Source organism: Podarcis muralis, chromosome 14 (assembly GCF_964188315.1).
Source record: "Podarcis muralis chromosome 14, rPodMur119.hap1.1, whole genome shotgun sequence".
NCBI lineage: Eukaryota > Metazoa > Chordata > Lepidosauria > Squamata > Lacertidae > Podarcis > Podarcis muralis.
Window position 1 is genome coordinate 53,596,655 of NC_135668.1, and position 105,149 is coordinate 53,701,803.

The 105,149-nt window shown below is 48.6% G+C and overlaps 2 protein-coding genes across 3 annotated transcripts; one reads left to right on the forward strand and one right to left on the reverse strand.

Moving 5' to 3' along the window:
* The first annotated feature begins 3,657 nt into the window (after nucleotides 1–3,657).
* AP5Z1 (adaptor related protein complex 5 subunit zeta 1) lies at nucleotides 3,658–26,522 on the forward strand. The gene is made up of 17 exons (XM_077918730.1): nucleotides 3,658–3,792; nucleotides 4,909–5,046; nucleotides 5,275–5,461; nucleotides 5,708–5,852; nucleotides 7,228–7,337; nucleotides 7,683–7,851; nucleotides 10,682–10,822; nucleotides 12,229–12,266; nucleotides 12,369–12,531; nucleotides 13,603–13,781; nucleotides 14,561–14,703; nucleotides 15,708–15,854; nucleotides 17,203–17,314; nucleotides 20,559–20,656; nucleotides 22,286–22,418; nucleotides 23,889–24,103; nucleotides 25,901–26,522. Exons 1-17 carry the CDS (start codon nucleotides 3,752–3,754, stop codon nucleotides 26,169–26,171), a joined length of 2,430 nt encoding a protein of 809 aa, XP_077774856.1. The 5' UTR covers nucleotides 3,658–3,751; the 3' UTR covers nucleotides 26,172–26,522.
* Nucleotides 26,523–28,193: 1,671 nt separating this feature from the next.
* Nucleotides 28,194–99,202, reverse strand: RADIL (Rap associating with DIL domain). Of its 2 annotated transcripts, XM_077918728.1 has the most exons (15): nucleotides 99,065–99,202; nucleotides 83,312–83,870; nucleotides 59,146–59,480; nucleotides 54,229–54,909; nucleotides 53,020–53,057; nucleotides 49,931–50,091; nucleotides 48,439–48,551; nucleotides 44,356–44,593; nucleotides 42,787–42,959; nucleotides 41,356–41,506; nucleotides 38,645–38,835; nucleotides 34,001–34,415; nucleotides 31,447–31,586; nucleotides 30,301–30,440; nucleotides 28,194–30,156 (listed from the first exon to the last, which is right to left on the reverse strand). In XM_077918728.1, the coding sequence occupies exons 2-15, from the start codon at nucleotides 83,859–83,861 to the stop codon at nucleotides 30,048–30,050; spliced, it is 3,435 nt and encodes a 1,144-aa protein (XP_077774854.1). In that variant the 5' UTR covers nucleotides 83,862–83,870; nucleotides 99,065–99,202; the 3' UTR covers nucleotides 28,194–30,047. The 2 variants fall into 2 exon arrangements, with proteins under 2 accessions (XP_077774854.1, XP_077774855.1); XM_077918729.1 differs by lacking the exons at nucleotides 83,312–83,870; nucleotides 99,065–99,202 and adding an exon at nucleotides 65,245–66,369.
* Between the last annotated feature and the right edge of the window lie 5,947 nt (nucleotides 99,203–105,149).

Here is a 105,149-nt window from a genome sequence, read left to right on the forward strand (position 1 = left end):
ATAGGGCGAGAGAAAGGCATAGGAAAGATGGGGCTTATTCCGCCCGCGTGAAGACAGGAAAGAGAGCCTTTTATTTACAAGGCAGGGGTACAGTGTGGTGCCTATGCAATGGTGCGGGGGCTGAGGGTTCGAGGCCGGCTGGGCACTGCAGGGGCCATCGCCTCGGACCCCTTCAGGGAGCGGTAGGGAAGGATGGGTACCCCCCCCCCCTGTTCCTTCCGTATCATTCTCAAGGAAGCCTTTCCACCCTTCATCTCCTTGTTTAAGCTCTGCAAAGCAACTTTTCATGGAGGTCATCGGAAGTAACGTGAAATTCTCTCTCCCCCCTAAAAAACATTACATCTGTCCCTATAAATGAACTACAGAGACGGAACTGTGCAATGGTGTTCTAATGTATTGATAATTAATAATGAGAATATTTAATGGACAGTGATTAATAATTAACTCCCCCCATCTGTTTTCCCATGGGGTCTGGCTAAAAGTCAAACAAATTAAATCAAGAGTGAAATACAAATCATAGCCTCAAGAAGAAATTCCGACGAAAGAAGAATGGCAGACGAAATTAATGGACTATGCAGAATTGGACAAAATGACAGGAAGGATTCGAAACCTGCGGGACCAGAGATTTACAGAAGATTGGAAGAAGTATATGAATTATTTGAAGAGCAACTGTAATCATTTGAAGAGCAACTAGTAGGACTACAAGAAGTTTTGTAAGGAGAAATATACGAAGTGTTACAAAGTAGAAAAAACAAAAAAAAAATTCCTTCCAGTAGCACCTTAAAGACCAACTAAGTTATTTCTTGGTATGAGCTTTCGTGTGCATGCACACTGAAGAAGTGTGCATGCACACGAAAGCTCATACCAAGAACTAACTTAGTTGGTCTTTAAGGTGCTACTGGAAGGAATTTTTTTTTGTTTTGACTATGGCAGACCAACACGGCTACCTATCTGTAAAAGTAGAAAAAGATAGAGATATTGGTTATGAGTTTGAAATGTAATAGGGAAGATAAGAAATGCATACTAAGAGATTAATTGGAAAATTTTCAGACAGGACTGATGGAAGTAAAAAATTTGAATAAGATGTAAAAGTATGTTTAATTACTGTTGAAAATATGTTAAACACACACACACACACACACACACACATATATATATATATATATATATATATATATATATATATATATATAAACAGTTTCAGGTTAAGAACGGACCTCCGGAACAAATTAAGTTCTTAACCCGAGGTACCACTGTAGCTCCTAGTACCATACGTTTCCAAATTGCCCAAACCTGCTGATGCAGGCAAATTCATTGGATTCTATTCCAAGCGAAGATAACCGGCATCTGGGGGCCTCTCCAGATGTTTTGGAGCACAACTGTTATCCGGCCCAGCCTAGCTTTGGTTCCCACCCCAAACATCTGCCTAGCCTCAGGTTGGTGAAGGTTGCAGCTGGAGGGGTTGTTTGAGTTTTAAGTGTGGCAGCAATCTGCACCTGAGGCACAAGGGAAGGGGTGGAGGAATAGAAATATGCCCTTTTAGTGCAGAGGTTTTCAACCTTTCTGAGTCCACGGCTCCCTTGGCCAGCCACATTCTTTCTGCGGCACCCGTGTGGGGCTCAGGGGCCCAGTTATGTCACCCTTTGCTTGCAGAGCAGGCAGCCTCTCACCCTTTTTCGAACACACTTCCGTGTAGGGTGTTCCTTGAGCCTCCTCTCCTCTCCCCTCTCCTTGGGAGTCCTCCGGGCAGCCGCCCCTGGTCTCTGAGCTGCCCCAAGGAGAGATGCCTCCTCACACTGCCCCACAGGGACTTGGGACTTGTCTGCCCATTCCCAACAGCAAGGGCTGGTGGGCTGGGCTCCCTCGCCTGCTGGCTTGCTTGCGAGCTTCTGGCAACCAGCAACTCCTGACCAGCCCCAGAGGCACCATTCGCCTGCGGAGCTTGGAGCCAGGGCTGCTGCAACAAACAGCAGTGTTTTGTACATACTTTATGGGCTAATAGCCGTAAATAAATAAATAAATAAACAGCTGTGCAAACCTTTGGGAGGCAGAGATGCAAAAGCGCATCAGAGGAGGGAGAGAAGGAAAGAGGGACAGAGGCCTGTTATCCGCAGCACCCCAACCATCATTGAAGGCACCCCAGGGTGCCACGGCACACTGGTTGAAAACCACTTATCCAAAGGTAAGTCTGTGTCTGACTGAACTTGAGTCTGGACTAAGGGTTCTGAGCTCATGTGTTTTGATTCGATACATTTCAGAAATTTCAGGATTTGGTCCCCTACCATTGGCCCTTGAATTCTGAGTCGTGATTCGCAGCCTGGAAGTTTAGACAGCCAATCCTGTTGGGATTGGGAGTGGCCCAGGCTTTCAGGTATATAAGCAGTTGCTTTGCCCCTGTTACCCAGCTATGTAGCTCAATAAAGGTTCTTGCTGTTATTGCTGTGTCTTGCTTTGTGGGAACCCACGTACACTTCACTGGTGATAAGGTGGGATGCTAGGCTAGTCTTACTGACCAGTGATTTAAATCAAGTCTTATTGACTAGTTATTTAAATTGGGATTTAAATCAATTTGATTTAAATCAAATCCACCCTGGTTCTGAGGAGGGGCACACCTTTTCCCTGTTTTTATAACGTAACTGCCCTGTGATCCTCGGATGTGGAAATTTAAAAAATAAAATATAAAAAGACATAAGACCACTGCTCATGTATGCCACCACAGCAGCAAGAATCCTCGTGGCAAGAAAATGGAAATATGAAAAAATGCTGACAATTACAGACTGGCAGATACTTATGCTAGAATACCTACAATAGCAAAATTGATGGGAAGAGTTAGAAGAGTAGTGAACCAGAAAATATTTAGAGAATGGAGAATATTTAAGGATTGTATAAGATCATATTGTACCAACGATACAATACTAGCAGAACTCGAGTGGTACCTGTAAACAAAATGCATGACAAACATCGTTTTTGGAGTAAATAGGAACAATACTAAAGATTAGGAAACTGCGACAAAAAGAAAGATAGTATAAACAGTGCAATGAGAACGATTGGGAGACTCGTTTTATCAGAAGTCTTTTAATTTAAGTGTTTATTAAGACGTTAATAGGAAGATTACATATGTAAATTTGTTTTTGCTCCTTCTGTTTCCCCCTTCTTTTCTGCAATTTTTTCTCTCTTTTCATTTCTTTGCTTTTCTCTTTTTTCCTTTCTCTTTATTTTTTCTTTCTGCAACATGAGAGTGTGAATTTTTTGTGTATATGTGTATAATTTACACGAGTAAAGATTACTTTTTTTAAAAAGGAAATTAAAAAAAAAAAACAATTTGCATTTTCAAGCTGCTAGTTCTCTGTGTCCTCTCCCATCATTTCCTGCTCCTTATGAGATCCTACCCCCGGCCAGCCCTTAAAGCTGTGCCCTCACGCGCACCTGACAATTAAAGACCTCTGCACCCCCCTCCTACCCCAATACAATAGGAGCTTCCCACCCACCCCCAGCCCACGTCCCGCGTGCAAAGAAAGCCGCCAAATCCCATATAGGAAGAAGAGGCGCCTCCTCCTCCTCCTCCGTCCCGGAACTCTGGCGCCGAGGAGGCCGGTTTCCACACGGACGGGTTTGAAGAGGGACCCACACGCATGCCCAGAAGTGTTCGGGTGGACAATAACCCGGAAGTAAAGGGGGCGCTGGCTGTGCTCCCCCAAAATAAGTCCGGACTCCTTTCCCCATTTCCCTTTTTTTCATTTTGGAAAATAGGATGTATTCCGCGGGGACGGAGAGCTTCTTGCGCCAGGCCAGGTAGGGAGAGGCAAAATGGGGGGGGGGGGGATGGGAAGGGGGAGCCACGGGGGGGGGGAGAGCAGAAGCCCTCCAGAGGCTTTGGGTTCCAGCTGCTTCTTTGGGGGGAGGCTGAGTTGGGGCTTGCCAGCTTCCTCTTCTTTATTAATATTACTACTATTATGTATTTATTTATTTGTGCCCCGCTTTTTGCCCTGGCAGATACTCTTTTGTGTGTGCTTTTTGAGTGCTTTATTGATTGAACACTTTATAACAGAAAACTGTACAATAGATATTATAGACAAAATGAGGAATACAAAATAAATGGTTCTTCATTCTTTAACTAATGCATGCTTTGGACATCCAAAGTACTGTTAGATAGATAGATAGATAGATAGATAGATAGATAATTTATTACGGTTGGAGACCAGCTTATAAAACACACTGGGGGGTACAACCCCAGAAGGAAAACAAACATTTAAAACAATGTACAACAATAAATTTAAAATTTATAAATGTGGTAAGCATATAGACACTTAAAACTTTAATCCAAAGTACTGTATTTTAATATTTTGTTGGAAGCCGCCCAGAGTGGCTGGGGAAACCCAGCCAGATGGGCGGGGTATAAATAATATATTATTATTATTATTATTATTATTATTATTATTATTATTATTATTATTATTATTATATTTTCTTATTGCAACAGCCCTGTGAGGGGAGGTTATGTTGAGAGGCAGTGACTGACCCAAGGACACCCAGGGAGCTTCACGGGATTCTGTGAAATGTGGAGACTTCCTCTCGGTTAAGATATAAGGACACAGAAAGAGCCTTGCTTATCAGGCCAGTGGCCCGTCTATCCTGTTCTCATGATGGTCAACCAGATGCCTCTGGATAACATGCAATGCTCTGGTTTGCTCCTTGCAAACCATTTTCATAATGGAAATAGAGTATGCAAGGGTCTGTCTTGTGCTTTGCCAGCCCATGAGCCATCCAGCCCATCCAGTTGTCTCTGAAATTGCCAGCAGAGTGTTTCCCAGCCCAGTGTATGGCAAAGCTACTGTCGTGGTTGGCAAAGGCCCGATGTGGAAGCTTGCAAAACGGAGATTTCTTAATTTCTATATGCTTTCCTATTAGGGAGATCCAGGATGAAGAACTGAGAAAATTCATTTCACGAATCACAGGCTTTCTCCAAAATCAAGACTTCGGAAATGAGACTGTTGATAGCTTGCAAAGACTGTTTTTGATCGTCTCAGCCACTAAATATGGACGGAAGTAAGTGAAGGCAAATGCTGGTTTTAATGAGTCCAAGCAAACATCTGTATCATATTTATAGCTCTGTTAATCAAAGCTACAAGTGTCTCTGTAGAACTACGATGTGAGTGGCTTTCCTTACCTTGGGCTGGTTCTCTTTCATACTGGTGTCAGTAGAATATAACAGAAATATTAAAACATCTTTTTAAATATTTTGAAATTTTAAATATTAAAACATGCTTTTTGCAGGATAGATGGCAAATTTCTGGAACTTCTGCAGACAGTATTGCATCTGCCAAAGACGCCTGAGCAAGTCCAGTTTCTTTGTGCTGCCATCCTGAGAGAGACGTCGCTTTGTAATGATTTATCTGTGTCTTGGGATAACATCCAGGACACCAAGCTCCTGAGCCTTGCCTTCTCCATCGTGCTAGCCCAGGTAAGTGAACTGTGGTTTTGGAAAGACCACAGTTTGGTTCTTTGCTTTGTTTCCCTGTGATTGTGGCCCGTTTCACACCCAGATTTTGGACATGGTGTAGTTTTATCTTGTCGTTTTTTAAAAATGCTCCCCCATCTGGCGAGATCTGGTATTTGCCAAATTCCAGGCATCCTAAACTTTTCTTAGTTGTTCACTCAGAGTCTTAAAATCTTTCGAACCCTTCAAAATCTTTGCTTTTATCCAAAGGGCAGTAAAAAGGCAGCAGTGGAAGCATTTGGGCAGCGTGTGGTGAAAGTCCTGGAAGGCAGGCTTCCTGAAGGTCAGAACGCACGGCACCTTCTCCCCCTCCTTTCAAAAATCATCAGCTTTCTACCGATGAGCCTTAATGAAGGTAAGTGCAAGAAGTGGGCAGGCTGGTCGTATCTACTTTGGGTTTTTTACTAGAACCTCAACCTCTGAGCTGAGGAACTGAACTAATCTGAGAGTCCTTTCACACAAAACTTCAATCCTTGTTAGCGTTCTTCATTTTTAAGAGCCTTGTGAGAAAAGTCATCTGGTTGTTGCTGTTCTGAGACACTAGGGAGTCTGAAATCCTTGCTGATCTCCTAGAGATCTGCCGGTAGACCCAGATCTGCCTTCCGTCCACCGCTCCTGTAGAAAACAACCAAGTTAGTTTGAGGCTGGGACTCTGAACATTTGTTTTAGTCCTTTGAAACTGTAAACCACTGTGGGTGCCTCAGCAGAAAGGCAGCATATCGTTCAGCTCTGAGGTCCAGCTCTGAGGGCCTTCTGGAGGTTCCCTCACTGAGAGAAGTGAGGTTACAAGGAACCAGGCAGAGGGCCTTCTCGGTGGTGGCCGCCCTGTGGAACGCCCTCCTGTCAGATGTCAATGAAATAAACAACTATCTTACTTTTAGAAGACATCTAAAGGCAGTCCTGTTTAGGGAAGTTTTTTTATGTCGATCATGTTTTTAGTATTCTGTTGGGAGAATGACTGGGGAAGCCCAGCCAGATGAGTGGGGTATAAATAATAAAATTATTATTGTTATTATTATTCAGACTACTCTTCCCCAGTGTAGTGCATGGCGTATGTTTTGGCCATGCCAAATTTGGTACTGTGGGTTTTGTCATCCAGAACTTCCGGAGGGGAGCAGTTTGAAGAAGGCTTTTAAAATGTTTTGAACCATGCTGAGGTCTGTGGATGAAGGGCAATATAAATAAATTAATAATAATAATAATAATAATAATAATAATAATAAAATAACCTAGACACTGCCAATGTCTAAAGCAGGTAGCTGTTCTGCCCAACTTAGGCAGTCACCCAATATATTTTCAGCCAGTATTACAGAGATGAGGTTTTAGAGGCTAAGGGGTTTGCTGTTTCACAGGAGCAATTAAGTGCAATAAACATAGGCTGCATCCAGCCCAATGAAATTAGGAAATGCTGGAGGTGTTTATAGAAGGGTAGTCTCTTCTGGTTCCTGATAACAACCCTAGTTCCAGCCTCTTTTCTCCAAAGATGAGGGCGTGGGTAGAATAAATTGTGGGTGTTAAAGATGCAAATCCACAGGAACAGCTCTTCTGTTGATCTGCAAAGTTTTCTTGCTCCTGGAACCAAGCACTAAGCTCTTCTCTGGACAGTGCAGGGGCAGATGAAGCTGTAGGTGGACCCGAGGCTGCCTGATGGTGAACCATTGGTATTGCCAAGGCTTCCCACAGTCCTCTGTTGTGTCTTCCTGACGGGCTGTGTTGTTTTTGATCCATAGATCAGATCAATCTGCTCAGCAAAAGGATGGTGGACTGGCTGAGGTATGCCAGCGTCCAGCAAGGAGTCCCCCAGTCCTCAGGAGGCTTCTTCAACCCTCGAGCAAGACAGGTGCGGAACTGCAGCTCCAGGGGGCATGAACCCAGGCTTGCTTTTTAAGAGAAGGCACATGGAAAAACCACCCAGCGAGTCAAGTGCACAGACGCAGATTCTGCACTGGGGTGACCCTGAATCCTGCCCTTCCTCCAAGGAGCTCGGAGTGACTTGCATAGTTCACCTTTGCCCTTGCAGCAGTGGGAGTTTCCCCCAGGCATCCAGTTGGCCACTGTGAGAACAGCAGGACGCAGGTGGACCACTGGTCTGATTCTCATGTCTGGCCTTTAAACACCTGGGCTCTCTGGTCCTGATTCTTCTTTCTAAGTAGCGGTTCACCCTGCTCTTTCTTCCGCCCCACAGCCTGGCCCCATCATGGAGGTGGACGGCACGGCCACCACAGACTTCTTCACTGTGCTCTCAGTCGGCCAGTATTACACAGAGGACCAGTGGTTCAACATGCAGGCCTTCTCCATGCTGCGGAAGTGGCTGCTGTGCTACGGGAGCAACGGAGCTAGTAGTCCAAATTCAGGTAAGGATCTAGAGAGGTGGAGGGGAGGGCACTGTGCATACAGCCAATGAGGAACATGATTGGCAGCCGCCATCAACACATCTGCTGTTATGGTAAGACACCAAGGGATCAGATGGCGAACAGCATTGTTTACAGCAGCATGCTCCATAACTGATAGATAATAAATACAATATTAGGTAAAGGTAAAGGGACCCCTGACCATTAGGTCCAGTCGTGGCCGACTCTGGGGTTGCAGCGCTCATCTCGCTTTGCTGGCTGAGGGAGCCGGCGTACAGCTTCCGGGTCATGTGGCCAGCATGACTAAGCCGCTTCTGTCGAACCAGAGCAGCGCACGGAAACGCCGTTTACCTTCCCGCCGGAGTGGTACCTATTTATCTACTTGCACCTTGAGGTGCTTTCAAACTGCTAGGTTGGCAGGAGCAGGGACCGAGCAACGGGAGCTCACCCTGTCACGGGGATTCGAACCGCCGACCTTTTGATTGGCAAGTCCTAGGCTCTGCGGTTTAACCCACAGCGCCACCCGCGTCCCACTAAATACAATGTTATTGGTTTGTTATAATGGGGGGGGGGCAACCTCAGATATGCAGATGACACAACCTTGATGGCAGAAAGTGAGGAGGAATTAAAGAACCTTTTAATGAGGGTGAAAGAGGAGAGCGCAAAATATGGTCTGAAGCTCAACATCAAAAAAACGAAGATCATGGCCACTGGTCCCATCACCTCCTGGCAAATAGAAGGGGAAGAAATGGAGGCAGTGAGAGATTTTATGTTCTTGGGCTCCATGATCACTGCAGATGGTGACAGCAGTCACGAAATTAAAAGACGCCTGCTCCTTGGGAGAAAGGCGATGGCAAATCTAGACAACATCTTAAAAAGTAGAGACATCACCTTACCAACTAAGGTCCGTATAGTTAAAGCCATGGTTTTCCCAGTAGTGATGTATGGAAGTGAGAGCTGGACCATAAAGAAGGGTGATCGCCGAAGAATTGATGCTTTTGAATTATGGTGCTGGAGGAGACTCTTGAGAGTCCCATGGACTGCAAGAAGATCAAACGCATCCATTCTTAAGGAAATCAGACCTGAGTGCTCACTGGAAGGACAGATCATGAAGTTGAGGCTCCAATACTTTGGCCACCTCATGAGAAGAGAAGACTCCCTGGAAAAGACCCTGATGTTGGGAAAGATGGAGGGCACAAGGAGAAGGGGACGACAGAGGATGAGATGGATGGATAGTGTTCTCGAAGCTACAAACATGAGCCTGACCAAACTGCGGGAGGCGGTGGAAGACAGGAGTGCCTGGCGTGCTCTGGTCCATGGGGTCACGAAGAGTCGGACACGACTAAACGACTAAACAACAACAACAACAACAACAATGGGGGGGGGCTCTTCTTTTGGGTTGACATGTTATTTGTATTTCTTAAAAAAACAAAACCTCTCTCTCTCTCTCTCTCTCTATATATATATATGCTTAGTGAAGAGAGTGTGACTTTCCAATCACGAATTAAACCACGAGCTCTCACTTGGTTGCCTGTTGCAACATTGCACAACCCACTGCTTATTCCAATGGGCTTCTGATGGGGGCAGCTAAGTTGTGCTGTGTCTCTGCATTGAGTGCGATTAGACCATTCAATTGCACCTCATGCAGAGACGCAGTAGAGTTAGCGGCCCTTAGAGGAGCTGTGCCCAGAACAAGGACTCAAGCAGAAACATTGGGGTGGGCAAAGAAGTTAGGCCCTTCTAAGTCTAGGCAGTGTTTACCATCTTGCGGTCTTAAAAGTAAACACTCTTGTATGAAAAGAATGAGCTGCACTTTCAATTTTAAGGGAGTTAGAATGTGTTAGAAATTTAGGGGACCTTTGAGGAAAATAGGAAATTGACAGAGATAGATATTTACTTAATAATGATTTGAAATTTGAACTTGAACCTGCTTAGTATGTTGGTAGGTTCTTAGCCTTACAGTCACACCTTGGTTTTCTAACAGCTTAGTCCTTGAACGTTTTGGCTCCCGAACGCCACAAACCGAGAAGTGACTGTTCTAGTTTGCAAACTATTTTTGGAAGCCAAACGTCCGATAGGGATTCCGCGGCTTTCTGCAGGAGCTTCCTGCAGCCAATCAGAAGCCACGCTTTGGTTTCCGAACGCTTTGGAAGTTGAACGGAACGGATTCCGTTCGACTTCCAAGGTACAACTGTATTTGTTAGGTTTTTTCCTTCCTGTCTTTAATTCTTTTCTTTCTCATTAATTTTCTTTTTCTTATCTTGTAAAAGACAAGCTGCATAAAATGTGAGACTGTATCAGGCTGAATTTATTGATTGTGTTTTGCTGATCTGGAATGTTTTGAACGCTCTATTTCGATTTTAAGTTAATAAAATTACTAGAAAAAGAAACCGAGGAAACCTTTCACTGACTCATCTTGCCCCATCTTTTTGTTTGTGTGTGTGATTTTTAATCGTATAGAGAACAAGCAGAACATATCAAGTTGATATATAACCTCCCCCCATAACAAAATAGGAGTTAGGACCATAAATAAGAAAACCATACATCAGTGAGGGGCAAAAATAGGTACAAATACAAGAATAGGAGCTGAACCTTAACAGAAGACAGGGAGATCATGCAAGCCAAATTGCCCTGGCGATTGCCAGCAGACATTTTTGTCTGTATGATTCAGAGGTATATAAAATAAAGTCCCACCATATTGCACTCAAAGACTGTGGCTGTTCTTTACCCTGCAGCAAATGTAGGTAGTGGGAAACCTTTCTTCAAGACTGCAGTGTTCCTACACCACGCTTGCATGGATGAATTGCTCACCTTGTCCCCACTTTCTTTGCAGATGATAAATCGGAGGTGGACGGCTCCGTCATGTCCATGGTCTCCGTCACCTCCACCTCCAGCCGCCTGCTCCCCCCCAAGGAGCGCTTGCGGGAAAAGGCCTTTGAGTACTGCCAGCGGCTTATAGAGCAAAGCAACCGCCGTGAGTCCCCTTTTCTGTGCTTGCCTTGTTTCCTGCTGGTGAGGGTGGCAGAGATTTAGGGATGCTGTTTGCTCTTTCACTTCTTCTCTTTTTTGTCCCCTATTTCACATTGTAACTTGCACAGAAATTAATTTTTTTCATGCACCCTTATTTCTGAATCCCCTTCTGGAGTCTTTCCTCCCAACTATTCCTCCAGTTGTCTGTGGGGAAAGAAAGGTCCAGCTTTTCCAGGAGAAGCAGCAGGTGGAGGTGACTGTTTTGGCTCACATGCCAATTCAATTGTCACAAGCTAGGTATGTTTAGCTTGGAGAAGAGGAGACTGAGAGGTGGCCGTGATAGCCACCTTAAATATCTGAAGGGCTGGCACGTGGAAGATGGAGCAAACTTGTTTCCTGCTGCTCCAGAGGGCAAGACCCAAACTAATGGATTCAAATCTCAAGAAAGAAGATTCTTACAAAGCATCAGGAAGAACTTTCTGATGATAAGAGCTGTTTGGGCATGGAAAGCTTGTTTAGGGAACTTTTAATGTTTGATGCATTACTGTATTTTAATATTTTGTTGGAAGCTGCCCAGAGTGGCTGGGGAAGCCAAGCCAGATGGGCGGGGTATAAATAATAAATTATTATTATTATTATAAAGAGTCCCTCCGGAGGTGGCAAACTCTCCTTCCTTGGAGGTTTTTAAGCAGAGGTTGAATGGCCACCTGTCAGGGGTTCTTTAGCTGCCATTCCTGCATCACAGGGGGTTGGACTAGATGATGATGATGATGATGATGATGATGATGATGATGATACTTTTTTTATACCCCACCCATCTGGCTGGGTTTCCCCAGCCACTCTGTGCAGCTCCCAACAGAATATTAAAAACACGATAAAACATCAAACATTAAAAACTTCCCTAAATAGCGCTGCCTTCAGATGTCTTCTAAGAGTCAGATAGTTGTTTATTTCCTTGACATCTGATGGGAGGGCGTTCCACAGGGCGGGTGCCACCACTGAGAAGGCCCTCTGCCTGGTTCCCTGTAACCTCCCTTCTCACAGGGAGGGAACCGCCAGAAGGCCCTCGGAGATGGACCTCAGTGTCCGGGCAGAATGATGGGGGTGGAGACACTTCTTCAGGGATACTGGGCCGAGGCCGTTTAGGGCTTTGAAGGTCAGCACCAACACTAATTGTGCTCGGAAACCAATGTAGCTCTTTCAGGTTATATGGTCTCAGTGGCCGCTCCCAGTCACCAGTCTAGCTGCTGCATTCTGGATTAGTTGCAGTTTCTGGGTCACCTTCAAAGGAAGCCCCACGTACAGCTCATGGCAGTAGTGCAAGCGGGAGATAACCCGTGGGGTCCCTTTCCAGTTCTACAGTTCTATGTTCCTGTGGTTCTATGCATTCAATTTTGTTTTGTCTGCCAGGGGCTCTGAAGAAAGCCGACGGGGAGCTTCAGAAAGCCGTAAGTAGCCTGAAGGAAGGTCTTGGGGCTTGAGCAGGGATCTTGGGCAGCCATTCCGGAATCCCTGACATTGACATCTCTCCCCCTCTTTCCCTCTCACAGTGCCTTATTGAAGCCATCACCATCATGGATATCATTTGCAGACAGGACTCTTCCTACGTCTACCGCTCACTCTCCTGCCTGAAAAACGTGCACAGCCGGATCAGCGGGGACCTGTCTTATGCCAGGGTGCTGCTGCCCATTGCCCAGTTCTTTCTGAACCACAGTGAGTAAGGCTGGCCGGCTGAAGCGAAGCTCTGCCTCCGAAACTGCCTTGGTAGGGAGGGCAGCTGCGATGCCCGACAGCTTCCTCCACAGCCTCCCTTTCCCTCTGACTCTGCCCGGGGGAGGGAGGCCAGAGATGGGAGCCAAATTCCTGCCAGGGAGAGGCAGCAACTGCCTTGGAGATTCCTGTCCTTGCAGGCAACAAGGGGCAGTTTAGTTGCCTTGCGTATCCCTCTCAGCAAAAGCAGGAAGCTGAACTCGAAGCAATGCAAGGCGGGTGGTGGGAAGAACTTGGGTTTGTCACTGGCTCGCCCCCAGACATCAGGTCTAAACTGAGAAAGGGGCTTTTTATTAGAAAATGGGGAAAAGGGAAAGCAGAGAGGAATAATAATAATAATGGTAATAATGAATTTTATTTATACCCCGCCCTCCCCAGCCAAGGGCGGCTAACACCAGGTAAAAACAATTGATTAAAATACAACTTCAGTACAAGATTAAAATACAACATTAAAATGCAGTCTCATTTCAGTAGAAACTCAAATAAAAAACTTTTTGGGGATGAAAACTTCAAATCTTCACCAAGGCCAACTATCCAGACTGGTCCTACATGGGCCAGAAAAAAGCCAGGGAAGTCCCCAAATAGGAATTCCATCACAGAAGAAGAAAGCTAAAAGGAAAGAGGGGGAGGGGATCAAGTTGATTCCAAGCCAAAGGCCTGGCGGAACAACTCTGTCTTACAGGCCCTGCGGAAAGAAATCAGATCCCGCAGGGCCCTGGTCTCATGAATCAGAGCATTCCACCAGGATGGGGCCAGTGTTGAAAATGCCCTGGCTCTGGTTGAAGCCAATCTGACTTCCTTAGGGCCCAGGACCTCAAAGTGTTGCTATTTATGGATCTTAAGGTCCTCTGTGGGGCATACCGGGAGAGGCGGTCCCATAGGTACGAGGGTCCTAGGCCATGAAGGGTTTTACGAAACACCCTCAGTTTCCTCCTCCCCAGGGCTGACTAAAGCAGGATGGAGAATGCTAAATTTATGCATGCGTACGTGTGTGTTTCTATCCTCGCTCTCCAGGTGAGACAGCGGCTGTGGACTCGGAAGCTGTTTACAGGCACCTGTTCACCAGAGTTCCCGCTCAGCTTTTCCACAGCCCGATGCTGGCCTTTGAGTTTATCCAGTTCTGCAGGCACAACATTCGGTTCTTCACTGAGAAACTCAGCATCTTCCGACAGAACTTCCCAAACCTATTCAAGGTACCTGGTAGAAAGACTCTCACGGGGCCTCATTGGCAGAAGTTAAAAGCTGTTGGAGAATGTGCAGGTGGCTTCTGCTTTTTCATCCAACTTCTCTTAGTTGGCTCTTTCTCAGGGCCATTATTATTATTATTATTATTATTATTATTATTATTATTATTATTATCATTATCACAATTATTTTATTTAACATATTTATATGCAGCCTTCCTCCCAAGTTGAGATTCAAGGCAGCTTCCACCATTTAAAAGCGACATTACGAAATACAAAGGAATAAAAACAAACTCGTTTAAAAACATCTAAACAACATTTAGAATTAGCAAAATTAAAATCCAGTTTGCGGGTGGCTCTGTGGTCTAAACCAGTGTTTCCCAACCTTGTGCCTCCAGCTGTTTTTGAACTACAACTCCCATCATCCCTGACTAGCAAGACCAGTGGCAAGGGATGATGGGAATTGTAGTCCAAAAACAGCTGGAGGCACAAGGTTGGGAAACACTGGTCTAAACCACTGAGCCTAGGGCTTGCTGATTGGAAGGTTGGTGGTTCGAATCCCCGTGATGGGGTGAGCTCCTGTTGCTCGGTCCCTATTCCTGCCAACCTAGCAGTTCAAAAGCACCTCAAAAAGTAGATAAATAGGTACCGCTCCGGCGGGAAGGTAAATGGCGTTTCCGTGCGCTGCTCTGGTTCACCATAAGTGGTTTAGTCAGAATCCACTTGGGGTGTGGAGGGAGAGCAGGCCCACTCATTGCAGTTTCATCTCGTTCCCCCGTCCCTTGCAGTTCCTGGCATGGAACAGCCCAGCCCTTGTCGCCGATTATATGGACCTTCTGCCAGCCCTGCTTGGGACCGACACGGCCCTGGAGGTCTTCCACCTGCTGCTCGACTTGCCTTGTGTGGCAGTGGCGCTGGATGTCCAGCTGAGGTAATAGCTCTCCTCCCCGCAGCCTAGCGCCAGGTAGCGCAGAGTAATGGTATTACAGTGGTACCTTGGTTTTCAAGCTTAATCCGTTCTGGAAGTCCGTTCCAAAACCAAAGTGTTCCAAAACCAAGGTACGCTTTCCCATAGAAAGTAATGCAAAACGGATTAATCCGTTCCAGACTTTTAAAAACAATCCCTAAAACAGCAGTTGAAGATGAATTTTACTAATGAGACCATTGATTCATAAAATGAAAGCAATAATGTTCAGTGTTCTGTACTATAAAATAAATACGACAGTATTGTAGATGATAAAAATTAAAATTATTTCTTTTTCTTACCTGCACTGATGATAGTCATTGTTTGGATGGGGGGCTTTTATCCATTTCTGCAGTCACACAATCAATCTGAAGAAGTACGCATGCACACGAAAGCTCATACCAATAACAAACTTAGTTGGTCTCTAAGGTGCTACTGGAAGGAATTTTTTTATTTTGTTTCGACAATCAATCAGTCGGTCAGTCAGTCAACCAGTAGATGAACTGGGTTCCACACAGTCACAAAAACAAATTAACCGAAAAAGCCTCAAAAACAAAGACGCAAAATAAATAGCAAAAACCAAAGTGCCAAACTTAATCCGTTCCGGAAGTTCAAAACCAAGGCGCAGCTTTTGATTCGTTCAGGTGCCCCAGAAACAATAGCCGACAGCCACATCGGATGTTCGGCTTCCGAAAAACGTTAGAAACCCGGAACACGTATTTCCAGGTTTTCGGCATTTGAGAACCAAGGTACCACTGTACTATTTTATATTTATTTATACCCAGACCAGGACTCAAGGCGGCTGATCAGTTAAAATGGAAAAAGCTCATCCTTAGATGCAAGGCTGAGCTAATATGCCTTTACAGGCTTGTGGGAAGGGATGGGGGGGCTACTTGTGGCCAGATTCCTCTGCATTTTTAACGGACGGTGCTTTTGAACAAGGTGCGTGTGGGCTTTTCGTCTGTCGCTAGGTCTGCCCTGACTCCTCTCCCTGAGAGGACTCCTGTGGACCCGGCTCTGAAGCCAGCCACCTGCCTGGAAGCTTACCGCCACCCGGACTACAGAGCCCTCTTCCAGTATCTCCTTCGGGTCGAGTCGGCTCCCGGAGACCCGGGCAGGTAAGAGGCCGTCCCGGAGACAAGCTGCTCTTCTTAATTTATTTGATGCTGTCTGTTTTGGGGGTACTCACACCTTGCCCGCTAAACAAAGTTCCCGAGGCATCTTACGATATAATCAAAGTACTGTTGTGGTTGCGGGGTTTTTTTTGGCAAATCTTTTTCTTAATGATTTTCATTTTTTTGTCCAAATTGGTCTCTTAATTAAAACAAATTAAATTGAATCAAATAGACGTTTCCCCAAATATCAACAAATTTAATGTTTTTCCAAAACTGACTTCCTGCACTCCCTCCTGGATGTGTTAATGGTTCTCCTTCGTGCTGCATCATAGAATCTTAAGAGCTGGAAGAGACCCTGAGGGTCATCTAGTCCAACCCCCTGCAATGCTGGAATCTCAGCTAAAGCATCCCTGACAGATGGCCATCCAACCTCTGCGGAAACTCCAGCGGGTGCAGAATGCCGCGGCTCCTTACGGGGTCATTGCCGCGGGATCACATTCATCCAGTGCTTTACCAGCTGCAGTGGCTCCCGGTGGAGTACAGGGTCAGGTTTAAGGTGCTGGTTTTGACCTTTAAAGCCCTATGTGGCCTAGGACCCACGTACCTACGGGACCGCCTCTCCTGGTATGCCCCACGGAGGACCTTAAGGTCCACAAATGACAACACTTTGCAGGTCCCAAGCCGCAAGGTGTTTAGGTTGGTCTCAACTAGGGCCAGGGCCTTTTCAGTACTGGCCCCGACTTGGTGGAACGCTCTGTCACAAGAGACTAGGGCCCTGCGGGACTTGACATCTTTCTGCAGGGCCTGCAAGACAGAGCTGTTCCGCCTGGCCTTTGGTTTGGACTCAGTCTGACCCTTATGTTTCCCTCCCCTTATGGTCTTGATTTATCGGCTACTTTAAAATGAGGCTGCATTTTAAATTGCATTTTAACCTGTATTTTAAATTGGCCCCCCCTCTTCTCTTTTCCCCCTATTATGTTTTTACTGTGATTTTATTGGTGTTAATAATTAATACCCCGCGGAGGGCGGGGTATAAATATTTTTTAAAAAAAATATTATTATTATTATTATTATTATTATTATTATTATTATTATTATTATTTATTAAAAACCTCGAAGGAAGGAGAGTCCACAACCCCTAAGGGAGTCTGTTACACTGTCAAACAATTCTTACTGTTCCTGATGTTAAGTCGGAATCTCCTTTCTTGCAACTTGAAGCCATGGGTTCAAGTCCTACCCTCCAGAGCAGGAGAAAACAAGCATACTCCCTCCTCCATGTGACGGCCCTTAAGATATTTGCCTCTTTAGTCTGATACGGGTTCTTCCATTGTGGTCCCGTCCCTCCCACCAGGTTGACTCCCATCCGCCAGCTTCTGGGATCCATGGCCAGTTCCCCTCGCGTGGTGCAGTGTGCAGAGAGCGTCCCTGTCTTACTGCAGCTCTACTTTGGAGTCGTAGCCGAGGTAAGGTTTGCTTCCTCTGTGCAAGGATCTGTTCCAGTTTCATTTCCTCCAATACGCCTGCTTCAGTGAAGGTTTTAAATTAGGGCTTTAAAGCACTGTGAAATTTGAGAAGTATTGTTAAAAGGGAATAGAAAAAGAAAGGTTTAAATAATGACAATACAAACTTAAGGAATGCGCAACTTAAATAATGACTATGGACGATTTACGGAAAAGCTGAAGGAAGTCCAGAAAAGAAATACTTTGTGAAAAATTGGATGTGGAATTATTGTGTGTTTTTGTTTTTGTTGTAAATTAATAAAAAATATTATATAAAAAAAAATAAACTAGGGCTTTAAAAATTGAAACATCAAAAGTGCATCCAATGCTTAGGTATCTGGGTTCCTCCCCTCCTCCCAAATCTTTATTCAGCTCCTGTTTTGATTCCAGAGTGTAGGAGGGTATTTACTGTGGCCAGCATCATGGCACTCAGTCTTCTACAAGGCTAGAGGGAGGTTGCTGATTTCTGCCTGCTCACCATGCAGACTGGCACTTGCTTCTGAGTAAGCATGCAGAGGATGGCATCTTTAGGCCACAGTCCTCAGCACACTTACTAGGTAGTAAAGGTAAAGGACCCCTGGACGGTTAAGTCCAGTCAAAGGCAACTATGAGGTTGTGGCGCTCATCTCACTTTCAGGCCGAGGGAGCTGGCGTTTGTCCACAGACAGCTTTCTGGGTCATGTGGCCAGCAGGACTAAACCGCTTTTGGCGCAACGGGACACCATGACAGAAACCAGAGCACACAGAAATGCAATTTACCTTTCCGTTGCAGCAGTACCTATTTATCTACTTGCGCCAGTGTGCTTTTGAACTGTTAGGTTGGCAGGAGCAGGGACCGAGCAACGGCAGCTCACTCCGTCATGGGGATTCGAACCGCCGACCTTCTGATCTGCAAGCCCAAGAGGCTCAGTGGTTTAGACCACAGCGCCACCCACGTCCCTTTACTAGGTAGTAAGCTTCAGGGAGCACAGTGGGATTCTCTGCATCAGATTGCTGTTACCCAGTGTGCTTTGGGCTGCATCAGGATTTGAACTTGGATCTCCCTGGTCTAAGTCTAGCACTCAAACCACTAGACATGCCAGCTCTCAACCTAAATGTGGATTTGTTGTTTATTTCTTTATTCTGAGAAGCCGCAGCAGCACCATGGGTGCCGATGATGTGCTCATCTCTATATAGTGAAGGATTTGCTGCTAACCAGGATGCAAAACCATGGTTTGAAGTGTGTTGGCAAGGCCTGGTTTGTGCTGCATCTGCGCCAATTGAAAGCACTTTTCCTGCTCCTCCAGCCTCTGCCTTTGCAAGATAACAAGTAGCTTCCCCTGGTGTCACCTTGGACAAAGTCCTCCAGATCAAGGTTGAAGCCAGCAAACTAAGCCAGCTTCAGTGCACCTTTGGGATCTTAAGCAGACCCAAGCCCACAAGCCAGTTATTTCCCAGAAGAGGCGTCTGGTTGGCCCCTGTGAGAACAGGATGCTGGACTAGATGGGCCCCCTTTGGCCTGATCCAGCAGCCTCGTCTCATATCCTTAGCGAGGGTCAGTGCTAACCCTGGTCCAGTGGTTTGGCTGCACCACCATGCCAGAATGCCCATGGGTGAACCGAAAAAGATCCCCTGTGTTGCAAAACAGAAAAATCTGAAAAACACACAGGCTAATAATATATTGACAATATCTATATGACACTATCAAACTTTCAACATTCATAGACAGAAGACGTGTAATATGTGCAGGGATTCACAAACTAATAAGAGTCAAGTAACTAGTCCATAAGCAGAATGATTAGAATGGTAAAGGTAAAGGGACCCCTGACCATTAGGTCCAGTCGTGGCCGACTCTGAGGTTTGCGGCGCTCATCTCGCTTTATTGGCCGAGGGAGCTGGCATACAGCTTCCAGGTCATGTGGCCAGCATGGCTAAGCCGCTTCTGGCAAACCAGAGCAGCGCACGGAAACGCCGTTTACCTTCCCGCTGGAGCGGTACCTATTTATCTACTTGCACTTTGACGTGCTTTCAAACTGCTAGGTTGGCAGGAGCAGGGGCCGAGTGATGGGAGCTCACCCCATCGGGGGATTTGAACCGCCGACCTGATCGGCAAGTCCTAGGCTCTGTGGTTTAACCCACAGCGCCACCCAAGTCCTGATTAGAATGGTATGTCACTATAAAGAATGACTGAAATTGAGGCTGAATGCCTTTCCACAGTAAATATCAGATCCAAAATGATGTCGAGAGTGAGCTGGAGCACGGTGCTGCTATAAGAACAGATTGAATACAGGCCTGTCATTTCAATCTCTGTATTGTATTTGAATGTAATGGATTTCATTTTATATTATTGCCAGCTGATGAAGAATTATCATTGAAAATGTTCATTATCCTGGAAGAACTGATCTGTCTGCTGCTGTGCTTGGAGACCCTTTTGTGATGTTTGGAGCACCTACCATCTCACTTCTGGGTTGCTGTTCTTATACATTTGGATCTGATATTTACTGTGGAAAGGCGTTCAGCCTCAATTTCAGTCATTCTTTATAGTGACATACCATTCTAATCATTCTGCTTATGGAATAGTTAGGTAAAGGGACCCCTGACCGTTAGGTCCAGTCGCGGACGACTCGGGTTGCAGCGCTCATCTCACTTTATTGGCTGAAGGAGCCGGCGTACAGCTTCCGGGTCATGTGGCCAGCATGAGTAAGGCGCTTCTGGCAAACCAGAGCAGCGCACGGAAATGCCCTTTACCTTCCTGCTGGAGCAGTACCTATTTATCTACTTGCACTTTGATGTGCTTTTGAACTGCTAGGTGGGCAGGAGCAGGGACCGAGCTACGGGAGCTCACCCTGTCGTGGGGATTCGAACCACCGACCTTCAGATCGGCAAGCCCTAGGCTCTATGGTTTAGACCACAGCGCCACCCGCATCCCTATGGAATAGTTACTTGACTCTTATTATTTTGTGACTCCCTTCACATATTACACGTCTTCTGTCTATGAATTTTGAAACAGTTTTATAGTGTGATATAAATATTGTCAATAAATTATTAGCCTGCGTGTTGCTTGATGTTTTTCAAAATACAGAGGGTGGCAGATCAGCTCAGCAGATCTTTGTTGTAGCGGGCAATGGGATGAGTGCAGCACACAAGGGCCTGGGATTCTCCAGGATTCCCGGATCTTCCTTCACTGAGTTAAGGCACTGAACGGTCTGTGTTCTTCCTTCTTCTCCAGTTTGCAGATGGGGCTCTTGCAAACAAGCTGGTCCTGGCAATTCTGGAGAGGAGCGACCAGCTTTTTGGCATCCCCGCTTTCAAGGCAGAGGTGTACAGGTGAGTGCAGACTCATCATCTCAGGTGGGGAAAGGGCAAAATCTACCATCTCCAGGCTGGAGTGGATAGCAACTGAAGCTCCTGGATGGAGTAGTTCTGTAATGTTTTACCTTGAGCCTTTCTCTCCAATGGAGCACTTTTCTGATTTGATACTACATTGTCCCTTACAGTCAAGGTTCCTCTTGGGATATTATCTTTCTGTTCATCGCCCTGACCTATTGGTTGCTTACGTCTCTATCCCAAGTCTGGTAGAAAGTGGTCTATTCATTTGTTTTATTTATAAAAATATTTATTTACTGCTAATTCTTTTTTTTTAAAAAAGAATTGGAGCGGATTACAGCAATGGCACACAAAACTCATTTGATAAAAACCATATTAAAAAGTTTAAATCAGAAATCAGCTAACTTATTGTGGAAAGGTGTATTTCCTGCTTAGGCATGGCGGACTGGGGGGGGGGGGAAGCAAGCATTTAAAAGTTGAGACAGAAGTTGTCTACTGATCCTCTAGTGGCAGAGAGTTCCACAGGACTGGGCAGATGACGCTAAAGGCTTGGCTTCCAAGTGATGTGTATATTATATTGCAACTGAAGTACTGACACTGTTCTGACCGAGTGTTCTTTAGCTGAAAAGGCTCCCCAAGTGGCTTACAAAAATTGGTAGTAAGGCAGTCTCTACTTCCAGGCTTGCAATCTCTTTAAGACACAACACACAAAGAAAAAAATGATGGGAGGGAGAGAGGAAAAAACAAGCTCCATTCATGTTCTTATGCCATTAACAAGCCGATAAACAGCTTTTTAAAAAATGCCTTGTGAGCCATGGAGACAGTACTGCCTTTGGATAAGAAAAGTCTGAGGATGATTGATTGGAAGAAGAGGTGGCCCTTGAGAAAATGCCAGGGCAGCAACTTGACTAAAGAAGTGTTAATTGATTAATCACAGGAGACTGAGTCTGGCATCTAATTTTGCATATTGGGGAGGGGGGAGGCATTTCTGATGCGAGACACCAGCTCTCTTTGCTTTAATATTGTGTGCATCTTCAGAGGCCTTCTTTCCTGTGCACACAAGAGAAAAGGAGAGAATGCCTCTCTTTTTTCAGTTCAGGTCTCTTAATTTAAAATTTTTCCTAGCTACTGTTTATGCAAAGGTTCCAGGGTAGCACGTACAAAAGTGAATAAACTCAATCCCCGCAGCATATAAATGCAGTTTAAAGTAAGCATTAAAAAAACAAGAGAAACCAGGCATACAAAACCACCCCAGAAATACAGTTCCCAAGAATTTCATCTACATGATGCACATTTGTATTACAAAAAAATAGCATTTAAAAAAACCTACCCTGCCAAATAAATTGAGAGCAGGTTTTTAGTTGATCTGAGGGTGTTTTGACGCGGCGAGTCCAACAGATGAATCCCTTTGGCGTTGCAGCCCTAACTGATGCCTGCTCTCCTGGAGTGATTAAATCCTTTTCGGCAAGGCTTCTGCTGCCGCGACAGCCTCTCCCAGACCCCACCCCAAACACCTCCTACCAAAAGCTTATTCAGAAGCAGAAAGTGGCCTAAACACTGTTTTGGAAGCCTTGCTCTGTGGGTTGCAGAGAACCCTGGTCACCCCGGCTGTCCTCTTTTCCCCACCAGAGTGATGAGCTCCCAGCTGTCAGTTCTGTGCAAGCTTCACCCTTCGCTGGTGGTGGAGCTGTCCCCACAGCTTTTGGAGTTTTCAGGAACGGTCACCAACATTCAGAGCAAAGAGGACCTCTTCACCGACGTGGTAAGCAGAAACCCACTTGCCCTGGCGGGTCGGACAGCCCCCACCCCTACATTCCCATCTGGGATACTGATCATATCCCTTATGCTGGGAGAGGGGAGCCTGCTGGCCTTCCAGATGTTGCTAGACTCCATCTCCCATCATCCCTAAGGAAGTCAGAATAGCCGCAGCCAGAGCCAGAGCCTTTTCAGCACTGGCTCCGGCCTGGTGGAACACTCTGTCTCATGAGACCAGGGCCCTGCGGGATCTGATTTCTTTCCGCAGGGCCTGTAAGACAGAGTTGTTCCGCCTGGCCTTTGGCTTGGAATCAACTTGATCCCCTCCCCCTCTATCCTTCCTCCTTCTGTGATGGAACTCCTATTTGGGGACTTCCCTGGCTTTTTTCTGGCCCACATAGGACCAGTCTGGATAGTTGGCCTTGGTGAAGATTTGACGTTTTCATCCCCAAAAAGTTTTTGATTTGAGTTTCTACTGAAATGAGGCTGCATTTTAATGCAGTATTTTAATCTTGTTTTTAAGTTGTATCTTAATCAATTGCTTTATATCTGGTGTTAGCTGCCCTGACCCGGTCTTGCCTGGGGAGGGCGGGGTATAAATAAAATTTATTGTTGTTGTTGTTATTATTATTATTATTATTATTATTATTATTATTATTATTATTATTATTACTACTATCCCTGAGTAATGGGCTCAGCAGGGCTGGCTGGGGCTGATGGGAATCCAGCGACCCCGATGGGTTTCCCCAGCCACTCTGGGCGACTTCCAACAGAATATTAAAATATAATAATCTATTTAACATTAAAAGCTTCCCTAAACAGGGCTGCCTTCAGATGTCTTCTAAAAGTCTGGTAGTTGTTCTTCTCTTTGACATCTGATGGGAGGGAGTTCCACTGGGCGAGCGCCACCACCGAGAAGGCCCTCTGCATGGTTCCCTGTGACTTGACTTCTCACAGTGAGGGAACCGCCAGAAGGCCCTCAGCACTGGACCTCAGTGTCCAGGCAGAATGGCCTGCAAAGTTATGCCTGAGGCCCAGGATTGTGGAGGCCCAGGATTGTAGAATTGTGGAGTTTGAAGGGACCACAAGAGTCATCTAGTCCAAGCCCCTACAGTGTAGGAATCACAACTAAAGCAACCCTGACAGATGGCCACTCGACATTTGTTTTAAAACCTCCAAGGAAGGAGAGCACCTCCACCTTCCTAGGAAGTTGCTTCTGCTGTGAAAACAGCTCTTACCCTCCGAAAACTCCTCCTGGTTTCCAGTGTCTCCTCCTTTTCTCCTAAGGAGAACTGCTGGCCTCTCCCTGGCCAGGGACAGAGGAGGAGGCACCAAGTGCAGGCGAGTCAATTCCTGGTTAGTTCGCCCACCCCTAGGGTCCGCAGGCTTTCTCTGCTGCTTCCTTCTCACATTTCTAGCCCTCTGTGAGGTAATGAGGTATGTATGCCCCCCTCTGAAGCAGTGTGCCTTCCCACAGGTGTGGACCATTGGCGAGTATGCGTCCGTATCGCACGACAAGCGGTGCACAGTGGAGCAGATCAACAGGTTCTTCGAAGCCCTTGAGGCCATGCTCTTCGAGATCACCCAGCTGCGGCCCTTGGCCAGCATCCCCAAATACTCTCCTCGCGCCATCGCCGTCCTCATGACCGCGCTCACCAAGCTGGCATCTCGCAGCCAGGACTTGATTCCAAGGTTTGAACCCGGGGGGCAGATGGGGGGGGGAGCAGGACTGAACGTCTGCTCTGGTTTGCGTATGGCAACATCTGGTTTTCAACATTGTGATATATCGCCAGCTAAATGTCTAGTTAAACTGATATATCACGATGTAAGGATGGAGCTATGTAGAGGCGTTGGCCGGCTTCGCGGTTTTTCCTGCATCGTGATTTCTGCCAGCACCTGCTCTTGCGATTTGCTGCTCCCTGTGGGAGGCGGGGGAGAGCTGAGCCAACAAAGTTTGCAGAAATCGAGTGACGCATTGGATGACTTCACGTTTTTCCCCATGTTGTGATTTTTGCAGAGCTATGCCCCCAGCCAGATGGACAGGGTAAAAATAAAATTCTTCTTCTTCTTCTTCTTCACAATATACTGCCAGGTCATACCACAGTATGGACTTCAAACTTCATTTGGACAATATATCAATATATCGTCCAAAACCAGTCCATGCTGTGATACTGCTTTCATAATTTTTGACCCGGAAATATATTGTGCCCTAGACACCAGCTTGATATAGTTGGGGTGCAGTTTGGCCGGTCGGTACCAGATCTGGCTTTAGTGGCGGATGGTTTGCAAGGATTTTTGCCTCCCAGTTGTCAAAGCAATAGCAACAGCTTCAAATTCCCTCCCAAAAAATTGCCAGAAGCTTGTGAGGGTTTGCTGCGATAAAGCTTGCGTCCATGACTCTGTCCACCAATTCCTGGGCTGAGCATATGCTCAGAGGCCCTCCATTCCTTGGCTTTTTCCTTTGCCTGGCTGAGCTGCTGCCGTTTTCCACGGTAAAATACAAAGTTCCCCCTGCAAAGCTTGAACCTGCCACCCTGAATGAGACCCTGTTGGACTGACAGGTGTGGCCAGTGAGTTGCTTCATAGGATTTTGGACCTGAATCCTCCCTCCCAACTCAATTCTGGTCCTTAGAACCTCAGAGGAGCCTGGCTGCTCCGTCTGGCCAAAGCCCATCTCGCCCAGCAGCCGGTCCCCACAGTGGATACCTATGGGAAACCTGCATGAACACAGAGGTGCTCTCTCCCTGCTCACATTTCCCAGTGACTGGTAGTCAGGGGCAAACCAGCACAGCCACCATGGTTAAAGGTAAAGGGACGCCTGACTATTAGGTCCAGTCGTGGCCGACTCTGGGGTTGTGGTGCTTATCTCGCTTTCTTGGCTGAGGGAGCCGGCGTACAGCTTCCGGGTCATGTGGCCAGCATGACTAAGCCGCTTCTGGTGAACCAGAGCAGCGCACGGAAACACCGTTTACCTTCCTGCCAGAGCGGTACCTATTTATCTACTTGCACTTTGTGCTTTTGAACTGCTAAGTTGGCAGGAGCAGGGACTGAGCAATGGGAGCTCACCCCGTCGTGGGGATTCGAACCGCCGACCTTCTGATCGGCAAGCCCTAGGCTCTGTGGTTTAACCATGGTTAGTACCCATTATTAGCCTTGCCTAGTTTGCCTAATCCCACATTAATGGCCATCACTGCCTCTTGTGGCAGTGAGTTCCATAGTTCAATTGTTAGCGAGTGTGAAGTACTTCCTTTGCCTTCCCCCCAAAACACTTTGCTTAACCCCAGAAGCCCTTACCTGGGTGAGGTGCGCAGGATATGTTGGAGATGGCAGGTGACCAGGTTTGGAGCCCACAGCCCCAGTGACCACCCCACTCCAGCGGGAAGCCTGTTTCTCCCTGCCCCAAAACCTCGGGAAGCGAGGGGTGCTCTCCTTCCCCCCCTCCCCTGCGAGGTGGCTCAGCCCCGCTCTTCTCCCCATGTCTCCCCACAGGGTGTCCCTCTTCTTGTCCAAGATGCGGAACTTCATCCAGAACCCGGCCGTCTCCTCCACCTACAGCCCCGAGGACGCGGAGGCCATCCTGACCCGGGCCACGGAGCTGATGAACTTGCTGAAGATGCCCAGCGTGGCTCAGTTCGTGCTGACCCCGTCCCCCGAGGTCTCGAGCCCCCGCTTCCACCGCGACACAAATGTTTCCCTGCCTCTCGCCATGAAGGCAGCCAGCCAGATTCTGGAGAGGGGAGCAAGCTCCGTTCCTGGCTGAGTCCTTCAGATGGAAACGTATTGTCAAGGACTCTTGGCTGTAGGGGCTGCCAGAGGCACAGGCAGAGTTTGGGAGGGTGTGGGACAGGACCCCCCCTCCCACCAACAGAGTGGAGGGAGTCTCTCTAGGGAAGGTTTGTGGGCGAACAATTTCCTTTTCGAAAACCGGCTTGATTTTTGCCTTCCCCATTTTTGGGGGCGATTCTGCCTCCCTTCTCTGACTTCTCAGGTGCTTCAATTTGCCTGTACTATCTTGTAACTGGGCAAACAGTTTGCAGACTTCTTTCCGCAACCCTGTAATCAGTATTGTTAGATCTGGGCTTCCCTATGAATAAAATGTTGATTTGGCATAGCCAGGCGCAGTGCAGGCTATTTCCTTGATCTGCTGCCTCAGAAAGCAGACTTCCAGGGGCAGAAGTCTCCCGGCTCCATCTTTGGGGTCTGAGTCTTTGGACTCCCTTGGAGCAGCAAAGGGTTTGGGGCGTTTCTGCACTCTCAGCTAGCCCCACGGGCAACCGAGCCAGTCCCCCATTCCTTTCCCCCAGCTCTCCTTAGCTTGAGCCAATTCAGAAAAGTCAGGTGTCTCAGCCTGGCTGAGGGTGTCAGGTGCAGTCCTTAGCATCTGCAGGCTCCCAGCCTGAAACCCAGGAGAGCCATTGCCAACCAGTGTTGACCTCAGGAGCACACCAGAAGGGCCTGCTGGATCAGGCCAGTTGGCCCTCTAGTCCAGCATCCTGTTCTCACCATGGCCGACCAGATGCCCTGATGGGGAGCCCGCAAGCAGGAGCTGCGCCCAAGACCCCTCTGCCCAGCTGTGATTCTCAGCAATGCAGAGCTATATAGATGGTCTGATATAGTAAAAGGTAAAGGACCCCTGGATGGTTAAGTCCAGTCAAAGGCGACTGTGGGGTTGTGGCGCTCATCTCGCTTTCAGGCCAAGGGAATTGGCGTTTATCCACAGACAGCTTTCCGGGTCATGTGGCCAGCAGGAATAAACCACTTCTGGCGCACCGGGACACCATGACGGAAACCAGAGCGCACGGAAATGCTGTTTACCTTCCCACCGCAGCAATACCTATTTATCTACTTCCACTGGTGTGCTTTCAAACTGCTAGGTTGGCAGGAGCTGGGACGGAGCAACGGGAGCTCACCCCGTCACGGGGATTCGAACCGCTGACCTTCTGATCGGCAAGCCCAAAAGGCTCAGTGGTTTAGACCACAGCTCCACCCGTGTCCAACCTTTTACCTGTGATATAAAGGTAAAGGGACCCCTGACCATTAGGTCCAGTTGTGCCCGACTCTGGGGTTGTGGCGCTCATCTCGCTTTATTGGCCAAGGGAGCCGGCGTACAGCTTCCAGGTCATGTGGCCAGCAGGACTAAGCCACTTCTGGCGAACCAGAGCAGCGCACGGAAAAGCCGTTTACCTTCCCGCCGGAGTGGTACCTATTTATCTACTTGCACTTTGACGTGCTTTCGAACTACTAGGTTGGCAGGAGCAGGGACCGAGCAACGGGAGCTCATCCCATCGCGGGGATTCGAACCGCCAACCTTCTGATTGGCAAGCCCTAGGCACTGGTTTAACCCACAGCGCCACCCACAACCCTCCACCTCTGATATAGTACAACCTAATAATAGCCTCTTGGATCAGGCCAGTGGCCCATCTGGCCCAGCATCTCTTTCCGCACTGAGTTTTCCTCTGGCGGGAGGCATTTTCAGGCCCCCTGCCTTGCTGACACCAGGCTCTGGGAAGGTCTCTGGAGCAGCCTTCCAGAGTCCTTGCGTGACATTTCCAGGGCGCTATATGGTAGGGATAGTCGCACAGGGTGTTTTCCGGACTGGGGGCAATTCTGCCTTTGTGCACGAACCGCTGTGAATGTAACCTCCCCGTGCGTTGCCCCAGCCTGCTCTGCAACTCTGCGCCTCTTGAGCCTGTGTGAATGGTGTTCCCCTTCCCGGCACTCCTTTGCCTTCCACTTTGCAAAAATGAACACAGAGCCCAAAATGAGACACGGCTGCCAAGCCTTGTTACGACGGTTGCTAGTTTTACTGTATCCAGTTATTTAACCCAGAGGAAAAGAGCTTGGACATACCGGCCCTTTGTCCCTGGCCTTGTTCTTTATCACATTGTCTGCAATACTGTAACTATATATACATTATTATTATTTTAAAAAAAGATGCACAGTATTAACAAACAAAGGTTGTCGCCCTTCCTCAATCCAAGGGAGAAACACAGCTGTCTTTCAGCCCAGTGAACCGAGGACGCTCATCCCAGCAGAAGGGATTGAAAATGTTTGTCTTTCGGCTTGAGATAAATGCTGCTTTAATACTGTTCGCCTAGAAAATGGAAGCTTCTCCTGTTCATTGGGGTATTGGAGGAGGTCCTGTGTAAATGAGATAAAGTCTCCCCGCCTGAATGGGGCCACTGATGAAACTTCGCTTGAATCACTGGCGTATTTTGGCTTCTTTTCCTGATCTGCCGTCCGGCACACACAGGACAGCGGGCAGCGTAGCTCTTGCGGCCGTAATAAGTGGAACTGCCCTGTGACGTGGCAAGAGCCTGTCCATTTGAAAAGGGCCAAGTTCATTTGAGGAAGATGGATTGGCTATTGGCTACAGCAGCCCTGTTGAACCTCCTTGCTCAGAGGCAGTTGAGCTGCTGAATGCCGGTTGCAGGGAGAGCGGCTGCCTTCACGGTCTTCCTTGTGAGCTCCCTGAAGAAGGCGTCTTGCCCAGCTGTGATTCAAAGAGAGGCTCCAGGGCTTGGAGACTTAGACTAGGTCTGTTGCAGCCGGGCATGGCTTTCTCATGCGCTTCTTAAGCAGGTGTTGAGACAGCCCAGCAAATTTGGAGGAATCCTGCCAGATTTAGGGCCGTCTGCTAAAGTCTCTGTGTCTATCCATCATTGGGTCTTAGGTTTGATAGAGTGTGCATTTGGGGTGGCCAATAGCCAGAAATGGGGGGGAGGGGCTGGCTGTGAGGCCCCTTTAATAGTAATAATTTTATTTATACCCTGCCCATCTGGAACATGTCCCCAGCCTCCCATCTCTCTCTGTTGCCTGACGTCCCTTTCCCCTCTCTGGGACTTTGTGGGTTTAGCTTTTCTCCCTTTCTCCAGGCCTCTGGCATCCTGCGGACTCCGACTCCCATCAGCCCGTCAGGATGATGGGAACTGTAGTTCAGCAACAGCAAGCGAGTGTCAGGCTCCAGGGGCAGTGCTTCCCACCTCTTGTCCTGCACATGTACTGTGTCATAGTTGTGGCACCCAGTGCAGAGAAACCGGTCATGCTGTGTGGGCTCCCCACCCTGCCTTACTTTGCACCCTCATCTTACCCTGGCCAGGGCAGCTTCTCCCCCCTGGGCTTGTGTATTAGCAGGTAATTAAGCAATAACAAGCTCATTTTCTCCCAGGTGTTTTTGCAGCAGAGGCAGGGAGGCAGCGGTCGAGGGCTTGGGATGTTGCTGCAAGGCTAAGGTCCCATCCATGCTGGGTGCACAAACAGCTGGTCTCGAAATTCTCCAGTTGCAATGAGAGCAGGCAGCCACAACGGGGCAGCGCCGCCTCTCTTTAAGTCGCTAGCTGTTGGCACCTGATGTCTGCAAGAGCGAAGCCCAGCCTTTGGCTCTGAGACCGCAGCAATTCAAACCATCTTGACAGTTCCAGAGCTGGGAGAGCAGAGTTTGCTTTTGAGGCCAGGCGTAGTCTGGTGTTGCCGCCTGCAGGCACTTCTGAGGGGCTGGTGGGAGCCTGCAGCCGGGATGCCCCATTGCAAGAAGTCTCCCTAGGCTGTGCCCACGGCCCCGATCCCTTGTGCCTGATGCAGCCTGCACTGTTGGAGAACCCAGGAGAGCTGTTTCGGAGGCACCTCTTCTTTTATTTTAAGGGGAAGGGGAGGAGCTGAAGCTGATTTTCTTGGCAGCCTCCAGGTCCGATTTGGCCACCAGGAACCGCAGCTTCTTGCCCCCCGATCGGATGAGGTCGACGGCACTGAAAGAAGAAGGGGAGCAGGGAGAGGGGAAAGCCCATCAGAAGGAGTGGGCGAGAGCGAGAAGGCAGGATGCGGCCTTCCGCTGAGCCACATAATCAGGGGTCCACCTTGCAGCCCCTCTCCTTCCCCACCCCAATCCCTACCTCTGGTAATCAGAGCCAATGAGGCTCGTGCCGTTGACAGCCAGGATCCGGTCCCCAATGGAGAGCCTGCCATCTGCTGCTGCAGGGCTGTCATGGATCAGAGTTCGGATGTAGATCCCGGGGGAGTTCAGGGGCGTGTGCTGAAGAGGATGGGGAGAGAGAAGGCAAAGCGGGAGTCAGCAGAGAGGTCAACACCAGCTCTCTTGCCGATGGGTGGAGGTGTTTGCAGGAGCCCACTGTTGGACGGTCTCACTGGGAAACTCCTGGACTGCCTTCTTGCCATCTCTTCTTGCAACTGATTGGCAGTTCGTTTCCAGGCTCGATTCAAGGGGCTCCTGTTGGTGTTTAACGCCCCGAACAACTCGGGATGCAAAGACCTGAAAGGTCCCCTCTGCCCTCCAGACTCCCTCGGGTGCTACGGTGTAGGAGCCCCTCCTGGCTCTTCCTCTGCCCTCAGAGGCTCAGAAGGGGGCGGCAACCTAGGAGAGGGCCTTCTCTGTGGCGGCCCCGCTATGGGACTGTCCCAGCTGTGGGACTCCCTCCCTAGAGCGGTGCACCAGGTGCCTTCACTGCACAGCTTCCTCTTTGCCCTGGCTTTTGATGCCACCGAAAGACCCACCTTATTTATTTTACTGCAAACATGACAACATCAACCCTGTCCCTTGCAGACAACTGCAGTGTCTGGTGAAAATCGGTTGGGTTGTGCACCCACAGCAGTGACCAAAAGAGGAATGGCTGCTGGAAGGAGCGCAGAGAGCATAAACGCCCTGGTGCATCTGCAGCAGCACAACCAGACGCCTTCCTAAGAGGTTGGCCAGGGACCATTTTAGCACATGGAAGAAGCTTGACGTAGCTCAGGGGCAGGGGGTGTACTTTGCATGCCAGAGGGTCAATCCCTGGTGTCTCCAAGCAGGGCTGAAACCCTGGAGACCTGATACTAGTCTCTGCATGGACCAGGGCTGGCTCACGTGGGGGTGCCCTTAAGATTTTGTTGGGCTCCAAATTCCCCTTGGTCCCAGCAGCCAGCATGGACAATGGCCAGGGGTGATGGCGGGAGCTGTGTACCTCTCCATCTGTGCAGCTTTCCCTACCAGCCCTTCTTTGGGAGACCGAAAGTGACTGAAGCTGGGAGAATGAGAAACTCACCAGGCCGTCGATCAGCCCCATTCCCAAGCCGATGGGCCCCTTTTCCAGCTCCACGACGAAGACGTAGCAAAAATCGTCCGCGGCCGAGCTGCGGCTCGAAGAGGCTGGCGTTGGAAAGTCGTAGGGCGTTGGCGAAGAGCCTGGGGTCAGAAGGAAGGCGGTTTGTGAGCCTGTCTGTTCCTCGCAAGCAACACCTTCTAAATACAAGAACTTAAGGAGAGGCTGCTGGATTAGGCCCAGGGCCCATCTAGTCCAGCGTCGCGTTCTCAAAGTGGCCAACCAAACGCCTGTGAGGAATCGGCAAGTGTTTCTCTCATATGTAAGTTTTATTGTTGGCCAGGTTTTCCTGACCCAGTGGTCAATGGTCTTTATTTTCCCATTTCTGTGAGCAATACACTTTTTCGCTGCTGTCAGCAGTATGGTAAATCGGCTGTAAATCACATTTAAACTGCAAGGACCTTCTGACCAAGTGCACATAACCAGCGCTGGGAGCTTGCGCAGGCTGCAGCGAGCCCTCAAAGTGCGGCTGTTTTTGTGAAATAAATGGGATCTCAGAGGCCAAGCGTCAGAAGCCATTGAGCCCAACCCAACCCAGCTTGAGCTGCCAATGGACTTGGCAAGGGCTGCTCCCAGCTGCTTCCACCCAGTGACTCAGAGGCGGGAGCACAAGGTGGTAACACACTGCATTTCGCTGCCGAAGGCTGGGAGAGGATTTGGCAACTGAAATGGACTCCCGTCTACCTCCAATTCCCTCCCAGGAGCTGCAATTCCAGCGTGGACAGGCTCTGCCCACCGATGGGCTTGCCTCGTGAGCCGCAGCTCTTGCAAAGCAAGCCTAAGCAAGAGACCTAGAAGGCAACGGGTAGGGCGGGAGGCAGGGAGCCCACCACCAGGGGGTGCTAGAGCCAACGACAAGCAATTCTAGTCCTGTCCAGTCCCCAATCTTCCTCCTCCTCCCTGGTGAATTAAACAAAGGGAATCGCCGAGACGGATCCTCAGGTGAAGGGAGGCCTATACATTCCATTAATAGTAATATTAATATTAATACTAATATTTACAGCTTGTTTTCACCAGATAAGAATCTGACCTATTGCTTCTCTCAGAGACTTGCATAGCCCACAAAGACTTTCAGAGACCTATAAGACTTATGTTTATTTGGTTCTATGTTTTCAAGAGAATCCATCAAGAGTGCATAATTTGTGACTTTCAGATTTCTGTTTATTTGGTTTTGCAGAGAGTGCATATTTCATATTGTTTAATGTTCTGTAGAGATTATATAAGGCGTTTATATTGACATCCCATCGTTGTACTTGGTCGTTGTGTTGCCTTTGGATATCACTGAAGTAATAGGGCAGGCAGGTTGGTGAGGCAGCACCCCATCTGCCCTAGTGCACCAGCGCCTCATGAGAGGTTGGCATCACTTCAGCCTGCAGGGTGGGAGGTCCCATTTTGGGGGGAGAGAATAAAACCTCCCCACATGTAGAAAACTACCCCTATGCTAATGCTGGAATCTCCCTCCCTCCTGTTTTACTTGCTGGAGAATTCTGGGGAGCGTTTGTGCTTAAGCCACGGGGACCAGCATCCCTTGCTACGTGGGGCGGGGAGACCAAAACCATGCACGCCGCAGTGTCCAGACCAGGTGAGGCCACACAGACGCCGGGGCATCACCATGTGGATTCAGGGGCAAAATGGGTGAAGAAAAACAAGCGGAGCTCGAATCCTAGCAAGACGGAGGCACTGTGTCACTCTTGTGCCCAAGAAAGTGGTCCGCCGGCTGCCCTGGGTGGGGTTGCCCTCCCCCCAAAGGAGCAAGTTTGCAATTGGGCTGCTTCTGCAGCCAGCTCTGTCCCTGCTCTGAGAGCTACAGCCATTCCTGGCCACAAGCAGTTCATGTTCTGGCTGCTTCAATACTAGATTACTGCAGTGCAATGAGTTATATTGTTATTTACAGATCTAATAAATCCAAGAAAGTGGTCCGCCGGCTGCCCTGGGTGGGGTTGCCCTCCCCCCAAAGGAGCAAGTTTGCAATTGGGGGGCTGCTTCTGCAGCCAGCTCTGTCCCTGCTCTGAGAGCTACAGCCATTCCTGGCCACAAGCAGTTCATGTTCTGGCTGCTTCAATACTAGATTACTGCAGTGCAATGAGTTATTTTGTTATTTACAGATCTAATAAATAAAACGAAGTTCAGTTGTTGAACGCTTCGGAAGCCGAACAATTTGGAACCTGAACGACGACAACCCGGAAGTGAATGCTTCCATTTTTGAACAATTTTTGGGAGCAAAACGGCTTCTGAGCAGTGTTATTCATTTTTCTCCCTTGACTTTGCAGCCAGCCTATTGATCCTCGGTTTTCAAACTTTTCGGAAGTTGAATGGCCTTCCGGAACGGATTAAGTTCGAAAGCTGAGGTTCCACTGTATTTGAAAATCCATTCAGATGTAACAGTTTGCAATAACTCTCAACAGAATAATTCAGCAGAAACACACTCCCAATTATTATAACAGCCTTCCTGGAAGGTTCAACTCACTTGCCCCAGAAAGTATTCTTCGTTTCCTACCTTCAAGGGTCGTGGTTTTGTTGCCGCTGAGGCCGTTCCTCCGAGGGTCCACCATGGCCTTTCCGGGGGTGGCCTCTGGGGTGAGTTCGAGGCCCGCTGGGTCAAAGGTCAGAGGCGTGTTGGGCGGGGTCAGCAGGCAGGAGGGGTCTGCCGGCGCTGTTGAGATGCTGCCCTTCCCCTGAGAGGCCTGCAGGTGGAGCTGGTGGAGACTCTCCTGGAGCCGCAGCTCACAAGCCTCGTTATCCCCGGCGGAACCGTTGGCGCCCGGCGGGACAGGAGAGGGACCCCCGGCTGCCCTGGGCTCCACGCAGCTCACAGGTCTGCGGCGCTGCCAGTTCGCCCGGGCATAGGAACGCCCCGTCGCCTCTGCCTCCGAGTCCGCCTGGGGGGTGGTTTGGCAGCCGATGGCATCTGTCTTTAACAGGGAGATACAAGGAAATGGGAGGCATCAGTCTCTCTTTTACTAATATGAAATGTCTGTATCCTGAAATTCATGGAGGGAGAGCTGTCACAGCTGTTTACTACAGCCATACAGGAGAACCATGAAAACCATATTAAAAAAAGAATATTAAAATCAGAAATCAGCTAACTATTGTGCAGAGGTTATTATTGCCATTTATTAAATGTATATACCAGCCTTCATCAAGAGGTCTCTAACAGGGAGGTTAATGGCATAAAACACAAAATACGTGCTATAATAGTAGGGGGGGGGAATACAACCCCCCAGAAAACACATTTAAAAGGCCGTAGGTTGCATAGTTAGCCCAAGACCTGGGAGAAGAGGAACATTTTTGTCTGACACCTAAAGGTGTATAATGAAGGCTGCAGTTGAGCCTCCTGGGTTGAGTACTCCACAAGTGGGGAGCCACTGCAGAAAAGGCCCCGTCGTCGTGTTGCCACCCTCTGGACCTCTTGTGAAGAAGGGCCACAGGACAATTTCAGGTTCTGGGTTGGTTGCTATGGGGAGAGGCGGTCCTTGAGGTGTTGTGGTTCTGAGCAACTTAAGGCTTTATAGGTCAAAAACAGCACTTTGATTTGGGCCCGGAAACTGGCAGTTAGTGCAGTTGGGCCAGGATTGGTGCAATATGCTCAAATCGCCTTGCCCTGGTGAGCAACCCAACTGCTGAATTCTGGTTGTTCTTAATTGCTCGCATAAACTTGGCAGAACAGAAACGTTTTCAGGAGGCATTGAAAATTTGGAACAGAAGGTGCCTGCTGAATCTCTAGTGGCAGAGAGTTCCACAGGACTGGGCTGGTGACACTAATTGCTGCATTTCATTTTGTAGTTGGACGAACCTGCCAGGGTGGGATAGAAGATTCAGGTGGTCTTTGAGGTATCCAGGCCCTAAGTTGTTCAGGGCTTGTGTCAATTAATACAAGGACCGTGAACCTGGCTCCGTAGCAGAGGGGCAGCTAGCACAGATGCTACAGAAGAGTGGAGCTTCAAAGCATCCTCCTCCTCCTTGATGGGAAGAAGAGGGAAAGGTCTGGACCCAAGACAGCAGGACATGCAAGGCACCATCTGACCTGCTCTAATCTCTCTACAACCCATGGAAAGGGAAATCCAGCTCTGGTGGGAGGGAGTTCCACAGTTCATCTCTGAGATGCGTGAAGAAGGACTTGCTGTCCTCCGTCCCGAATCTTCAGCTTCCTTCATTGGATGCCCACGAGTTTGAGGGCTAACTCTCCCCGTCTTAGCCCTGCTAAGGAGCTTTCCGCAGTCTTTCCATCCCCTCGCTTTCAGGTTAGGGAATTAGCACTAATCCCTCACATTGGCTTCTGTCTCTCTGAAGCGTCAGCCCAGGGAGGCATTCAATAAAGGCCAGGAGGGGCTGCAATTGGAGATCAGGCAAAGCGAGGAGGAGGAGTTGGTCTCGAGCGCCAGCAGGTGGCTCCCAGTAGGTGCCATCATGGGGTCATCGATAGGAAGAGATTTGCCAGACTCAGAGGGAGCCCCTTTTCCCTTGGTGCATGTCAGACACAGCTCTTTAAGGGCTGCTCAGAAAAGCAATCACAATTCCACCTGAGATAACTAAAACTCAGCAGGAAGAAAAGCAAATTTCGACCACCTGCATAAACGGAGTGCCGCGGCGCCCCTTGTCTCGCTTTGCAAAACTCCCGCAGCTTCCGCTACTCTGAACTGAGTTGCAGCAACAGAGAATCCTCTGAGAATCCTCTGGAAAAACAATCTCTCCAAGGACCTGTTGATGGCATTTTACCATTGTACTGTGGAGAGTGTGTATGGTCTGTGTGTGTGGTTTGGGAGCTGCACGGTCGAGGAAAAACAATACTGTCCAGGGTTGTAAAGACTGCGGAGAGAAGAATTGGGTGCACTCTTCCCACCTTGGATCAAATCTACGCTTCCAGGTGCCATAAGAAAGCTGCAGAGATAGTGCAGGATAGTGCGCACCCCGGAAATGATCTCTTTCAGCTTCTGCCTTCTGGAAGAAGGTACAGGGCTATAAAGACTAGGACTAGCCGCCTGAGAAACAGTTTCTATCCAAATGCGATTTTGATTTTAAATGCAGTGTAAGGTAGTCTCTACGGGAGTATATTGTATTTAATTATGGGGTATCAGAGTTTTTAGGGGGCTAACCAGGCTGGGATAGCAGGCTTGTGGGTTTTTTAATGTCTGATGTAGATTTTTTCAATTTCCTTGTTCTGTGTGGGACAGTGACAATAAATATTATTGTATTATCAAGAGCGGAATGGACTCTCTTGCAAGAGGGACTGGCCGGCCAGCTGACGCCCTGAACTGGAGAACTGCAAGCTGCATTTGCCATAATAATCTTTATATATAGTTAGCATTGAAAGTGCCGCAACCCTCTTGGTTGCAACAGACTTAAGATTCTTACCCCTTTTGGAGTTTTGCCTTGACGCTGAAAGTGTGTGGGTGCTGATTTCACAACCAGGTGAACCTGCAACCCCGGGGAGAACGTGGACAATATCGTTGTCCTTCCCGATTCAGGTTATAGGAAGATTTCTTTGCAGACACTCAGCAGAAACAGGCAGGTGGTGTTGAAGGAAAGGCGATGAGCAGGTGCAAGTCTGGTGGGGGTTTAACATGCGCACACCTTGGAATTTGAGCCCTCAACTGGTTTTCAATTATTCAGAACCGCTGCTGGATTTCATGCTGGGCTTGCAGCAGCAGCTGGTTTGCTTGTTGGGTGTGAGTCCTGGGGCGACGCAAGGAGCAACAATATTTCAGATGGGGGGGGGGGAGAAGAAAAGACTTGCCCTTTTGCTCAACTCTCTACCAGCGGGGCGAACCCCACTGACAATCTCACGTCCAAGACTATGCAGAATTAGATAAATTAACAGGAAGGATTCAAAACCTGCGGGATCAGAGATTCTTAGAAGACTGGAGTAAATATATGAACTATCAGAAAAGTAATTGTGATGAACAGATTACACTAGTAGGGCTGCAAGAAGTTTTGTAAGGTGGATTATTTGAAATATTGCAAGAAAGACTACGAAAAGAATTATTAGTTAATGATAATTAAGTGTAATAGGAAATTTAAAAATGCAGAATAAGTGATAAAGAACGGAAAATCATCAGAGGTGTTGACGGAAGTCAAAAATATTGTATAAGATGTGAAGATATGTTGTATGACTGTTGGAACTGATATGTTAAGAAATCAATAAAAGTGTGTGTGTGTGTGTGTGTGTGTGTGTGTGTACACACAATCCCACGTCCGCAGGTTTGCAAACAATCCAATGCATTCTCGCCCCCCCCCCCCCATCTCAACAGCTCTCAACATATTCTGCAGAATGTGGGGCAGAGGGGGGTGGAGGGGAGATCTTGGTGGGCCTGTTTGGGAAGATCATTTTGGATCTTGCCCAGACAGCCCTCAGGCATAGCAAGGATTGGGTGTGTAAACTAAGCCACACCACATGAAATGATTTACCTGAACAGGTAGAGGAGCAACAGACAGAAAGACAACCTGTCCTTTCTCCTCGCTGATTCTTCCACTCTTACAAGCTCCTTGTCGGTAAAGTAGACTACTTCCTTTTGAGCTTTACTTCCTTCCTGCTTTTCCTCCAAGTTCAGGATGAGCTAGCATGTGCCAGTGGCTCCATACATGTCAAAGCAGTGGCTTTGTTTGACATAAATATGTCAAAGTGGCTTTGTTTGACATAAATATGGTGCAACTGTGTATTACCTGGGAGTCCAGTTCCAAAATGAAAATCGCAAAATGAAATACCTGCCCATGGACTATCTTGCCAGAGTGGTACATGCGCTGGTTATCTCTTGCTTGGACTACTGCAACACGCTCTACGTGGGACTACCTTTGAAGGTGACACAGAAACTACAACTAATCCAGAATGCGGCAGCCAGACTGGTGACTGGGAGCAGCCACCAGCTCTTACTGTCAAAAAGTTCTTCCTGATGTTGAGTTGGAATCTCCTTCCTTGTAACACGGGTTCGAGTCCTGCTCTCTGGCGCAGCAGAAAACAAGCTTGTTCCATTTTCCACTTGACAGCCCTTCAGATATTTTAGGTGGCTATCATGGCCACCTCTCAGTCTCCTCTTCTCCAAGCTAAACATACCCGGCTTGTGACAACTGCGTGCAACGGCCCTTCTTATATCTCAAAGATGTGAGATCAAACCCTCAAGATTTTGGAAAGGCAAAAGAGTTTTACCTTGGGGGTCTCCGCTTCGGGCGAGTCACTGGGGTGGGGGCTTTTGCTGCGCAGACTCCACAGGAAGTGGCGGATGTAGAGGAAGTGCTGGTAAATGTTGTCGTCCAGGTGTTCAGCCTCCAGGTCCACCTTGAACCCGCCACTGGGCAGCATGATTGGCGGGTGGCTGTCGAAAGACTCCAGGATTTCATCTAAAGCCCGTTATGGAGGAAGCAAATGTGTGAGTTTTGGGTTTTCGTGATGCAACCAGAAATAACACCCCCCCCCCCCCGTGACCCATGCAACAGTCACCTCCAAACTGGATTATTGTAACTCACTCTGCGTGGGGCTGCCCTTGCGACTGACCCAGAAACTCCAGCGGGTGCAGAATGCCACGGTGAGACTCCTTACGGGGTCCTCGCCGCAGGATCACATTCATCCAGTGCTATACCAGCTGCACTGGTGGAGTACAGGGTCAGGTTTAAGGTGCTGGTTTTAACCTTTAAGGGATGTGGGTGGCGCTGTGGTCTAAACCACAGAGCCTAGGACTTGCCGATCAGAAGGTCGGCGGTTCAAATCCCTGAGACACGGTGAGCTCCCGTTGCTCAGTCCCTGCTTCTGCCAACCTAGCAGTTCGAAAGCACCTCAAAGTGCAAGTAGATAAATAGGTACCGCAAGTAGATAAATAGGTACCGCTCCGGCAGGAAGGTAAACAGTGTTTCCGTGTGCTGCTCTGGTTCGCCAGAAGTGGCTTAGTCATGCTGGCCACATGACCCAGAAGCTGTACACTGGCTCCCTCGGCCAGTGAAGCAAGATGAGCACCTCAACCCCAGAGTTGGTCACAACTTGACTTAATGGTCAGGGGTCCCTTTACCTTTATCCACGGGGCATACCAGGAGACCGCCTCTCCTGGTATGCCCCGCGGAGGACTTTAAGGTCCACAAATAACAACACTTTGGAGGTCCCAAGCCGCAAGGTGGTTACATTGGTCTCAACTTGGGCCAGGGCCTTTTCAGTACTGGCCCCGACTTGGTGGGACGCTCTGTCACAAGAGACTAGGGCCCTGCGGGACTTGACATCTTTCCGCAGGGCCTGCAAGATGGAGCTGTTCCACCAGGCCTTTGGCCAAAGCACAGTCTGACCCCTCTCTCCTTCTGTAATCCTCATAGAACTCTAGCCCAATGGTTGCCATTAATTTGATTCTGAATTGATTTTAGAATGAACTGATTTTTAGAATGCTGTGTTACTTTTATTGTTGTTAGCCGCTCTGAGCCCAGCTTTGGCTGGGGAGGGTGGGCTATAAATAAATTATTATTATTATTATTATTATTATTATTATTATTATTATTATTATTATTATTTGCCCCAGAATACTCTGTGCTGTTTGGAGGGGTGCTACCACACACTCACCGTTGGCATGGGATGGGAGAACAACTTTCCAGCCCTGCCTAAACCAGCCAAGGAAGCAGAAATCGGCCGCCCTGTCTCCATCTTTCAGTCTAATTGCTTTGGCACGGATGAGGCTTCTCTGCCGATCGCTTTGGGTACTTGACGCAAAATCATTCCCCAAATGTTGATTTAAAAGGTTGCCTTTCCTGGTGGGGAATGCTTGTTTCCACCATGATATTTCTGCAGCCTCTAAAAGCCCTAAAAGCTGTGTGGGGAATGACTGTCATCCGTACTCTGAGACAAGAGCGCATGCAAAGGCTGTGGCTGGTGCCGTTTCCCTTGTGCGCAAACGGTGCAAGGACCGCATGCGGCACTCGCCTCTCTCTGAGCAATGTGCCCCTCAAACGTCTCCCATTAATCAAAACGTGCACTGGGGGGGGGGAGCAGGGGAGCGAGCCAAGCGGATTGGTCAGCCCTGCAAAATGACTTTCACCTATGAAATATGAAGCTACGCCTGGGACCCGCAGCAAAATGTTGCAGTAAGTGCTCCCGTTCAAGGTCTCAGCTGTGACGACCTTTCCCAGAGCGCTCCGTTCCGTCCCCCGTTCCCACAAGAATCAGCCAGTAATCTGTGCCCCCCTCCCACCAAGCACGGTTAGGGCTGCATTGGGTCCTCGCTCAACTTGAGATTTTCTTTCCTGTAGTGTTTTCACATTTTGAAAGACTGGCAGAGGGTTTCAGAAAGGGGACTTCCCCAGCCCTGCTTGGGGGTGTCAGGGATTCGTAGAATTGTAGGGACACGGAGGGTCATCTAGTCCAGCCCCCATCAAGGAAGGAATGTAATTGGTGACGACGGGTGGCCATCCAATCAGCACTGAAGTCCGCCCCATTTCATTTTCAGTGGCAGAGAAATGGGGACATTTGAACTGCATACTTTTCAGCAGAGGGCCAGTCCACTGTCCCTCAGACCTTGTCGGGGGCCGGACTATATTTTTTTGGGGGATGAATGAATTCCTATGCCCCACAAATAACCCAGAGAAGCATTTTAAATAAAAGCACACATTCTACTCATGTGAAAACACCAGGCAGGCCCCACAAATAACCCAGAGATGCATTTTAAATAAAAGGATGCATTCTACACATGTAAAAACATGCTGATTCCCGGGCCAGCTGTGGGCCGGATTTAGAAGGTGATTGGGCCGCATCCGGCCCCCGGGCCTTAGGTTGCCTACCCATGGCATACACATTGTTTCTTTTCCCATCACCCCTTCTGACTCTCCCCTTCTGTGATTCCCCCATTGACAGAATCTCTCACCGGGCAACCCGGCCGTGCCTGATCTTACCTGTCCTGAAGGCTGCCAGGCTATCCTCCTTACTGGGCTGCCAGGCTGGTACACATCCCATGTCGGACGAGGCCTGGTACTGGGTGAGGATGTGGTGCAGCTGGGCAGGATTGAGGGCAGGGAATTCGGCTCTCAGCACAGGCCAGGTCATCTGAGCAAAGCAAGAGAGGGCCGGGTGATGTGTTGCAGAGGGATGCTCCCCGCGGCCATCACTGGGCAGCTGGCGCCACCCTCAGACGTGCGCTGCCAACATCACGGGATTGTGAGGATCTTAAGACGCTGAGATTTCAGAGACCAAACCTAAGACCTAGGGGACTGGCTGGACACTGAGAGGTGGTGGCCAGAGACTGTTGAGTGGGCACCAGGAGAAGTGGGGTTGGAGACTGACTTGGAGGAAAGGATCAGTGATCTGGGAGAGCCTGGAAGACGAGGCTCAGAGGCAGGAGAAGCTGCAAGATTGGAGAGCAAAGAACAGGTGGCGGAGGTGGGAGAGATGGGTTGGGATGGTGGAGAGTCAAGGCCAGGCATAGGCAAACTCGGCCCTCCAGATGTTTTGGTACTACAACTCCCATCATCCCTAGCTAACAGGACTAGTGGTCAGGGATGATGGGAATTGTAGTCTCAAAACATCTGGAGGGCAGAGTTTGCCTATGCCTGGTCAAGGCCTTCCACACCTCCTCCTCCTGCCCCACCACACCTGCTCCACTGAGGGGGAGGGGAGGAGAGCATCACCCCCCAGAAAGGTTATGCAATAATTTCCAGGGATAGAGGTTAATTGGGAGAGAGGGAGAGGGAGGGGAGGAGAGCATTACCCCCCAGAAAGGTTGCAAAAGTTTCCAGAGATAGAGGTTAATTGGGTGGGGGAAGGGGGGGGAGGAGAGCATCAACCCCCCCCAAAGGTTGTGCAATAATTTCCAGAGATATAGGTTAATTGGGAGAGGGGGAGAGGGAGGGGAGGAGAGCACTACCCCCTCAGAAAGACTATGCAATAATTTGCAGAGATAGAGGTAGAGATAGATAGAGATAGAGATTAATTGGGAGAGGGGAAGAGGGAGGGGAGGAGAGACCCCCAGAAAGACTATGCAATAAGAGATGGAAGTTAATTGGGAGAGGTGAGGAGGGCAGGACACTTCTGCCCTGTTTGAGGCCATACAATAATCTGCACCCAGCTCCTGCTGGGTGAAGCTTGCAAGTTGCAGGCAGCCTTCTCGATTAAGTTATTTTTTTAAGGCGCCCTCGCCCAGCTGGAGAGTCAAGCCCCCTCCATCCATCCTGCCACCTGCAAGTGGTAAGCAGACAAGCCTGGAGACTTTGGGTCAGCCCCTGGGGACTTGGCAACCCTACTCACAAGACGGTGGTCGCGGGCACATACAACTCCCCCTGCTGGACTGCCCAACTGGACGTGCCCCTCTGAGGCCAAGGGCTCCTCACCTGCGCCAGCTGGGAGTTTGGCATGGCCAAGAGGCTGGCCACGCTGGAGAGCTTGCCAAAGAACTCGTCCGCCAGCTGCCCAAAGCCCACACGCTGTGCCCATTCCAGGAGCAGCCGAAGGGTGGCACGGACTCTCACGCCTTTCGACCAATGGAAGCAGCCCAAGGAGGAGCCTGGGGAGGAAGAGGAGGAGAAGAAGAGGAAGGTCACGGAAGGATCACCAGCTTCGGATGTGCATTGTCAGATCGCCCAGCTGACCCCCTGATGCTCTTAAGATCCTCATTTCCGCCAGGTTTTTCCATTTCAAAAAATTTACAAGCATTTCTTAGAATTTATTTCATTTAATTATTGAATTATTGAATTATTGATTAATTGATTAATTGATTAATTGATTAATTGATTAATTGATTAATTGATTAATTGATTAATTGATTAATTGATTGATTAATTTGTACCCCTCCTTTTCCCTGACAGCTAAAAGCAGAGGGTGTGCGGAACAATAATTAAGAAACAATTAAACCTTGATAGAATTAAATCTCTCTCCAGATCCCTGTCTCCAGACCAAGCCGCCTTGAGCATTGTTTTAACTATGGAAAGGCGGCGTATAAGTAAAATGACAATGATGATGATCTCTTGCCAGCATCCTTGGTCCTCTTGTGGGAATGTTCAGGGAGGCAGGAGAGGATATATTGTTTAATTATATCCTTCCCAACTTGTGTTAACAAGTTCTATGATTTAGCAGAGTAAACCGCCCCCCTTTTAAACTTACACAGCAGAAAGGTTTGCCAGGCTTGCATAAGCCTCTAAAATAAGTTTCCTGGTAATTCCCCTTTTATCCCCTCCTAAAAAGAATAGACACGACACAGTCTTGTATAAAAGTATAGAAGACTTTACTCACACTTTCTGTTCACAAATGGATCCCAGAAGGCAGAGTTAAGTTACAAAATACAGTCATACCTCGGGTTACAGACGCTTCAGGTTGCGTTTCTTCAGGTTATGGACCGGCAAAATCCGGAAGTACCGGAACGCATTACTTCCGGGTTTTGGCGGTTGCGCATGCGCAGAAGTGCTAAATCATGCTTTGCACATGTGCAGAAGCGCCAAATCGCAACCCGCGCATGTGCAGATGCGTCACTGCTGGTTGCGAACGCTGCGGGTTGCGAACGTGCATCCCGCACGGATCACGTTTGCGACCCGAGCATCCACTGTATATACACATGGAATCTATCCCATAAGGAGATAGTTCCTTTGTCCTCTCTTGGCTAGAAACAAGGAGAGCATCTCAGGCTAAGGAGATGTTGCTTCTTTGAGGAATGGAGTAAGAGAGAGAGAGAGATGGCTGCCTTGCCCTGTGCTATTTTGTTACCTGCACAGGTAAGGTCACACCCACTTCTGCTCACCTGTAGAGGAAGTTTGTCCCAGCCCAGGAGGAAACAGGAAGTTTATTTACTGGCTGGACAAGCATCCCTCTTCATGTCTAAACATGTCCACTCTAGGAATGTTGCATTTGACTCCTCTGTGTGTTTCACACCCCACACCTCCCATTTGGAAGCTCCTCCCACCACTCACCTTTTTCCATCAGCTGGTTGAAGAGGAGGGTGTTGGAGAAGAAGAACAGGTAGGCAAACATCTGGGAGCTGATTTCGAGGTGCACCTCATACTGGCGGAGGAGGTCCAGGCTGGCCTGGTACGTGGACACCACTTTGCGTATCTCCTCTGGAAGAGGCGGGGAAGAGAGCCAGCCCTCTCGCCCTTCGCTCTGGAAGGGGTTGCAGTCCAACAAGGGCGGCAAAGACACGTACAGAGACTGGACAGGGACGGGGAAAGAGAAAGGGAGGCTCAGGTCTGAACTTCTCACACCGAATGTTCTGAGGAGGGGCGAGTGACCTACTTTGGTCCCACGTAGTGCTGGGGAAGCGTTGCAGCTTGTGTGTGTGTGTGTGTGTGTGTGTATCTATTTATCTAGATATTCGTGTGTGTGTGTCTATCTTTTTGAGTTATGGTGCTGGAGGAGACTCTTGAGAGTCTCATGGACTGCAAGAAGATCAAACCTCTCCATTCTTAAGGAAATCAGCCCTGAGTGCTCACTGGAAGGACAGATCCTGAAGCTGAGGCTCCAAGACTTTGGCCACCTCATGAGAAGAGAAGACTCCCTGGAAAAGACCCTGATGTTGGGAAAGATGGAGGGCACAAGGAGAAGGGGACGACAGAGGACGAGATGGTGGGACAGTGTTCTCAAAGCTACCAGCATGAGTTTGACCAACATGAGTTTGAGTCTGAACCCACAACAGGCCTCAGGACTCCTGGCTTGGACCAACAAACACACACCTTTTTCAAACTTTTGCTTTTGACAGCTCTTTTGTGCAAATCTGGCACTTTGGGAAAGTTGCATTTCCGAAATTAAAAATATATATATAATTGGGTGGCACACAGATTAAACTAAGATGCGCTCAGGTTGCCAGGGGTTGGGCTAGATGACCCTCGAGGTCCCTTCCAACTCGACAATTCCATGATTCTATGAAAAGCCTCACTAATATTAATAATAATAATAATAATAATAATAATAATAATAATAATAATTTATTTGTACCCCACCCATCTGGCTGGGTTTCCCCAGCCACTCTGGGCGGCTTCCACAGAGAGCAAAAATACACTAAAATGTCACACATTAAAAACTTCCCTGAACAGGGCTGCCTTCAGATGTCTTCTGAATGTCAGGTAGTTGTTTATCACTTTGACATCTGATGGAAGGGCATTCCACAGGGCGGGCGCCACCACCGAGAAGGCCCTCTGCCTGGTTCCCTGTAGCTTTGCTTCTCGCAATGAGGGAACCGCCAGAAGGCCCTCAGCACTGGACCCCAGTGTCCGGGCAGAACGATGGGGGTGGAGACGCTCCTTCAGGTCTACTGGGCCGAGGCCCAGTATACATAGAAGAGTATTGCAGAGTAGGCAATAAATCAGGACTGGAATCATATAATTGTAGAGCTGGAAGGGATTCTGCAATACAGGAATCTCGAAACATGGATCCCCTTCCAATTCGAAACCATACTGGACCCTGCTTAGCTTTGCCAATATGCTAGCAGTTTTATTGCTGCGCCATATATTTAATACATTTTTAATTTTCAGAAATGCATTTTTTTATATGTGCCAGTGGCCTGGCATTGATGAAGTCTGCAGTGAGAGAGGGCAGGGCAGGCAGATATGGAGACGGCTGGAATCGCCAAGATGGAAAGAACGAGAAGTTTGCAGCTGTCTGGCTTGATTGTGTTAACACATGTCAAATAAAGAGGAAAACAGTTTGTCCCCTCCCTCTGCTAATCAATGGATTTTGGTTAATTCAATACCATAGCATATTATTCCTCTTTAAGATTCATCTCCACCCACAACAGTCGTGGGGTTTCGTTTTATTCTGGGCTTGAGATCAATAGTCATATCCTTCTATTTTTATTGCACCAGTGTGGAGTGTACTATTGAGGGTTTTGTTAACCCTGCGTGGCATTTTCCCCTTGAGTCGCTTTTCTTGCTTTATTCATAATAATAATAATAATAATTAAGATGAGAGTGGGAAGGACACCAGGAAAAGCTGAGAAAGGAAAGAACAGGCAGCTTTCCAACCTGGAGGCTGGCTGAATGTGTGCCAGAACTGGTGAAAGGCAGAGTCACCCCTCCAAATATAGCGTCTCGGAAAGTGTTTCCCCACCCTTCCGGTAAAAGTGCTCATTTCTCTGGCCTTCCAGGCTGCGAGACCTGACTCATTTCGCGAGAGGTTCCTCTCGGCCAGACGCCTGGCGCGCGAGACGAGAACGTTGCAACCCGGGCACTCGTAGCTTTGCAAAGGAGCAAGCAGGCAGGTGGGGAGAGCGAGGAGTCCCCTGCCTTCGAGGAGTTTACACTTTGAATTTCACACCTTCCCACCAGAGCGGTACCTATTAATCTACTTGCACTTTTGGCGTGCTTTCGAACTGCTAGGTTGGCAGGTGCTGGGACCAAGCAATGGGAGCTCACCCCATTGTGGGGATTCGAACTACCGACCTTCTGATCAACAAGTCCTAGGCACTGCGGTTTAACCCACAGCGCCACCCGCATCCCTATAGTTTGCAAACAGGAGATTAAAAAGACAAGCCCTCTGTTTTGCTGACTTCTCGATGTCTACCCAAAAGTGTTTGTATTGTATCATGTCTTCAGGTTGCTGGAAGTTGCCCCCCTCTGATCTTCCCCTCCCTCCCTCTCCCTGTGACATCACCACAGCCAGCGACGGTTGTCACTGCCATGCACGGCTGGCTGCGCCTGTGGTGCAGTGCAGGATGCGCAGGGCTGCATCTGCAAGGAGACGCTTTCTCTTTGCGCGGTGCCAGCCATGTGTGCAGCAGAGGGCCAGGCCTGGAGACACAGCTGTTTCTCTGCATGGGGGGGGGGGCAGAATGAGCTCTGCAATGGCTGAGAGAGTCTGTGCCTCTGACTGCAACTGGGGAATGATTCGAGCTAAATAAACAATATTGGGTGCTCCTGGGGAGGTCTGCAACATTGGGTAAAGACCGTGATACGCGGACCTCATTTTCGTCATCCTCAGAAAGGTTGGTTTGGCAAAGGCAACAGCGAAAAGGGCCACTTTCAAACGACAGGCGGAGATCCACATTAACCTTCTCCCTGACAGGCTTGATTTCTGCTTGCAGGGGGTGGTTGCCTTGCATTCAGAAATGTCCACCCTTCCTTCTGCGGCAAGCCAGTCTCCCTGTAAGGCGATCGCCTTGCCCCATGCATACCCTCTTGACCACTTTGATCTTAGGAACTGACCCACATAATACCCCTTCCTTGGCTGTAAGGAGTCTGATCTTTTAGACCGGCGGCACCTACACACTTTGGAACTCCCCGCCGATAGACACCAAGCAGTGGCAACCTTCGCTGTCTTTTCTCCGCCACCTGCTGAAGAAACCTTTTCACAGAGCCTTGGGCTTGCCGATCAGAAGGTCGGCGGTTTAAATCCCCGTGACGGGGTGAGCTCCTGTTGCTCTGTCCCAGCTCCTGCCAACCTAGCAGTTCGAAAGCACGTCAAAGTGCAAGTAGATAAATAGGTACCGCTCTGGCGCGAAGGTAAACGGCGTTTCCGTATGCTGACCTTGTTCGCCAGAAGTGGTTTAGTCATGCTGGCCACATGACCCGGAAGCTGTACGCCGGATCCCTCGGCCAGTAAAGCGAGATGAGTGCCGCAACCCCAGAGTCATGAATGACAGGACCTAATGGTCAGGGGTCCCTTTACCCTTTACCCAGATACCTAGAATGTGTTATGTCTTTTTTATATTGTAATTTTGTGTTGTGAACCACCTTGAGATCTATTGGTATAGGACGGAATACAAATTTAATAATAATAATAAAAATAATAATAATAATAAGAAGAAGAAGAAGAAGAAGAATAGAATGCTGGTGTGTGTTTTAGCTTATTGCTGGTTTTTAAAGTTCAAATGTTTTAACTGGTCTGACTGATAAACTTACTGTTTTACTCTTTCTGTAGACTGCCTTGTGGATTTCTATGCTGGAGCAGCACACGCATTTGATCAAATAAATAAAATAAATATGGGGTTCCCCCCCCAGTCTTTGGACCTCGGTCAGGAGAAGCAACCCTCAGCCCCACTGCTCCCTGGGACATATATTTACCTTGGAGATGTAATAGACACACTGCTGGAAGGTATACATAATGACTTCCTCAAGGACCGTCATGGCTTCTTCGCTGGCAGTGATGGTCAGGGAAATGAGAGATTCCTTGGATCCTAAAAGGGAGACAGGAAAAAGAAAGAAGGAGTAGGGCTGAGCCCAACATTTGGGGCTGAGCGTTTGCCTCTTGAGAAAAGGCACCTCTGCAGCTTTTCCCAAAAAGCCTTGCATTCAGAGGCCAAAACCTTAATGTGTTTATTTATTGTTCACGTTTGCAAACCGCCCCTTGTGCTGCAGGAACCCAGAGAGGTGAACACGCTTAAGAAGCCCACAAAGCAGTTAATTTAAATATCATTTTTTAAAATCGCATTAGGTTAATGTGCCAGGAAAAGACAGAGAATGCGAAGGGGTTCCAAGCCGGCACAGAAAGAGCCACACGGCCAACTTTACAAATGTTAAGATGGAGAGACTCCCATGACTCTGCGCATGTGAAATAACTCAGTGAAGTTTGCTAGCCTTTTAAACCGACCGGGTTTATGGCCTCCTTCGGGTAATAAGAGTTGCAGAAATGGAGAGAGAGCCTGTCCAGCCAGCCAAAAGCACCCCTTCTTTCCAACCAGGCAGGAAGGCAACAGCCCCGTCCAACTTCTGCCCCCCACCCTGATAAAAGGCTCCCATGGGTGTCCCTCTGGACCTGTAAAACTCATCTGAGCTGCACAGACTCGGCTGCCATTGGACGCCCTCCCTGCTCATCTTCAGAGGGAGCGAATCAAGAAGCCTGATTCTTGCCCACCCATGTCAGGGCTGAGCCACATCAGGCTGCAGGTTGGGACTTAGGTGGCTTAGAGGTCCTCCATACCAACCCCACCACCCCACCCCACAGAAAACTAAATGTCCAGGAGGAGGAAGGGGAGTAATGTGCAAATGGCTTGAGATACCTATCAGGTCCATAAATTATTATATATTGGCATATATTCAACACAAAAAACAGCGACAATTTGTTGTTGACAAAGGTAAAGGTACCCCTGCCCATACGGGCCAGTCGTGTCCGACTCTAGGGTTGCGTGCTCATCTCGCTCTAGAGGCCATGAGCCGGCGCCGTCCGAAGACACTTCCGGGTCACGTGGCCAGCATAACAAAGCTGCAGCTGGCAAGCCAGCACCAGCGCAGCACACGGAAATGCTGTTTACCTTCCCGCTATAAAGTGGTATCTATTTATCTACTTGCACTTTGACGTGCTTTCGAACTGCTAGGTGGGCAGGAGATGGGACCAAACGACGGGAGCTCACCCCGCTGCGGGGATTTGAACCGCCGACCTTACGGTCAGCAAGTCCTAGGCACTGAGGTTTTACCCACAGCGCCACCCGCGTTGTTGACAAAGGACAGCTGGACATATAAAGGGCCCCATTACCTCCAGTAGCTTAGGGCCTCATCAAACCTAAATCCAACCCTGACCCCACCCACTCCAACCAATCTAATAGCGTAATAAAAACACCTTTCATGTCCAGCTCCTCTTCCATGCTCTGGATATAAACCGGGGATTTCTGCTGAACAAAGTAGAGGATTTCGATGGAGTTCGACATCCAGAAAAGGACGTGCTGCAAGTCGGGCAGCAGGTCTTTGATGGTGAAGCGGGAGAGAGACGCAGGATCCTGGCTGACGAGACAAGCGCAGAGTTGAGAGGCATCCCGGCAGAGCTACAGGGACGCAGTTCGTGCACAAGCACAACACCACCCCTCTCCAAACAGATCTTTGAACCTCCACTTTGCTCACCAGGCTCTGAGAGACCCTCGCAAGATCTCACACAAGCGCCTTGGGTTTCTGCAGGAGCCTCCCAGAGCCCGGGAAGCAAGGCGGAGAGCTTAGGGAGAAAGCTGCCCCAAAAGAGCTTTTAAGCTCTCTGCATTTAATTTGGGCGAGTTCAGCCGGCCAGCTGCCAAGCACATGAAGTTGAAATCGCACAAGTAGGACGTGGAACAACATGGAAGGGTTTTGACCGGTGCAGGGATGGCTATTCTGCCTGAGGTTCCTGGGGGAAATTTGGGGCACTTGGGAACTATAGTCCAAAACATCTGGAGAGTGCCAGATGTTGCTGTAGGCTGCACTAACCACTGCACCACATGGTTCTGCTAAAGCCCAGCTTCCTGAGAAACAGCCTTCTTTTTCAGAAGGATATGCCCCTCTTCTTCCCACCAGCATTTCCTTACAGTCTCTCCAGGCGCCAAGATTGGTTGTTTATTCCAAAAGAATAAATAAAATCATCTGAGATCATTTCACCAAAATGATAGGCTCCAGAGAGAGACTGCACACACCAGCTCTGCTCCCTTATATTAAGACTGTTCCAATTGTCTAAAGAGGACAAGGAAATCTGGATCTGGTTTCATTCTTCCCCTCGCACCGAAGCGCTGCTTTTTGTTTTTGCTTTATATATAGATTGCCGCAATAATAATTCAACCCTGTCTGAATGGATTGTCTTAATCAAGTCCCCTCCTTCTCTCATCAGATGCCTTCCCGGGTTGTTAAGGAATCGGAGGAGGAATGCAACCGAGCAAATAAAGGACACTAGGAGAGCCTGGCTGAGTTGCTGTGCAAACAAGATAAGGCGACAATAAACACAAAGAAAAGGAGACCGAAAAAGGCCGGACTTAGCGCACAGAGACATTTGTCCTTTCCACACTCCGTTTGTCAGCATCGAGCTGAACAACCGCAAGAAGTGATCGGGCTTCTGTAAGGCGGTCAGCCCTAATTCTGTGCCAAGGCAAGCAGCATTCTGCAACCCACGTGGATTATGCAACTGAAGCAAAATTTGCAGTGTGAGAGGCAGCGTGGTGTAGCAGTTAAGAGCATCAGACTAGGATCTGGGAGAGGGCAGGGTTCAAATCCCCACTCAGCCGTGAAGCATGCTTGCTGGTTACTGCCTCTCAGTCTAGCCCACCTCACAGGGCTGTTGAGGGGATTAAATGAGGTCGGGGGGGGGGGGGAGCTATATGCATGTCACCTTGAGCTCCCTGGAGAAAAGGGTGGGATATAAATGCAATAAAGGTAAAGGGTCCCCTGACCATTAGGTCCAGTCGCGGACGACTCTGGGGTTGCGGCGCTCATCTCGCTTTACTGGCCGAGGGAGCCGGCGTACAGCTTCCGGGTCATGTGGCCAGCAGGACTAAGCCACGTCTGGCGAACCAGAGCAGCGCATGGAAATGCCGTTTACCTTCCCACCACAGCAGTACCTATTTATCTACTTGCACTTTGAGGTGCTTTTGAACTGCTAGGTTGGCAGGAGCTGGGACTGAGCCACAGGAGCTCACCCCGTGGCGGGGATTCGAACCACCGACCTTCTGATCGGCAAGTCCTAGGCTCTGCGGTTTAACCCACAGTGCCACCCGTGTCCCTTATAAATGCAATAAATAAATGCAATAAACAAACAGATAGACAAGTATCAGGGACTCTAGGGTTTGAATTAGGAATCACAGGAGGTGGCCTTGTATGTTGTGTGTGGGCAGGCATTGGAGGGAAGGGGACGCAGGTTGTGACGTTGGTTCCTGCGACCGGCAGGCAGAATGATGCCTTTGGGTGACGTTTGAAGGTTCTCCTAGGGGTTTAAGTGGATGCTAAATCCCAAATCCCTATGGGGTCTCCGAGGCCTTTCTGCACTTGAGCAGAATAGCAGAATACACATGTCAGGAAGCAGATCTGAACACAAGCCCTTTTTCATTCCCTCTCTTGGAGGAAGTACAGTGTAACCTCTGTTTTCGAACATAATCTGTTCCGGAAGACCGTTCGGCTTCCGAAACGTTCGAAAACCAGGGATCAATGGGCGGTTGGCAAAATCCATTGAAAAAATGGAAAAACACACAGCGGAAGCCATTTGACTTCCGAGGCGCATTCGAAAACGGAAGCAATTACTTCCCGGTTTTCGGCCTCTGAATCATTCTGCTTCCGAGACGCTCAAAAACCGAGGTTGTATTTCTGTCCAGAATGGTTATGCAACCGCAGAAGCAAATTTAATTAAGAAATGTTCCTATTAAAGGCTATCTCTTGGGAGCTGGAGCTGAATGTCAGAAGATTCGGGATAGATAAAAGGAAACTTTCTTTTATGCACCCAGAATTTTCCAATCTGGCTTCACTACATGTCCAATAGTTCTAGTGGTAAGAAGAAGAAGAAAGATCTCTCTCCCCTTTCTCTAGGCTGTGCATAATTAGCAAAAACAGCAAGAATAGCAACAAATGATGACATCGCACTGCAATTTCTCGCCAGAAAACAAAACAAGGCTAGTCTGCTGGCTGGGTTTAGGCATTCACACAAAGCACGAATAAACCATGGCTTGCTGTACTGTGAGAACCAGGCCCTTTTATCATTTGCTTTGCAATTGAATAGGCTTTGCATTCATTAGGAGACGGCCTTTGAGATAAATACTGCTTCTTATATGATGCATTTGCATGCTATATTTTATAGGCACCCTCCTCACCCCCCAGGATGACACAGTGCTTGGTTTGGGTGGCATGCAAACCAAAACCTATATGCACATTCATTTGGAAGCAACTTTTCGCAGAAAAAAGTGGAAATCCTGGATGCAGAAGACTTACTGTTGCGACTGTTTCTCGGCTAGTTCGTTTGTTTTCTCCTGGAATCGAGGAAGGAAACAAAGAAAGGGAAAGGGAATGAAATATCACTGACACCGTGAAGATGAGAAAGTGCCCAGATCTGCACAGCCAGTCCCAATTTTGCTTGCTAGCCACGTTTTCTCACAATAAACTCCCCATCCCTCCCCCACCCCCACCCCGGTAGTGAGTGTTCATTCACAGCACGGAAACCCAGAGATTTGCAGAAGGACAACCTATCTTCAGGCCTGGTTAAAGAGGACATGCAATGATGGTGCCAGGTGAGCCTCTCAGAGGAGAGCATTCCACAAACAGGGAGCCACCACTAAAAAGGCCCTGTTCTCCTTGACCGAAAGAAGGAAAGAGATTCAATTATATATGTGGGAATGTTCAGGGAGGCAGGAGAAGATATCCTGTTTATTAATATCCTTCCTAACTCGCGCTAGCAAGTTCTATAACTGAGCAGAGTTTTAACATCCCCCTTTGAACGCACAGTGGGTAGCTGGTTGCAGGCTTGTTTAAGCTTCTCAATATAGATTCCTGGTAAGATCCTTTCTTACACAATCTTGTGTAAAGTATATAAAAGACGTTTACTCACATCATCAGTTCACAGTTGGATCCCTGAAGGCAGACTTAGTTACAAAGTATATACATGTGGGTCTACCCCATATAGGGGGTTAATCTCAGTGAGTGCAGACTGGCAGTCACAGCAGTTCACACGACGAAAGGAAGATGGAGAAGGAGGGAGGAGGGCTGTGTACCTTGTGCTTTTGTTACCTGGACAGGTAAGACCATGGCCACCTCTAGTCACATGCCAGAGAAAGTATGTCTCAGTCCAGGAGGAAACAGGAAGTTCCGACTGGCTGGACCAAACATCCCCTTGCGTGTCCAGTCTAGGAAAACGAGGAATGTTGTACTTGACTGCTACTTATGTATCACATCCCACAATACAGTGGTACCTCGGGATGTGAATGGGATCCGTTCCGGAGCCCCGTTCACACCCTGAATAGAACGTAAGACTGTGTCTGCGCAGGTCGCATTTTGCCGCTTCCGCGCATGTGCGTGACATCATTTTGACCATCTGCGCATGCGTGAGCGGTGAAACTTGGAAGTTACCGCGGAGCACAACCCGAAAATACTTATCCTGAAGCATATTTATCCCGAGGTATGACTGTATATCCAATATATACTGACCCACACGGTCCTCTGTATCATCTTGGCCAACTTGAGGAGGAGATGGCCAAACTCCCCGGGCCCGAAGTGGCCGGCCGAGTGCTGGACGCAGAGGCACAGGAGGAAGGCGGGAGCCAGCTTGTGGTCGTCGCTGGTGGGCTCGATGAGCGTGACGATCCTCCGCAGCAGCAGGTCCTCGCTGGCCTTGTCAAACTCCAGCTGCAGCTTCCGGCGGCCTCCCCTCCGCCCAGAGGCTCCCTGCGGCGCGGGCGCCTTCTTGGCCGACGAGCCCTTGTCCCTCGCCTGGCTGCCGCAGACCTTGCAGGTAGAGGGCAGCTCAGGCTCGGAGGCTCGGCGCGCGGCCTTCAGCCTCATGAGGGTCTGGGCGGGCAGCGGCTGCGTCTTCACGGGGTCCTTGTAGAGAAGCAGGTAGTAGAGGCCGAGGGAGATGAGGTCGCCGTGGTGGAGAGCCGCCGTCCTGCTCACCTCAGAGAAGTTGATGGAGACGGCCGCTCCGGCGATGGGCTCCAGAACCAGCTTCTCCTCCGGGCGGTGGCTCGAGCGGCCGGACGCCTTGACCTTCCGGATGGTGCAATGGAGGGGGAGGATGTCGGGAGCAGAGAGGCTGATGCTGGGCTTGCTGGCTTGAGTCCTCTGGCCGACGGTGTGCTGGTCGCGATTCAGCAAATAGACCAAGCTGTCCTGCACAGAGAAAACCACAAACATACACAGAGAAAGACGTTTATTCAATATTTTCCTTCCTTCCTGCACTAAGTGGGGTTGGACTAGATGGCTCTTGAGGTCCAACTCTAAAATTCTATGATTCTATTCCATTTATGGGACGCGGGTGGTGCTGTGGGTTAAACCACAGAGCCTAGGGCTTGCCGATCAGAAGGTCGGCCGTTCGAATCCCCGCGATGGGGTGAGCTCCTGTTGCTCAGTCCCTGCTCCTGCCAACCTAGCAGTTCGAAAGCACGTCAAAGTGCAAGTAGATAAATAGGCACTGCTCCGGCAGGAAGGTAAATGGCATTTCCGTGCGCTGCTCTGGTTCGCCAGAAGCGGCTTAGTCATGCTGGCCACATGACCCGGAAGCTGTACCAGAGTCGGCCACGACTGGACCTAATAGTCAGGGGTCCCTTTACCTTTACCTTTTTTCCATTTATATTCCACCGTCAATGGTACATCTCAATGACCCATCTGGGCCAGCACCCTGTTTTCTTTTTAATGTATTTATTTGGTTTTTCAGATTAAGATTTGACAGTCACGTATTCAACATACAACATAAACACAAGGTTCCAAAAATCTCCTGGACTTCTCCCTTTTGTGGGTCCTTTCGAGGTTTCCCTTTTCCTAATAATAGTCACCTGTTTCCATTTTTTGCAGGGGAACAAGCACCAAGAAATAGTTTGATGCTGAGTCCATGAAGGAGCATCTGTCTTCATATTGTCTTCACTGGCGGTCAATGGCTCTCCAAGGTTTCAGGTGCTGAGATGCCAAGGATGGAACCTAAGAATGTCAGAAGAGCCTGCTGGATCAGGCCCACCTTGATGGACTCAGTATCAATCTGTTCCCTGAGCTCCTTCCAAATGACAAGGCTCAACCCTACTGCAAGCAAGGAGAGGGTGCCTCTGAGGATGTGCAGAGAGCCTTCCGTTCCCTACCGAGTCACTGGAGACCAGAGACCAGGGAGCAGCTTCCATGCTGACCTGGCTGCTTTCTGTTCTCTCTCTCTCTCTCTCTCTCTCTCTCTCTCTCTCTGTGTGTGTGTGTGTGTGTGTGTGTGTATATATATGCTTTTTCAGATTAAAATTTGACAGTCACATATTCAACATACAACATAAACACAAGATTCCAAAAATCTCCTGGACTTTTCTCCTCCCCTTTGTGGGTCCTGTTGTTAATCATTTCCTCTTGCATCTTTTATAATATAATTCCAAATCTTTTATCTCTCCACTGTATCCAAAATTCACCATTAAACTACAAGGTTTATTCCAATCCTACTAACGATTTTAACTGCTTACAATGGTCTTTAAGATAAGTTATACATTTCCCCCATTCCTTATTAAAATCTTGGTCTTCCAGATTTCCGATTCTTCTGGCCATTTTAGCCATTTCGGCATAATCCATCAACTTGATCTGCCACTCTGTGAATTTGTCTTCTTTTAAAGCCATCTAAGTTGATGGCCATCCATCCCTGCTTCAAGTGGGAGGGAGTTCCACAGTCTAACTCTGTGTTACATGAAGAAGGGCTTCCTTTTGCCTGTCCAGAATCACCCAGCATTTGGCTTCATCGGATCTCCCCGAATTCTAGTGTAACAAGAGAAGGAGAAAAACTCCCTCTCCACTTTCTGTACACTTGGCATAATTTTATACATCTCTTCTCATGTTTCCTCTCGCTCACCTTTCCTCTGAACTAGAAAGCCCCAAACGTTGCAAGCTTTCTTCGAAAGGGACCTGCTCCTTCCAATAGTCCTTTTCTGAGCCTTTTCCAGCTCTGTAAAATATTTTTGATGCGTGGTAACCGGAACCATACACAGCATGCACCAGAGATTTATATAATGCCGTCAGGATACTGACCGTTTTGTTTTCAGGGGTGAACTACAGCCCCCAGAATTCTTTGAGGGAAAGGATGTGCTTTGAATGGGGATCCAATGAAGCTGAGAGTTGGAAGATTTGGAACGGATAAAAAGAAATCCTCCACGCAGCGCAGTGTTAACTGTGGAACTCCCCAATTCAGGAGGCAGTGAGGATATCAATTGAATAAATGAATGAATTGTGGCAGAAATGACTGGCAAAATCTGAGACCAGGGAGAAGAGTCGGTGGAAGAAGATTGGAAAAAGTTTAAAGACTATTTACAGAAATATTGTAAAATTAATGAATGTTAGAAGAATGTTGGAATGAAGTTATATGGCTTTAGTAGAAATGTTATAAGGAATTAAGTATAAATAGATTAATAGAATATTAAATGAAAAAATAAGGTTAGAACGTGTTAAGATAATTATAGGATAGAAAACAGAGGAAGATGGAAAGGAATTGCTGAAACAATTAACAGAAGTGGAATACAAAAAGGGAGGTGTGAGGAGGTCGTTGAAATAAGTGAATGAAAGACAAGATATTGAAAATGTTTGATGTGTTTTAAACTGTTTTTGTTCTGTTTTGTTAGCTTAATGTGTTAGTATTATGTAGTGTTTTTGTGTTGTATTGTATTGTTCTTTTTTTTGTAGTGTTTAAGTGGTTGGAAAAGTAATAAATATTATCAAAAAATAATAATGAATAAATGAATGAATTGAAAAATCTGAGGACCCTAAACTTGTGCACCCCCTGCCTCTTTGTGGAGAAAGGACCTGGCAACAGATCTGTAGCCGATCCCATGGCCCCAACCCTCCCGAATTCAAGGGTGCTGTCATGTAAGACAGAAATCTGCCTTACTCGCTGCTAACACATGGGTCCTCTTACATGTGTTTGTGGGTTATTGGTTTTGCCTTGTTCTTATTGTGCATTTGGAGGTTTCGTTCTGTATTTTTACATTGTGAATCGCCCTGAGATCTTTGCATAAAGGACAAAACTTGATAAATACAGTGGAGCCTCGGGTTATGTTGCCTCCAGCTTATGTCACCCTCGGATTGAGACCGGCGCAAACCCGGAAGTACCAGAACGAGTTACTTCGGGTTCACGCTGTTCGCACACGCGCAGAAACACTAAATCGTGCACATGCGCAGACGCAACACTTTGCATTGCATCATTTTTGGGTTGCGGCGGGGCCTCAGGAACGGACCCCCACCATAACCTGAGGTTCGACTGTAGTAATAATGACAGCAACTTTGATTTTGCAAAAAGTGTTATGGATTAAGTTGCCTGCTGTTGCTTCAGTTTTTTTCTGCGCACCACTTACAAATATATATAATAATAATATTTTATTTATAGCCCACCCTCCCCAGCTGAAGCCGGGCTCAGAGAGGCTAACAACAATAAAGTAACACAGCATTCTAAAATCAATTCATTCTAAAATCAATTCAGAATCAAATTCATGGCAACCATTGAGCTAGAGTTCTACGAGGATTACAGAAGGAGGGGGTCAGACTGTGCCTTGGCCAAAGGCCAGGCGGAACAGCTCTGTCTTGCAGGCCCTGCGGAAAGATGTCAAGTCCCACAAGGCCCTAGTCTCTTGCGACAGAGCGTTTCACCAGATCGGGGCCACGGCCGAAAAAGCCCTGGCTCTGGATGAGGCCAGCCTAACTTCCCTGTGGCCCGGGACCTCTCCAAGATGTTTTTGTTTGAAGACCGTAAGGTCCTTCATGGGACATACCAGCAGAGGCGGTCCTGTAGGTACAAGGGTCCTAGGCCGTATAGGGCTTTAAAGGTCAAAACAAGCACCTTAAACCTGACCCTCTACTCCACCGGGAGCCAGTGCAACTGGTATAGCACTGGGTGAATGTGATCCCGCGACGAGGACCCCGTAAGGAGTCTCGCTGCAGCATTCTGCACCCGCTGGAGTTTCTGGGTCAGTCTCAAGGGCAGCCCCACGTAGAGTGAGTTACAATCAAGTCTGGAAGTGACAGTCGCATGGATCACAGTGACTAAGTCAGGGCGAGAGAGGTAAGGAGCCAACTGCTTAGCTTGGTGGAGATGAATATATATCTATATCTACACACACACACAGTAGACCCTTGGGTTATATTACTCTCGAGTAACGTAAACTTCGGGTTGCAAAAATGGCAAACCTGGAAGTATTTTTTCAGGCTTCACCGCTCACGCATGCGAAGAAGCACTCTATCGTGCCATGCGTATGCGCAGAAACAGCGCATCTGAATACGGATTTTTCGGTGTACGCACAGACCCCCAGAACCAATTAAATTTGTACCCAGAGGGTCCACTATATATAAAGCGGTATACCTAAATGCCGCAGAGCCTAGCAAAGGTGTGTCTCGCCTGCTTACGTGTTGCTGGCTGTAGCCCTGCAGGAGCAGCAGGTGCGGAGACTGGTACAGCGAGTAGCGCAGGCTGTTACCACTCTGGTCCCCGGCGGGCGCCGTCTGCGCATCTCTGCCGCTCTCCAGGCACTGAAGGGTCTCGGGCAGCGTGGAGTAGTGCCTCCTCAGCTGCTCCTCCTGCTGCCCCCCTTCGGCGCTGGCGCTGCCCGCCTGGCTGAGGCTGGTCTCGCTGACGGTGCGGCGGAGGGAGGTCTGCGTGGCGTGGCTCTTGCACCCCGTCAGAAGCGTCATGGCGCCCTTGGTGCGGTTGCGCTGGAGCTTCCGGGCCTGAGCATTGATCCCTGGGATGGGGAACAAGAGGGGATTTTATGCCAGGCATCAAAACAACACACATTATTATTATTATTATTATTATTATTATTATTATTATTATTATTATTATTGCCCCGCCTTTTTGCCTGGCAGAGATTCAAGGCGGCTTACAGGTGGGGAATCGTTAAAAAAATTAAGCATACATATATGAAAAATCTATTAAAACCATGAAGAGAATGATTAGTTAATGACAATTAAAAGTCACAGAGAAATTAAGAAATGCAGAACAAGTGATAAAGAACGAAAAATCTTCAGAGGTTGTTGACAGAAGTCTAAAATATTGTATAAGATAAGAAGTTACGTTAAATGAATGTTGGAAATGATATGTTAAAAAACTAATAAAAATGTATAAAAAAGAAAAGAAAGAAAAATCTATTAAAACCATAATTACTTACTTACTTTGCCAAATCTTTATTAAGCATTGCAATTATAGACCATCACAAAACATCCATATATAAAATTTTAAAATATATACAAATAAACAGCCATGTAAAAGGTGCAATAATGAGGATTTTCATGGAGTTTCTTCCCACTAAATAGTGCCAATAATTAGAATAAACAGGATTCTTTCCTTTTTATTGTATCCTTTCAAAAAACAAACAAACAAACAAACAAACAAACAAACAAACAGAAGCCTTTCTGTTAGGCATTATGTCCACTGAAATCCAAAAAAACTTTAGAACCATCTTTATGTATGCAACCACGGCGGCCAGAATTCTGGTAGCAAAAAATGGGAAAGGTGACTTAATTCCTACAAAGCTCAACTGGCAAATGAAGATGATAGAATACCTGGAACTTGCAAAAATGACGGGGAGAATAAGAGAAAACTCAAATCAGAAGGTGAGCAAAGAATGGACAATATTTAAAGAATATTTAAGACAATACTGTGAAAATGCAAATCTCCTGACAGGTGTAGATTGAATGTTGAATATTAAAGAGAATTATAAACGTGAAAATTGTTCCTGATATATAAGATATAATAAGAACTACGTAAATAACAATATTTAGAAGCACAATGAGGTGCTTCTCAAATATGTGTGATGTTAGATGATGTGTAGCCAATTAATGTTTAGTCATTGTGGTATTGTTTTTGTCTGTTTGTGTTTTGCAATGAAGATAATAATGACATGGGGGAAACGACCAATAATTACAATAAAAAACAGCAGCAGCTCTTTCCTTAAAAGCAGTCAGTTCCCCAAAGCCTGTTGGAACAGGAAGGTCTTCACTTGGTGGGACAACAGCAAGGAGGGAGCCAGTCTGGCTTCCCTAGGCAGGGAGTTCCAAAGTTGCCTGGGAGAAGCCACCACCGAGGAGGCCCTCTCTCACCACCCCACCAAGTGTGCCTGTGAACGAAGCCTTTAATGAGGAACATGAGAAAGCCTTGCTGGATCAGGCCAAAGGGATCCCAGCCAGCCCGAGATCCTCGTTTCCTAGGGTGGCCAGGAATCCCACAAGGGCAGGGGGTGATGCTTTTCTCCACTATTGCTCCTCAAAAGTTGGTAAGGGAGACTGCCTCAGAAACTGGAGGCTCTTTGTTGTTTAGTCGTTTAGTTGTGTCCGCCTCTTCGTGACCCCCTGGACCAGAGCACGCCAGGCACTCCTGTCTTCCACTGCCTCCCGCAGTTTGGTCAGATTCATGTTTGTAGCTTCGAGAACACTGTCCCACCATCTCGTCCTCTGTCGTCCCCTTCTCCTTGTGCCCTCCATCTTCCCCAACATCAGGGTCTTTTCCAGGGAGTCTTCTCTTCTCATGAGGTGGCCAAAGTCTTGGAGCCTCAGCTTCAGGATCTGTCCTTCCAGTGAGCACTCAGGTCTGATTTCCTTCAGAATGGATGCATTTGATCTTCTTGCAGTCCATGGGACTCTCAAGAGTCTCCTCCAGCACCAGAATTCAAAAGCATCAGTTCTACGGTGATCAGCCTTCTTTATGCTCCAGGTTTCGGGGATTATGGCTGTCTTTTGCCAGTTTCCCAAGCCCCACCTTCGGTAGCCATATTTTCCCCCCTGAGCAGAACAACGTTGGGAGTTGTGTGGTGTCATGCATTATGTGGTGCTTTGAGGAGACATTGTGTGTGAACAAGGGGGGGGGGTACACGCTGCATGCTGGAGGGGGGGGGGGGGAACCTTCCCACCATTGTAAAAATAACACAGCAAACAGAAGCCTCTTATGAGGTGGAAGAAAACTTTTGAGCCACTGAAGGGCAGCTCTCAGCACAGCAGTCCTCAGTGGCGGGCAGTGACATTTTTCACAGGGGAACAGTTAGGGACAGAGGTGCCAGCTCGCGAGGGCGATGGGGGGGGCGACATCGCGATGTCCCAACATCGTGCTCATGAGCACCTCCCTCCCTAAGCTGAGTAGAAGTTTCCCGGGCTTGGGGAATGAGGCACCTGGCTTTAATACAGTGGATGCAGGTGGCACTGTGGGTTAAATGACAGAGCCTAGGTGTAGGGATTGGGAGTTACTCGTGCGTAATCCTGCTCCGTTTGAGCCTCGGATTGCCTGGTTAAACCCTCCGGACTACGCAGCCCATCTTAGTGTGGCTGCTCTTAGTCAATCGTAGAATCTGTCTGTGGGCGTTTCTTAAAGCGTTGCCAACATAAGAGCTGTTTGACGCCCAATCGTTTCCTCCTCTCACTGCGCGGGAGTCTCCTGCGCAGGGTGGGCGTGGGCAGTGGGGTGCTGGGGCTCTCCTCGCTAACTTCCAATGAAGAGTCCTGGAGCCCCTGCACCTCCCTGTCCCGTTGCTCTCCCTGATCCCTGGTGTTACACTCATTCTCTTCCCCTTCTTCCCGGCTGAGTCTCCCTCTAGCGCTTGGACCTTCCCCTGCAGAATCAGAGACCCCCTCCTTCTCCCATGCCTCTGATGGCAGTTCCCTGACACTAGGACTTGCCGATCAGAAGGTCGGCGGTTCGAATCCCTGCAACAGGGTGAGCTTCCGTTGCCCGGTCTCTGCTCCTGCCAACCTAGCAGTTCGAAACCACATCAAAGTGCAAGTAGATAAATAGGTACCACTCTGGTGGAAAGGTAAACGGCGTTTCTGTGCGCTGCTCTGGTTCGCCAGAAGCGGCTTAGTCATGCTGGCCACATGACCCGGAAGCTGTACGCCAGCTCCCTTGGCCAATAAAGCGAGATGAGCGCCACAACCCCAGAGTCGGCCACAACTAGACCTAAAGGTCAGGGGTCCCATTACCTTTACCTTTACCTCGGGTTAAGAACTTAATTCGTTCCGGAGGTCCGTTCTTAACCTGAAACTGTTCTTAATCTGAAGCACCACTTTAGCTAATGGGGCCTCCCACTGCCGCCGCGCCGCCGGAGCACAAGTTCTGTTCTCATCCTGCAGAAAGTTCTTAACCCGAGGTACTATTTCTGGGTCAGCGGAGTCTGTAACCTGAAGCATCTGTAACCCGAGGTACCACTGTACTTTTGTTATAAGAATTTAAGGTCTCAAATATATAAATTAAATGTTCATAAATTTACAAGGCAAACACATACATAAATATATAAACCACTGAAGCAGTACAGGAAAATAGTCCTGGAACCATTTTAACTCTCCCAAATTGACCTCAATTTTTTTCTCTGCAAAGAGAAAGGAAATGGAAAAAACCTCCCCATTGTCTCTTTGCTCACAAATCCTGCCTTAAGGGCACATGAATATGGTGGAGCCTGTGACCTGGACTCAGGAATTAAGTATTTATCATCACAAAAGGATGGCCAGGCTCTCCAGGTAAACCCATCAACAGGTTTCTTGCCAGAGAGGATTTCTGCTGTAGACGCCTCTTCTGTGATGTATGTATGATGTATGAGGGCTGCAGGGTGGGCAATTTAAAAAGTTTATATAAGGCTATGTGCACCATTGTTCAGGGTCCCTCCTGCATGGGGTGAGTGAGGACCCTGTTGCAGAAGTTCAATAAAGATCAGGCTTTGCTTCTCAGTGTTCTCTGGTTGGCCTCTGTTATTTTCTCCTACCAATAGGGAACCCACTTAAGGACTCTATATGGGCTTCTGGGTACGCCATAAGGGGGAAAGGGCAGATTTTGTTTACAACACTTTAATACAGTGGTACCTCTGGATGCAAACGGGATCCGTTCTGGAGCCTCGTTCGCATCCTGAAGTGAACGCCACCTGCATCTGCGTGCCTGCACAGGTCGTGATTTGCTGCTTCCGCGCATGCGCGTGACGTCATTTTGACCGTTTGCGCATGCACGAGCGGCGAAACCCGGAAGAAACACGCTCTGTTACTTCCGGGTTGCTGCGGAGCACAACCCAAAAATGCTCAACCTGAAGCTACTTCAACCCGAGGTGTGACTGTACTCTAATTTACCAGGAACATTTAGGGAACTAGCCTAGTCCCCTTAGTCCCCTGACCACACGTCACTTGCCAGTCATAGGAAGCAAGCAGATGCCAGGGGAAGAAAGCCCACGCCCAGCTCTTCTGCAACCAACCAAGAAATGCAGGACAGATGCCGTAGGGGGAAGGGCACTCTCTGTCGCTCCTCTGCCAGCTGGGTAGTAAAAAAGTCTGCAGGCTAGTAATTTCTATGGGCTTATTTACAAGGTCGACACAACCAGCTCTTCTGATGGCCAATATCCGCCCCTCCTTCTCTCTCTGCCACTTCTGGCCTGCACTGAGACGATGCATGTGAGATTGATATAGATCAGAATAATAATAATAATAATAATAATAATAATAATAATAATAATAATAATAATAAAATTTATACCCCACCGTTCTTTCTTTCCCCAGCCACTCTGGGTGGCTGCCAACAAAATATAAAAAAACGCAATAAAACATCAGACATTAAAAACTTCCCTAAACAGGGCTGCCTTCAGATGTCTTCTAAAAGCCAGAGAGTTGTTTGAATGAGTTGCAGGCGTCTCCTGAATATATGGGGTTATTACTTAATGCTTGCGGATGGGCAAATGCTATTTGGCGGACGTCTGGCTGGAAGAAGACTTCGGCCAGAGACTGCTTGGCTCACAGCTCCTGCACTCAGCTCTCCCGCCATTTCCCTCCGCAGTTTTTAGGCTGCCCAAAGCACATTTACCGGGAAGCACAGCCACGCTGGTTTCTATTGGGGCAGTCGCAGGATTAGAGCACAGGGCTTGTGTATCCAAGACCAAAGTCATTGATGGAAGTCCCCACCATAGGTGTGCAGGATCTCAAGGAATGCTTGCTTTTAAACTAACAAGAAAAGTTCAGGAATGGACCAGGGGGGAGGGCAGGAAGTATAACAGATTTCCATCAAAATGCATTTTAAAAAACCATCACGCCCCACCCTCCTGGTCCTCATTTGGCTCTCGTCTCCAAAACATGCAGCAATATAATCCAGATTGCAAAATTCATTCCAAGACGACACACTGAGGATGTGAAAAGGGGGGGGGGGGAGAGAGAACCATTTCTAACTGTCTGCCTGGCTCAGCTGTAAAAACAACAGCATAGTCCAATCTTTCCCTGACAGCTTTCTCTCCAGCTTCCCTTTCCCCCTCCCAAATTCTCTCACTCTCCTTTTTCTTAGAAACCCAACCTCCCCCCCCAACCCGATCAAAGAAACCCACCTGGGGGCTTGACAGCATCCCTCCACAGCTGGCTGGCGTTGTAGTGAGCAGAGAGGGCATTTTTCCAAAAAACCAAACAAGAAATTTAAAAGCGAAAGCTGGAACGCAGAAGGCGATACACCCCCTGCCCCCGCCAGCCGAGAGGGATGGATGGGGGGGGGAGTCAATGGCTTACCATGGATCAGGGGGTGTGCGGTGTCCCAGACCTTCTCTGGCATAGGCTATGGGCACCTGCCTCCTGCCTCCTGCAGTCGAGGCTGGCAGGACCTGCAGACTGCAGTGAGCTTCCTGCTCGCTTTGCTGCAGAGGCAAGAAATAATTAACTTCTCTACACCGTCTCTTCAGGAAAAAAAAGAAGAGGAAGGATGCCAGGAAGACAAATGTGGGACTCTGGGTGGTTTGATAGCACCCAAATGCAAAAGCCCAAACGGCGTCCCTGCTCCGGACCCAAGTGGTAGAGTCTCCTCCCCCTCCCCAAAGTGGAACGGTCCTCTGCAATCCATCCTCGCTCTTCTGTGCTGCAGGGTGTAAAGTTGGAGCAAAGTTAGGGAGCTTCTCAGCAGGCAGAGAAAGAGGACCCGAAGCAGTTGTGTGCCGGAGGCCGCAAACCCCAAACGCAGCAATGTAACGAGCGGCGAAATGATGAGCATGGTGCCCACAAATTTGCTCGTCCCCCCTGCCCAATGGCAGAGCCGGGCGACTTTCATACCTTGCATCCACTGCTATCTTGTCTTGTCTATGATGTAAATCCAGCCAGAGCCTCTACTTGGTGAATTCCCATTCCTGTGCTTTAAAAAATATATATTCCGAAACCGAAAAGCCCCCGAAGCATTTTCTTTGGGTTCTTCTCTGCTAAAAATGACCGCCTGGACACATGCAGAAGACAGACTCTTCTGGAAACAGAGATTTCCCCCACTGCAGAAGTTGGGGAGGGGGCTGGGAAAGGCACCCCCACCTCGTTCACGAGAGAGCAAGACTCTTTTACAGAGCAGGCAAAACCCTCTAAGTCTGAGCCAGCCAGCTGTGTGTCCCATGTTGATCCCAACATCCAAGCTAGTGCCTTATTTGGTGAGGAACTCTCCCTGGGTTCCAAAATTCATTTTTGTTGTTGTTGTTGTTTTAAAATCCATCCTTCCTTTGCTGGGAAAATTAAAGAGGTGACCAGGGAAAGGGAGAGGGAGGGGAGGGCTGCCCATACTGTTTACATGCCTTGGGGATTAGAAGAGGTGGACAAAAAGAGCACAGTGTTCCGGCGCTGCGGCCTGCAGCCGTTTTAGGCAAGACCGGAGTCCTGCGCGGCCACAAACCTGCCCCACACGACGCCAGCCGCTTGGCCAAAGGAAGGCAGTTCCGAGTCCACACATGACACGCAGGAGTTGCATTCGTGGCACGCGGCCAGAAGACAAGGCGAAATTTGGATGCCCCTTTGCCAAGGAATTGCACGTGCGTGAACTCACACCAATGCTCGTTTCAGAGTCCTGCGATGGCACCTGAGTGATGCCAACTGCAGGGCTCTGCCAGGTTTCCATGCAAAAAGAGAGAGAGAGATAAGATGAACGGGCCAAAGCCAGGCTCCTTTCAAGAAAGAGGAGGAACCTGAGCCCTTGCAGGATTATTATTATTATTTATTAAATTTATATCAATAAATCAATGGGCTCTGACTCACCACCACCCCGAGACTGTGTTGCCAATGGCCAAGGGGGCTGGGATATAAGGTGCCCAAGAACCTCTGGAGGACCACAGCTTCGTCTCTCAAATGTCAGAGGCTTGTCAGACAGGGCGGGGCAGTTCTCCATCCGCTGGTCTTCAACTGGTGGGTCACAACGGGAGCACTTATCCCACAAGTGCTCACTTTGCCGCTTCAATCAGCCAAACTGGCATTGCTGCAGGTGCCACCAGATCCCCGTTCTGCATTTGTAAGAACTTTGGAACTCCCTGCCTCTTGATATACCCAGCAGGCGCTTACGCTGTTCTCTTTTTGTTGCCTGCTAAAAGCATTCTTGCTTAGGCAAGTTTAGAAAGCTGGTGTGAGTTTCCATCTCTTTGGGTATTTGAACTTTTTGTATGCTTTGACCGTATGGCTGTGGTTTTCTTTCTGGATTTCCTTGTTTCATCCTTTTGGCCTGTGTGGCCTTTCTACAGCCAAGCAGTGTACAAATTTGTGAAATAAAAACAAACTAAATACAGGCGTCTCCCCAACTTGCGTGCATTCTAGCCACAAGTGACCACATGTACGTGCGGAGCCAAGAAAAAATTAAATACAATGGTACCTTGGTTCTCAAACTTAATCCGTTCTGGAGGTCCGTTCCAAAACCAAAGCATTCGAAAACCAAGGCGTGCTTTTCCATAGAAAGTAATTCAAAATGGATTAATCCGTTCCAGACTTTTAAAAACAACCTCTGAAACAGCAATTTAACATGAATTTTACTATCTTATGAGACTACCGATCCATAAAATGAAAGCAATAAACAATGTACTGCAGTCACACAATAAACCCATCAGTAGCTGGACTGGGTTCCACACAATCAGTGGCGGAGGAACCCTCTTCAGCACCCAGGGCGGGAAGCCAAGGAGCAGAGCGAACCGCCCAGCTGCGCATGCGTGATGTCCATACGGACTGCGCACACGCCCTCGGCCGCTCTACAGCTGGGGGGAGGCAGCAGGCCATCTTGTCACCACCCCTGGGTGGCACCTGGGGCGGACTGCCCCCCGCCCCCCTTCGTACGCCCCTGCACACAATCACAAAAACAAAACAAAAAAGCCGCAAAAACGCAAAGCAAACCCAATAGCAAAAACGGAGAGAAGACTTGTAACACTCAGCGTACCCAGCGTAACACTCAAAATGGAAGCGTAACACTCAAAACGGAGCATGTTTGGCTTCCAAAAAGAGTTCGCAAACCGGAACACTTACTTCTGGGTTTGCAGTGTTCAGGTTCCAAGTTGTTTGAGTACCAAGGCGTTTGCGAACCAAGGGACCACTGTAATTAAAAGAAGCGATAGGCTAAGAAGCAGGTGAAAACACATACCAGCCTTTTGCACATCTGGCCAGACAGAGATGTTTTTAGCAGGTGTTGCAAACAGTGCCGCGAAGTTTCCTGCCTGGTGTCCATCGGCAGGGAGTTCCAAAGTGCAGATGCCAAAAGACTGGGTTTTTTCCTACCAATGCAGAACGGCTATTGCAGAAGAAAGTGCTGAGCAGAGCAAGGGCGGCAGTCAGCTCCTCCATGAATGGGAAGCCCTGGTGCCAAGATATTCCTGGCAAGCAGCAGGAATGAGGCCTCGGAGGAGGAGGAGGAATGTGCCACGAAATTGCAGGCTTTGGGGGCGATGGTGCAGGAATTGGATGCAGCAGAGCGTCCTGGCTTCGCTTTTTGCACCCCTCCTTCCCTCCTTCCCTTTGCAAGCCCAGCTCTCTTCCCGGTTTTCACCAGAGACATTGCACAGGCAGATTGCAAAGGAAACACCATAAAACGGAAAAGGCCGACCCCATTAATGAGTGGTATACAGGTCACAATATATTATTCATTTATTATTACATTTGTTACACAGGTATAAACCCTTTTGCGCAGGTCAATATAAAAACTGCTAAAGACAATTCTGGTTTAGACCAGCCTACCCCAGAAAGCTTAGAAAGCTGATGTGATTACCTGTTCTAATATTTTAACTTATTGCATGTTTTAATGCACTGATCCCCCCCCCCCCCCGATTTTATGGTTTTATCTTTTTGTAAACCACCCTTAGGTTTCTCTTTTGACAATCAATCAGTGTACAAATGTTTTGAAATAAAGGCATAAATAAAAGTTACCTTTGGGCAGAAGGAAGATTTTGTACCCGTGCACTGTTTTCCGTATTTTTCCTGTTTCCGATTTTCTCTGTGGTTGTAAGAATCTGTATTTTTCCCTTATAGTAATTGTATCAATACAACTGTTTTGGTTTTTATCCTGCACAGCTATCTATGTATTGACATTTGTGTGTTGATATTACACATCAGTATTGGTATTTGCGTTCTGTGTTGCAAACAGCCCTGTGGTCTTTTGACGAAGGGAGGTAGAGTGGTACCTTGGTTCCCAAACCCCAAAATGAAGTAAGTGTTTTGGTTTTCATATTTTTTTGGAAGCTGAACGTCCGATGTGCCTGTCAGCTATTGTTTCCGGGGCGCCTGCACCAATAAGAAGCCACGCCTCAACTTTTGAACATTTTGGAAGTAAACGGACTTCCGGAATGGATCAAGTTTTAGAACAAAGGTACCACTGTACAGTATTTGGCGCTTTTGGTTTTGCTATTTATTTTGCGATTTTGTTTTTGAGGCTTTTTCGGTTAATTTGTTTTTGTGACTGTGTGGAACCCAGTTCAGCTGATTGATTGATTGTGACTGTGGAAATGGATAAAAGCCCCCCCCCCCCAACAATGACTATCATCAGAGCAAGTTAGAAAAAAATAATTATTTTAATTTTCCTCATCTACAATACTGTCTTATTTATTTTATAGTACAGTACATTGATTATTGCTTTCATTTTATGGATCAATGGTCTCGTTAGATAGTAAAATTCATGCTAAATTGCTGTTTTAGGGGCTGTTTTAAAAAGTCTGGAACGGATTACAGTGGTACCTCGGGTTAAGAACTTAATTCGTTCTGGAGGTCCGTTCTTAACCTGAAACTGTTCTTAACCTGAGGTACCACTTTAGCTAATGGGGCCTCCCGCTGCCGCCACGTGATTTCTGTTCTCATTCTGAAGCAAAGCTCTTAACCCAAGGTACTATTTCTGGGTTAGCAGAGTCTGTAACCTGAAGCGTCTGTAACCCGAGGTACCACTTTAATCTGTTTTGCATTACTTTCTATGGGAAAGTGTGCCTTGTTTTGGAACACTTTGGTTTTGGAACAGATTTCCGGATTGGATTAAGTGTGAGAACCAAGGTATCACTGTACAGTGGTACCTCAGGTTAAGTACTTAATTCATTCCGGAGGTCCGTTCTTAACCTGAAACTGTTCTTAACCTGAAGCACCACTTTAGCTAATGGGGTCTCCCACTGCTGCTGCGCCACCAGAGCACGATTTCTGTTCTCATCCTGAAGCAAAGTTCTTAACCCGAGGTACTATTTCTGGATTAGTGGAGTCTGTAACCTGAAGCGTCTGTAACCTGAAGCGTATGTAACCCGAGGTACCACTGTATATCAATTGAATAAATGAATGAATCAGGCAATCTGAGGACCCTAAACCTGTGCACTCACTGCCTCTTTGTGGCGAAAGGGCCTGGCAATGATCTGGAGCCCATCCCGTGGCCCCCTCCCTCCCAAATCTTGAAAGCCAGCCCTGCCTCTCCAGTGAAATCAGACGCAATGACAGGCGGCTGAAAGGGAAATGCTCTGCTGGAACTATACGCTTGTTTCGGAGTTCACTCTCACGCTCTCTCGCTAGAGAAAGCAGCCTTCAACTTCCTTATCTGTAGGAAAGGAAGCTTCTGTATTTACTTTGCATAGCAAAAACCAGGGCTTTTTGTGTGTGTTTTGCTTCGGTGGGGTGGGAAATCACAGCGTTTTCTGACGCTGGAGAGAGCTCCAGTTTCAAACACCGTTCAAACTCTCCATGCCACACTGGAAAGATAAACACGGGGCTTTTCCTGAGCATAACAAAGTCCCTCTATACCTCTTTTTTTTGGGTCGAAGTCCTTCGCTAGCAGCTCCCCTTCCACCCTCCTGTCGATCTGCGGTGTGGTATAGCTGCCCACATTTTACAAACAGGGATATCATAGAATTATAGAACTGTAAAGATGAAAGGGACCCCCAAGGGACATCTAGTCCAACCCTCTGCAATCAGAGCCGTCTTTCCCATAGAGCTTAGTGGTGCGTCGCGCCAGGGCGCCAGCCTCTCAGGGACGCCCCAGCGAGTGGGGGAGCTGCGCGGCTTCCCCTTTCCCTCCATGCCCACCAACTGCGCCCTGTCAACCCTATATCTGGCGGGTGTGCATCTGACCTCCCAAGCCTCCTCAGGAGGAGAGCTATCCCCGCAGAGGCTTAGGATGGAAGCTGCGCTGCACCAACTATATGGCTTGTGATGGCCTGGGACTGGGGCTCGGACTCGGAACCAGAGGAGTCTCAGTCCGCACTGGATCCTTTGCCTCAGGCATCATCTGAACCAGGTCTGGGGCCTGATCCGGAAGAGTCCCAGTCTGCACAGGTTCCTCTGCAACAAACACCAGCCTGAGCCTGCCCTGGCTCCAGATGCGGGGATTCCCTCGTTGCCTTCAGCTGGGACATCACTTACAGCTGCTCCATTACCAGTTGGGTCAGGGGAGGCTGAGGCGGCCCCTGGGTCTAGTAACCCACCGACGTCTCCCGAGCTGCAGAGACTGAGGTCTGAGAGGAGGAGAGCCCTGAGTACTCGCAGGAGGAGTGCTCGCCTTCGGGTGAAACAGGGAGGTGAGTCACCAGGGGATCAGGACTGGTCGTTACCCTGACAAAGATAAAAGGCTATCGGACATTGCTGTTTGCTAGAACCTGCCTGAGATCCTGTACCTGTCTTTGCCTGGTTTCCTGCCTTGGCTAGACTGACTCCTCACGGAACCCTTGGATTAAGGACCGGACCTGGACTGCGTTGCTTGGGTTACCCCCGGGCCCTCCCAAGTCTCCGCAGGAGGATAGCGATCCCCGCAGAGGCTTGGGAAAAGGTTGATAACTCTGGGAAATGGGGGGGGGGGCGCCGGAGGGATCTTTGCTTAAGACAGCCCTGCCTGCGATGCAGAGGATATTTATGCTTGTAACTCGGAATGGGGCCGGATTTGAAGCCAGACCCAGGGACCTGGTGTTATATATTTTGCATTTAAAGGTGATGTTACTGAATTTGCACTTTCTGAAACAATCAAGCCAGCGCTTGTGTTGTGGTTAGAGTGTCAAACAAGGACCTGGGAGAGACTTGGGTTCAAATCCCCCACTCAGCCATGAAGCTCACTGGATGAATTTGAGGTCTAGCCAGTGTCTCTCTCAGTCTAGTCTACCTCACAAGGTTGTTGTGGGGAATGATATGAGGAGAACCATGAAACATGCCACCTGGAGCTCCTTGGAGAAAATGGTGGGATATAAATGTAATAAATGAATGAATGAATACTTTAACCGAAACGCAGCCATCCTGCAAAATTCACACTTCTCTGAATTTTGCAATTCTGCCAGGCAGCGTGTACAAAAATGCATATTCTTGGATAAAGTATGCATATAAATGTTAGTAGAAATGCAGAAATAACATTAGAGGAAATTGCTTGCAGAAAATGTGACTACTTGGAAAAAAATACATACAAAAATGTCAGTGGCGTAGCGTGGGTTGTCAGCACCCGGGGCAAGGCAAGTAATTTGCGCCCCCTAACCCGCGGATTTGCGCCCCCTAACCCGTGGATTTGCGCCCCCTAACCTGTGGATTTGCCCTAACCCCAGATGTTGCGCCCGGTGCGGCCGGCCCCCCCTGCACCCCCCACACTACGCCACTGAAAAATGTGTTTATTGGGATAAATTCGCACAAAAATGCTGATGGATTTTCCTGAGTTTTTTGGTGGTGGCGGAGATGTTGGGTTGGGGGGGATCGCAAACTGAAATTAAAGTTGGAAAAATGAGAAACTGAGAGGGACTGAACATGACACACTGTTCCTTCCCAAGGCCTGATCTTAGTGGCTGAATGAGGTGGCTGTTTGCCAAACGTTACTTGGACGCTTCTTTCTCCATCAATTAATCAGAAGAGAAACTGCACTCAAAAATAGAGAAAGACAAATTTTGGGGAAATTCTCACAGGCAAGGTGCAGGGGTTTTTTTGCTGTGCTCCTTTTCAATGGGACTGAAAAGACTTTTTATGTATGCGACAACAGCCGCACAGATGCTACTAGCCCAGAGATGGAAAGAAGAAAGAGTCCGTACCAGACAGGAATGGCAAACTAAGCTGATGGACTACGCCGAAATGGCAAAACTGACCGGAAAGCTCAGGAACCGAGAAGACCAAAACTTCAAGAAAGAACAGGGGAAATTTATAATTCACCTAGGAGACCACTGTAAGCAGATGAAAACATGATCAGGATTTTAATAACACCTGTAACGTGGCAAATATCATGGACAATATGGGGAGGTGTAAAAAAAAAAGGATTATGAAATAATATGCAGTTGAAAAGGTTGATAACAGGGTGGGAAGTCTGGAGATTCAGAGAAATCTCTAAATATGGGTGTGTATTTGGTATCGTTACAATTCAAGACTTGCAAAATCAAGTAAAAATTATTTCAAAAAAATAATAATTTATCAATGTGGCTGGGGGTGTCGTTCTTTGTGAGTGCCCTTTCTTTCGTTCCACAAATCCTGCTGGTGCCAGCATGCTGCTGCTGCAGCCTTCCCGGGTGCTTTTGTTCCCAGCACAGAATCTCCTGCAGGGGAAGAGAGGCCCTTTGGGCTCCGGTCTTCTCCTGGCAAAGGCCAGCTGCGCGGCTTTTTGTCCTTGTTGTAGGGTCCCGCCCTCCCCCAAGCGACGCCACGCTGCCATTCACCAGGCCTGGCAAAAGCTCTCCTACTTCCTCCAGGGGTCTGTGTCAGAACAGAACAAGCGCCACAGGCACACTGTTCCCGCCCACAAGCGCCATTCACACATTTCAGCAGAGTGCTTGACATTTCACGTTCCTTGCCTGAAAAAACAGGCAATTGGAATGGGGGCGGGGGGGCAAGGGAGGGGCCTTACAAAATAACCAGAATGGGATAAAAATAACTTGACGGCTGCAATCCTCTTTCAGTCATTCTTCCCAAGGCAAGAAAACCACTTTAGTCGAGACAGAAGGCTCAATCCCCGGGTTCGTATTTCAGGGCATGTAGGTCACTGGTTGGGACATGTGGCACTATGGGCTAAACTACTGAGCCTAGGGCTTGCCGATCAGAAGGTTGGTGGTTCGAATCCCCGCAACGGGGTGAGCTCCCGTTGCTCGATCCCTGCTCCTGCCAACCTAGCAGTTCGAAAGCACGTCAAAGTGCAAATAGATAAATAGGTACCACTCCAGCGGGAAGGTAAACGGCGTTTCCATGCGCTGCTCTGGTTCGCCAGAAGCAGCTTAGTCATGCTGGCCACATGACCCGGAAGCTGTCTGTGGACAAACGTCGGCTCCCTCAGCCTGTAAAGCGAGATGAGCGTGCAACCCCAGAGTTGTCTACGACTGGACCTAATGGTCAGGGGTACCTTTACCTTTACCTTTAGGTCGCTAGTGTCCATAGGATATAGAACTGTAGAGTTGGAATGGACCTCAAGGATCATGTAGTCCAACCCCCTGCAACGCAGGAATCTCAACTAGATCATCCTTGACAGATTGCCATCCAAGCTCTGCTTAAAAACCTCCAAGGAAGGAGAGTCTATACCTCTCGCGGGAGTCTGTTCCACTGGTCAATGGCTTATTGTCAGAAAGATCTTTCTGATGTTGAGTCAGAATCTATTTTCTTGTAACTTGAAGCCATGGGTTCGGGTCCTACCCTCCAGAGAAAGAGAAAACAAGCTGGCTCCATCTTCTATGTAGAAGCCCTTGAGATATTTGAAGATGGTTATCACACCTCCTCTCAGTCTCCTCTTCTCCAGGCTAGACATCCCCAGCTCCTTCAACCGTTCCTCATCAGGCTTGGCTTCCAGACCCTTGATCATCTTGGTTGCCTTCCTCTGCACACCTTCCAGCTTGTCAACATCCTTCCTAAATTGTGGCACCCAGAATTGGACACAGTATTCCAGGTGTGGTCTGACCAGGGCAGAACAGAATGGGACTATTCCTTCCCTTGACCTGGACACTATGCTTCTGTTGATGCACCCAAGACTCAAATTGGGTCTACTAGATCCCCAAAATTTAAGTAATTCCCTCTGGGATTGGGGCCCTCAAGCTTAAGCTTTATTCGTTTCATAGTAGATTCCTCGGCACACTTTCCAGCTTGTCAATCTTCTTCTCTGTCTGAGAAAGCCTCTTTCTGAGATCCTGGAGAGATGACACTTGCCTGGTCATCGGAGGGATGTTCAGTTTGCTGCTGTCCCTGCAGTCAGCTTCCCCAACCTGGTGCCCTCCAGCCATTGCTCTACCGCCACCGGTAAGCCGCAAACAAAGACTGTAGTCGGCCGGGATGCCTTTTCCAAACCTTCCAAATGAGATATTAGTTTATGCTTGCTTTGCCGTTTTGCTCCCTGCCCCTTTCTTCAGAAACCGCCTCCTTCTCATCTGGACCAGGCTGAGAACTTTGCTCTATTCCAAGACTCACAAATGCGCAGCAGGGGAAAATTCTCCTGATCTGAATTTCCTTGCAGGAATTTGGAACGGGGAAAGGGCCATAGGTCAGCGGTGGGATAGCTGCTTTGCAAGCAGAAGGCCCCAGGTTCCATCCCTGATGGTAAGTTTGGGAGAGATCCCAGACTAAAATCCTGGAGACATGCTGCCAGTCAGCGCAGACAATATTGAACTAAACAGGCCCATGGTCTCACCCAGTTCTAGGCAGCTTTGTGTATTCCTAAGAGTTATAATGAAAGCAGTGGCAGCAGCAGTCGCAGTTTGGGGATTTTAAGCTGGTGAGACTCCTTGGAGACCGTTTTCATGCAAGAAACAGGGTGTGCCTAATTTCATAGCAAGATAGGGCTGCCATATTTTAAAGAGTGAAAATCCAAGCATTTTTCCCGATTTCCATCCAGACACTGCTGCCGACTGCTGTATTCGGCATATGCCCAGGAAAATCCGGATGTATGGCAACCCTGACTATAATACTCCACGCAAAACTCAGCAAAATCCCTTGGTGCAGATCATCCCAAAAACATAAAAACGTTGCAAACATCAGGCAAACGTGTTATGTACTGAAGTTCTCACCCTGGGCCAGCAGGGGCATACTGTAGATAGTTATGCAAATAAGGGATCGAAAGTGACGTTCAGTGATTGGATAGTTTTAGAAAATTGTTACAGTTACATTGTGCTGGAGCTCTATATAAGCAGGCTGACTGAACCCTTCAGTTCAGTTCTGTCCTGGCCTGTGAATAAACAAGAGCTGTTTGAAGAATCACTGTCGTCTGATATGTTCACCCACAACTTAACAAAAGGAGAGAGAGTGTTTTGCTACGTTTGCTGGCTTTCTGTTCTGAGATTCTGCCATTCTGACTGCAGATCGGGGTTACGTCTGTGCAGAATTTTCTTTGCCTCAAAGGTGATAAAACATTCCGTGGCGCCCAGTCCAAACTAGGGAAAATTAGCACAAATTATATAATTTATAAGTTAAAATATAAAAAAGGAAATATGCTGGAAATGATATTATTTTGAAATAAACCAGAGAAGGAGGTTGAGGGAAGTCCGGGGGGGGGGGATTTTGGAATTGTGAATTATGTTATTTGTTATGATGTAATATTGTAAAAATGGAGGACTTAAAAAAAAAACTGGGGGTGAAAGTTAACAAGCAAGGATCATGGTGGCAGCAGAAATGTAAGGACTGCAGCTGAACCGATTTCAGCCAGGATGTCCTTCTGAGCCGCTGGCTGCCTTTGTGCGCTTGTCACAAAAGCGGCGCAATCCTGCCTGCCTGCCTGACATCTGCTTCTTGCTTGGATAACTGTCCTGCCCCCGGTTATCAGCTTGTGCGATGCGTCAACGATAGGAGACGGGGAACATCTGCTGGACGCTTCTCCCTCCGGGGCAGAAAGGAAACAGACCAGCAAAGGGCTCTCGGAAAACAGACGTCCTTGAATCCCGAAACACACATGCACCCAGCGTTCAGAGTCAGCGATGGAGACGGGAAAATCTCTGGCTGATTTGGGAAGGGTCCTGATTCTCAAAGTGTTCTACAACATAGGAGCAACCCCCAGACCTCCACTCTCCGCCCTGTCCTAAATTGGGCTGCCAAAGTGAAGAGATAATAATAATAATAATAATAATAATAATAATAATAATAATTGATTATTTATACCCCGCCCATCTGGCTGGGTTTCCAACAGAATATTAAAATACAATAACCTATTAAACATTAAAAGCTTCCCTAAATAGGGCTGCCTTCAGGTGTCTTCTAAAAGTCTGGTAGCTGTTTTTCTTTTTGACATCTGGTGGGAGGGCGTTCCACAGGGCGGGCGCCACCACCAAGAAGGCCCTCTGCCTGGTTCCCTGTAACCTCACATCTCCAAGCAAGAGATAACAAGAGCATGCAGTCTGCGGGAGAGGGATGAGGGGGCTGTGGACCTTCAGATGTTGCAGGATTGCACCTTCCAACTGCTAAGATCCTCTGCTGGACACCTTCCCTTGGTCCCACCATCATCAGAGGCGTGGTCGGGAGGGAAAGGAGACAGGGCCTTTTCTGTGGCTGCCCCCATATTGTGGGATTTCCTCCAAGGGAGGTCAGGCTGGCTCCCTCCCTGTCATCCTTCCACAAGCAATCCTTCCACAACCTTCATCTGGAAAGCAAGGTTCAAATGAGGCTGACCTACCGGGCTGCTTCTCAGAGGAAACTGTGCTTTAATGGCTGGCTCTAAATGTCTTCAGATGTCTTTTAATTACAGTGGTACTTTGCTTCCTGAACCCAATCCGTTCCGGAAGTCTGTTCGACCTCCAAAACCTTCGCAAACCGAGGAGCGGCTTCTGGTGGGCTGATTGGCCTCGGAAACAATGTCGACAGCCGAAACGGATGTTCGGCTTCCCAAAAAACTTTTGCAAGCCAGAACATTTACTTCCGGGTGTGTGGCGTTCGGGAGTCGACTTGTTCGGGAGAGCCAAGCCGTTCGGGAACCAAGGTACCACTGTATTGCTTTGAACTAGATTGTTTTGTTGCTCTGTATTCCATAATGCTGTTTTTAAGCATTGCGAGCTACCTGGGAGAGAAAGGTGGGCTATAAACACATTAAATTAGAAATAAATAAACCAAGAATTCTGGGGATGGGATTTGCTTCTGGCAAGTTGCAATCTTTGGGTTATCTGTCACCTCCCAAAGGCTGAAGCATGATTCCTAGGCTGTCTCTGGAAGGTGAAGGTCCACCTTCCAGGTCCATCCCATCAGGGCTCGCTCCCTATCTGCAACCTTCCAGCAAAATGCCTTCGGAGTCCTGCTTGCTAAGTCACCCGTGATCCTAATCGGCTGATCAGCTCTTCCCCCAGCCCGTTTCTGCCGTCCTCCACCCACCTGCTGCCACAGCCAGGAGAAAAGAGGAGCTTAAGTCTCTCACCCTTCAGTTGACGGATCAGCTTCCCTGAGTGGAATCCCCTTCGCGTGTGCAAGAAGGTCTTATCCTCCCTCCCCACTGAAGCCCAGTTGACAAAACTGCTCCGTATATCCAGCAGCTGCAACGTTGATCCCAGAGGGGGATAGGAAGAGCAGAGGAGTGTCGTTGCCCAAGCAAAAACGGCTCTTCTGCCTCTACCACCGTGCCATAGCTCAGAGGTACAGCAGGTTTAATAATAATACAGTGGTACCTCGGTAACTACATACGCTTCAGGTTACAGACTCCGCTAGGCCAGAAATAGTGCTTCAGGTTAAGAACTGCAGTGCAGCGGCAGCAGGAGGCCCCATTAGCTAAAGTGGTGCTTCAGGTTAAGAACAGTTTCAGGTTAAGTATGGACCTCTGGAACGAATTAAGTACTTAACCCGAGGTACCACTGTACAGTCATACCTTGGGTTACAGATGCTTCAGCTTGCACAATTTCGGGTTGTGCACCGCACTGAACCCAGAAGTACCGGAATGGGTTACTTCCGGGTTTCGGCGTTTGTGCATGTGCAGAAGTGCTAAATCATGCTTTGTGCATGCGCAGAAGCGCCAAATTGCAACCTGCGCAGACGCGGCGCTGCGGGTTGCGGACGCTGCAGGTTGCGAATGTGCTTCCAGCATAGATCCTGTTCACAACCCGAGTGTCCACTGTAATTTGTCATTGATTATAATAATAAAAATAATTTTATTATTTATACTCTGCCCACCTGGATGGGTTTCCCCAGCCACTCGGGGCGGCTTCCAAAAAAGATTAAAAATACATTAAAACGCCAGTCATTATAAACTTCCCTGAACAGGGCTGCCTTCAGATGTCTTCTAAAAGTCAGATAGTTGTTTATTTCCTTGACATCTGATGGCAGGGCGTTCCACAGGGTGGGTGCCACTACCAAGAAGGCCCTCTGTAATCTCACATCTTGCAGGGAAAGAACCGCCAGAAGGCCCTCGGCGCTGGACCTCAGGGTCCGGGCTGAACGATGGGGGTGGAGACGCTCCTTCAGGGATACAGGACTGAGGCCGTTTACGGGCTTTGAAGGTCAGCACCAACACTTTGAATTGTGCTCGGAAACGTACAATCGCCACCAGGTAGGACTGGGAGGGTCCCCTGCCTTTAGCCCTCAAGAGCTAAAGAATATAAGAAAAGCCTACTGGATCAGGCCCATGGCCCATCTAGTCCAGCATCCTGTTCTCACTGTGGCCGACCAAATGCCCCAGCGGGAAACCAGCAAGAAGGGCCTGAGTGCGAGAACCCTCTCTCCTCCTGTGGTTTCCAGCAACAGATATTCAGAAGCATTGCTCATCCTTGCTAGGAGCCATCGATAGTTCTTCCTTCTCCATGAACTTGTCCAATCCTCTTTTAAAGCCCTACAAGTTGGTGGCCATTCCTGGTCTCCTGCAACAGGGAGTTCCACAGTTGAACTATGCACAGAACAATTTTGTATGCTACTACTTAGAACAGACCAGAATATGAATCTTCATTTGCATCAGCCACTAGCCATAGCAATAAAATAAAATAAAAATGTACTGAAGATAGAGGGGGAAACTTAACTATAGAAGAAAAAAAAACATTTTTGGGGTTTACATCAATTACCAAGTAACAGATGTTATTCTAATTTCCCCCGCTAAAAACCTTGCAGTTTTTGCTGTCACCTGGTCATCTTGATCTGCTAAAAGAAAGGACATGGTAGCAATGGTTGAGAGACCCGGTGTGGACAACAATAGAGGGGCAATAGCCCCACTTTTATATGCCTGTTGTCTTTGTCCATGGAGGTCCGTATAGTTAAAGCTCTGGTTTTCCCATCCCAGTAGTGATGTATGGAAGTGAGAGCTGGACCATCAAGAAGGCTGATCGCTGAAGAATGGATGCTTTTGAATTATGGTGCTAGAGGAGACTCTTGAGAGTCCCATGGACTGCAAGAAGATCAAACCTCTCCATTCTGAAGGAAATCAGCCATGAGTGCTCACTGGAACGACTGATCCTGAAGCTGAGGCTCCAAGACTTTGGCCACCTCATGAGAAGAGAAGACTCCCTGGAAAAGACCCTGATGTTGGGAAAGATGGAGGGCACAAGGAGAAGGGGCGACAGAGGATGAGATGGTTGGATGGTGTTCTCGAAGCTACCAGCATGAGTTTGACCAAACTGCGGGAGGCAGTGGAAGACAGGAGTCCCTGGCGTGCTCTGGTCCAGGGGGTCACGAAGAGTCAGACATGACTAAATGACTAAACAACAACAAAATAGCCCCACTTCTCAAATCTTTAAAAAAGAGTGCAAGCCAGAAGCACTGACCCGTTTTTGCTCCAATCAGGTTTGCCCAAATACTCATTGGCATTACAAATGTCTGCATTCTGAACACGCACAGAGGCTGCCCCCCAACTCCTTGGAGAAGCTCAGGTTCCATAGATTGATTATCTTTGAGGGGTGACGTCTAACGGCCTTGTTCGTGTAAGGTAAAGAAAATGCACTTATTTTTGTGCAGCGTACATTCGATTCTGAAGCCAGATTCATCAGAGGCCACGTTCCCACTGCTGCTGCAGAATCGTAACTCCGCTTGCCAACAGAGAACTTGGCCCCAGAGCTACACTTGCCTGCTAAAGCAATAAAAACAGGCGGGGAGTTTGCTCAGATTCGTTTCCTGAAAATATGTTGATGGTCTTTGTGACCTAAAAGGGCCAGGCAGGCCACAGGAAAACTCATTATCTTAGCAGGAAAAAAGGAACAGGTGGCGTTTTCGCTGCAGGTACAGAAAGCGGCTGGGGTCTCTTTGCTGTCGCTGGTTGTGGGAGGAAAATGCCTGGGAAAGTGGAATGTGCAAAGGAGGAGAGCCCAGTCCAGGGTTGAAGGGACTAGATTTGTGAATTGGCCTGATTCGCATAAACCAGGGTTAATTCACAGATCGGAAAGCATTGCAACCACCAGCCAAATATTATGCTTTGGATACTCCTCTGCTCAAATCAGGCCTCAAAGTGCATTTGGAAAAAACATCTTTGTGCGAAAACAGGTTTAGTAATACATATTTAAACAATGCATTTTCTTCCAAAGTTTCTATTTCTGTACAGACAGAAATAATTGCAGATGAATGTGAAAACAAAGCAGACAGAATGCATGTGAAGCAGGCGAGAGACCAGTGGCGGCCGTGGTTCTCCCTGGTGTTGGCAACCCAAACTGGTTCCCCAGCCCATCTTCCCATGCATGTGGGTTTTTCCCCATAGAAATGTCACTGCATAGATGGAGAAGAGTAGACCAAGGTGGGTTGTGTATAAGAGAGTGGACTATGTGGGTTTCTGGCTGATGCTGGGAGCTGGAGACACAGAACAATGTCTGCTCTGTGCTGCACCCAAATATATGACTTGTGGCTTCCCTGGAAATGTTGTGTTCCAGACTTTTAAAAGCAACCCCTAAAACAGCAATTTAACATGAATTTTACTACCTAACAAGACCATTGATCCATAAAACCAAAGCAACAATCAATGTATTGCAGTCACACAATCAATCAGTCAATCAATCAATCAATCAATCAATCAGTATCTGGACTGGGTTCCACGCAGTCACAAAAACAAAAAGAGCCACAAAAACAAAAATGCAAAATAAATAGCAAAAACAGACAGACCTCAGAGTTATACTAAAAATGGAAGCGTGGCACTCAAATTGGAAGCGTAACACTCAAAACGGAGCACGTTCGGCTTCCAAAGAAAGTTCACAAACAGCTTCCAAGTTCCAGTTACAGATAGGTAGCCGTGTTGGTCTGCCATAGTCAAAACAAAACAAAAATTCCTTCCAGTAGCACCTTAAAGACCAACTAAGTTAGTTCTTGGTATGAGCTTTCGTGTGCATGCACACTTCTTCAGCTTCCAAGTTGTTTGAGTACCAAGGTGTTTGAGAACCAAGGTACCACTGTAATAAAACAACAACAACAACTATTATTACAGTCATACCTCTTGTTACATTCGGTTCAGGTTACATCTTTTCAGGTTGCGTCCCGCGGCGACCCGGAAGTACCGGAAAGGGTTACTTCCGGGTTTCGCCACTCGTGCATGTGCAGGCGCTCAAAATGACGTCACACGCATGCGCAGAAGCGGTGAATCGCGACCCACACACGTTGCATTCTGCTCATGTTCCGAACGGGGCTCTGGAATAGATCCCGTTCGCAACCAGAGATACCACTGTATTATTATTATTATTATTATTATTATTATTATTATTATTATTATTATTGGATAGGCTGTCCCTATTTTCATCGGAGAAATATTGGAGGTATGGTCTCAGCCGGTGTACCAGATGGAGCTTGGTAGGGCAGCCGCCCTGGACACAGAATTGACCTACCTCCGGTTAGGATTTTTATCTACCTCAGCAAGTAGCACTATGTTGTTCATATCACGTGAGTGTCTGAGAGCATGAGACAGGAAGTCTCAGGACTGTTGGAGTATTGCTGGAGAGTTTAGTTTCACTTCTGTATATGATGCTGTTCTGTACTGGTCTGAGAGAGCACAGACGTGCTGGTGGATTCTTTGCATATAGACTATTAATAAAGTAGTTTTAGAGCTACTGACTCTTTCTTCTGCAATGAGATGCCAGAAGATGATCGTGCTCCCCTCAGGAGAGAGGGGTCGCTTATCACCGGTCTCTTTGGACTGAGGAAGATTTACAGCCAGAGAGTGAGCACCGGAGAAACGCCCTGGTGTCTTGGGAAGGTGGTGGCGTTCCTGGGCGTATTTTCCAGTGTGGTGTAGTGGTTAAGAGCAGTGAACTCGTAATCTGGTGAACCGGGTTCGCTTCCCCGCTCCTCCACATGCAGCTGCTGGGTGACCTTGGTCTAGTCACACTTCTTTGAAGTCTCTCAGCCTCACTCACCTCACAGAGTGTTTGTTGTGGGGGAGGAAGGGAAAGGAGAATGTGAGCTGCTTTGAGACTCCTTAGGGTAGTGATAAAGCGGGATATCAAATCCAAACTCTTCTTCTTCTCTTCTTCCATCCCAGACCCCCAGAAGCCTACCACTAATACTACTACTAATAATAACCCAAATAACCCAGGGGCTTCTTCCTCACCTGCTGTGATGGTGTCCTTGTCCCTGGAGGCCAGCTCCTCCACCTCCGCCCTCTTCCGAAGCTCCAGCCTCCGGGAGCATCCTTCGCGCGGCTTCCACAGCTCCTGGATCAGCAATGGCTTTTCGTGGTCCTGCAGGACCCTCAGCCCCTCCATCTGCCACTGCCTCTCGGGGCCCCCGAACCGTCCAACGACGTCACAGAGGACGTAGCGCCCCGCGCTGACCTGGCTCAGCCCGTAGCGCTCGAGGGCCTCCTTGGCCAGCTCCCGGGCGCTGGAGCTGGCTGTGGCCAGGACGCTCTTGTAGTGGGCGCCCGTGCAGACGGCGCCCCCGAAGATCTTGAGCACCCCGGGGGCCGAGGCCTGGGTGGAGAGCTCGGAGGGGTCCTCGCTGCCCTCCGCCGGGCACGCGGCCACAGAGAGGCGGTCCTTGTAGCTCAGAGTCCGGTGCAAGACCTGGGAGAAGATCCGGCTCTGACGCTTGAATTTGCCTTTGGACGGCGGCGACATGGCCGAGGGAGAGCGGTAGAACATTGCGGCGGAGGCGGTCATGGGTCAAGGCTGCGGAGGCGGGAGAAAGAGAGGGTCAGCACGCTTGGAAGAAAACCCCAAAAGAGAAAATTATCCACCCCCTTTAAAAAAATGTTTATTCATTTTCCATTTAAGCATATATAATCACATCATTGGGACGCGGGTGGCGCTGTGGGTTAAAGCACAGAGCCTAGGACTTGCTGATCAGAAGGTCGGCGGTTCGAATCCCCACGACGGGGTGAGCTCCCGTTGCTCAGTCCCTGCTCCTGCCAACCTAGCAGTTCGAAAGCATGTCAAAGTGCAAGTAGATAAATAGGTACCGCTCCAGCGGGAAGGTAAACGGCGTTTCTGTGCGCTGCTCTGGTTCGCCAGAAGCGGCTTAGTCCTGCTGGCCACATGACCCGGAAAAACTGTCTGCGGACAAACGCTGGCTCCTTCAGCCTATAGAGCGAGATGAGCACGCAACCCCAGCGTCATCCGCAACTGGACCTAATGGTCAGGGGTCCCTTTACCTTTACCTTTAATCACATCATTATTATCCGCTTCACCACTTTGGCTCTTCGGAACCTATCGACTTCCTTCCCTCCCACCTCTTGGCTTTCAAAATTAACCTTTATATCACAGCATTTTATATATTTTCCAGTTCTAATGAAACTCATCACAAAATACCTCAAAATGTAAACAAAAAAAATTCCTTCCAGTAGCACCTTAAAGACCAACTAAGTTCCTTAAAGACCTTAAAGACCAACTTAAATTCCTTCCAGTAGCACCTTAAAGACCAACTAAGAACTAACTTAGTTGGTCTTTAAGGTGCTACTGGAAGGAATTTTTTTGTTTTGACTATGGCAGACCAACATGGCTACCTATCTGTAACTCAAAATTTAAATAAATATAGAAAGGTAAAAAAAATTCTCATTACAAGTCTTCAGATAACCCTACTAGTCCAGTACTAATCCCAGTACGTTTCTGATCACAATTCAAAGTGTCGGTGCTGACCTTGAAAGCCCTAAACGGCCTCTGTCCAGTATACCTGGAGGAGCGTCTCCTCCCCCATCATTCTGCCTGGACACTGAGGTCCAGCGCCAAGGGCCTTCTGGTGGTTCCCTCACTGTGAGATGTGAGGTTACAGGGAACCAGGCAGAGGGCCTTCTTGGTGGTGGCACCCGCCCTGTGGAACCTCCCATCAGATGTCAAGGAAATAAACAACTATCTGACTTTTAGAAGACATCTGAAGGCTGCCCTGTTCAGGGAAGCTTTTAATATTTGGTGAATTATTGTATTTTAATATTTTGCTGGAACCCGCCCAAAGTGGCTGGGGAAACCAGTGGGTGGGGTATAATAATAATAATAATAATAATAATTATTATTATTATTATTATTATTATTATTATTATTATTATTACCTGAACAGCCGTCCAAATGAGGGTTGCAATTACTTGGAGGAATAGTGACATCAGATGTCAAGGACTAAACAACTATCTGACTTTTAGAAGACATCTGAAGGGAAGTTTTTAAAGTTTTATGTTTTATTCTGTTTACAATACTCTACTTTGGGGAAACCCAGCTGGATGGGTAGGGTATAAATATATTATTATTATTATTATTATTATTATTATTATTATTATTATTATTATTATTATTATCTTGAACATGCAAACCAAGCTCCATTCTGATTCCTCCGTCTGCAGCAGAGCTATCGCACTGCCCCGTTGGTTTTGGAAGTTGTCTTTCCGTTTTGGGAGGGGTTGCGACTTTCTTAGGCCAGCCTTGAAACTCATATTCTCAGTGTAACTTCAGAAGAGCCACTCCTGTGTGCCAGATGGACTCGGCATCCGTTCAAGCCAGCGAGCAGCATCTCCTGCAACTCTTTGGGAGCCAAGAGCAGAGGGTGGAGTCTGCATTTCTGGACGGGTCGATGAATCAGTGTACAGTATACAACCCATCTGGGACTCCTATGAAATTATTTCCTCCCGTCAGGAATGCTTGGCCCAGCCGAACAGAATATCTCTAGCTGGGTGGCTGGGAAAGAAAGAGACCTTTTTTTGAGCATCCCATCTTAGAGGCTCTTCCTTTTGCTCCTTCACATATTAACGCTGGATACGTGCTCTGTGGTGTATCAAACAATATCTAAGAAAGAAGAATCGGTGTCACATTTTATGAGGAGCGCAAAGCCAGTTTTCAGGATAGGGCAGAGCAAGCAAGCCGCTTTCATGAGATCTAGCAACATGCTAGGTGCATCACAGAAATTAGGAGGTGGGGGCAGGGCCAGATTTAGGTTTGATGAGGCCTTAAGCTCCTGAAGGTAACGGGGCCCTTGATATTTCCAGCTGTCCTTTGTCATCAACAAATTGTTGCTGTTTTTTTGTTGAATACATTGGTACCTCGGGTTATGTTACCTTCGGGTAACGTAATTTCAGGTTACGAACGCAGCAAACCCGGAAGTGCATACTTCTGGGTTTTGCCGCACGAATGCACAAAAGCACTCTGCGCACTTTGCACATGTGCAGAAGCTCTCTATCGCGCCGCAAGCGTGCGCAGAAGCAGCGCCTCTGGATATGGACTTTTCGGGGTAAGTATGGACCCCTGGGACGAATTAAGTTCGTATCTGGAGGGTCCACTGTATATGCTATGTGGTAATTTATGGACCTCATAGGTATCTCAAGCCATTTGCGCATGTTGCCGTGCAGCCAGTACATGCAGAATGTAGGCACCCTATATATAGAAAGGAGCAAACTTGGAGCTGCAAATGGAAGGTGTGTGGCTTGCTTAAGGCTGTTTGGCGCATTCGCGGGAGAGCAAAATGGTTTGAACTTAAATCCAATCAGCGTATGGCTCAGTAGTATATAGTCCTGCTCTGTTCTGACTCTCTTTTTTTCCTCGAAATATTTTTTAATTTGATTTTCAAATATATATATATACCACAAAAACAATTCTGAGTCCAAATGTCAAGATTGCTCTGAATCTCCTGACTTCCCATTGTCCCTTCCATGGACCCTATTAATCCTGTTTTCAACTGCAATATCACAAGCGTGCCCAAACTGTTAACTGTTTTCAAAGAGGGCCAGATTTGATGAAGTGAACATGTGTGAGAGCTGACCAAAGTTGCTGAGCTTTTCTTTGGGGCGGGTTAAACTGGCCGGCGGGCTGGATTAGGCCCCCAAAACGGACTTTGGACATGCCTGCCATATCACTACAATTTTTCTCTTTCTAAATTATCCATACATACTGTTACATTACAAGTGTGTTTAAAATCCCACCAGTGTTTTAACCTGCTTACAATAATCTTGCATATACATTATAAACTTTTCCCATTCTCCCCCCCCCTCCAGATCTCTTCTTCTCGATTCCTGAGCTTCCCAGTTAGTTTTGCCATTTCGGCGTAGTCCATCATCCGCTCTGTTCTGCCTTGGTCAGACCACACCTGGAGTCCTGTGTCCGGTTCTGGGCGCCACAATTTAAGACGGATGTTGACAAACTGGAAGGTGTTCAGAGGAGGAGAGACCAAGATGATCGAGGGTGGGGAAACCAAGCCTGATGAGGAATGGTCGAAGGAATTGGGTGCGTTTAGCCAGAGAAAGAGGAGACTGAGAGGAGATGACTTGCCAGCAGGGTGGCTTGTTCAGGCGGGGACTGTGCCCACCCACTGGCCCCCAGAAGCCTATGCAGAACGAAATGAGGCCCTCAAGCTGAAGAAGCTTCCTTCATGCCTTGATATATATCTCTAGAGCAGCGGTTCTCAACGTTTGGGTCCCCAGATGTTGTTGGACTACAACTCCCATCATCCCTGAACTCTGGCCTTGCTAGCTAGGGGTGATGGGAGTTGTAGTTCAACAACATCTGGGGACCCACAGGTTGAGAAAGGCTGGTTTAGAGCATCACGGGCCAATTCTGTGCAAATCTGAGCCCTCTTTTTGGCACTGCAAGCAGCTTGGCTAGGCAAGAACCCAGAACAACCCCATTCGAGGAAACGCCTTTAATGTAAGGTTACCATATTTTTTTTCCAAAGAATCCGGGGAAGTCGGAATGGATGGATCTTGTCAGGGGACTGATTTATAAATCTGGGGACTCTTCCCCGGGAAATGGGGACATCTGGTCACCTTACTTTAGCGGCTGGGTCAGCCCAGATGCCCGTCAGGGATCTACCGGGTCCCTCTCCCTCCTGCGGCTTAAAAGGCTCCTTGCCTCCTCCGTCACCTGAGCCAGGGACCCCCTCCTCCTCCTCCTCCTTTCATGCTATCAGAAACAGCTTTACTACTTTAGCCCTGGAAAAGCTCCAGAAGCAGCCTTCCCTGCGCGACTAAGAGGCAAGGTCACCTTCTAACCCAGTAATGCTTTCTATTCTAAGCGCTGCGATGGGACGTCATCTGCCGTGGCTTCGCTGGCTCCCGTCCCACTTTGCGTACACCAGTCTCTCCGGGACCCTCCGCCCTGCAGCGACCTCTTTCCCTCCTTCCCTTGTCTCCCCAAGAAATCTTCAAAGGGCAGGCACCGCCCGGATGCTGCCGGATTTCAGCCCCCAGCCAGCGTGCCTTGCCATCACAGGAGTTGTAGCACAGGGCGCTAGCCCGGTGCAGAAGGGCTGTAGCTCAACGGCAGAGCTACATGTGGAAGGTCCTAGGTTCAACCACGCAGGCATCTCCAGGGAGGGCTCCCTGCATGAAACCCAGGAGAACTGTTGCCAGTCAGTGCAGGCGATAGGAGCTAGGTGGAGCCAATGGTCTGGCTCTCTTTTAAGAAGAGCAGCTGTATCCATTTTGCTTTTTACGCAGCGGAGGGGCTGTCTGGGCAGACCTGCAAGCAGCGCTGGAAATCCACCCGCCCTTCAACCAGCAGGGCTCAAAGTCCCCTCGTTCATCTGACTTGCCTGCAAATACAGGGAGCTGCCGTCTACCAAGTCAGGCCGCTGCTCCATACTGTTGACACTGGCTGACAGCAGCTCTCCAGGATTTCGGACAAGGGAGCCTCTCCCGATTCTACCAGGAGATGCCATCACATGCCCAGCCTGCCTCTAAGCTATAATCCTGCTCCGATTGCTAGTCCCAGACCCTCCAAGCATCCCTATTTTCCAGGGACAGCCCCGGATTTACAGAAACCTGGAATGTCCCGCTTTTCCTTACGACATCCCTATTTTCATTGGAGAAATGTTGGAGGGCATGGAGCAGGCATAGGCAAACTCAGCCCTCCAGATGTTTTGGGACTACAACTCCCATCATCCCTAGCTAACAGGTCAGGGATGATGGGAATTGTAGTCCCAAAACATCTGGAGGGCCGAGTTTGCCTATGCCTGATGGAGTTATGCGACCCCCGAGCCAAGGAGATACATAACTATACAACCTTTAGAAGACATCTGAAGGCAGGCCTATATAGGGAAGATTTTTAATGCTCAATGTTTTATTGTATGTTGGAAGTCGCCCAGAGCGGCTGGGGCAACCCGGCCAGATGGGCAGGGTATAACTAATAAAATTATTGTTCCAGTTACAGATAGGTAGCTGTGTTGGTCTGCCATAGTCAAAACAAAAAAAATTCCTTCCAGTAGCACCTTAAAGACCAACTAAGTTAGTTCTTGGTATGAGCTTTCGTGTGCATGCACACTTCTTCAGTGTATCTGAAGAAGTGTGCATGCACACGAAAGCTCATACCAAGAAATAACTTAGTTGGTCTTTAAGGTGCTACTGGAAGGAATTTTTTTTTTGTTAAAATTATTGTTGTTATTATTATTATGGAATAAAGTAAAGGTAAAGGTACCCCTGCCCGTACGGGCCAGTCTTGACAGACTCTAGGATTGTGCGCCCATCTCACTTAAGAGGCCGGGGGCCAGCGCTGTCCAGAGACACTTCCGGGTCACGTAGCCAGCGTGACAAAGCTGCATCTGGCGAGCCAGCGCAGCACATGGAAATGCTGTTTACCTTCCCACCCGTAAGCGGTCCCTATTTATCTACTTGCACCCGGGGGTGCTTTCGAACTGCTAGGTTGGCAGGCGCTGGGACCGAGCAACGGGAGCGCACCCTGCCGCAGGGATTCGAACCGCCGACCTTTCGATCGGCAAGCCCTAGGCACTGAGGCTTTTACCCACAGCGCCACCCACGTCCCAGATTATTATGGAATAGGACTTCCCTATTTTCAGCGGATTATTATGGAATAGGACTTCCCTATTTTCAGCGGAGAAACGCTGGAGGGTTTGCAGTCTGTTCCATTGCCCTGCAATGATGGCGTGAGCCATGCAAACGAACGAATGGGGTGGGTTTTAATTTTCTTAAATTTTTGCATTTGGAATATGTTGGGCATGGGTAGGCAAACTAAGGCCCGGGGCCCAGATCTGGCCCAATCTTGCCTTCTCAATCCGGTCCGCGGATGGTCCGGGAATCAGCGTGTTTTTACATGAGTAGAATGTGTCCTTTTACAGTGGACCCTCAGGTTACATTACCTTCAGGTAACGTAGCTTCCGGGTTGCAAACATGGCAAACCCAGAAGTGTATACTTCCGGGTTTCGCCGCATGCGCAGAAGCGCTCTATCATGCTGCACACATGCACAGAATCCGCACCTCATGTTGCAGACTTTTCAGGGTACATAAGGACCCCGGGAACGAATTAAGTTCGTATCCGGAGGGTCCACTGTATTTAAAATGCATCTCTGGGTTATTTGTGGGGCCTGCCTGGTGTTTTTACATGAGTAGAATGTGTGCTTATATTTAAAATGCATCTCTGGGTTATTTGTGGGTCATAGGAATTCGTTCATTCCCCCCCCAAAAAAAAATATAGTCCGGCCCCCAACAAGGTCTGAGGGACAGTGGACCGGCCCACCGCTGAAAAAGGTTGCTGACTCCTGACGTTGGGGCTTTACTCTTTGCCCCTCCAGATCTTCCCTTTCTCCTTTGCATATCGCCAGCCCTGGGCGGTGGGGGCAAAAGGATAGGGATCAGGACAATTAAACTTTGGCCCCCTCAGAGGCCTTCAGCGGAGAGCTCAGAGAGGGAAGAAGGAGAGCCTTCCAGCACCCCCAATGTGGGAGAGGGGAGGGTGCCAAAACTGCAAAGAAAATGCACAGGGAGGTGGGGCAGAGAGAGGGTGCAAAGCAAAGCTTCCCTTTCAGCAGCTAAGTTTAGGTGCCCAGCTTTTCTCCCTCCCCAAGGTGGGCATTGTACTGCAGCACCCAGCGAAAGCACTTGGCGCCAGGCTCTCCGCACTGCCTGCTTCTCGGGATCTCCTTTGGCGTATCGCCTCCCTGGCAGCGAAGCTCCGGGGACACGTGGCAAACTGCAGAACCGAAAACATCTCGGCTGCAAGCAAGCGACATGGTTAGCTTCCTGCAGGCTGGTGCGATTCCGAGCCAAGGGTGGTACACATGGAAAGTGGAGCGAGGCGCCAGGGAGCGCTTGTTCCCCGGCTGGTTTTGCAATGAGGTCTCGGTAGCGGAAATTTCTCGGGCCTCTTTCGGCAAACGGCTCCCCTTAAACGGCCAGCTGAGCGCTAAGCGATGAAGGCCTCAAGAGAGCAGTTGGTTCGGTGATGCAAAGACATCAAGAGAGCGGATTGCGGATAGCCTCCGAGAGGCCCAGGAAATTCCAGTTAGGGGCAGGTTTCCCAGTTTAATTTGCAGCCTGATCAATTAAAGACAGGCTCCAGCAGATTGAGTGTACAAGATCAATGGCGGGTCCAACCACTGACGGATTTATGTATAAGTGAAACAAGCTATAGCTTAGGGCCTCGCTCTTTTGGGGGCCTCCTAAAAAATTAAATGAATAAAAACTGGATGTACATTTCCAAAATATAAGATAAAAAACAAATAAAATAAAACCTACATACAGGAACAGTGTTTTGTGTTGTGTAGGCTCCTATAATGTAATTCATGGGTCCCGCCTGCTAGCCTGCTCCCTAAAATATCACTGCTTTGCTCATTTCTATATATAGGGTGCCTACATTCTGCATGGGATGCGGGTGGCGCTGTGGGTTAAACCACAGAGCCTAGGACTTGCCGATCAGAAGGCCAGTGGTTCTAATTCCCACAACGGGGTGAGCTCCCGTTGCTCAGTCCCTGCTCCTGCCAACCTAGCAGTTCGAAAGCACGTCAAAGTGCAAGTAGATAAATAGGTACCACTCTGGCGGGAAGGTAAATGGCGTTTCCGTGCGCTGCTCTGGTTCGCCAGAAGTGGCTTAGTCATGCTGGCCACATGACCCGGAAGCTGTACACCGGCTCCCTCGGCCAATAAAGTGAGATGAGCGCCGCAACCCCAGAATCGGTCATGACTGGACCTAATGGTCAGGGGTCCCTTTACCTTTACCTTACATTCTGCATGGACTGGTTGCATGGCAACACATGCAAATAGCTTGAGATACCTATTAGGTCCATCAATTACCATATAGCATATATTCAATGCAAAAAACAGCGACAATTTGTTGTTGGCAAAGGACAGCTGGACATATAAAGGGCCCCATTACCTTCAGTAGCTTAGGCCCTCATCCAACCTAAATCCAGCCCTGGGTCCAACCGTCAAGAAGGCAGTTTCTGCCCCTGCTCGAAGTGAGGGGCAGGTGTTCTCGTCCGCCTGGGAAGGGAGCCGACCTGGGACAAGGAAAACTCTGACCCTAAACCTCCGCTACCTTGTGGGATACCATCGGGAGAAGAAGGGGCTCGGGAGTAAACCCCTTCATAAATTGAGAGTGGAGTCCCTAAGACGATTGGATGGCGCCTTTTACGTCTCCTTCCGGTAACGGCTGCAACCAGGCTGGTGCCAAATGTCTTGCACCACTTTCTTTTGGAACACATTGGCGAGGCCGGGGTATGTGTGTCTCATCAGTTGGGCATCCCAGGACATCCATGCACACTGCCCAGGTCTGCACCCTGGGGAGGTCAGTTTCTAATGCAGCGGTTTGACTTAACCCCCGGTTACTGGTTTCTTTTTTACACAGTCCAGCGGCATCTAAACCTCATGCAATAAATAAATAAATTTCCAGTCGCCTGCAAAACCTTCAATCCTGATATGGGCACATAGCAACCTGAAAATATTTTCCTTCCTTTTCCGCTCAACTCAGGGCTGATGCCTGAAATGTAACATTGGCTCCTTCAAAAATCACGCAGTGCATAGGAATTGCAACTGCTTCCCCAGCCCAGGAAGGGGGTTGGGGGGGACGGGAGCAGCGATGCAGGTTTTTGCTCTGTGGCTTATTGCTAGTGTTCCTGGCGCTAACGCAGAGGTCTCAATGGGATGCCTAATGACGGTTTTATTACAGCAATAATGACTTTGTCGTAATTAGCTGATCACACAGAGCTCTGGAAAGAGAAACTCCCCAAGCTGCTCAGTTACCTGACGCTTCTCTGGGTTTTCTCCCTATGGCCGCAGAACGTATTGCAACGTATTTCCCAGGGAAACCCAGGCTGCCTCAGCAGGGCAAGAATGCTAAAGGGGGTGAAACAACATATTGAGAGGGTCCCATATCCGCCCCCCATCCTTGCCTCCCTCGATCTTCTGGAAGTCCTCAAAAACAGAAAGACAAAGGATTTGGGGGGAAACCACTGAGGTTGCTGGAGGCTTCCTGTGCCTGAGTCGGGCAGAAATTCAGCAGGTGAAAAAGCTTCACCTGTTGAATATCTGCCTTCTTGTAACACCAAACTTTTTAAAAAATCCTTCCTTTTGCGTACAGTGGGAGCTGCAAGGACATTAACTCTCACACACAATCCTTCCTCACCATTTTGATAGAAGACCCTTTGGGGGCTGTAAATAGAAATATATAGGGTGGGGGAATCTAGCCCACATGAGTCCAGTTGACCACTTCTGCATGGTTTTAGACCCCGCAAACGGCAAAAGAGCCCCGTTTGAGGCCCCGTCCACTTGGGAGCTGGCCCGGCTTCTGCCACCAGGCCCGGCTTGGTCACCAACAGCAACCAGATGGGCCTCGACTCGCCATCCAGCTATTTTTTTCCTGGCTGCACTTTCTGAGGGAATGGAAAACACGAGGCAGGCTCTTCCCGTCAGCTGCTGAGCTGGTCGCCTCTGTACACAGCAACCCTTTAAACAGAAGTACCTAAGGAGAACCGGCAGGATCAGGCCAGTGGCCCATCTGGGCCAGCATCCCGTTCTCACAGGGGGCAACCGGATGCCCGTGATGGGAAGCCCGGAAGCAGGATTGTGTGAAGGACGGTGGAGGCAGAGGAGAGCCCTCTCCTCAATGAATTTGTCCATCCAAGGCGGTGGCCGTCCCTACCTCCTGCAGCAGGGGGTTCCACAGTTTACACTTCTTCTACATGCAGCCGCTGGGAGAGATCATCAGGGGGTTTGGGCTGGGTGTGCATCAATATGCAGATGATACCCAGCTTTACCTCTCTTTCAAATCAGAACCAGTGAAGGCGGTGAAGGTCCTGTGTGAGTGTCTGAAGGCGGTTGGAGGATGGATGGCGGCTAACAGATTGAGGTTGAATCCTGACAAGACAGAAGTACTGTTTTTGGGGGGCGGGGGGTGGGCGGGTGTGGGGAACTCCCTGGTCCTGAATGGGGCAACTGTGCCCCTGAAGGACCAGGGGCACAGCCTGGGAGTCATTTTGGATTCCTAGCTGTCCATGGAGGCACAGGTCAATTCTGTGTCCAGGTCAGCTGTTTACCAGCTCCATCTGCTACGCAGGATGAGACCCTCCCTGTCCATGGACTGTCTCACCAGAGTGGTGCATGCTCTAGTTATCTCCCGCTTGGACTACTGCCATGCACTCTATGTGGGGCTACCTTTGAAGGTGACCTGGAAACTACAACTAATGACTGGGGGCGGCCGCCGAGACCACATAACACCAGTCTTGAAATACCTACATTGGCTCCCACTACATTTCCGAGCACAATTCAAAGTGTTGGTGCCGACCTTGAAAGCCCTAAACGGCCTCGGTCCTGTATACCTGAAGGAGCGTCTCCACCCCCATCATCCAGCCCGGACACTGAGGTCCAGTGCTGAGGGCCTTCTGGTGGTTCCCTCCCTGTGAGAAGTGAAGTTACAAGGAACCAGGCAGAGGGCCTTCTCGGTGGTGGCACCCGCCCTGTGGAACGCCCTCCCACCAGATGTCAAGGAGAAGAACAACTACCAGACTTTTAGAAGACATCTGAAGGCAGCCCTCTTTAGGGAAGCTTTTAATGTTTAACAGACCACTGTATTTTAATACTTTGTTGGAAGCCACACAGAGTGGCTGGGGAAACCCAGCCAGATAGGTGAGGTATAAATAATAAATTCTATTCTAATTCTATTCTATTTCTCGTATCCGCCCCAAATCTTCCCATTCTCAGCTTCATTGGATGCCCAATCAAAGCACATCCTTTCCCTCAAAGAATTCTGGGGGCTGCAGTTCAGACCTCGCAGAGCTAGCGTTCCCCAGCCTACACTCGAGTAGGACCCTGGCAGAGACACATGCCCGACTGGCATGTTCTCTCCCTCCTGGTCGATCATTCGGGTGCTTCAAAAGCTTTCTTCTCCCCGAACATCACAGCGACCGATGCCAACCAACACCGGCACACTTAGGGATCCGGAGAGTTTGCGTATCTTGCGTAACAGACCTCAGCAACTCAGCATTTTGGCTAATCTACTTTATTTACATATAAACCCACACGGAGCACCGCAACATGGCTCCCTCTCTCTCTAGCATCAGACAGGAAAGAGAAACATAACAAAGGACAATAGTCCCACTTCATAGAACACAAACATCCTGTCTCCGTCACTTCCCACTCTGTGGAGTCAAAACATACACCGTCATGTGATAGACAACAATCCCATGACTGCAGACATGGAGCAGGAATTCTAACAGTTCACACCTCGCAGAGCTACCATTCCCCACAACCCTTATAAAACCACAGAATAATCGTAGAGCTGGAAGGGTCCCAGGGGGTAATCCAGTCCATCCCCCTGCAATGCAGGTGTCTCGGTTGAAGCATCCATGGCAGGCATCCATTAAGCAACTCCAGTTCCCAGGATTCTCTGGGAGAGAAAAGGCGTTTGCGAAACCGCACGCCGCTTTGTGTGTGGTTTTCCTCCCTCTTGCGCCTCGCAAGGATGCTTCCTCCCTGGGCTCTCTCCCTTCTCCTCCCCTGCGTGTCCATTTCTGCTCCGCTGCCAAGGAGCTACTTTTGCGCACTGGCGCGTCCCCTGATTCCCACACCTCTCTGCTCGTCTCCATTTCAGCGTCTCTGCGTCCAGGTCGCCAGCTCACCTTTCCGGTCCGTCTGCCTCGACGGACGTCTCAAGGTCAGCCTGTGCTGCAGGTCTTGCGCAGCCATCGGAGAGGCTGCTTGATGCAGAGTCAGAAGATTGCTCCGTCGGGCTCAGTGCTGTCCACACAGGCCGGCAGCAGCTCTCTAGAGTTTAAGAGAGAATCCTCTCCCAGAGATGTCAGTGGAGACTGGACCAGGAATATTCTGCATGGGCCTTCCCCCAAATATCTCCCGCTTACCCCCCACTAATCCAGCTGCAAACGTCACTCCTGGGCTTGCAGGCCCCACCTCCGATGCCCCACACAACAGCCGGTTCTGCCTGTGTGCGCCTGCTCTATTAGCATGGCTTTTAGGTAGGTATCTGTGGCCACGTTGGCACGATGCATTGAAACAAAACAGCCACGCTTTAAAGAGTCCCCAAGAGTCCTGGGATGTCTCTTGAGGATTGTAGCTGGGACAGCACCATCCCCTCCCAATGCCACAGTTCCCAGAGAATCGTTTCCTCCTCCGCACACGGTGCCAAGCCAAGGGAGCACAAAATACAACAACAACAACAACAATAATAATAATAATAATAATAATACAGTGGACGCTCGGGTTGTGAACACGATCTGTGCGGGAGGCACGTTCGCAACCCGCAGCATTCACAACCCACAGCGCCACGTCTGCGCACGCACAGGTTGCGATTCAGTGCTTCTGTGCATGTGCAAAGCGCGATTTAGCGCTTCTGTGCATGCGCGACCACCAAAACCCGGAAGTAACCCGTTCCAGTACTTCTGGGTTTGGGCGTGTCCGTAACCTGAAAAAAACGCAGCCTGAAACGTCTGTAACCTGAGGTATGACTGTAACAACAACAACAACAATACCTATATTTATACGGGTTCCTACTCAGAGTTAGGCCCCGGTCAGATGTGCGATTGAGTTACTGCAGCTAGAACATTGAGCACTTGAGAGCCAGCGCAGAACAGAGACTGAGAGGGCCCCCAATAAATATTTAGGGTGTCAAATTCTGTCCTCGCTCAGGGCGCAATATTACTAAAGTCCGCCCCTGTCCCCTGGGACCTGTGATCCCATCCAGGGCACCCATGTTGCTGTTAGTACCGTATCATTATTGATTATCGATCCCCCAGCCTTCACCCTAAAGTTCCATGGCAGGTTGCAGCATTAAAACACCTTAGAACAACTCAGCGGTGGACTCTAAGCCTCTTCTCCTTCGCCAGAGGTTTTCAAGCAGAGGTTGGACGGAAACCCGTCAGCTGTGGTCCCAGGCATTGCAGGGGGTGGAATAGAGGACCTCCAGGGTCCCTTCCAACTTGACAATTACATGATTCCACAATGTGATGGCCTGGGACTGGGGCTCGGACTCGGAACCAGAGGAGTCTCAGTCTACACCATATCCTTTGCCTCAGGCAGCATCTGAACCGAGTCTGGGGCCTGATTCTGAAGAGCCCCAGTCTGCACAGGTTCCCCTGCAACAAGCACCAGCTGGGCCGAGTCAGGGGCCTGAGCCTGCCCTGGCTCCAGATGCGGGGATGACCTCGTTGCCTCCAGCTGGGCCATCCCTTACAGCTGCTCCATTACCAGTTGGGTCAGGGGAGGCTGAGGTGGCCCCTGGGTCTAGTAACCCGCTGACGTCTCCCGAGCTGCAGAGACTGAGGTCTGAGAGAAGGAGAGATCTGAGTACTCGCAGGAGGAGTGCTCACAGGAGGAGGTGAGTCGCTGGGGGATCAGGACCAGCCATTACCCTGACAAAGATAAAAGGCTGTTGGACCCTGCCCCAGGCTGCAGGAGCAATATTGCTGTTTGCCAGAACCTGCCTGAGATTCTGTGCGTGACCTTGCCTGGTTTTCTGCCTCGTGCCCTGCCTTGGCCCTGCTGGACTGACTCCTCGCGGAACCCTTGGATTCAGGACCAGACCTGGACCGTGTTACTTGGGTTCCCCCTGGGCCCAGCACACACAAACTTCCAACTGTAACAGTAAGGTGGGTCCTAAAGACATGCACTTTGAGTGTCCAAAGCCATGGGCCAAACTCAGCTCTCAGCTATGTGTCTGTTACAGAGTCCAGACATTTCGCGAGTCAGCTGCGCTTGCAAGCTCCCCTTTGGAGCCACTCTGTCCGAAATGCTTCTATTAGCCGCTTAAGTAATCCGGGGTAACGACCGACTTTGGGCGCTGGCCCCCGGCCTCTTGAGTGAGATGGGTGCACAACCCCAGAGTCTGTCAAGACTGGCCCGTACGGGCAGGGGTACCTTTACCTTTTTATATGCTATATGGCAATTTATGGACCTAATAGGTATCTCATGCACATAACAAAACATCTATTTTATCATAAAATACATTTTATGTGAAGGTAAAGGTAAAGGGACCCCTGATATTTTTTTGTAGGTACCCTATATATAGAAATGAGCAAAGCAGTGATCTTTTAGGGAGCAGGCTAGCAGGCGGGGCTCCTTACCTAGATCACAGGAGCCTACGCAACACAAAACACTTTTGCTGTAGGTAGGTTTTATTTTATTTGTTTTTTATCTTATATTTTGGAAATGTACATCGTTTTTCCCCCTTTAAATTTTTTTGGGGGGGCCAAGAGAGTGGTGCCCTAAGTTATAGCTTGTTTAGCTTATTCTAAATCCGGCACTGATCCTGACCCCTTCCCTCCCAGTCCCTGGCTGGGATCTCGAGATCCGCGCTTGCGTGTCTCTCCGCGGGACACTGCAACCCGACCGTGCGCGCGGCGCGCTCGTGTGTTTGCGGGCGCCGCGAACTCCGTCTCTGTCAACCTGTCCCACTTTCTGGCTCCGCCGCTTGGCACGTCCGCGGAGCCCAAATTCCTTTGCACCCACTGCTCGGAACAGTTTTTCTCTCTTTTGGGGGGCGAGGAGGGGAACCCCTCCATGGAAACCCCACCCCGCCCCTCTCCTTTCCTCCCCAAATTGCGCTCAGACAGCAACAACCACCTCCATCCACCGTTTCGCCCTTGCGCTTCCCGGCGCCACTCCGGTGCCACCTTTCAGTTGCGCATCCAGAAGTGCCCCGATCCAGCCACTCACCTCCGGCGGCGTCCTCCTCCGTGCGGCACCCGGGGCATCGTGGGCGTCGGGCGCCCTGGCAGCCGGCTGCTGGAAGTCTCCGGAGGAGGCGAGTCCGGCCGAGGCTCCTTCGCCCTCCCGCTCCGAGCGCACGTCCCGGCCGCCGGGGCGGAGATGAGCCCCGAGCGGAGGCGGCAGCCGAGCGGGTCGCGGCGCCGCCACGTGGCGGATGGGCGGAAGAGCCGGGCGGAGAAGCCAGAATTAGGAACAGCTGGGATTTGTTTTCTGGGGTACTCCCAGGTACGCAGTACCTGTCCCCAAAATGTTTTACTGAAACAACTTCATAGTTGTTTCTTTAATTTTATTTTGGCAAAGTAATAATCATGCAAAAACAAGAAAATAGTTCTAGTTTCAGGTAAAGCAGAGACATCACCTTGCCGACAAAGGTCCATATTGTTAAAGCTATGGTTTTCCCAGTAGTGATGTATGGAAGTGAGAGCTGAACCATAAAGAAGGCTGATCGCCGAAGAATGGATGCTTTTGAATTCTGGTGCTGGGGGAGACTCTTGAGAGTCCCATGGACTGCAAGAAGATCAAACCTCTCCATTCTGAAGGAAATCAGCCCTGAGTGCTCACTGGAAGGACAGATCCTGAAGCTGAGGCTCCAAGACTTTGGCCACCTCATGAGAAGAGAAGACTCCCTGGAAAAGACCATGATGTTGAGAAAGATGGAGGGCACAAGGAGAAGGGGACGACAGAGGACGAGATGGTGGGACAGTGTTTTCGAAGCTACTAACATGAGTTTGACCAAACTGTGGGAGGCAGTGGAAGACAGGAGTGCCTGGCATGCTCTGGTCCAGGGGGTCACAAAGAGTCGGACACGACTAAACGATTCAACAACAACAGCTGTGTTAATCTGCCGTAGTCAAAACAAAATTTAAAAATTCCTTCCAGTGGCACCTTAGAGAGCAACTAAGTTTGTTATTGGTATGAGCTTTCCTGTGCATGCACACTTCTTCAGTTACGAAGAAGTATCTGAAGAAGATATGTATCTGAAGAAGTGTGCATGCACACGAAAGCTCATACCAATAACAAACTTAGTTGGTCGCTAAGGTGCTACTGGGAGGATTTGTTTTTATTTTGTTAAGAATAAAAATGTGCACCCCACCACCGAGACCATTCCATTGTAACTATCCAACCCAGTGCTGGATTTGCGTATGAGCTAAACAAGCTATAGCTTAGAGCCCCACTCTCTTGGGGGGCCTCCAAAATATTAAAGGAACAAAAAACTGGATGTACATTTCTAAAATATAAGATAAAAAACAAATAAAATAAAACCTACACACAGCAATAGTGTTTTGTTTTGTGTTGTGTAGGTTCCTATGATGTAAGTCATGGCTCTGCCTACTAGCCTGCTGTGATGGCCTGGGAATCAGATTCAGAGGATGAACGGGAGGAATCCCAGCCGGCACAGGAGTCCCCGCCTCCAGGGCCGGCTGAACTGGGGCGAGGCCTAGATTCTGAGGAGCCTGCACCTGTGCCGGATCCTCAGGAGCAGGCACCAGGTGAAACCATTCTGTCCCCAGAGGTGCTTGAGGACTCAGTGTCTACAGGTGAGCCTCCCCCGGGGCCCAGTAACCCTTCGACCTCTCCTGAACTGCAGAGGCTGAGGGCAGAGAGGCGGAGGGAACTGGTTTCTCCCAGGAGGAGTGCTCGCCTTAAGGCCAGGAGAGGCGGGGCTCCTGGGGGCCGGGACCGCCCCTGGCCTCAGAGAAGATAAACGCCAGTCAGCCCAGTCCCAGGTTGCGGGAGCAACGTCGTCGCTGAGTACCTGCTCCTGTCCGGACCCAGACCTGACCCTCCAGTGTTCCTGTCCCCGCTCAGCTTCCTGCTTCGGACCTCGCCCCGCTCCTTGCGAACTGTTTCCAGGCTAGTGACCCAGGACCGGACTTCAACTACGTCAATGGTAACTTTCCCCCCGGGACCAGCACAGCTGCTCCCTAAAATATCCCTGGTTTGCTCATTTCTATTTCAATATTAATATACTTCTTCTTAATTGTATTTCAGTTCAACAATTACTTTGATAAAATGTAAATGGTGCCTAGGCCCAAGTGCTCTTTCTGTGGGTATCCAATGAAGCTCAGCACTGGAAGATTCAGGGCGGATAAGAGACAGCCCTTCTCCATGCAGTGCACAGATTAACTGTGGAACTCCCTTCCACAGGAGGCAGGGATAGTCACCAACTTGGATGGTGTGGGATGTAATCCACTGGGAGCAGTCAAGTACAACATTCCTTGTTTTCCTAGAGTGGACATGCAGGGGGATGTTTGGTCCATCCAGTCAAAATTTCCTGTTTCTTCCTGGGCTGGAGCATCCTTCCTTTGCATGTGATCAGAGGTGGGTGTGACCTTACCTGACCAGGTAACAAAAGGACAAGACACACTGCACACACTCTCTCTTTTGACTTCTCCATCGTTGGAGCAGCTTTTTAGCTAGAGATGCTCTGTTGGCTTCCAGAGGACACTGGGATTATCCCCATATGGGATAGATCCACATGTATATACTTTGTAACTAAGTCTGCCTTCAGGGATCCAACTGTGAACTGAATGTGAGTAAACTACTTTTATATACGTTACACAAAATTGTGGCGTGTTCATTCTTTTAAGAGGGATATAAGGGGACTTACCAGGAACCTAATAGTGAGAGGCTTAAACAAGCCTGCAAACAGCTACCCGCTGTGCGTTTAACAGGGGAATGTAAAACTCTGCTAAGTAAAGGAACTTGCTAGCTCAAATTAGGAAGGCTATCAATGAACAATATATCTTCTCCTGCCTCCCTGAACTTTCCCACAGATGGCTTTAAAAGATGATTAAACAAATTCATGGAGGACCTGAGGCGATTCATGGCTACTAGTCACAATAGCTGTGCTCTGCCCCCACAGCCAGAGGCTACAACGCTTCTGAGCACCGGTCCCTGGAAACCACAGGAGGAGAGAGGGTTCTCGCACTCGGGTCCTGCTTGCTGGTTTCCCACTGGGGCACCTGGTTGGCCACTGTGAGAACAGGACGCTGGACTCGATGGGCCATGGGCCTGATCCGGCAGACACTACTTAGGTTCTTACTTTGCCATCGCTTGATCAGTCTCCCGGGACCCCGTCATGGGGTGCAGAATTCAAGTCTTAGATTGGTGCATCTAGAGATGCAAATTAGCATATGCAAATGTGATGCAAATCTGCTTTCCTTTGTGGCAATGCAGAAGCAGCACCCTACCACTGGCCTGATCTTTTATGGCAGCAGGATTGTGTAATAAACGAAAATCTGCCCTTATTCCCTTATGGGGGACACAAGAGCCCTTAGAGTCCTTACGTGGGTTCCCTATTGGTAGGAGAAAATAAGAGGCCAACCAGAGAATATTGAGAAGCAAAGCTGCTAGTAAGCCTGATCTTTATTGAACTGTTGCAACAGGGTGCTCCCCTCACATGCAGGAGGAGGACCCAGAACCCAGGTGTGCCCGTCCTTATATAGACATTTTAAATTGCCCACCCTGCAGTCCAAGACCACCCCCAGAAACATCATACATACATCACAGAAGGGGTGTAGCTCAAGACCACCCCCCAGACACATCATCACAGAAAGGGCCGTCTACAGCAGAAATCTGAGTGTCTTGTTTATTTCCTGTTGTTGTTTATCTCCTGTCTGGCAGGTTACCTCCAAATGCTCACTTGATTGGATACCCTGGGGAGCCTGGCCAGTCTTTTGTAGTGACAAATACTTAGTTCATGAGCCAGGTCACAGGCTCACCCTATTCATACACAGACATACCCTTAAGACAGGTTTTGTGAATGAAAAGACAATGAGGAGGCTTTTCCATTTCCCTTTGACCTTACAGAAAACATTTGGTCAGTTTGGGAGCCAAAATGGATCCAGGGCTGCCCTCCTGTGCTGCCTCAGACATGTGGCCCATACATTTATGTACGTGTTTGCCTGGCAAATCCATGAACATTTATTATATATAGAAGACCTTAATTTTTTTATTTCAATTGGATGAGAGGATGCAGATTTTTTTATTTTATTTTTACACGGGTGAATCGTTTTAAAACATGACACACGAACCCACCCCCCCCCCATAGAGCCATTCCAGGGTGTTTTGCTGGCTGAGGCCGAGAAGCAAACAGCACACCAATTCAGGGTTCGTAGTCCCTGAGGCCAGCCGAGGTATTTGGATACCTGAGGCAAATAAAAAACTTTACAAAACAAATCAATTGCTTCTCTTTCTTGGCTCTCAAAACCAGCCACCTGAGGCTGCTGCCTCCCTCTGCTTTGCTGGACTGAACTCAGAGGCTTCACCCAGTTTTGCCGCCTCCAGGATTTCACCCTCTCTAGAACTGAAATATACTCAGAGTCGGGAGTGGATTTCATGCTCTTTATTCAGCTCATAGTGGTGAGGAGGGAATGAAAGTCCCCTCAAACTATCTGCTTTATATACATTATTTACACAATGGGCTGCACGTGATTGGCTAATTCCGGAATTCTCAGGTTGTGGATTCACTTCTATCTGGAGCTGGATTGGGTGGCTCCTGCTGACCAATCATACTGCTGCATTGTTCTAGGACCAATCAGACCGTTGCATTCTGAATCCTATTGTTCTAGGACCAATCAGACTGCTGCAGTTTGGATCCTATTCAACTCAGTACATAACAAGAATCACAGAATTGCAAAGTTTGAAGGGACCCCAGGGGTCATCTAGCACAACCCCCCCCCCCGTCCCTAAAATGGGGATTTCTTCAGTCCAGCTGTGGTGGTCGCTGTGGTTGATGGAAGCCGGAGTTCAAAACATCTGGAAGGTTGGGGAAAGTGGTTTTCACTGGTCACAAGCTTTGTTCCTTTCTTTTTTTAATGCTTTATTAGTTTCAAAAATGTATAACATAAATAATCAAAAGATGTTAGAGACGAAATAAAAGTAAACCATCATTCTTTCCTTAACTGATACTTGTTATGTACATCGTTTTATAGTTGAATTTAACGTGACCTCCAGTCTTCCCATTATGTTCCTGTGATGGATTCCTTGAATACACACCTAACTTTATTTTATCTATGTTGTTCAACTTACTTTAAATTTTATAAGATAATCCAATTCGCACACAGAAACTCAATCGAAACCTGCCAACGGATTGATATTTTGACAATGTTCTTTTACATAGACTCTGTATATATCCCACTCTCTGATAAATTTTTCATCTGTAATGTCACATAACCTTGCTGATATTCTCGCCAATTCTGCATACTCTCTTAATTTATTTTGCCAGTCTGATTTAGCCTCAGGCAAGGCCTCCTTCCACCTGCCTTGCCCCATTCTCCAGTCTCTGCTTCTCAGTTTGTATTGTATTATTTTATGCACTGTGGCTTGCCGTTGTTTTATTGATTGTAGTTTCGAAATTATTTATTGTAATTGTTAAGAGTGGGTTTCTGTTTAATTTTTATATGCTGATATTATTATTCTATACTATTCTAATGATTGTTGAATGTTACTTTATTTGATGTAGATTGCTTATTTTAAAGCTGTTTTATTTTTGTATTGCATTAGATTGCTATAAGGTGTACATTCTTTGTTTCTTCAGCTTGTAAACCGCCTTGAGTATTGTAAGATAGAAAGGCGGTATACAAATTAAAAGTGATGGTGATGATAGCCTCTCCCTCCCAACTTTTTGCCATTAAAATTCAAAAAATGTCCAGGAGAGTCTTTATGTATGCTGCAGTTGCTGCCAGAATTTTAATCACAGGTATTGTTCGAGTGACTTGCCCTTCCCATCCCCAAAATGGCCCAAGGAACCCCAAACCCTTTCCCCAAAATGGAAGGACGAAGAGACAACGGCAAACAAGGCAACTTTTATTATTATTATTTCCAAATCTTATTCCACGAGAAACGGTCTGCCCTAACATGATCTTTAGTACAATCCATATTAAATAACACTGTGTTAAATACAAAATACTGATTTTTAACAAGAGACAAGTGGTTTTAAAACAGTTGGGTTTCCTTCCTCCAGTTTTCCTGCGGGTCTGTATCTCATCCGCAGTTTCGTTCGCAGACGTTCTTCTCTGAAGCTACA

Coding starts and splice junctions, on each gene's coding strand:
- AP5Z1 (XM_077918730.1), top strand. CDS start 3,752: ATGTATTCCGCGGGGACGGAGAGCTTCTTGCGCCAGGCCAG. Junction 5,853..7,227: donor ACCGATGAGCCTTAATGAAG/GTAAGTGCAAGA, acceptor TTTGATCCATAG/ATCAGATCAATCTGCTCAGC. Junction 12,532..13,602: donor CCAGTTCTTTCTGAACCACA/GTGAGTAAGGCT, acceptor CTCGCTCTCCAG/GTGAGACAGCGGCTGTGGAC.
- RADIL (XM_077918728.1), bottom strand. CDS start 83,861: ATGACCGCCTCCGCCGCAATGTTCTACCGCTCTCCCTCGGCCATGTCG. Junction 53,058..54,228: donor TGATACAGAGGACCGTGTGG/GTCAGTATATAT, acceptor CCTCGATTCCAG/GAGAAAACAAACGAACTAGC. Junction 38,836..41,355: donor CCTGGCAGCCTTCAGGACAG/GTAAGATCAGGC, acceptor AACGGGCTTTAG/ATGAAATCCTGGAGTCTTTC.